General features: G+C 40.5%; 1 protein-coding gene and 1 pseudogene across 1 annotated transcript; both read right to left on the bottom strand.

The window, feature by feature from the left end:
• Positions 1-39,178: 39,178 nt before the first annotated feature.
• On the bottom strand, positions 39,179-40,500 carry LOC134352212 (kelch repeat and BTB domain-containing protein 4-like; annotated as a pseudogene).
• A 16,368-nt stretch (positions 40,501-56,868) lies between these two features.
• lrig3 (leucine-rich repeats and immunoglobulin-like domains 3) lies at positions 56,869-117,100 on the bottom strand. The gene is made up of 19 exons (XM_063058493.1): positions 116,616-117,100; positions 104,823-104,894; positions 104,662-104,736; positions 81,135-81,263; positions 79,397-79,540; positions 79,091-79,234; positions 78,555-78,698; positions 75,226-75,369; positions 67,954-68,034; positions 67,064-67,135; positions 66,229-66,300; positions 65,887-66,050; positions 65,374-65,694; positions 64,701-64,982; positions 64,042-64,491; positions 62,332-62,490; positions 61,118-61,264; positions 58,451-58,711; positions 56,869-57,649 (listed from the first exon to the last, which is right to left on the bottom strand). The coding sequence occupies exons 1-19, from the start codon at positions 116,822-116,824 to the stop codon at positions 57,408-57,410; spliced, it is 3,312 nt and encodes a 1,103-aa protein (XP_062914563.1). The 5' UTR covers positions 116,825-117,100; the 3' UTR covers positions 56,869-57,407.
• Between the last annotated feature and the right edge of the window lie 27,079 nt (positions 117,101-144,179).

Below are 144,179 nucleotides of genomic sequence, written 5' to 3'. Positions count from 1 at the left end.
GCACAGTGTCTGATATCACCATTTCCTTTGTCTTTTGGAAAGCCACCTCACACTTCTTTGTCCATTGCCGTTTCGTCCTGATCTGTAGTACTGAGTTGGGGGGCAGGGGGTGGGGGGCGTGGGAGGAGCACAGTAACTAGGTTTGGCAGGAACCTGTAATAGTAAGTGACAATTCCTAAAAAGACCAACAGTGACCCCGTCCTTTGGTTTTGGGTTCCACCACTGTCTGAATATTCTCAGCACACTTGTCCTGCAGTGGTGTGACCAGAGTAGCTGATAGTTTAAAGAATTCATACTTGTTGTGTCGTACTCTGAGCCTATATCTTCTAATCTTTTTAACACTGCCTTGAGTTTTGGGAAATGTTCCTTGTCATCCTCACCGGTAACACAGAGTACCTGGGCAGCTGTGCAACACCTGGTCCATAGCTTTCTGCCAGAGTTCAGGTGCAGGTGCTACTCCAAAAATATGCCTATTATGGTGATAAAGGCCTTGTTGAGAGTTTATGGTGAGGAACTCTTTGGACTCCATCACTTTGCTGAAGTGTCTCCCTCCTGAAAGGTTTGCAAATGTATCCTCTCTTGTGGGCAGAGGATATCAATTGACTTTCAGTTCTGGACTGATGGTGACCATAAAGTCGCCACAGATCCTGACAGACCCATTCTTCTAGGCTACTGGGACCACATTGGTATTGCCAGTGTCTCTGCTGTTTCCATTGAAAAATCAATTTCAACTACTCTTTTAAATGTGAGTTGTCTTTCAGTTAGGAGCCATTTTTGAATGTTTTCTTTTCAGATTCCACAAACTAAATGATGTTTCAGTGCATCTTTAAGCCTATCAATGCTTGGACAATCTCATCAATTCAGTCATGTAAAATGAAAATGAATCCATTTCCTTTTGGTTCTGCTTATGAACACTAAAGCATTCTGCAATCAACAATGCTTTCAGGTCTAAATGTTCCTGCATTATTTTTCACAATATCAGCAAAGATCATTTTTGCACTTTTGTTAGAGCAGTCAAACTTCTAAACAAACTGTCTGCTCTTCAACCAATTGCACTCAGCAAAACTGGGATCAATTGTCATTGGCTATTCCATTTGTTCAGTATATATTGTGCAATTGAATGTGTCCATCTTTCTGATGTAGCCAACCGTGTCTGATTTTATTTATTTATTATTATTGTTATCCAGTGCTCACTGTTTATGAACCCGTGAACTTTGTCCATTTTCTGCTTTTTTATTTCACTCAACTGGCTCACTGTGCTTGCAGAAGAAAAAAAATGTTCTGTGCTTTTTTTTAACTTGAATGACCTTGTCTCTCCCTCTAATGAAGAAAAAAATGTACTGAAATCCAACAGTTAGGTGGTTGTCTTGGGTTCATTTTAAAACTTATTCATCAACGCCATTATGTTTTGTAACTCCCGAAAGTAATCGAAAGTAAAACACGGGGAGACTGGGATAAATGTGTCTACCTCACTTTCGATGTGCTGGCGTAATGGTGTACTGTACGCCATTCTGGACTTCTATATATGACCCTTAATGAATCATGTAAATGACCAAGAATGCTTCATCGAACAATATTTTTGCAATATTATTGAAGTATGAAATAAACAACAGTCAGTGCCCCCGTGCAAGTTTGGTCCAGTTTGCTATCTGCTCCTGGGATCCTGGCACTTGTTCTGGCAAGTTAGGGATTCATCAGTGTAACTTCCCAACAAGCGCAGAAATATCAACAGTGTTAAAGATTAAAGAAAAGATTCACTTTTTTTGTCACATGTACATCAAAACATCCAGTGAAAGGTGTCGAGTGTCAAATAGAATCAGGGAGAATTGTGCTGGGCAAGAGCCACTATGCTTTTGCCGCCAACACAGCATTCCCACAACTCACTCACCCTACGCCTGCCCTGCACACACAGAGTACCTGGAGGAAACCCATTCCCACAACTCACTCACCCTAAGCCTGCCCTGCACACACAGAGTACCTGGAGGAAACCCATTCCCACAACTCACTCACCCTAAGCCTGCCCTGCACACACAGAGTACCTGGAGGAAACCCATTCCCACAACTCACTCACCCTAAGCCTGCCCTGCACACACAGAGTACCTGGAGGAAACCCATTCCCACAACTCACTCACCCTAAGCCTGCCCTGCACACACAGAGTACCTGGAGGAAACCCATTCCCACAACTCACTCACCCTAAGCCTGCCCTGCACACACAGAGTACCTGGAGGAAACCCATTCCCACAACTCACTCACCCTAAGCCTGCCCTGCACACACAGAGTACCTGGAAGAAACCCATTCCCACAACTCACTCACCCTAAGCCTGCCCTGCACACACAGAGTACCTGGAGGAAACCCATTCCCACAACTCACTCACCCTAAGCCTGCCCTGCACATACAGAGTACCTGGAGGAAACCCATTCCCACAACTCACTCACCCTAAGCCTGCCCTGCACACACAGAGTACCTGGAGGAAACCCATTCCCACAACTCACTCACCCTAAGCCTGCCCTGCACACACAGAGTACCTGGAGGAAACCCATTCCCACAACTCACTCACCCTAAGCCTGCCCTGCACACACAGAGTACCTGGAGGAAACCCATTCCCACAACTCACTCACCCTAAGCCTGCCCTGCACACACAGAGTACCTGGAGGAAACCCATTCCCGCAACTCACTCACCCTAAGCCTGCCCTGCACACACAGAGTACCTGGAGGAAACCCATTCCCACAACTCACTCACCCTAAGCCTGCCCTGCACACACAGAGTACCTGGAGGAAACCCATTCCCACAACTCACTCACCCTAAGCCTGCCCTGCACACACAGAGTACCTGGAGGAAACCCATTCCCACAACTCACTCACCCTAAGCCTGCCCTGCACACACAGAGTACCTGGAGGAAACCCATTCCCACAACTCACTCACCCTAAGCCTGCCCTGCACACACAGAGTACCTGGAGGAAACCCATTCCCACAACTCACTCACCCTAAGCCTGCCCTGCACACACAGAGTACCTGGAGGAAACCCATTCCCACAACTCACTCACCCTAAGCCTGCCCTGCACATACAGAGTACCTGGAGGAAACCCATTCCCACAACTCACTCACCCTAAGCCTGCCCTGCACACACAGAGTACCTGGAGGAAACCCATTCCCACAACTCACTCACCCTAAGCCTGCCCTGCACACACAGAGTACCTGGAGGAAACCCATTCCCACAACTCACTCACCCTAAGCCTGCCCTGCACACACAGAGTACCTGGAGGAAACCCATTCCCACAACTCACTCACCCTAAGCCTGCCCTGCACACACAGAGTACCTGGAGGAAACCCATTCCCACAACTCACTCACCCTAAGCCTGCCCTGCACACACAGAGTACCTGGAGGAAACCCATTCCCACAACTCACTCACCCTAAGCCTGCCCTGCACACACAGAGTACCTGGAGGAAACCCATTCCCACAACTCACTCACCCTAAGCCTGCCCTGCACACACAGAGTACCTGGAGGAAACCCATTCCCACAACTCACTCACCCTAAGCCTGCCCTGCACACACAGAGTACCTGGAGGAAACCCATTCCCACAACTCACTCACCCTAAGCCTACACCTATATCTCTGAGGAAACCCATGCGGTCACAGAAAGAATGAGCAAACTAGTTACTGGCAGTAGAAGGAACTGTACCCGGAAAGGTAAAAGGATGCGCTAACCACCACACAGCTATGATAAAAATGTTATAACTATTCTTCTTTTTAAGATTTCGAAAAGAAAGCTCACATGTATTTTGAGCCAATTAAAAATTAATCCAGTTTAATTAGAAAACAAAATCCATACTTAGCTTTTCTGTCCCAGCAGGCAATGTTTCCCATTCCCTTTACTGGGGCTGCTGTACTTGTGCCAGATTCCACTTGGCACAGGTTCAGAGCACAGGTTTAGCAGCTTGACAGCTGGAAAGACTGCAGATGTTTGAACAGCCCTGTTGGACATCACTGGAACAGCTCAGGGGCGGCTGGCAAAATAGGGGATGCTCAGAAAGTGCTGCTGTTGGCTTCAACCCATGATGACACTGAAAACCAGGAATTCTGCCGACAAACATGAGGAAGTGCTAGATTAGCTCTGGGGTCAGGTCAGTTCGAATTGCATTTACGTGAGTTCAGTTTCTATTCCAATTAAACAAGATGGTTCACCATTAAAAACCTAACAAAATTCCTTCCAAAAGAATCTACAGATAAAAAGTCCAAAAATGGGCAGTTAGAATCAGAATCAGAACCAGAACCAGGTTTAGTATCTGTCTTGTGGCAGCAGTAAAGTGCAAGACATTAGAAATCTCTAGGTTACAATAAGAAATGTATATAAAAATAAATAAGAAGTACAAAACCAGAGAGCATGTTCTGGGTGATGGAGGTCCTTAATGATGAGGCATTGCCCTTTGAAGGTGTCCTTGATGTTGGGAAGGCTAGTGCCCAAGATGGAGTTTACAACTTTCTGTAGCTTTTTCCAGTCCTGTGCAGAGAGCCCTCCGTTCCAGAGGGTGATGCAGCCAGTCAAAATGCTCTTCACAGCAAATATATGGAAATCTGTGCGAGTCTTTGGTGACGTACCAAATCTCCTCAATCTCCTAATGAAATAGCTTCTGTTGTGCTTTCTTTGTAAGTGCTTCAATGTGTTGGGCCCAGGATAGGTCTTCTGAGATGTCAACACCCAGGAACTTGAAGCTATTCACCCTTTCCAGTGCTGGCCCCTCTTTAGTAACTTTTCTCCCAGAGAGATATCAGTCTCAAAGTTTCATCTACAGGATACCATATAACCGCATAACAATTACAGCACGGAAGCAGGCCATCTTGGCCTTTCTACTCCATGCCAAACTCTTAGTCTCATCTAGTCCCACTGACCTGCACTCAGCCCATAACTCTCCATTCCTTGAGGAAAAACTTTTTCACCCAGAGATTGATGGATATATGGAATATTCTGCACCAGGAGGCTGTGGAGGCCAAGTGTCTGGATGCTTTCAAGAAAGAGATGGATAGAGCTCTTAAAGATAGCGGAATCAAAGGTTATGGGGATAAGGCAGGAACTGGATACTGATTGTGCATGATCAGCCATGATCACAGTGAATGGCGGTGCTGGCTCGAAGGGCCAAATGGCCTACTCCTGTACCTATTGTCTATTGTCTATTTGTCCTGTCCATTTATCTATCCAATTTAACTTTAAACGACAACATCGAACCTGCCTCAACCACTTCTGCTGGAAGCTCGTTCCACACAGCTACCACTCTCTGAGTAAAGAAGATCCCCCTCATGTTACCCCTAAACATTTCTCCTTTAACTCTCAACTCATGTCCTCTTGTTTGAATCTCCCCAATTCTCAATGGAAAAAGCCTATCCATGTCAACTCCATCTAACCCCCTTATAATTTTAAATACCTCTATCAAGTCCCTCCTCAACCTTCTACGCTTCAAAGAATAAAGACCTAACTTGTTCAACCTTTCTCTGTAACTTAGGCAACACAGGCAACATTTTAGTAACACACATAAAAGTTGCTGGTGAACGCAGCAGGCCAGGCAGCATCTCTAGGAAGAGGGTCAGTCGACGTTTTGGGCCGAGACCCTGTGTTGCTTGAAATTCCAGCATCTGCAGATTTCCTCGTGTTTGCAACATTTTAGTAAATCTCCTCAGTACTCTCTCAATTTTATTGACATCTTTCCTATGACTCGGTGACCAGAACTGTACACAATACTCCAAATTTGGCCTCACCAATGCCTTATACAATTTCACCATTACATCCCACTCCTATACTCAATGCTCTGATTAATAAAGGCCAGCATACCAAAAGCTTTCTTCACCACCCTAACCACATGAGATTCCACCTTCAGAGAACTATGCACCATTATTCCTAGATCCCTCTGTTCTACAGCATTCTTCAATGCCCTACCATTTACCATGTATATCCTATTTTGATTAGTCCTACCAAAATGTAGCACCTCACATTTATCAGCATTAAACTCCATCTGCCATCTTTCAGTCCACTCTGCCATCTTCAGCCCAAACTGGCCTAAATCTCTCTGCAAGCTTTGAAAACCTACTTCATTATCCACAACCCCACCTATCTTAGTATCATCTGCATACTTACTATTCCAATTTACCACCCCATCATCCAGATCATTAATATATATGTCAAACAACATTGGACCCAGTACAGATCCCGGAGGCACACCACTAGACACCGTCCTCCAATCTGACACACAGTTATCCACCACTACTCTCTGGCATCTCCCATCCAGCCACTGCTGAATCTATTTTACTACTTTGATATTAATGCCTAACGATTGAACCTTCCTAACTAACCTTCCGTGTGGAACCTGTTTAAGGCCTTACTGAAGTCCATATAGACAACTTCCACCACTTTACCCTCATCAACTTTCCTAGTAACCGCTTCAAAAAATTCAATAAGATTTGTCAAACATGACCTTCCACATACAAATCCATGTTGATTGTTCCTAATCAGACCCTGTCTTTCCAGGTAATTATATATACCATCCCTAAGAATACTTTCCATCAATTTACCCACCACTGACATCAAACTCACAGGCCGATAATTGCTAGGTTTACTCTTAGAACCCTTTTTAAACAATGGAACCACATGAGCAATACGCCAATCCTCCGGCACCATCCCTGTTTCTAATGACATTTGAAATATTTCTGTCAGAGCCCCTGCTATTTCCACACTAACTTCCCTCAAGGTCCTAAGGAATATCTTGTCCAGACTCGGAGACTTATCCACTTTTATATTCCTTAAAAGCGCCAGTACTTCCTCTTCTTTAATCGTCATGTTTTCCATAACTACCCTTCTTGTTTCCCTTACCTTACACAATTCAATATCCTTCTCCTTAGTGAATACCAAAGAAAAGAAATTATTCTAAATCTCCCCCATCTCTTTTGGCTCCGCACATAGCCATCCACTCTGATTCTCTAAGGGACCAATTTTATCCCTCACTATCCTTTTGCTATTAACATAACTGTAGAAACCCTTTGGATTTATTTTCACCTTACTTGCCAAAGCAGCCTCGTATCTTCTTTTAGCTTTTCTAATTTCTTTCCCAAGATTCTTTTTACATTCTTTATATTCCTCAAGCACCTCATTAACTCCAAGCTGCCTATAGTTATTGTAGATCCCTCTCTTTTTCCAAACCAAGTTTCCAATATCCCTTGAAAACCATGGCTCTCTCAAACTTTTAACCTTTCCTTTTAACCTAACAGGAATATAAAGATCCTGTACCCTCAAAATTTCACCTTTAAATGACCTCCATTTCTCTATTACATCCTTCCCATAAAACAAATTTTTCCAATCCACTCCTTCTAAATCCTTTCACATCTCCTCAAAGTTAGCCTTTCTCCAATCAAAAATCTCAACCCTGGGTCCAGTCCAATCCTTTGTAATTATATTGAAACTAATGGTATTGTGACACAGTATCTCTTGATGGATATTTGCTTCCTGGCCTGTAATTGCAGTATAATCTCTCTTCAGTGAGAGAACTCATGGCTATTTATACTCGGTAGAGTTTAAAACTTCTCAGGCAACAAATTTGATACCATCACAATATCTACCACTGATAGAGGGTAGTGTATGCTTAGAGCGAGCTGTCGCAGCAAGTGGTTACAGCGGGTAAGATTACAACATTTAAAAAACATTTGGACAGATAGGGGATATGGGTCAAATTTTTACAGGAGAAGGTCTGTTAGGAGCCTGAGGTGACATGGACAGAAGGGGCCCTTTTCCATGATGCATAGCTTTGGGATTCTACAACTTTCTCCTGAATTTTCCATTTACCCACACACCAGAGGCAATTTGCACTGGCCAATCTATCTCTTAATTTTTTAGGTGTGTCAGGAAACTGAAACACCCAGGGAAGCCCATAAAACCACAGGGAGAATGTACAAACTCCACGGGGAACACTGGATCCAGTTTTCAGGAGCTGTAGGCCAGTAGCTCGATTAACTGCACTGTTATCCTGCCCCGTGTGTTCAAACTCATTAACCTCAGTTCTTTCCAATATTTCAATTAGTGCTTTGTTCTTGAGAGTTTTACATGAACCTTCGCCACATTTCAATATTTCAGCCCACAAACAGGTCTCACACATTTTATGCTATTCTTGTTCTTACTGAAGAAATACACTCAGAGGCTACATTGTTGGGGACACCTGTATGCCTGCTCGTTAATGCAAACATCTAATCAGCCAATCATGTGGCAGTAACTCAACGTATAAAAGCATGCAGACATGGTCAAGAGGTCCAGTTGCTGTTCAGACCAAACATCAGAATGGGGAAGAAGTGTGATCTAAGTCCCTTTGACTGCGGAATGATTGTTTATGCCAGATGGGATGGTTGGAGTATCTCAGAAACTGCTGATCTCCTGGGATTTTCAAACACAACAGTCTCTAGAGTTTGCAGAGGATGGTGTGAAAAACAAAAAAATAACATCCAGTGAGAGGCAACTCTGTGTAAGAAAATGCCTTGAAAATGAGAGCAGTCAGAAAAGATTGGCCAGACTAATTCAAGCTGACAGGAGAACGACAGTAACTCAAATATCCATGGATTACAAAAGTGATATACAGAAGAGCATCTGTGAATGCACAACACATCGAATCTTGAAGTGGTTGGGCTGCAGCAGCAGAAGATCACAAGCACACACTCAGTGGCCTCTTTAATAGGTACGAGAGTGTATTTAACAATAGAACTAAGTAACCTGCTGGCGGTTTGATGTTTATTTTTAGAAGCTTTTTGTATGATGCATGGCTCCGGGTTTGAACATCTAATGGGTTTTTCCCCTCACTTTTTCTAACTTAGTAGGGTTTGTTTTCTTTTTTTTTGTCACCAAAATTTTTTCAATCTTTAAAACAATGCTTTTTTTCTTGAGACATTGTAAGTGTTGCCTACTTCGATGTACTCTTGTTAATTTTCGATAATAATAATAAAAAGATTTGAAAAGAAAGAACTAAGTAACCTATCTTCAGTGCAACAACAAATACGGCAGGACAATTGAAAGGGTTAAGAACCATTTCCTGTCAAGTTTCTCCAGCAATGTTTTCTGCTCCAGATTCCAAAATCTGTTATCTCTCGTATCATTGAAAATGTAATAATATAATAGTCTAACAAAATGCTTAGAACATAGAAACGTGGAGATCTACAGCACATAACAGGCCCTTTGGCCCACAACATTGTGCCAACCATGTAACCTACTCTAGAAACTGCCTAGAATTTCCCTACCACAGAACCCTCTATTTTACTAAGCTCCATGTACCTATCTAAGAGTCTCTTAAGAGACCCTATTGCATCCCCCTCCACCACCGTCGCTGGCAGTGCATTCCACACACGCACTACTCTCTGTTTGAAAAACTTACCACTGACATCCCCTCGGTACCTATATCCAGGCACCTTAAACTACTTCTCCTTGTGTTAGCCATTTCAGCACTGGGAAAAAGCCACTGGCTATCCACACCATCAATGCCCCTCATCATCTTATACACTCATACTTGTCACACATTAATGGAAATTGGAGCCATCAAGGAAGTGTGAAGAAATGAGAAGTTGTAGCGATGTGCTACACACAGCGCTAGAATAACCACACGGAGTCGGTGAGTTAGAGTTGCGATGGAAGAGATTTATTCAAACTTCGCGGCCCGCTTTAAAGCCTTCCCGTTCCCGCCCTCCCTGGGCGGGATTGCTGTGGGGAATGTATATTCCCAGACCCTTTCTGCGCGCAGGTTTTTCCCCCTGCTGGTGAAGATGGCCTGGCGCCCTTTTTGCTGCTGGCCCTCTGCCTGCGCGCGCTGTTGTGAGCCGGTTCGTGTGTGCCAGAAAGTGGGTTGCCACAAAGTATTTTCATTAGAGAAAGCACAGTGAAGATGAAATCAAGGCCTTCAAAATTATGAATGGTTTGGGTTTGGTACTGTGGAGAGAGTGTTTTCAATTATTTAAGAAAACAAAGTCTGTAAACCACACAAGTAATTCACTTCTAACAGAGAAGCGAAAGGCCTAGAACCTGAGACCTCTTTTGGCGCAGGCGTGACCTGTACAAAAAGGACGGGTTACACTTGAATCCTAGGGGGACCAATATCCTGGCGGGGAGACTAGCGGGGGCTACTGAGGTGACTTTAAACTAGAATGGTTGGGGGGTGGGAATCAAATTAAAGAGGCTAGGCGTGAGGAGGTTAGTTCACAACAGAGGGATGGGAACCAGTGCAGAGAGACAGAGGGGTGTAAGGTGAGCATAGAAGCAAAAAGTACAAAGGAGAAAAGTAAAAGTGGCAGGCCGACAAATCCAGGGCAAGCATTAAAAAGGGCTAAGAGAGTTGTAAAAGAGCGCCTGAAGGCTTTATGTGTCAATGCAAGGAGCATTCATAATAAGGTGGATGAATTGAAAGTGCAGATTGTTATTAATGATTATGATATAGTTGGGATCACAGAGACATGGCTCCAGGGTGACCAGGGATGGGAGCTCAACGTTCAGGGATATTCAATATTCAGGAGGGATAGACATGAAGGAAGGGGAGGTGGGGTGGCGTTGCTGGTTAAAGAAGAGATTAACGCAATAGAAAGGAAGGACATAAGCCGGGAAGATGTGGAATCGATATGGGTAGAGCTGCGTAACACTAAGGGGCAGAAGACGCTGGTGGGAGTTGTGTACAGGCCACCTAACAATAGTAGTGAGGTCGGAGATGGTATTAAACAGGAAATTAGAAATGTGTGCAATAAAGGAACAGCAGTTATAATGGGTGACTTCAATCTACATGTAGACTGGGTGAACCAAATTGGTAAAGGTGCTGAGGAAGAGGATTTCTTGGAATGTATGTGGGATGGTTTTTTGAACCAACATGTCGAGGAACCAACTAGAGAGCAGGCTATTCTGGACTGGGTTTTGAGCAATGAGGAAGGGTTAATTAGCGATCTTGTCGTGAGAGGCCCCTTGGGTAAGAGTGACCATAATATGGTGGAATTCTTCATTAATATGGAGAGTGAGATAGTTAATTCAGAAACAAAGGTTCTGAACTTAAAGAAGGGGAACTTTGAAGGTATGAGACGTGAATTAGCTAAGATAGACTGGCAGATGACACTTAAAGGATTGACGGTGGATATGCAATGGCAAGCATTTATAGGTTGCATGGATGAACTACAAAAATTGTTCATCCCAGTTTGGCAAAAGAATAAATCAAGGAAGGTAGTGCACCCGTGGCTGACAAGAGAAATTAGGGATAGTATCAATTCCAAAGAAGTAGCATACAAATTAGCCAGAGAAAGTGGCTCACCTGAGGACTGGGAGGAATTCAGAGTTCAGCAGAGGAGGACAAAGGGCTTAATTAGGAAGGGGAAAAAAGATTATGAGAGAAAACTGGCAGAGAACATAAAAACAGACTGTAAAAGCTTTTATAGATATGTAAAAAGGAAAAGACTGGTAAAGACAAATGTAGGTCCCCTGCAGACAGAAACAGGTGAATTGATTATGGGGAGCAAGGACATGGCAGACCAATTTAATAATTACTTTGGTTCTGTCTTCACTAAGGAGGACATAAATAATCTTCCAGAAATAGTAAGGGACAGAGGGTCCAGTGAGATGGAGGAACTGAGTGAAATACATGTTAGTAGGGAAGTGGTGTTAGGTAAATTGAAGGGATTGAAGGCAGATAAATCCCCAGGGCCAGATGGTCTGCATCCTAGAGTGCTTAAGGAAGTAGCCCAAGAAATAGTGGATGCATTAGTGATAATTTTTCAAAACTCGTTAGATTCTGGACTAGTTCCTGAGGATTGGAGGGTGGCTAATGTAACCCCAATTTTTAAAAAAGGAGGGAGAGAGAAACCGGGGAATTATAGACCGGTTAGCCTAACGTCGGTGGTGGGGAAACTGCTGGAGTCAGTTATCAAGGATGTGATAACAGCACATTTGGAAAGCGGAGAAATGATCGGACAAAGTCAGCATGGATTTGTGAAAGGAAAATCATGTCTGACGAATCTCATAGAATTTTTTGAGGATGTAACTAGTAGAGTGGATAGGGGAGAACCAGTGGATGTGGTATATTTGGATTTTCAAAAGGCTTTTGACAAGGTCCCACACAGGAGATTAGTGTGCAAACTTAAAGCACACGGTATTGGGGGTAAGGTATTGGTGTGGGTGGAGAATTGGTTAGCAGACAGGAAGCAAAGAGTGGGAATAAACGGGACCTTTTCAGAATGGCAGGCGGTGACTAGTGGGGTACCGCAAGGCTCAGTGCTGGGACCCCAGTTGTTTACAATATATATTAATGACTTGGATGAGGGAATTAAATGCAGCATCTCCAAGTTTGCGGATGACACGAAGCTGGGCGGCAGTGTTAGCAGTGAGGAGGATGCTAAGAGGATGCAGGGTGACTTGGATAGGTTGGGTGAGTGGGCAAACTCATGGCAGATGCAATTTAATGTGGATAAATGTGAAGTTATCCACTTTGGTGGCAAAAATAGGAAAACAGATTATTATCTGAATGGTGGCTGATTAGGAAAAGGGGAGGTGCAACGAGACCTGGGTGTCATTATACACCAGTCATTGAAAGTGGGCATGCAGGTACAGCAGGCGGTGAAAAAGGCGAATGGTATGCTGGCATTTATAGCGAGAGGATTCGAGTACAAGAGCAGGGAGGTACTACTGCAGTCGTACAAGGCCTTGGTGAGACCACACCTGGAGTATTGTGTGCGGTTTTGGTCCCCTAATCTGAGGAAAGACGTCTTTGCCATAGAGGGAGTACAAAGAAGGTTCACCAGATTGATTCCTGGGATGGCAGGACTTTCATATGAAGAAAGACTGGATGAACTGGGCTTGTACTCGTTGGAATTTAGAAGATTGAGGGGGGATCTGATTGAAACGTATAAGATCCTAAAGGGATTGGACAGGCTAGATGCAGGAAGATTGTTCCCGATGTTGGGGAAGTCCAGAACGAGGGGTCACAGTTTGAGGATAGAGGGGAAGCCTTTTAGGACCGAGATTAGGAAAAACTTCTTCACACAGAGAGTGGTGAATCTGTGGAATTCTCTGCCACAGCAAACTGTTGAGGCCAGTTCATTGGCTATGTTTAAGAGGGAGTTAGATATGGCCCTTGTGGCTACAGGGGTCAGGGGGTATGGAGGGAAGGCTGGGGTGGGGTTCTGAGTTGGATGATCAGCCATGATCATAATAAATGGCGGTGCAGGCTCGAAGGGCCGAACGGCCTACTCCTGCACCTATTTTCTATGTTTCTATGTTTCTATTATTCTGATGTTAAATGAACAATAGACCTCAAAAAGCTGCTATGGAATTAATTAATATTTCAGCAGTAAGACATTCCATCACAAAGCATATCCCAATCTAATCTCACCTCCCAGATTTCAGTCTGATGTCTCGATGATGCAGCAAGTATTCTTGCTGCTGACACAGAAACATGGTAGCATGGTTCTGATGAACTGTCTCCATTCTGAAACAATAACTACATCTCTCCCTCCATGGATGCTGCCTGGCCTGCAGGGCATTTACTGCTTTTCTTTCGTCTTTTCTGTTTATTTTTGATTTTCACGAGTCCTCCATGTTCCAGTCAGTGAGCACCTGGCCCTTTCCACTCTGTGGAGGTTTTTGTTTCTTAACTCCCTTCTGCTGGTGCAGTCAATGCCTAGTTGTTATTAAGCTCTCTGATGAGAGAACGAGACCTCTCCTATCCATTTCATCTTGACATTATCCACCTCACTAAAATGTTGTCTCAGCTTCCAACGAAAACAAACACAGCCTAGCCAAATATTCTTCATGACCATATTTTCAGTCCTGGCAACCTCACACATCTCTTCTGAATCTCTTTGCTGCTATCTTCCTATAATGTTGAAACAAGAATGTGTGTGGCAGCCTCTTGCTGTAGTTTGAGCATCACCTATTTGTTGATGTACACTCATCTTCAGCTAATGAGGGAAAGCCTGTGAAACCATCTTGTCTGTACCTCCTGCTCCTGGAGATCAGAGTTCACGCAGTTCTTTTGTTTTTGCTGTGACCTCTGCCTCAGTTTTTCTCGCTCTGAAGTTAGGAAGTCTGAGAGACTGAAATCTGGCAGAATCCTGTAGCACTGCTCGGAATCACTCCCTTAATTCTGGATCAAGGCTAAGCCACATGAATCCTTCACAAAAATTCCAAGATTATCTATAATAAAATAACACAGTACATTTTAAAGAGCATTTTCCGAAAAGGGAAATGCAGTGTTCATTAGCTTGATTAGGAATGAGATCAATTGTTGACATTTTGCTGCAACAGATTTGGCACTGCAAACCTCTGAAATAGCGTGAAGCCCATAACTAAATCCATCCAGAGAATTGTGATATCTGATACACTTGTTAAAATAAATGTTAGCAAAATAGCTTTTTTTTACTGTTTTATCAAAAAATCCAAAAAAACTATATTCCAGATTCAGAATATTCTCTCAATTCAGAAAATTAAGCAACTCCTGGTAGAAATTAGTCCTACCAAAATATGTTTTAGTGAATAGGCAGACTGTAGTGTCATAGTGCGGACTGAGAAGTTCCCATTATTTGAACCCTCAGCACCAAGTACAACACATGCAAAATGGTGGAGACACTAAACAAGTCAGGCAACATTTGTGAAAGAGAGTAAACTGTTGACATTATGGGCCAAGCCTCTTCATCTGATGCTACTCGACTTGCTGAATTTGTCCTCCATGTTGTGTGTGCGTTGCTCTGGATATCCAGCATCAGCAGAATCTCTCGTGTTTAAAACCAAGATATCAGTTTCACTGCATTCTTTTCAATAAGTCTAAGAACATTGTCACTAATATGCGCCACAGTAGAGCCACACTATTACTTGGGGGAGGGGTCAGAGTTCAGAGTTCAATTCTGGCACTGTCTGTAAGGAGTCTCTATAGGTCCTCCCTGGAGAACATGTAGGTTTTCTCGGGGTGATCTAGTTAGTAGGTTAATTGATCATTGTAAATTATCCCGTGACTAGGTGAGAGTTAAATCAGGGTTGATGGGGCGACAGAGCTCGAATGGTCAGAAGGCCCTACTCTGCACTCCATCTCTCCATCTCTCAGTATTTAATTATATAAAATAAATAGTTTATAGCATTCTCCACAATATGATGAGTTGGCCTTTAATTTTACAAAAGAGGATGTAATCCTAACCCACTATATGGTTCTTTATTGTGGCAAGTCCAGGTGTAAGTCTGATCAGCAAAATGGAAATTACAAAGAAGGTGATTTAAAAAGGCCCAGGAGGGTTTCTATCATTTTTATTCATAGACTGATTGCATTCCTGAGTCCAGAGTCAGATATGATTCTTTTCTTCACACAGATGCTGTTCGACAGACATTGTTTCTGCACTTGTTTGCTTCTCCCTCCAGATTCCGGCATCTGCCACCTAGTGTGGCTCCCTGTCTTTGCGGGTTTTCCACCTTCCTCCCATATCCAAAAGTCTAGCTGGCCACAGTAAATTCCCCATAGTTTGAAATGCAAGAGTTGAATTTTGCAGGATGTTGACAAGAACGTTGGAATATTTAAAACAATAGATACTTGTAACACATGGAGTGCTGGAGAAACTCAGCAGGTCAGGCAGCATCTGTGGAGGGGAATAAACAGTCGATGTTTTGGGCCAAGACCCTTCATCAGGACTGGAGAGGAATACAGAAGAAGCCAGAATAAGAAGTGAGGGGAAGGAATAGGAGTACAAGGTGATAGGTGAGACCAAGTTAGGAGGAAGGCTGGTGGGTAGGATGAAGTGAGTAACAACAAAGGGATGGGTAGAAGAGGCAAAGGGCCAAAGAAGGATTTGATTGGAGAGTCTGATGGATCAGGGGAGAAAGAAAAGCAGGAGGGTCACGGAGGGCAGATGATGTTCAGGTGAGGAAAAGGGAATGGATAAGAGGGGATCCATCAGGTGAATGGAAGAAGAGAGAAGGGGAAGGGGGCAGAAATCATTAGAAGTTAGGGATATCGAGGGACTAAAGTGCCTGTCTTTGGTCTCTTATAACCATTTTACTTTTGAGCATCCTGATAATTTTAAGGGCAGATTTCTTCGAGGAGTGTGCTAAGTTCCTCTTCTTTACTGCTGACCATTCAATCTCGGTCAATGTCAGGAGGGTGTGGTGAATTCTTCACCACTACTGACCAGTAAATTTAGGTCAATGTCAGCAGGGTGTGGTGAATTCTTCATTACTGCTGATCATTCAATCTCGCTCAATGTCAGGAGGAAAACAGGGAATTATAAAGAAACATCTGGAACAAAAAATAAGTGGTTTTACATTCTTCAATCTCTACAAAATCCACTTATTCAATTGGAGAAGTAATTTGCTTGGAATCTTGAGCAATAACTTTTAAAATACTTGAGCACAGGACAGAAAAATGAAGGTTCTACCTATTCACAGCTGTGGCTAAAAATGATTGAGCTCTCCCACCAAGAGATTAAGACACTCTCAGATTACATATAGAAAACAAACGCGATTTATTTGCCATGTTTATTCCCAAGTGCTCTGCAGATAATATCATAAACTGCAGCGTATTTTTCATTCTGGTAGAGAGACGTTTGTCTAAATATCCCTGACCTCTAACTAAAGATTTTTCTTTCTGAATCGAAGGAGAGTATTTATGTGCCCTGATGAAGGGTCTTGGCCTGATAGATCAGTTGCTCATTCAGCCTGGCCTGCTGGGTACCTCCAGCATTTTGTGAGTATTACATTAGTGTTTGAGCATATCTTTATTGCTCACTGCACACTAGACACACACTGTAGATGTGGTTTGAGAGCTCTCCAGCATCATGATTGCGAAACACATTTACCTTGTTTTCCTGAGGTGAGTAAGAGTTCAAGTTATCATTACAAAAGATCAACGATTTAGCTGATCTCAAGGTGTGATACTGATGGTTAGGGAAAATCAAACTAAAGTTTCAATAATGGTCACCTCGTTAGGGTAAGGATGTGGAATCTTTGGAGATGATGCAGAGGAGATTTATCAGGATGCTGCCTGGATTAGAGAGCATGTCTTATGAGGATAGGGTAAGTGAGCTCCAGCTTTTCTCTTTGGAGTGAAGGAGGATGGGAAGTGACTTGATAGAGATGTACAAGATGGTAAAAGGCATAGACTGAGTGGACAGCCAGAGACTTTTTCCCAACGATGAAATGGCTAATGTGAGGAGTGTCACATTAGTGCCATATGAGTGTCATCAGGGGGAACAGGAAGAGTCAGGTACTAGAGAGTACCCCAGTGCCTGTACCCCTTGACAATAAGTACTCCTGTTTGGGGTACTGTTGGGGGGGACAGCTTACCCGGGGGAAGCGACAGTGGCCGTGCCTCCGGCACAGAGTCTGGCCCTGTACCTCAGAAGGGAAGGGAAAGGAAGAGAAGGGCAGTAGTAATAGGGGACTCGATAGTAAGGGGGTCAGATAGGCGATTCTATGGATGCAGTCCAGAGACCCGGATGGTATTTTGCCTCCCTGGTGCCAGAGTCCGGGATGTTTCTGATCGCGTCCAAGATATCCTGAAGTGGGAGGGTGAGGAGCCAGATGTCGTGGTACATACAGGTACCAATGACATAGGTAGGAAAATGGAAGAGCTCCTGAAAGTAGTATATAGGGAGTTAGGAAGGGAGTTGAGAAAAAGGACCACAAAGGTAGTAATCTCGGGATTACTGCCTGTGCCACGCGACAGTGAGAGTAGGAATGCAATGAGGTGGAGGCCAAATGCGTGGCTGAGGGATTGGAGCAGGGGGCAGGGATTCAAGTTTTTGGATCATTGGGACCTCTTTTGTGGGAGATTTTAATTTTCCACACATAGACTGGGAAGCCCATTCTGTAAAAGGGCTGGATGGTTTGGGGTTTGTCAAATGTGTGCAAGATAGTTTTTTGGAGCAATACATAGAGGTACCAACTAGAGAAGGGCAGTGTTGGATCTCCTGTTAGGGAATGAGATAGGGCAGGTGACGAAGGTATGTGTTGGGGAGCACTTCGGGTCCAGTGATCACAATATCATTAGTTTCAATATAATTATGGAGAAAGACTAACTTTGAGGAGTGGATCAGGACCATTTTTTTATGGGAAGGATGTAATAGAGAAATGGAGGTCATTTAAAGGTGAAATTCTGAGGGTACAGGATCTTTATGTTCCTGTTAGGTTGAAAGGAAAGGTTAAAAGTTTGAGAGAGCCATGGTTTTCAAGGGATATTGGAAACTTGGTTCGGAAAAAGAGAGGAATCTACAATAAATATAGGCAGCTTGGAGTTAATGAGGTGCTCGAGGAATATAAAGAATGTAAAAAGAATCTTAAGAAAGAAATTAGAAAAGCTAAAAGAAGATACGAGGCTGCTTTGGCAAGTAAGGTGAAAATAAATCCAAAGGGTTTCTACAGTTATATTAATAGCAAAAGGATAGTGAGGGATAAAGTTGGTCCCATGGAGAATCAGAGTGGACGGCTATGTGCGGAGCCAAAAGAGACGGGGGAGATTTTGAACAATTTCTTTTCTTCGGTATTCACTAAGGAGAAGGATATTGAATTGTGTAAGATAAATGAAACAAGAAGGGTAGTTATGGAAAGGATGGTGATTAAAGAAGAGGAAGAGGAAGTGCTGGCGCTTTTAAGGAATATAAACGTGGATAAGTCTCCGGGACCGGGCAAGATATTCCCTAGGACCTTGAGGGAAGTTAGCATGGAAATAGCAGGGGCTCTGATAGAAATATTTCAAATATCATTAGAAACGGGGATGGTGCCGGAGGATTAGCGTATTGCTCATGTGATTCCATTGTTTAAAAAGGGTTCTAAGAGTGATCCTAGCAATTATCAGCCTGTGAGTTTGACGTCAGTGGTGGGTAAATTGATGGAAAGTATTCTTAGAGATGGTATATATAATTATCTGGATAGACAGGGTCTGATTAGGAACAGTCAACATGGATTTGTGCGTGGAAGGTCATGTTTGACAAATCTTTTTGAATTTTTTGATGAGGTTACTAGGAAAGTTGACAAAGGTAAAGCGGTGGATGTTGTCTATATGGACTTCAGTAAGGCCTTTGAAAGGTTCCACATGGAAGGTTAGATAGGAAGGTTCAATTGTTAGGCATTAATATCGAAGTAGTAAAATAGATTCAGCAGTGGCTGGATGGGAGACGCCAGAGAGTAGTGGTGGATAACTGTGTGTCAGATTGGAGGATGGTGTGTAGTGGTGTGCCTCAGGGATCTGTACTGGGTCCAATGTTGTTTGTCGTATATATTAATGATCTGGAAGATGGGGTAGTAAATTGGATTAGTAAGTATGCAGACGATAGGTGGGGTTGTGGATAATGAAGTAGGTTTTCAAAGCTTGCAGAGAGATTTAGGCCAGTTAGGAGAGTGGGCTGAAAGATGGCAGATGGAGTTTAATGCTGAAAAGTGTGAGGTGCTACATTTTGGTAGGACTAATCAAAATAGGACATACATGGTAAATGGTAGGGCTTTGAAGAATGCTGTAGAACAGAGGGATCTAGGAATAATGGTGCATAGTTCCCTGAACGTGGAATCTCATGTGGATAGGGTGGTGAAGAAAGCTTTTGGTATGCTGGCCTTTATTAATCAGAGCATTGAGTATAGGAGCTGGGATGTAATGTTGAAATTGTATAAAGCATTGGTAACACCAAATTTGGAGTATTGTGTACAGTTCTGGTCAGCGAATTATAGGAAAGATGTCAATAAAATTGAGAGAGTACTGAGGAAATTTACTAAAATGTTGCCGGGGTTTCATCTCCTAAGTTATAGAGAAAGGTTGAACAAGTTAGGTCTTTATTCTTTGGAGCGTAGAAGGTTGAGGGGTGACTTGATAGAGGTGTTTAAAATTATGAGGGGGACTGATAGAGTTGACGTGGATAGGCTTTTTCCATTGAGAATGGGGGAGATTCAAACAAGAGGACATGTGTTGAGAGTTAAAGGGCAAAAATTTAGGGGTAACATGAGGGGGAGCTTCTTTATTCAGGGAGTGGTAGCTGTGTGGAATGAGCTTCCAGCAGAAGTGGTTGAGGCAGGTTCGATGTTGTCGTTTACAGTTAAATTGGATAGATATATGGACGGGAAGGGAATGGAGGGTTATGGGCCGAGTACAGGTCGGTGGGACTAGGTGAGAGTAAGAGTTCAGCATGGACTAGAAGGGCCGAGATGGCCTGTTTCCGTGTTGTAATTGTTATATGGTTATATGGTCACATGACCGGCAACAATGAATATAGAATTGAGTCAGGTTTTATAAAAACAAAGAAACATTTATTAATCTCTGCTCAAAAATAGCGAAGTTAACTGCTATACGGCAACTCTGAAACAGTTCTTAAAAGGGTAAATGCGAAAACAGTTCTTAGAATGGTAAATTCGAAAGTCGAAGAGTTTTATACAGTCAATTAGAAGAGATTTTTCTGAAGTAAATAATTCCTCGAAGACTCGACGTTACTGCTGATCCCAGCCGGAACCTGCCTTGCCCGCAGGATTCCCGACGACGGAAATAAAGCGGTTTAAATGATCTGACCTTTTCCTCTGGAGAATAGACACTGCGTAATCGTTCCTACTTTAGCAGAGGATATCTCAAATGCAGGTCACTTTTTCTTGAACGAAGATTCAATAAAGGTCGATCCTCTCCAAAACCGCCAAACAATATCTGCTTTACTTGACTCGGCAAATTCCTGTACTTTGGTAAGTTCCTCACTCTCCAATACTACTTACAATAGAAAGTAGAACTCCATTTTAGAACAAAACTATGACATAAGACGAATACGTAGCAATACAGAGTAACTAACACAAAACTAAACTGAAAACTAACTGCATCACACCAAGGGTCTCCTTTATATACCTGTTGAGAACAGGTCATCATGTGACCTCACTGGCAGGAAAATTACATCATGTGACCTCCGCTAGACCGTTACATCATGCTCATAAGACAGTCACAAGTTATCCATGAGGTATGTAACACCTCCCTTCAAAAAAAAAATTCTGGTCTTTTCGGAGCAAAATTTTAACAATTAACTATTTACAAAGAAAAATACAAATGTATAAAATTTACAGCTTACATAATATACACAGTACTATCATACAGCAGCTTGCAAACTAATATACAGTAAGAGTGTTACAAGTGTTAAGATACCACTCCATAGAAAAAATTTACATTGTACATTTAACATCTAGATAGACAATCAGCGATCACATTATCTTAACCTTTGATATGAGTTATCAAAATATTATACTCCTGTAACATCAAACTCCAATTTAGTAATCTTCTATTTTTGTTTTTCATCTTACGCAAAAACACTAACGGATTATGATTGGAGTAAACTATGAGTGGTTTCTGAATAGTACCAACATACACGTCAAAATGTTGTAAAGACAAAACAAGAGATAATAATTCCTTTTCTATAGTTAACTAATTTCTTTGATGGGCATTAAATTTCTTAGAAAAGTAAGCTACCGGACGATCAACTTCATCACCCTCATCCCTTTGAAGTAACACTGCTCCTGCAGCTTCATCACTAGCATCTACAGCTAATGAAAATGGTTTTTCAAAGTCAGGGGATTTGAGCACAGGTTGACTGCATAGTATAGTTTTCAATTTATCAAAGACCTCTGTCCAAACAAACTTATCATTTTTCCTCAGGAGGTTAGTTAATGGAAGAGCAATGTTCGCAAAATTCTTGCGAAATTTTTGGTAATATCCTACCATACCCAAGAATCTTCTGAGAGTTTTCTTACCAGTTGGAGTGGGTACTTGTAAAATTGCCTGAACTTTTGCCTGAACAGGAGCTAATTTTCCTTGACCCACAACATAACCAAGGTAGGTCACCACGGCATGACCAAATTCACTTTTAGCTAAGTTAATAGTTAAGTTAGCTTTTGAAAGTCCTTCGAATAGTTTCTCCACCGCAGTAATATGTGCTTTCCAAGTATTATTTCCCGTAACTAAATCATCAATATAGGCATCTGTATCTTTTAACCCATGAATCACCTTACTAATCATCCTTTGGAAAGTACCTGGTGCATTCTTCATCCTAAATGGAAGAACATTATATTCATATAACCCGGATGGGGTTACAAATGCAGAAATCTCTCTACCTCTATCCGTCAATGGAACACACCAATAACCTTTTAACAAATCAATCTTTGTAAGGAACTTTGCTTGTCCAACTTTATCCACACAATCATCTACCCTAGGGATTGGATATGCATTAGTTTTTGTCACAGCATTTACCTTCCCGTAATCTGTACAAAACCTAACACTATTGTCTGGCTTAGGCACCATAACACACGATGAACTCCAATTCGAATTAGAAGGTCTAATAATATTATTCTCTAACATACACTTAATTTCTTGTTCAGCAAGTTCACATTTTTCCCTGTTCATCTGATATGGATGCTGCTTTATGGGTTTTATGGGTTTTGCATCTCCAACATCTATATCATGCGAAGCTACGGTGGTTCTTCTAAGAACATCTGAAAATAAATCTCTATATTTAAAAATTAACTGTTTCATTTGCTCTCTCTGCTCTGGCTGTAAATGAGCTAATTTCTCATCAATATTTTCCAGAACTGTTGAGTTTGGTTTAAAATGAGTTTAAAATGAGTTTCAGATGAATCATCCATTAAGTTCCCAGTGGGATCAAACTCATTATATGACCACAACAGTCATAGTAGCAGCCTGTTTCTCATAATACAGTTTTATCATATTTATATGACACAGCTGTGTGCCTTTCTTCGATCTGGGCTTTTTATCACGTAATCCACATCATTTACTTTAGATGTAATCTCATAAGGACCATGAAATTTAGCTTGTAATGGATTCGTTTGCACCGGGAAAAGAACCAACACCTTATCTCCAGCAACACACTTAAAAGTTGCTGGTGAACGCAGCAGGCCAGGCAGCATCTCTAGGAAGAGGTACAGTCAACATTTGGTACAGAGGTACAGACCCTTCGTCTCGGCCCAAAACATCAACTGTACCTCTTCCTAGAGATGCTGCCTGGCCTGCTGCGTTCACCAGCAACTTTTAAGTGTGTTGCTTGAAATTCCAGCATCTGCAGATTTCTTCGTGTTTACCTTATCTCCAGGCTTAAATGACCTCATCCTAGCTTCCTTATCATATCAAGTTTTCATTTTCTCCTGAGCCGATTTTAAATTTTCCTTGGCTAAGCTACAAGCTTTATGTAATCTTTCCTTGAATTGTAAAACATAATCCAACAAATTAGTACGTACCTCTTTATTAATCCACTGTTCGTTCAACAAGGCCAAAGGTCCTCGAACTCTATGCCCAAACACAAGTTCAAAAGGACTGAAACCTAATGATTCCTGTACTGCCTCCCGTACTGCAAAAAGTAGTAAATGTACGCCTTCATCCCAGTCCTTTTCATTTTCCACACAGAACGTCCTAATCATGGTTTTAAAGGTAGAATGGAATCTCTCCAAGGCTCCTTGTGACTCTGGATGATATGCAGATGAGGTAATCTGTTTAGCTCCCAGTTTATAAACTATCTGCTGAAAGAATCCGGACATAAAATTACTACCTTGATCCAATTGTATTTCTTTAGGCAACCCAAAATAAGTAAAGAATTTTTTAAGAGCCTTTGTCACAGTTTTGGCTGTTGTATTCCTGAGTGGTATTGCCTCTGGAAACCTAGACACTGTGCACATGATGGTCAGTAAATATTGATGGCCAGCTTTAGTTTTTGGCTGTGGGCCTACACAATCTATAATAATTTTGGAAGACGGCTCACCAAATGCTGGAATCAGTTGCAGTGGGGCTACTGGAGTAACTTAATTAGGTTGACACACAATTTGATAAGTATGACACGTTCTACAAAATGTCGCCACATCTTCTCTTAAACTAGGCCAGTAAAAATGTCTAAGAACCTTGTTTATAGTTTTCTTTACACCTTGATGGCCACACAAAGACATACTATGAGCCATAGATAAAATCTCATTTCAATAAACTTTAGGAACTACTACCTGGTGATTAACTTCCCATTCCTCACTGGCAGGAATTGTAGGTGATCTCCACTTCCTCATTAATACTCCCTTTTCAAAATAGTATCCTACTGGCACCTTCTCAATTTCACTATCTAGAAGAGCTTGTTCCTTTAAATTGATAATCTCAGGGTCTCTACTCTGCTCTGCTATCATCTCCTTCCAAGATAAATACAAATTTTCATGGTCAGACTTACTACAATAATCTTGATCAAATAATCAAGGTAAGATTCAAAATTCAAATCCTGAGTTGAACAGTCATGGGTAACAACCTCATCCTGTACATCAGTCTTTTTAGCCATAGCTCAGGTTATAACACAGAAAGAATCTGTGTTAGAATCCCTCTGTGGTTCCTCAGAAATAGGCTTTATTGTCAAATGCACTTCAGGAAAAATTTGTCCATCCGCTAAGTCATTCCCTAACAATAAAGAAACATCATTCATGGGTAAACTGGGTTGTAGTCCTACTTTAACAGGCCCTGTAACTAACCCCGACCTTAAATTTACTCTATGCAAATGTACCGGCATAAGGGCACTCTCAACTCCCCTTATATAGTTTACCTCACCGATGTCAGGCTCATCACTAAACTTTAGAACACTGTCTAACATTAGTGATTGAGAAGCTCCAGTGTCTCTAAGGATTCTTATTGGTACTGGATTGGATCCCTCTTTCAAGGATACAAATCCTTCGGTTATAAAATGTTCATACCCTGCTCTTAACTTGGTCAGACTCTGACAAAGCTTCATTTGTATTTATCGAACTCTGTGGATTTACAGGTGTTTCAATATGCTGCACACAAGCGTCTGGGACTGCTTCCTTCTGTTTCTTTTTCAATCAAAAACAGTTAGCTACTACATGTCCAGGTTTATACCAAAATGTCTTTCCTTCACATGTCTCCCTTCATCCTTACCTTACTCACTAACTTCAGATTTAATTTCTGGTTTACCTTGACTCTCTGTGCTATTTTTCCTTCTAAAAGTTCTACCTGGAGAAAATTTACTTTTATGAATTAAAGCATACTCATCAGCTAATTTAGCAGACTCCTACAAAGGGACACTGGTCCCTTTCATTTAAGTATGTCCTCACTTCAACAGGAATGCTCCTTTTAAATTCCTCCAGTGAAATCAACTCTTTTAATTTATTATACTCCCCATTCACATTTTTAGAGGAAACCCATCTCTCAAAACACACAGATTTCTCGTAGGCAAATTCCACGTAAGTTTTTTCCACAGGTTTATTCAAATTTCTGAATCTTTCTCTACAAGCTTCTGGAACCAGTTCATACGCTTTCAATATATGCTGCTTCACAATATCATAATCAAGTGCTTGCTCAGCAGTTAAAGCTGTGTAAACTTGTAGTGCCTTGCCTCTAATTACACTTTGTAACTGGCCATTTATCTTTTGGCCACTCTGAAATCAGAGCAACAATTTCAAAATGTTGGAAATATTTGTCCACTTCTGTTTCACTAAACGGAGGAGCCAAAATAACCTCTCTACTAGCAATAAACTGTTTCCTAGAACCAGAGGAATGATTTTCCATCCTTAATTTCTCCATCGTTAGTTCAAACTCCCTCTTTTTATTTGCCTCTCTTTCGGCCATTTCCGCTTTAAATTTCTCAAACTTTATCTGTTCAAGATGTAACTTAATTTCCAGTGTACTCATTGGAAACATATCAAACACATCTTCCTCAAACTTTCCCGAACTTATATAATGTTCCGCAATTTTTCTCTGAATTACGGGCTTTGTTTTAAGCTTCGTAATTCCTTTAAGATCTAACCTTCTAGCAATCTCGGATAACTCACCCTTTCTCATCTTCACTAAAAACTCCGGGTCTGGAAATTCCATAAAGTCGTCAATATTCATTGCTGCCGAATACCACCTACAGACCAATCAAACAAAAGAATTGGGTATTTCCCTTTTCCAAATCAGGTTGATAATTAAACAAGCACTTTAAGCTCAAAATTGGAACAATCCATACAAGCCCCCAAATTATGTCACGTGACCGGCAACAATGAATATAGAATTGAGTCAGGTTTTATAAAAACAAACAAACATTTATTAAACTCTGCTCAAAAGTAGCGAAATGTATTTAAACGACTAACTTAACCGAAAGTTAACTGCTATATGGCAACTCTGGAACAGTTCTTAAAAGGGTAAATGCGAAAACAGTTCTTAAGGTGGTAAATTCGAACACAGTTCTTAGAATGGTAAATTCGAAAGTCCAGGAGACTTATACAGTCAATTAGGAGAGACTTTCCTGAAGTAAAGAATTCCTCGAAGACGTAACATTACTGCTGATCCCAGCCGGAACCTGCCTTGCCCGCAGGATTCACAACGCTGGAAATAAAACAGTTTAAAGGAACTGACCTTTTCCTCTGGAGAATAGACACTGTGCAATCCTTCCTACTTTAGCAGAGGATATCTCAAAATGAAGGTCACTTTTTCTTGAACGAAGATTCAATAAAGGTCGATCCTCTCTAAAACCGCCGAACGATATCAGCCGAAGGGCCTGTACTGTGCTGTGATGTTTTATGTTCTATGAAGGTCATTTCAAGTGGATCTGCAATAAGCAGGGAGTGTGTGGTCATCACCATGTGTACAGGTGAAGAGCTGATAATTGGGATTGGGTACTTGATGAACATCTTTCCATGTTGTAAGACACCACCAGTCTGAGACATCAACACAACAGGGCTGAGTTAAGGCCTCACAGGAATACAGGGAACAAACATCTAGAAAGTGAATTTTCCACAGGGATCCAACAGGCAACTGGAATGGAAAGTGTAGCAGAATACAATCTTTTCTAAGGAATTCTCCTATGTTCAGACAGATGGTTCAGAAGAAAAGAGCATAAAAGTCTGTTTTATCTGGTTTAACTGTGATTCTTTCACCAAGGAAGAACTTGCCATCAATTTTAACAGCATGTAAATATTGACTTCTCATACTGGCAATGGGAAGGATCTTGTTTATTTTCTACAAAAATATTAGTAAAATATATTTCACTCCATTGCTGTTTTGTGGTTCTTGCAGTAGATTTAGATTGATTGTACAGCTTTATGTTTAAATAATTCTCCTTTTCTGAAGATTCAGTTAAGAGCTGTGTGGATCGCTGACAAGACCAGTATTTCTCGCCCCTACCTAATTACAAGTCACCTCTTGAAGTACTACAGTTCATTTCATGAAGGCACACCAACGATATTGTTGGTGAGGGAATTCCAGGATTTTGACTTGTCATCAAGGAAGGAATGCCAACGTAGTTCTAAGTCAGCAATAATATGCCTGCAGTTAATTCCACCATTTGTGTCAGTTCAGCAGTCTGGGAATCTCACTGAATGCCTGCAGCCCGTTATCATTCAGTAAGTAAATCAGTAGAAACGTTCATGTTGTTGAAAGAAGAAGAAAAAGAAAAATAACAAGACCATTAGACATAGGAAGAGAATAAAAATTCAGCCCATCAAGTCTGCTCCATCATTCAATTTATCTTGCCCCTCGGTGTGTTGGATCTTTCAGAAGGAGCATTACACTGAAGTACTATCCACCCTGTTGGCCCGCCTACATCTGAACTTTAGGCAAAGCTACACAATAAAGGAAGAAATTCATATGAAGTTACCAGCACTGAAAACACATGAGAATATCAACCTCTATTTGGACTGACCATTAATCTTTCAGTCCAATGGCTCCAATTACTGCTGTCTATACACTCAGTGATCACGTTATTACCTACTTCCTGTACCTAATTAAATGGCCACTGATTCTATGGTCATGGCATTCTGCTCTTGTATCCTATCCAGTTCAAGGTTTGATGTGCTGTACATTCAGAGATGCTGTTCTGTACGCCTGTGTTATAATGCATGATTATTTGAGTTACTGTCACCTTCCTATCAGTTGGAACCAGTCTGGCCATTCTCCTCTAACTTCTTTCATTGACAAAGCATTTTTGCCCACAGAACTGCTACTCACTGCATTTTGTTTATCACACCATTCTCTGTAAACTCTAGAGTGTATTGTGCTGTTGCCACAAATATCTCAGGAAAACAGCACTTTGAGATACTCAAACCACCCTATCTAGCACCATCAATCATTCCACTCTCAAAGTCACTTAGATCACATTTCTTTCCCATTCTGGCGCTTGGTCTGAACAATGGAACCTCTTGACCATATCTGCATGCTTTTATGCATTGAGTTGCTGCCACATGATTGGCTGATTAGGTATTTGCATTAATGAGCAGGTGTACAGTTTGCAGAATGAAGTGGCCACTGAGTGTATGTTGCATGGTCTGTGCATTAAATCAACAGCATTCTACTCTCTAATCTTAGGAGTTGCAAGTTTCCTGATAGAGGAATACTTGGTACATATTTCAGTTTAACCACACTGAGATCTCTTTTTTAATACTTTATACTTTATTGTCACCAAACAATTGATACTAGAGCATACAATCATCACAGCGATATTTGATTCTGCACTTTGCAACTTAGTAAAAATAATCCAACTTAGTAAAAAAAACTAAAATTACATAACATCCAGTTTCTTGTGTTCAGAGTTTCTCTGCTTTACATCAATAAATTTGCTGCAGTGTGTTGAACGAAGTTCACAAACTATGAAGAATGCTTCCAACATTTGGTTTATTGGAAATGAGACAAATTCATTATCAAAAGAATGAAGTAGTTCTTTTCCATATGGCAAACAGGAAAAAAAAAGTCATTTCAATATAATGTGTGATTTGACAATGTTACCAAAGAGCTTTCCATGGGTAGTTTAGACAGCACTCAGAGGGTACTGATGTGAGAAAACCGGCAACAATTTAACAAGTTTTTATGATCTGTGACATACCACCTGAGGAAGAAAAAGAAATTGAGTCGATATTCACTTTCATATAAAAAATGGATGTACACTTAAATTCTCCTCTGAGGATCATCATCTTGTTGTGGTGGAGAGGCTAGTAAGTTCCTGAGATCCAGAGAGTGATGCTGTCTGGAGTTTAGCCCTTTGGTGCTTAGCTCTTGGTAGGCAGTATGTCAAAGGGGGAGGTTCCAGACAAAAACTGATCAAACCAAGATCTCAACGGCGGAGCTGGTGAAAGATGATGACATATCACAATAGCAGCGAAGACAGAGGAAGGCTGCAGCTGTGAACAGTCCCCAGTTGTCTTGAATTCCATGGCACTGGACCCAAACCACAGTCTGTTAAGGACTGTGTGGTGGTTAGTGGCTGTCTGTGCATCAGGTTCCCTGCATTAAACACAATCACACACAGGCATTCTCCATCAAGAGAATCCACACTAGTATCCCAGCTGTGGATCCCAGTTCAGCCTCTACAGAGGCACCCCTTAGAGACAAACCCTTAGGTGAACATCATACTCGACTCCAGTGATCACACCACTACACTTAAACAGCAGTATATTCAGGCTATAGTACCAAAGCCAGGGAATAGAACCATTGTGCAACACCTTAAAGGAGCTAGTGCAGAGTTAATGGGCCAAATGTTCTTTGCTGCATGATTTTATGATGTCTTTGCTAATTAAAATTATATTATATGCCAAGGATGTCATTGTTATATTTCAATGTAATCTTGTTTTGAATAGAAACATATCTAAATTTATATGGCAATACCTTCCAAAGAATATTCTGCTTATTTAAAAGTTCTAACAATGCAGGTTTTAAATCAAATGTTAACAGGCACATTATTACATAGACTGTAAAGGACTTTGCTACCTATACTGTATAGAGCAGCATGTAATTGTTTTTTAAAAGACATATTTAAGTCTTTTTGAAAGGAATCACAAGCAGACTAACTACAGAGGCTTTGGAAGAATCACATATTAAGAGGTCACTTAAATCTATTGACGAACGTTTTAACATTTTGATCTGCCCAAATCTCCTGACAACTTCAAGTGAATTGCCTTCATAGTTAGAGAATGCAGCCACTGTTTCATAAGAATAACGGCGTAAGAGAATAATGTCAAAGCAAAGATCATTCTGAAATTACTGGAAATGAACTAAAACAGTTACCTATTCATTTTTAGCACTTTGATAATTTCTGAATATACTGAAAAAGGACATTTTCTCATTGAAAATGATCAGTTAAGTACAACAGAAAATGTAAATCATGGGATTAATTCAAAAGCAGAATTGCAAAATAGTTTAACTGTTTTTGCCTTTGGGTAAATGACATAATATAATTCCGAACTTACTCCGTGTTCTGCCAAATTGTTGTTGCTATAACATCATACTCGACGGATTGAAATAGAACTCTGCAGGGTTTATACATCAGAAACAATTTGACTCCTTTGCAACACACACATCTCAGGCAGCATCAATGGAAATGAATTAACAGGTGACGTTTCAGGCTGAAACCTTCCCCAGGACCGGAAAGGAAGGGAGAAGACACCAGAATAAAAAGATGGGGGATGGAGAGGAGGATAGATAGAAGGTGACAGGTGAAGCCAGATGATTAGGAAAGATAAAAGGCTGGAGAAGGTGGAATCTGATAGGAGAAGGGAATAGACCATAGGAGAAAGGGACCAAGGGAGAAGTGAGAAGAGGTAGAAGGTCAGAGTAGAGAACAGAAAAAGAGGGAGAAGGGAGGGTTTTTTTTACCAGGAGAAATTGATATCCATGCCATTAGGTTGGAGGCTACCTAGAAGGATTATAAACTGTTGCTCCTCCACCCAGAGGGTGGCCCCATCTTGGCACAAGAGGAGACCATCGACTGACATGTTGGAATAGGAATGGGAGTGTGAAATATGACTCCTTTGGCAGCTAGTTTTTTGAAATCTGTATATATAAAAATATCTTAGCCTTCTTATTTTAACAATATATTTTATGGGAAGGATTTAAGGACACAATTCAGAGAAATGTTTGAGAGGATGATTCCTCAGAGAAAATGAGACACAAGAGACTGCAGATGCTGGAATACTGTTAGAGCTTTTGGGCCCATTATTGGAAAAAGGATGTGCTGACATTGGAGAGTCCAGAGGAAGTTTATGAGAATGATTCCAGGAATGAAAGGGTTAATGTATGAGGTGCATGTGATGGTTCCGGGCCTGTGCTTACTGGAGTTGAGAATTTCATTGAAACCAATCACATATTGAAAGGCCTAGAGAGAGTAGAGGTGGCAAGGCAGAGTCCAGGACCAGAAGGCACAGCCTCAGAATACAAGCAAGTCCCTTTAGAATGGACATGAGGATGAATTTCTTTAGCCAGACGGTGGTGAATCTGTGGAATTTATTGCCACAGACAGCAGTGGGGGACAAGTCATTGGGTATATTTAAAACAGTTCTTGATTATCAGGGTGGCAAAAGTTATGGCAGAAGGCAGGAGAATGGGGCTGAGACAAATAATAAATAACCGTGATAGAATACTGGAGCAGACTCGATTGGTTGAATGGCCTAATTCTGCTCCCATGTCTAATGATCTTGTGGTCTAACCTCACAAAGGAGCTGGAAAAACTCAGTAGGTCAGGCAGCGTCATGGGGGAAATGAGCAGTTTATGCTTCGAGTCAAGACCCTTTATCAGGACTGACCTGAATAGATTTAAAGGATTTTTTTTTAAACAGAAGAATACAATATTCCATGTTCTTGATGAAATAGGTCAAGTTTTAGAGGCCGTGACAGGATAGATGCTGAGATACTGTTTCGTCTTCTGAAACATTGAGTAGGTATAATTTCATAATGAAGAACTAATCATTTAAGGGGGGGGAGGAGGAGGAGTCATTGTTTTCACAATAACATTCACAAATTTCCCTCCTCATTCACTCTTCCATTCCCCACTCTGGCCTCTTAACTCTTCTCACCTGTCGAGCACCTCACCCTGATGTCCCTCCTCCTCCCCTTTCTCCCATGATCCAAGCTCCTGTCCTATCAGATTCCTTCCTCTCCAGCCCTTTATCTTTTCCACCTATCATCTCCTAGATTCTTACTTCACTTCCCCTCCTCCACCCTCACAGCTTCGTCTATCACCTTGTAGCTCAGGGTTCCCAACCTTTATATGCCATGGACCCCTACCATTGACCAAGGGGTCCATGGACCTCAGCTTGGGAACCCTGGTTGTCCTCCTCCTCCTCGCTTCACTGTTTTTATTAGCACCTTCCTCCATCCTTTCATGATGAGTGTCTTGTCCAGAAACATCAACTGTTTATTCTTTTTCTTAGACCCTGCCTGACCTGCTGAGTTCCTCCAAAATCTTGTATCTGTTCCTTTGGATTTCCAGCATCTGCAGAATCTCTTGTGTTTATTTTTTTCCAAAAGATCATAAACTATTGGAATTCTTTACTGCAAATAGTTGTTGATGGTGACTCTTTGAATATATTCCAGGTTATGGTAATTTATTGATGAAGGGATATAAAAGGATTTTTGGGTGTTGAGACCAAGTTCAAATAGCCATGAGCTTACTGAATCACCGTGCAAGCTCGGGGGTCCAAATAACATAATCCTGCACCAAATTCTATTCTGTTAACCGATTAGATAACAGTCACCAACCCTCGGTAGGAGGTCACTGGTAGAAAGAGTAAGCAGTTTCAAATTCCTGGACATTAACATCTCAGAGGATCTGTCCTGGTCTATCATATTAATGTCATCATGATGAAAGTACACAATCTTTTTTTTCCAGTCCTGATGTAGCATCTTGACCCAAAACATCGACTGTTTACAGTTTCCCATAGATGTCGCATGGCTTGCTGAGTACCCCAGCATTTTGTGTGTGTTGCATACATCATGAGGAGTTTGCCGAGATCTGGTATGTTCCAAAATACACCAACAAAATTGCACAGATGTACTGTGGAGAGCAATCTGACTAACTGCATCATCACCTGGTTTAGCGGCCCCAATGCACAAGATCATAAGAGCCTACAGAGGGTTGTAGATTCATAGAAACATAGAAAACATTCATCACAATACAGGTCCTTCGGCCAACAAAACTGTGCCAAACATATCCCTACCTTAGATCTACCTAGGCTTTACCATCAGCCCTCTATTCTTCTAAGCTCCATGTAGCCATCCAGGAGACTCTTAAAAGACCCTATCATATCTGCCTCCAACACCACCATCGGCAGCCCATTCCACACACTCACCACTCTCTATGTAAAAAACTTACCCCTGATATCTCCTCGGTACCTACTTCCAAGCACCTTAAAACTATGCCCTCTTGTAATAACCATTTCAGCCTTAGGGAAAAGCCTCTGAATATCCACACAATCAACGCCTCTCATTATCTTGTACATCTTTATCAAGTCACATCTCATCCTCAGTCGCTCCAAAGAGAAAAGGCCGAGTTCACTGGACCTATTCTCATAAGGAATGCTCCCCAATCCAGACAACATCCTTGTAAATCTCCACTGCACCCTTTCTATGGTTTCCACGTGCTTCCTATAGTGAGGCGATCAGAACTGGGTACAGTACTCCAAGTGGGGTCTGACAGGGTCCTATATAGCTGCAACATTACCTCTCAGCTCTTAAACTCAGTCCCACGATTGATGAAGGCCAATGTACCATATGCCTTCTTAACCACAGAGTCAACCTACATAGCAGCTTTGAGTGTCCAATGGACTCGGACCCCAAGATCCCTCTGATCCTCCACACTGCCAAGAGTCTTACCATTAATACTATATTTTGCCATCATATTTCACTTACCAAAATGAACCACCTCACACTTATCTGGGTTGAACTCCATCTGCCACTTCTCAGCCCAGTTTTGCATCCTATCAGTGTCCCGTTGTAACCTCTGACAGCCCTCCATACTATCCACGACACACCCAACCTTTGTGTCATCAGCAAATTTACTAACCCACCCCTCCACTTCCTCATCCAAGTCATTTATAAAAATCACAAAGAGTAGAAGTCCCAGAACAGATCCCTGAGGCACATCACTGGTCACCAGCCTCCATGCAGAATATGACCCGTCTACAACCACTCTTTGCCTTCTGTGGGCAAGCCAGTTCTGGATCCACAAAGCAATGCCGCCTTGGATCCCATGCCTCCTTACTTTCTCAATAAGCTTTGCATGGGGGTACCTTATCAAATGCCTTGCTAAAATCCATATACACTACATCTACGGCTCTACCTTCATCAACGTGCTTAGACACATCCTCAAAAAATTCAATCAGGCTCGTAAGGCACGACCTGCCTTTGACAAACCCATGCTGACTATTCCTAATCATATTATCCCTTTCCCAATGTTCATAAATCCTGCCTGTCAGGATCTTCTCTATCAACTTACCAACCACTGAAGTAAGACTCACTGGTCTATCATTTCCTGGGCTATTCCCTACTCCCTTTCTTGAATAAGGGAATAACATCTGCGACCCTCCAATCCTATGGAACCTCTCCTGTCCCCTTTGATGATGCAAAGATCATTGCCAGAAGCTCAGCAATCTCCTCCCTTGCTTCCAACGGTAGCCTGGGGTACATCCCTTCTGGTCCCGGTAACTTATTCAACTTGATACTTTCCAAAAGCCCCAGCACATCTTCTTTCTTAATATCTATATTCTCAAGCTTTTCAGTCCACTGCAAGTCATCCCTACAATCGCCAAGATCCTTTTCCATAGTGAATACTGAAGCAAAGTATTCATTAAGTACCTTTGCTATTTCCTCCGGTTCCATCAACACACTTTTCCACTGTCACACTTGATTGGTCCTATTCTCTCAGGTCTTATCCACTTGCTCTTCACATAGTTGTAGAATGCCTGGGGGTTTTTCCTTCTTCCTGTCCACCAAGGCCTTCTCATGGCCTCTTCTGCCTCTCCTAATTTCATTCTTAAGCTCCTTCCTGCTGGCCTTATAATCTTCTAGATTCATATCATTACCTAGATTCTTGAACCTTTCGTAAGCTCTTCTTTTTTTCCTGACTAGATTTACAACAGCCGTTATGCACCACGGATCTCGTACCCTACCATCCTTTTCATGACTCATTGGAACGTACCTACTCAGAACCTCTCGCAAATATCCCCTGAACATTTGTCACATTTCTTCTATACATTTCCCCCGAGAACATCTGTTTCCAATTTATGCTTCCAAGTTCCTGCCTGATAGCCTCATAGTTCCCCTTGCTACAATTAAATGTTTCCCTAACTTCTCTGTTCCTATCCCTTTCCAATGCTATGGTAAAGGAGATAGAATTGTGATCACCATCTCCAAAATGCTCTCCTACTGAGAGACCTGACATCTGACCAGGTTCATTTCCCAATACTGTACCAGGTCAAGTACAGCCTCTCCTCTTGTAGGTTTATTTACATATTGTGTCAAGAAACCTTCCTGAACACACCTAACAAACTCTACCCCATCTAAACCCCTCACTCTAGGGAGATGCCAATCGATATTCGGGAAATTAAAATCTCTCACCACGACAACACTGTTATTATTACACCTTTCCAGAATCTGTCTCCCTATCTGTGCCTCGATATTCCTGTTACTATTTGGTGGTCCATAAAGAAACACCCAGTAGAGATAGTGACCCCTTCCTATTCCTAACTTCCACCCACAGAGACTCCGTAGACAACCCTTCCATGACTTCCTCCTTTTCTGCAGCCATGACACTATCTCTGATCAGCAGTGCCATGCCTCCTCCTCTTTTGCCTCCCTCCCTCTCTTTTCTGAAACATCTAAAGCCTGGCACATGAATTAGCTATTCCTGCCCCTGCACCATCCAAGTCTCTGTAATGGCCACAACATCATAGCTCCAAGTGCTGATCCACACTCTAAGCTCATCTGTTTTATTCCATAGAACACTACAGCACAGAAAACAGGCCATTCTGCCCTTCTAGTCTGTGCCAAAATATTATTCCACCAGTCCCACTGACCTGCAGCCAGTCCATAACCCTCCAGACCTCTCCCATCCATGTACCTATCCAATTTATTTACCACGTCAGATGGCAGCTCATTCCACACTCCCACCACTCTCTGAGTGAAGAAGTTTCCCCTGATGTTCCCCCTAAACCGTTCCCCTTTCACCCTAAAGCCATGTCCTCTCGTATTTATCTCTCCTAATCTAAGTGGAAAGAGCCTATTCACATTTACTCTGTCTAAACCCCTCACAATTTTGTAAACCTCTATCAAGTCTCCCCTCATTCTTCTACGCTCCAAGGAATAAAGTCCTAACCTGTTCAATCTTTCCCTGTAACTCAACTCCTGAAGACCCGGCAACATTCTACTAAATCTTCTCTGCATTCCTTCAATCTTACTGATATCCTTTTTATAGTTAGGTGACCAGAACCGTACACAATACTCCAAACTTGGCCTCACCAATGTCTTATACAACCTCCCTATAACATCCCAACTCCTATACTCAATACTTTGATTTATGAATGCCAGGATGCCAAAAGCCTTCTTTACAACCCTGTCTACCTATGACACCACTTTCAGGGAATTATGTTTCTGAACTCCCAGATCTCTTTGTTCCTCCGCACTCCTCAGTGCCCTACCATTTATTGTGTATGTCCTACCTTGATTTGTCCTTCTAAAATGCAACACCTCACACTTGTCTGCATTAAGTTCCATCTGCCATTTTCTGGCCCATTTTTCCACTTGGTCCAGATCCCTCTGCAAGCTTTGAAAGCCTTCCTCGCCGTCCACAACGCCTCCAATCTTAGTGTTATCAGCAAATTTGCTGATCCAATTTACCACATTATCTAGATCATTGATATAGACAACAAACAACAATGGTCCCAGCACGGATCCTTGAGGCACACCACTAGTCACAGGTCTCCAGTCTGATAAGCAATCATCCACTACCACTCTGTCTTCTCCCACACAGCCAGTTTCAAATCCAGTTTACAACCTCTCCGTGGATACCTAGTGTCTGAACCTTCTGAACTAACCTCCCATGTGGGACCTTGTCAAAGGCCTTACTGAAGTCCATATAGACAACATCCACAGCCTTTCCTTCATCAACTTTATTGGTAACCTCCTCAAAAAACTCTACAAGATTCATTAAACACGATCTGCGACGCACACAGCTATGCCGACTATCCTTAATCAGCCTTTGGCTGTCCAAATACTTGTATATCCCATCTCTCAGAACACTTTCCAATAATTTACCTACTACTGATGTCAGGCTCACCGGCCTGTAATTACCTGGTTTACTTTTGGAGCCTTTTTTAAACAATGGAACAACATGAGCTACCCTCCAATCCTACAGCACCATACCTGTGGCTAAGGACATTTTAAATATTTCTGCCAGGGCCCCTACAATTTCTACGCTACTCTCTCTCAAGGTCCAAGGAAATATCATGTCAGGCCCGGGGGATTTATCTACCTTTATTGGCTGTAAGGCAGCAAGCACCTCCTCCTCTTTAATCTCTGTATGTTTCCCTTCCTTCCATATATGCTATTCCAGTTTCTTGATACTCATGATACTCCTTGCATTAAAATAGACACATCTCAAACCATCGGACTGAGAGCATCCCTCCCTATCACCTGCCTATCATTCTTTTCACACTGTCTCCAAACTTCCTCTATTTGTGAGCCAACCTCCCTTTCCTCCATCACTTCAGTTTGGTTCCCACTCCCCAGCTGCATCACAAGCACAACCCTCCCACCACAGAGACAGTTTCAAAAGGCAATGCCTCAAGAAGGCAGCAGCCATCATCAAGAACATGCCCTCTACCCATTACTACTATTAGGGAAGAAGTACTGCAGCCTGAAGACAGACACTCAATGTTTTAGGAACAACTTCTCCTCCACTATCACATTTCTGAATGGTCCACGAACACTGTCCCACTAGTCCTCTTTCACACTGTTTTTTTACTGTAACTAGCTATGCCTGCACTGTACTGCGGATAAAAACAACCAATTTCATGACTAATATTGGTGACAATAAACTTAATTCTGATTCCGAAATGCATTATATTTGTTGAGAAACAGTTTCCATCCACATTTTTGGGGGTATCTCACAAATGCCCACATTTACCTACATGCTGAGATGCAAGTTCGTGACCTCTGGGTTATTCAATAGTCACTTGGCTACACCTTGTTCTTATGTGGCTGCATCCAAGGTAACTTTGCTAATCTTTGCATTACGAAGGAGAGCGACCAATCGTAAACACAAAAAATTCTGCTGATGCTGGAAGTCCAAAGCACCACACACAAAAAGCTGGAGGAACTCGGCATTAATGGAAGTGAATAGGCACTTCTTCAGTGACATCCAGGATAGAGTAATCTTTAGGAGACTGAAGTGTAGGACTCCAGCATAGACAAATAAATATAGAAAATAAGACTAACTTCTGAAACTCCATTTCATGACCTCAATCGAGTACATCTTGAAATGCGATCTCTGATGTTAAGCAGAAAGCATGGCAGACAATTTGAAGATTGCAAACCAAATAAAATGGCTTAGTAGTGTTGACAGAAAAATTCAAAGGAGATTTATTATCTAAGAATGTATGTGACATTGTAGTGTTCTCATGCAGTGTGTTGAAACTCTGACTAAACACCAAGTTAAATCGGAGCCAATGAAGACAGTCGTAGTAAAATTAACCACTTACTGTTCACTCTTCCACATTAACATCGTATAGTGAAAAGGTGTTGCTTCTACAATGTTTCTTTGTGGGTAGACATGGAGCTTTTCACGTTCATGCTGCACGTGCGGGACCCCACCTTTTCTCCTTCTCCGAACCGGAAGTTACCCACAAGACACAGCAAAACCGGAGTTGACGTCATCACATGCTGCGATGTACCATAGACAATGAACTTTACGTTTCGTTAAACTGTAACGTGGTCGCTCTCCTTTGTAATGCAAAGATTAGCGAAGTTACCTTGGATGCAGCCACATAAGAACAAGGTGTGGCCAAATGACTATTGAATAACCCAGAGATCATGAACTTTGATCTCAGCATGTAGGTAAACCTTTAACCTTAACTAGAAAATAGCTACAAACAAATTACTTAAAGCAGAAATTTAATGAAGCTAAATAAATACCTTAAGGACAACACACTCCCCGCCTGACCTTTGTAAGGTCACTATGAACATGGTATAGAACAGTCTCTAGATCAGTCTTTAGGTAGAAGTAGAACGACCTCTGCAACTGGTCTTGGTCTGGAATAGAACATGACAATAATTTGACATTGTTTAGGTCAATTAATGTCTTAAAAAACAAACGTAGTACTGAAATTTTGTTGTCATCTGCAGATGTTTAAAAAAATAACTGTGCCCTCAACAAATTAAGTCATAAAAACTGCAGTTTACTGTACTTGGTTAGAATCACACCAAAACAAATTGCCAATTTGTCAGCAATATCTCAATTCCACTTATCACTGATACTACAGATGTGGCTGAGTTCAGTTTTAATGTTTCGGCATCACCCTTTTTACACTCAAGCTAAAAACTTAAATACACCCGCTGCAGCATGCAATCTTCCACAGGGAGGGCACATGACTCCAAACCTCTGGGAAGCGCAGTCTGATGAAGCTGTCAAGCAGTGGATTGTAACATACCAGAGAATCTCCCTCAGCTACTATAAAAATCAGGTCCTTGTGAATAGTAGCATGCCTATGGCCCACAAAAAGGGAGGAGATATGACTTTAACTGGCATGTCCTGGAACGTGTGTCAAAACACTGAATGAGACAGGGTGGTTTGGTAAAGTCCAGGTCATTCTCTTCCCCACCCAGTAGATAAATAGTTCTATTAAGGTTAACACCAGCAGCACAAGACACTGCAGTCTCCAGCTGATTAGTTTCAACCCACACATTATCACAGACCACATAATAATGACAGAACTAGAAGGTGTATCCTGAAGGGTTTTCCCACCCAATGACTAAATGGCATCTTCACTTGGGATGAATACAAGCATGTGCTGAAGACGATCTCTTGGCAGTGATGCGTATTGTTCCCAATCCATTGTCTCCATGTTGCACTTCCACATCCATTGTGGGATGGGGCCACATACCACATACAGGTCACTTCCATGCTTGCATGCAGCAGTAATCAGCTGGCGCCATCAATTTTGCCCACTGACACTGATAGCATCATCATCACAGTGCAAAGAAACTGCCAGTGAGTGTGTCCGAGTGTCTTCTTTTCCAATCAGGTAAATATGGACAATTTCACCAACTTCCTTTAAACTGGATACCAGGTTCTCAAAGTATTGTGCTCGTTCTTCCTTGTGATGACCAATCCAGGTTTCTATTGCTTTGGCTGGTTTCTGAGAGCAGGGAACACCATGTGGGACATGAAGCTGTCTTAGGTCTTGAAGTGAAACTCTCCAAGCTTCCCATCTGCTTAGCTTGTCTTCTGGTAGCAGAGTGTCCCAGCCGGAGAGCTTGGAAGTAAGATCTCTGAGGAGGAGGGCTCTTCCCTGGTTCGTAACCAGTGCCAGTAGACTCAGGGGATTGAAAACACTGTTGACAGTGGAGAAAACTTCATGGCGGGTGAATGGTTTGTTGGTGGTTGGCACGGAGAACGTGAATGTGTCGGTCATGATCTCCCAAAGGTGACCCAAACTCCTTTGTGTGGGTATAGTTTCTCCACCTAGATCTAGGTCCTTGATCGCTGGAGCACAGTCATCAGGTGTGAAGGCCTCCATGACTGCCTGACAGTTTGATGCAAACTTGTGCAAGCAGAGGTTTGGCTCAGCAAGTGAGGCCTATGTTCGTTGGAGCAGATCGATTGCTTCAGCTTCTTTCTGTACCGATATCAAGCAGTCATCGATGTGGAAGTGTCTTTCCATAAAATTAACGGTGTCATCACCATGCTCCATGCTCTGATGGCTTTTCACAGCCCGTAGATGGCCATGGCAGGAGATGGACTATTGCCGAAAACGTGGACCTTCATCCGGTACTCAATGACTTCCTTGGTGTCATTGTCCTTGTGCTATAAAAAACGGAGGAAGGCATTGCCCATTAGCGAAGATCTTCTCCATGAATTCTATGTACTGTTGCTGCATCTCTGGTTTCCTTTTCAGGGTTCATTGTAAAGATGTGAACCGGTTGACTGCCTGCTCTTTGTTGTTTGGCAAGCGCTGACGCGGTTCTCTGAATGGTAGTGGGGCAACCCAATTGTTTGCTTCATCTCTAAGAACCTTTGTGTCCATTATTTTTAAGAAGCTGGCGTCTTCCACTGATGGTGCAAGTTTATTATCGTGCTCAGTTTGAGCGAAGACTGACTGTCCCAGTGTCGTCTCAGTTACTTTACTAAGCTTGTTAAAGTTTTGTTGTGCTTCCTTGATACACATGAAGCTTGTGCAGGGCTGAAAAATTGAATGGCGGTCACTCTCTAGCAAATTAGTCTTGAGCGTGTTTACTGTTGGGCTTGTGTACGTTGCCAAGGCACACCTCCCCTATCATCACCCAACCCAGATCTAGACGTTAGGCAAAGGGGGCGTCGTATGCTCCATTGACCTGCTGCCTGATTTTGTGCACCCTAAGAATGTCTCTTCCAAGTAGCAGGAGTATTTCTGCTTCCGAATCCAGTTCTGGGATATGCTTGGCAATGTGGTGGAGATGGGGCAGCACTGCGCTTGGCATCGGAATCTCGGATCGGTTATTTAAGATCTCATTGCACTCTAAGAGTGGAGGGAGACTGATGACGACTTTGCCATCCAGCAACTCAAGCTGGAAGCCTTCTGCCTTCCTGCCATATGTTCCTGCGATGCCAGAGCAAGTTCTGAGGTAGTATGGGAATGGATTACTCTCTACACTGAACAACTCGAAGAACTCTGGTCTGACTAGTGAGCGGTTGCTGTGGTCATCCAGAATTACATAGGCTTTGATGGCCTTGTCTTTGGCTCCCTTAGGGTATACCTTAGTGACGCAGATCTTTGAGCACGAACTGGACTGCAAACTTCTGTGCAGCTCGAGCTGCCAACAGTTGTATCGGAGTGATCCTCTCCCTCCCCGCCATCCTCTTGCGGGAGCGGAGGAGCCTTGGCAGTTTGCGGTGACGGGCTGGGATGCATGGCCCCATCGTGATTAGTGCTATTGCATTCTGAGCACTTTACGGGGAACATACACTCTTTAGCGAGGTAGGAGGTAGAGGAACAGCACTTAAACATATTTTTTTCTTGAGAAGCGCCTTTCTTTCGTCAAAGGATTTGTATCTAAACATTCTGCATTTTTGAGGGGGTGGGGTTTGTTGTGCAATGGAGAATTCTTGCTAGGATCATCGTTGGCTGCGGAGACTTCGGTTCTATGCACTGAGATGGGTTTATTGATGTTAAAATTGTTCAAAATGGATTTGACTAGCTTGGTGTGAGTTGTAATGCTACCTTCATTCATGAAGCTAGGATTGTTTCGCTTCTTCACCTCATTGCACACAAACCTACTAAAATACTCAAAGGGAGGGAATCAACCACCGTTCTCTTCCTTGTACCCTGAGTCAATAGACACCCACCTTTTCTGCAACCCAAATGGAAGTTTGTCCACAATTGGTTCAATTCCGCGTGAAGTATCCAGATACGAGAGGCCAGTTAAATAGCCGTCTTCTTTAGCACCTCCAATCTCCATGAGTAAATCTCCGAGTTCTCATAATTTAGTGTGGTCCTTGGCTGACACCCTAGGAAAATTGTCAAGTCGTTGAAATAGCGTCCTCTCAATAATTTCTGGGGCCACATAGCAGTCCCAAAGTCTCTCCTATGCTTTGTGTAAGGCTAGCTTGGGGTTGTTGACGTACACTGAGCATATGCATTTCACCTGTTCACCTGATTCCTTTCCCAGCCATTTAGTCATAAGGTCCAGCTGTTGGATTGCTGTGAGCTGGACTCCGCCAGTGGCATTGGTGAATGAGTACCACGCACGGTAATTTTCAGGCTTATCGTCAAACTGGTACAGTCCTGAATTGATGAGGTCTTGTCGCACTAAATACTGTGCCAAGGGTTCTGCTGCAGGTGACGTGCTAGCTGGGGGAATATGTTGGGGGACATATGATTGGGCATGTACGTTCATGATGGGATTTGATGTTCCGACTTCAGCCTTTGTCTCTGCTCTCGCTGGATCAGGTAAGTTTGGTGTCAGGAAGTATTTGTAGTCAGCCCTTTCACACTTGAGTTTGTTGCAAGGTTGCATTTGTGAGTGGTCTTCCCCAGGTGGACGCGATGCAACAAAGCTTCTCTGTGATTCCACGAGATGGGACGCCAACAGGCAGGTATGGAGAAGGAGAATGAATCTGCAGGTCAATTTGAGATTGGACATATTCGCTGGTGCATTCCAATTTGGCCCTTCCTGACATAGATTTTCCTGCTTCGTCTGGAACATGCATTTCTTCAGCGTTTTCCAATACTTGTGCTTCCACCGCGGCCACATCAGCTTCTCGCTGCAGCATCAGTACTTCTAACTCTGTATCTATCCTTGCCTTTTCCAACTGGTTTTCCGCTTCTCTGGCAGCCTTTTCCATTTTCAGTTTAGCCTCTTGGTTAGCGTAAGACAATCGCACCTTGGCGGCTTCTGCTTTAGCTCTTGCAAGGGCAGTGACACTTGCCAACGTCCTACTGCTCTTGGTGCTGGATGCAAACGACTTGGTGCTTGATCGTGAAGCCATAGTACCACTTGTCAAAACATCTAATAATTCCACCTTTTCACCGTAGTGTTCTCGTGCAGTGTGTTGAAACTCTTGACTAAACACCAAGTTAAACTGGAGCCAATGAAGACAAGAGTCGTAGTAAGGTTAACCATTTACTGTTCACTCTTCCACATTAACATCGTATGGTGAAAAGCCGTTGCTACTACAATGTTTCTTTGTGGGTAGACATGGAGCTTTTCACGTTCATGCTGCACATGCAGGACCCCACCTCTTCTCTTTCTCTGAACTGGAAGTTACCCACAAGACGTGGTGAAACCGGAGGTGACATCATCACATGCCGTGATGTACCAGAGACAATGAATTTTACCTTTTGTTAAACTGTAATGTGGTTATCAACCTTTAACTTTAACTAGAAAATAGTTACAAATTATTTAAAGCGGAAATTTAATAAAGTTAAATAAATGCCTTAAGGGCAACACGGACATCATATACTACCTTGAGATTAATTTTCTTGCAGGCATTCACAGTAGAGCAAGGGAAAGCAATAGAATCAATGAAAAACAACACCCAAAGACTGATAACCAAACAATTTGCACAAGACAAATTGTGCAAGTACATACAACTAATAAACTCTTTTCGGACTTCCAGCGGGTTACAGGTATCGATTATAACCCAAACAACAGGAATTCTGCAGATGCTGGAAATTCAAGCAACACACATCAAAGTTGTAACCCTTCCATCGGTTAGTCCTGACGAAGGGTCTCGGCCTGAAACGTCAACTGTACCTCTTCCTAGAGATGCTGCCTGTCCTGCTGCGTTCACCAGCAACTTTGATGTGTGTTGATTGATTGTAACCGATGTTTTTGAGAACAAACTCTAGCTTCATCAAGGATGATGCCTTGACATGTCTAGTCAGGTATGTTGGGTCGGGTATTTATATCCCCGTTATCTCTCCCTCCTGATTGGTTAGTCCTCATTCAATCAGGTTGCTGCTCTCCTACCTTGTTTACAATCAAATTCCAGTTCTTATATAGAACAAGACCTCATCTTTGTTAAAATCCTTTTCCTCCAGTCTTATTTCAATGGCTTCCTTTATCAGGCGGTCCCAAATGCCATTGGCGCAGAACAGTAGTTTTGCGCTGTTGAAGACAATCCTATGGTCATTGCCAGTGCAATGTTCTGCTACTGCCGAATTCTCCGGGTAATCCAAACAGATACACCTCCTGTGCTCCTTGATGTGGGTTTCCACTGTGTCTGGCCAATATACGCTGCTCTGCATTCATGGGGAATCATGTAAACGCTAGGCAGCTTGAGTCCCAGCTCATCTTTTACCCTCGTGATTTGAGCTTCCTTTCGGGTTTCTGAATGGTATTAATCTGGTATTTCTTCAGGATCCTGGCAATCCTTGCAGAAACCCTGGAAATATAGGGAAGATAGACAGTAGTGCCAGGTTCCTCCTCGTTTTTTTTTTTGTTTCCTAGTTTTTCCGTCAGCCCTTTTTACAGGCCCAATTGATTTCCTTCACTTTGTAGCCATTCTGTGGGAACATCGTGCGTAACCATCTTATTTCCTCAGGATGACTCACTGGGTCCAAAATAGTTTTTGCATTGTTAATCAAAGTAGAAAGGTTGGGAGGCGTGATGGTGACTGTTATTGCTGAGGTACTAAGTCCGTGTGAGTGGGTTTCCAATAGACACGATGTCCGAGAGTTTCCTTCGTACCAGAATATCCAGGAACTGGAGGCAACCATTCTTGTCCATCTGCATCCTAAACTGAATGTTTGGGTGTATACTGTTCAGATGGTCATGAAACTGTTGGGAGTGCCTGGGGGCCACACTATGAAGGTGTCATCGACGTATCTGAAGCAGCATTTGGGGTGTAAGGTGATTACGCACGATATTCGTATAGAATGGCTACAAGTGAAGGAAACCAATAGGGCCTTTAAAAAGGCCAAAGGAAAAACCAGGAAACCTAACAACGAGGGGGAACCCAGCACTGCCGCCTGTCTTCCCTATAGTTCTATGGTTTCTGGAAGGATATATATACACACACATACACAATTTAAAACTAGAAACGGAAGGAAGTGATGATATGGAAGTGATAAGGAAAAGTTCAAGGTGGGAAGAGTTAGAGAGATTGCAAGTTCAAAGTATATTTGTTATCAAGCTTGAAAGCTATGCAGGCAAGAATGAGCTCAATGCTGTCAGACTGTACTTGTTTGCAAACATGGGCTTTGTTCTAGATTGTGTGAGTAAGTAAACGCAAATGGATGTGTGAAAATCTTTAATGCAAAACTGGTGTATTATAAGGTGTCCAGTAGTTTCCAATTAGCCTTGCCAATTGAAACTATTTACTGGGCACACATCATCCAAAATGAGTGTGACTAGCTAAAAAGAAAATCCCTAGAATTTTAAGCACAATTTACATCAAGGCAAGTTGAAGCTCGATGCCGTTTTTTTTTAGCGTTAAAAACATTATGCAGGAAGAATGAGCTCCCCAAAGTAGAGGTCTTGCTCTTGAAATTATCACCACTGGGAAATTCCACTAATGGGGGCTGATCTTCACGGTTTCATGGACTGTTTAATAATGAAGCTGGATATTTTGGGTATAAAGGCACTTTTAAAAGCTTTAAAATAAGTTTTACCAACTCAGATTTTCAAAGAAATTAATGTAGCCAATTTAGCTGGCGTGTGTGATCATTATATATTTTAGAGAGGAGTTTTAGTAACCTTTCTAATTATTGGTGGATGGATATTGTCAGAAGATTATTATTACTGATGTATGACATGAAATTTGAATTTGTTGCAGTACAGTGAAAGACAAAATTACCTTAAATTACAAAACTGATGGAAAATGGGAAGAGTCATGGAACGCTACAGCACAGAAATGGGCCCTTCAGCCCATCTAGTCTGTGCCAAACTATTAATGTCTAGTCCCATTGACCTCCACCCAGACCATAACCTTCCACACTCCTTCCATCCACATACCTGCCCAATTTTCTCTTAAAAGTAGAAATAGGGTTCGCAATTCCACTGGCAGCTTCTTCCACATTCTCACAACTCGCTGAGTGAAGAGGTTCTCCTTAAACATTTCACCTTTTACCCTTAATCCTATCTAAACCGCTGATAATTTTGTATACATCTATCAAATCTCTCCTCATTCTTCTACAGTCTAGGGAATAATGTCCTAACCTATTCAATCTTCCTCTATAACTCAGCTCAAGTCCTGGTAACATTCTTGTAACTTTACTCTGCACTTTCAAACTTATTGACATATTTCATGTACATAGGTGACCAAAATTGTATACAATACTTCAAATTACACCTCATCCATGTCTCACACAATTTCAATAAAACATTCCAACTTCTGTACTTAATACATTGATTTATGAAGCCCAAAGTGCAAAAAAAAAGTGACATTACTTTCAAGGAACTCTGAGTGTGTATTCTCAAATCCCTCTGTTCTACTGCAGTGCTCAGTGCCTTGCTGATCCTCAAGCATGATCCTCACAAAGGGCAACTACTCTGCATTAAATTCAATCTGCCATTTTTTCCAGCTGGTCCAGATCCCAATGAAAGCTTTGTTGGTCTTCCTCGCTGTTCACTATGCCCCAAATCTTGGTGTCATCTGCAATTTGCTGATCATTTAGATCATTGATATAGATTTCAAACAACAACAGACCCAGCACTGATCCCTGCGGCATTCCACTTGTTACAGGCCTGCAGTTAGAGAGGCAACCATCACTACCAATCTCTGGCTTGTCCCGCTAGTGTCTAATCCAATTTACTACCTGTGACAAGAATACATATAGATAAGATGTTAGCTGTCCTGTGTGATCAGCAGTTGGTCTGCCACCTGTCTTCAAGAGAGAGATAAGGGACACAACGAAACAGCATCTGGAGGTGTGTAGAGAGCGCTGTCTGGAGCGGTTCCCCCTTTGAACCCTGAACTGTTTGAAGTGATGGACAGGCGATACCCCAGCAGGGGTATAAAAAGGGACAGGTTCGCTAAGGCGGGACACACACGACACCTGAGTAACGAGACCCTGGAAGCGGTGCGCCTCTCACGAGTCTGTGGGAAGTACCGGACCTTAAACGCACAGGGTGGAAAGGTACGATCAGCGGGAACCCGGTGTGTGTCCACCCTTGCCTGGGTGCCGGGTTCACTGCAGAGGATGAACTGCATCTGGAGGAGGGGTCACAGTCAGTGACCTCAGGTGACATCACCAAGGACCCGCCCAAAAGCTGCTTGTGAGCAATATCGCTGGTCTGTGAGTGGAAGCCGTGTCTGAATGATCAGTCGTTCCCGTTCTCTCTCTCCCACCCCCCCCCACGTTGTCCATGGCCATGGCAACGATTACTGCGAACTGAACTATTAATTCGAACTGGACTTTTGTGTCACTTTGAAATTGGTCATTTACCCCTAGACAACGATAGAGCTTGATTGATGCTGTTATCTTAATTCTGTGCACATGTGTGTTTATCATTGCTGAACTGTTGCATTTATTATCCTTTCGATTACTGTGTTGCTTGTTTCTTTAATAAAACTTTCTTAGTTCTAGTAATCCAGACTCCAGCTGAGTGATCCATTTCTGCTGGTTTGGCAACCCAGTTACGGGGTACGTAACATAAGGGTGTCATCTGCAATTTGCTGATCATTTAGATCGTTGATATAGATTTCAAACAACAACAGACCCAGCACTGATCCCTGCGGCATTCCACTTGTTACAGGCCTGCAGTTAGAGAGGCAACCATCACTACCAATCTCTGGCTTGTCCCGCTAGTGTCTAATCCAATTTACTACCTTATCTAGAATGCCGAGCGACTGAATCTTCTCCACCAATCTCTCATGCAGGATCTTGTCAAAGGCCTAAAGTTCATGTAGACAACATCCACTGCCTTGCCTTCATCCACTTTCCTGGCAACTTCCTCAAAAACTCCAAGATTGGTTAGGCACGAACTACCACGCACAAAGCCATGCTGACCATCCCTGATCAGTCCATGTCTATCCAAATGCTCATCTGATTCCTTGGAATACCTTCCAATAACTTTCCCACTACTGATGTCAGACTCACTGGCCTATAATTTCCTGGTTTAGTTTTAGAGCCTTTCTTAAACAGTGAACAACATTAGCAATTCTTCAGTCCTCTGGTACCTCACCTGTGGCTCTGTCTTTTAAATATCTCTGCTGGGGCCCCTGCAATTTCTGCACTAGCCACTCATGGGGTCTGTGGGAACATCCTGTCATACTCTGGGGAATTATCCATCTTAATTTGCCTCAAGACAGCAATCACCACCTCCTCTGTAATCTGTATAGGGTCTATGATCTCACTGCTGTATTGCCTCATATCTATGGACTCTGTCTCCCAAGTAAATACAGATGCAAAAAATCCACAAGATCTCCCCATCTCTTTCTGTCTCTCATATAAATTACCACTTTGAACTTTCAGAAGACTAGTTTTGTCTCTTGCTGTCCTTTTGCTTTTAATCTGAAGTCTTTAGGATTCTCCTTCACCTTGTTTGCTGGAGCAACCTCATGACTTTTTAGCTCTCTTGAATTCCTTTTTAATTTTGTAGTTTAATCAAGTCATCCCTCATCCACTTCCAGTACAAGAAAAACTCAGCCTATACAGTCTTCCCCCGGAGCTGAAATCCTCCATCTTATGCAATATCCTGATGAATCTCACTTTCTGAATACTCTCCAGACTAATCACCGTCCTTCCTGTTTGCAGTGACCAAAAACTCCAGTGAGCCTTCCCACTTCCTCTCTAGTCCTGAAGAAGTGCTTCAGCCCAAAACATTAACTGTGAATTCATTTCCAGAGATGCTGCCTGACCTGCTGAGTTCCTCCAGCATTGTGTGTGTATTCCTTTAGATTTCCAGCACCTGCACTTTCTGGTGTTAGTGATAGAGTAACCAGTGTTTATATAGTTGAAACATACCCTCCTTGCTCCTTCCACTGAGGCAAGGGGAGAAAAAAACCAGAGGACATGGGTTAAGGGTGAGGGGGGAAAAGTTTAAAGGGAACATGGGGGGGGGGTGCTTCTTCACACAGAGAGTGGTGGGAGTATGGAATGAGCTGCCAGATGAGGTGGTAAATGCGGGTTCTTTTTTAACATTTAAGAATAAATTGGACAGATACATGGATGGGAGGTGTATGGAGGGATATGGTCCGTGTGCAGGTCAGTGGGATTAGGCAGAAAATGGTTCGGCACAGCCAAGAAGGGCCAAAAGGCCTGTTTCTGTGCTGTAGTTTCTATGGTTTCCCCTGGCTAATGAGGGGAAGTATTCTGTATGGCTTCTTGTTTTTATTAATTAATATTTCTGTGATGTGCCTTTGTTTTGTTACCAGAGTGATATAAAGATTAGACTAGATTATTTTTTTTAGATTAGATTATGAGGACACGCAGTCCTCTTTTATTGCCATTTAGTAATGCATGCATTAAGAAATGATACAATATTCCTCCGGTGTGATATCACAAAAACACAGGACAGACCAAGACTGAAAAACTAACAAAACCACATAATTATAACATATAGTTACAACAATGCAACAATACCATAACTTGATGAAGAACAGTCCATGGCACAGTAAAAAAGTTCAAAGTCTCTCGAAAGTCCCACATCTCACACAGACGTGAGAAGGAAGAAAACTCTCCCTTCCATGCCCGACCACAGTCCGACTCTGAGTCGTCCGAAAACTTCGAGCTCTGATCAGCCCTCCGACACCGAGTACCGAGCACCATCTCCATCCGAACGCTTCGACCTCAGCCTCGGTCACCAGCAGCAGGCAAAGCTGAGGATTTTGGGGCCTACCCTCTGGGGATTCTTGATCGCACAGTAACAACAGCAGCGAACCAGGCATTTCAGAAATTTCTCCAGATGTTCCTCTCACGTCTGTCTTCATCAAATCAGAATTGTCCACGGCCCCTATTTAACAGATACGATATCATTTCACCAGAGAGCTGCGCACGCTGTGTTGCACTGCCATCTTCTCCTCCCGCCTATCCTGGATATAACAAGTTCTTGTTATAGATAAAACAGCTTGCACACAAATTGGAGAGACAGAGGCTGGAACCTGGAGTAATGAAGCAGGATTGTGATCCAAAATGTCTACAATTTCATCCTCATCCTCGACCCCCCCCCCCCCATAGATACAGTAGGACTCATGGAATTCCTCCAGCAAATTGCTTGATGCACACAAATTTCATGATAGCTGAGGGATCTCATTTGAATTATTTATTGGTGTTACAGCTGAGTGGTTCCTGTTAAGACATGAATATCAACCTCAGAAACCCACACCAACAGACATCACCCATGCCAGGCTGTGTTCCATCAAGCTGATCAAGTGCTGAGGACAGTCTTGCCAATGATCTGGATTTATATTGTTTTTTTAAAGTTTGATAAGTGCCAGCATTATGTTCAGAACAGATTTACCTTACCCATGCCAAGGATAAAAGCAATTTAAATTATTTTTATGTTGCCTACCTTGAAAGAAAACTAATGAGGTTCATCTCTCTGGTCGCAGAATTCCTCTTTTAGGTAAACACTTCTTATTTTTTGAGTTTTGTCTCTCTTTTAATTCCAGGAGTAATTTTAGATACTTGAGAATGGAACTGTTTCAGATAACTATCTGAACATGCCCAGGTACTCTGTTGTTGAATGAAGATGATTAAAATCAACCGATTAGCAAGTATTGGTGTTGTACTGTAAAATGAATGTAATGCAATTTACCTTAGAATTCATTGTAAGTCAGAACTGATCTTTGATACATAACTATGTATGTATTGAAGCACACACTTACAGCCTTCAAACAAGCAAATTCCAGCAAACAGAAATTCAATTAATCCTTAATTAATATTTACTTTATTCTATACTAGGTAGTTTCTTTAATGTTTCTCATCACAAAATGCAGCTTCTGCCCTTGATGTATGTTTCCTTACTTTTGTCCTTGTCTGTTTTATACTCAAAGATTTTGATTTCCTTGCACCATTCTATTGTTTCACACTGATGCTGTGACTATCAGAGAAAAATCAATCAGCGGATCATCTAATACACATCCTCTTCTCCTGTCAATCATTTCTCTCACATGTAAGAACAGCTGTTAAACAAGATTGTTATTAGATCCTATGTAAGGTCAATAAGAAAGGAGCAAAATGAGAAGTGTGTTCCGTTCCTTTCTCAATCAATCATTATGTTTGTTCCTCCAGAACTATCAGATGTGATGATATAGGATTTATCTTTTATTAATCACTTGTAACATATTACCTGTTCAATTAACCCTCTCCAAATTCTGCATCTGAAACTACATTATGGAAGTCGTGCTCCAAATTCTTGTGCAGGAAAATAGATTAAGACAAGTAATTTGCAGAGAAATAATATCTTGTTCTGCCATTGTTCATTAAACTCAGAATAAAAAGACAATTCAGCACTGGCCTGTTCACATGTTACAACAATGGCCATTTCAGAACTGGAAAGATGTGCTATTTTTTAAATTTCTGAATGAATATAGGATGTTTTGGCGATATTCCACATTTCCTGTTTTATATCGTACAATACATAGTCCTCTATTAACTACTCTGAATAATAATTTCCTCCACCACCATTGCAATATATAATAATAACAATCAAAATAAACTGAGGCGTTTTCCAAGACAACTCGCTATGATTCTCATAAACAAGAGAAAATCTGCAGATGCTGGAAATCTGAGCAACACACACAAAATGTTGGAGGAACTCAGCAGGCTAGGTAGCATCTAGGAAAAGAGTCCAGTCGACATTTTGGGCTGAAACCCTTCAGCAGGACTGGAGAAAAAAATCTGAGGTGTAGATTTGAAAGGTGGGAGGATTCTGTCTAGCTTTAAACTCACTCTAATTTACTGAATCAGACAAAAACAGGGTATCAAATTGGAGACAACCAAACAAATTATACCTTGACACACCTTCTATACATGGACAATTTGAAATTATAGATTCCTTCAGTAAAGTTAAGGCAATTAATACAAATAGAACTATTTTCCAATAATATAAACATAAACTTTGGACCAGATAAATGCAGAACATTAAACATGAAGAAAGGTGCAATACAGCTAATAGAATACAAAACAGTGCAGTAGGATACAACACAACTGATGGATGAAAATGATGCATATGCACCTGGAATATCAACAAGCAAAGAAAATAGATCATAGTGCAACAAAGGGAAAAACTTTGACAGAATTTACTTCAATGTTTAAGAAAACCTGCCAAACAGAGCTCAATAGTAAAAATATAACAAAGGCAACAAACACTTTTGCTATACCTACATGAATGTATTGTTTTGGCATAATATCTTGGTCCAAAACCAATCTGGAAAATTTACAAAGAAAAATAAGAACTGAAATGACAAATTTTAATAAACACTACATGCACTTGAACACACTTAGATTAACACTACCTAGGACAGAAGAAGGAAGAGTAATAACAAAAAAATTACCTAACAGTCAGATAAAACATTAATGGATATATTTTCATTTGAAAGACATTCCAATGATCTGACCAGACTAGATGTCGACAAGGAAGCACCGAATGCCTGCCTCAGAGTTGGAGGCCTCTTCCCAGAAACTGAGGGGTTCCCCGCGGCAATACAAGACTTGGTGGTTAACAAAATACCTACCAAAAGACCAAAAAATTCAAGATGATAAATGCAAAGAATACCAAGAGAACCCAGAAACAATCCAACACACTACAGGATCCTGCAGCAGTTTAACACAATCTGATTACTTACACAGGAACAATCAAGAGGCAAACATCATTCACCAAAATCTTACTGTAAAATACAAACTTATAAAAGACACTATACCTTACTACAAGTACAAGCCTGATCCAGATTTAGAGTCAGAGTTTTGCAAATTATATCATGCCAATTATTATTGCAGATAGTGTATCCAGGCTCATTATGGAAAGACCCAACACAGGATAAACAAGCAAGAACAACTTACTTAATAGACACAACCCTTCCAAACACACAGAAATCGATACGGGAAAAGCACCAGAATTTAAAGGATGAAATTGAAAGACTATGGAACATGAACAGGGTATACATTGTCCTGATAGTAATATCTACAACTGATGTCATCTTAAAGTCACTACAAAATAGCATTAAACAAACAGGCCTACACAGCATTATTTATGTAAATCTCCAAAAAGCCACAATACCAAACACCACTAGAATAGTCTGAAAATTCATAGCAATTGACAAATGAATGGGCTTGGCTATGCCAAACTCTGAAGTTTTACCAGCTCGAGCTGAGAAAAAAATAAAAGTAACATAGAGCACTTTTCATGCAAGCAATGTGGCTCAAAGTGCTTTACAATGGATAAAGTTCAAACATGAAACTAAAAGACAAAATGATATTAGTTAAAAGCAAAGTTAAATAAATAGGTTTAGAGCTGGTGTCAACTGAGTTTGCATCCTTTATAGTTTTAGGTATTAAATTCTACAGCTTAGCAGTATGGTTCAAAAATTGACCTGCTGATTGCCTTTTGAGGGAGATTGCTTAAATTTAAGGGACCAGCGAAAGATGACCTGAGAGCTCCATCAGGATTATAAAACAAAACTGATTCTGTGATGCACTCTGGTCCCAGACCATTGAAAGCTTTAAAAACAAGTAAAATAATTTTAAAAACAATTCTAAAGGATACAGGAAGCCAATGAAGAGTAGTTAGGATGGGAGTGATATGCTCCCTCAACCTGGTTTTAGTTAAGTCTAGCAGCGGCATTCTGAATGAGTTGAAGTTTGTCAATAGATTGCTTTGGAAGGCCAGCAAGAAGAGCATTGCAGTAATCTAGTCTATTTGATATAAAGATATGAATTATTTATGGACTGCCGGTCATCCCTGGGTTACGCACAACTTGGGGAAAACTGTTCCATATAAACAAGCTCCCATAATGTTATCAAGTGACATTGTCCAACAGAGGCACACACATTCATTCCTAATTGTTCTTTCAGCTGAAATATTTATCTAAGCGCATCTGCAGAAAACAGTGCAAACGTTGAGAGTCGGGTTTTTCTCCTGATGCGCAAGTCAATATTTCTTTACTCAATCAATACCACTGAAAACAGTTTCGTTCTGATGGAGTTGGGGCCACGATTCCTAAGAGTGGTAATGCTTCAAATATGCATAGTAAAAACGCCTTAGAAAGGTCAGAGGTCACAAAAACTGATAGAAATAATGGAATAATACTGCACTTTGTATACCATGTCATAGGAAAGAAATTTAAGAAGAGCCCCACAGCCGGAGGGTAGGGAAATTAAGGCGAGAAATGCAGACTGTTTTCAGAACAAAAAAAATGCAAGCAGATGTGCAAAGGAAGTGGCCAATGAAACAGGTAAAATTTGAGGGGTCTTCAAAGTAATTCATAAGGATAGATAGAGTAAATGCAAGCAGGCTTTTTGCACTGAGGTTGGGTGAAAGGTGAAATATTCAAAGCAAACTTCTTCACTCGGAGGGTGGTGAGATTATGGAATGAGCTGCCAGCAGAAGTGGTGGATGTGTGATCAATTTCAACACTTCAGAGGAATTTTGATAGGTAGATGAATGAAAGGGATATGGAAGGCTATGCTCCAGGTGAAGGTCAATGGAATTAGGCAGATTAATGGTTCAGCACAGACTGGATAGGCCAAAGGGCTTGTTTCTTTGTTGTAAGGCTGTTACCAAAAGACAGCAGGGATTGTGTAAAAGAAGGGGTTTTAATTGTATTGAGTTCCTCTCCACACCTGGTGACATGTCGGGCAGCAACCTTGCTGTTTCTTTAGCATGTGTTTTTTACTGAGGCCGAGGTACTAGCTCGATGCTAAGCCCAGCACGAATGGAAAGCATGCAAGGAGCCAGATGGATTTGAAAACAGGACCACTCACCTCAAAATCTGGTATGGATGCCACTATACCACTGGCCCGCAGAGAGAAGATTTAAGTGGGTGAGCAGTGACATTCAGAATGGATTGGTTCAAATTACAGTATAGATATTAATTCAACCTCCAAACTGGACCCTTTTCAACTTCACAGACTGGCGTCCAGAGGAACCCTTCGGCTACCCGCAGAAATTCACTTCCATCTTGCTGTTACTGTATGATCAACTGCAATCATGCAAGCTATAATCTTAACCAACCGGTTGATGAGAAACCCCACTCAGTGCGGACTGGTGTCAAGTTTGCATGATTCTCTCACTTTCCTCTATCCTTCTTACTGCATTGTTGCACAACACCCTCCAATAAAAGGTTCTTGCTAGTCCGGAACTAGTCTAGTGGACAAACAGGAAACTGTTCAATGCTCAACATCTCCATTCCAGAACCAAAGGTCACTAACTACATTTGATCCTGATGTAAAATGCAGATATTGTCCAAGAAACGGAATATTAGGAGGCCATATAAGTCTTATCAATTGTTCCAGTCAGAAATACAGAACAAAAGCAGCCCATTCAAGCCTTTGGGTTCTACGTAACCATTAATCATCCATTGTACCCTAACCCTACCAAATGCTGGTGGGGGAGAAAGGTGGCAGACAATCTCTGAAGAATGACACTACCCAGAAGTAGGCAATAGCAAATTACCACTGTAGAAAATTTGCCAAGACCAATCATGGTCATAAAGACCATGCTAACCCACGTCATACAACAGGCTTTTTCCATTGAGTTTGTTTGAAGTCACAGGTTATCAATGAGAGCTAAAATATTTAGGGGAGCCCAAGTGAAAACTTCTTTACTGAGAGGGTGTTGAGATTGTGGAAAGAGCTGAATGTAAGCTGCTTGCAATATTTAAGAGAAGTTTAAGTACATGCATGGGAGAGGTATGGAGCCCTATGGCCCAGGTGCAGGTTGATGGGATTAGGCAGAATACAGTCTAGAACAGACTAGGTGGGCTGAAGGGCCTGTTTCTGTGTTGTAGTGCACTTAAGGAAGTGTAAAAATTGGTCTCAAATACAAGGCGCTTTTTGTTTTAAATCATTGTGGAATCTGGTTTTGAATCCAGATTTGTGCAATTCCCTTTATTTTTAAAAGTGTATTTGCAATATGATAAAATCATGTAATACAAACTGCAGAAATGGAGGGACCATTAAATCAAAAAAACTAATGGAGAAACAAAACACAGTAAAACCTTGGGGAATTTTCCATATTGCTACTAGGCACCTGCACTGCAACTTGGGTTTTCTTGTTATAAGCAGCATGCAGACCCTTTCTGAACATCACCAACATTAAACCCAGCAACATCTAACCTCCATATCATTTTGGACTTTCAACATGAATGCAAAGAGATCCAAGATAACCAGAAGTGGGAATAGTTAATGATTCTCCTTGGACTCCACAGACCATTATTCAGCATGTTGCAAGACAACCTTATTTTCTAAAAAGTTCAATAAACATGGATCTTAACAACCCACAGACATTTGTTATACAGCAGCACTGATGGGCTGTTAAGAGCCAGACTCCAAGTAACAAAAGATTATACAATTCAGTCAGAATACAAAAAAGTGTTTAACATCAGTTCAAAGCAAAACTCTATTTTATTGTCAATGTAAATGTGCAAATACGGCACTAAAATGCTGACCTATAGTCAGACATAGCACCACAACTAACACACTGTACCATCAATGATAAAATTCTAGCATTATGACAACAGATTCATTATCCCCTATAACACAAAGGTAAGTACTTGTTATTTACATAATTTACAGCTGAAATTTTAAAATATTCAGTAAAAAAGTATAAAATAATAAAAAATATAGCAAATTCATCATACTTCAGAAGATAGTGCTCTTAAAATAAAAGCATACATTAACAATGCTTCCTCTTGGTCCATTAACCATCAGTTTATAGCATCTTCTATCTTTAAGATACAATTAGAATCACTTTTCTGGAGAACTGAAGCAACAGTTTTGAGGTAGGTTAAGTCTTTCTTTGGTACAATAAATTTGAGCAGTATAGTTCACGATGATGGTATCTACGTGTTAACTCTGTAAGGCTGAAAAGTTGGAGTCCTACATTTATCAATGTGCTCATAAGAACTATTGTGTTTCCCCGTGACAGAAACTGAGGGACATTCTGATATTGCTTCAACCTCAGAATCACTGTCCAATGAGCCTTGAAGATTATGATGAAGTGTTAAAGACCGAGCAGTAGTTGGTTGAATATAATCAGAATAGGAATCTTGGTGTCTTCTCCATATGGGTTTTCCAAAAGTCCCTGATAAAAAAAATTGCAAATATTGAATCGCAAAAACAAAGAATATTGTTCAGAAGCAGCACAAGATGATCCAATTTGCAAAAAAATTTAATCTGCATAATACAATTTTGCTCAACAAATTCTAGATGTAAATTGTGGTTTCTGCAAACAAAAATTCAAATTCCATCTCCTTCAGGTCTAGTTAAGCAGAAGAGATCTGTAGTTTTTTTAAAATCCCAAACATAAATAGAATCAGGAAGATTCACTGAACTGTAAAAGTCAATGTTCTTTGAACATTACCCAAGCTTCCAGTTTATTTATACTAATCTGTCTCTCTCCCCATAGATAAAAAACTGATGAGAAACATGCGGTAACAGAATTGTGACTGAGACCTAATTAAAAAACAATATATTGCTCTGCATTATTAAAATACATGATGCAATTTAAGATAAAAGCATGAGCACAAGAATCCAAACCATTGTTCTCTAAACAGGATTTGAATGTGTTGAAGTTCCACTGAAGCCTGATTATTTGAGTAGCCAATCCTCTCAAGCTGCAAATTGTGATGATTTTAATCAGATTGCCGTGGACATTACATTAGCTGCAATATCTCCAGTATACAAAAATAATTTAAACTGGCTATGACTCAGTTTTGCATGCAAAAATTATCTTTAGTGCATAATCAGTATATTATTGCCGGAAATAAAGCATTCTATTTAAGAAACCAGTAGGTAGAAAAGGATATACAATATGTTTGTTTAAATGTGTTAAAGTAACTTGTGCATCTAAATTTCAAAATAATTTCACTTAAGGAATACCTACCACCATACACATTGTGGGTTGCTGTTAACTTTTCTGGATTCCCATTTGAAACTGGTATGTCAACAGCAATCACTTTTTGTAGCGCTTGAACAGAATTGAACAAGTTTGAATTTGGGAGCCGCATCACCTTTTTTGCAATGACTTGGTCGAAGAGGTCTTCAGGGGGCACTTGAGAGAACTGAGAGTACCCTTTCTTCTTTGAAAATATGCTAGAATCATTGTAGGCATTGGCACCAACTACCACTTGGTCAGAATCTTCATCTGGTTTGAAGAAATATTAGAGTCAGAAACTGATGTTTTGCAATGGTTAGTAAAACAATGGTCTCCACAATGCCCTCACTTAATCAGATCAGTCTGTCTTTGGAAAGATTGAGGGACATTTCCAGTTGTTAATTCAGATTTGAGAAATAGTAGCAAAAAGTGACCAAAAGATGAACTGCAATTTGAGAGAAAACACAGACTGCAGGGTTTTGGACAATGTCAAGTTTTTAGAAGTCTAGGAGATAACAATTACGGGTAAGGGCTTCAGAGGTCAGATAGTCAGACAATTCAAGGGGCAGTGAATAAATACATTTCTAGAAATTAGCATAGTTGTATTGTCAGAGCACAGAAACAGACACTTCTTGTTCACACCTATCCATATTAATCCTATTTACAAGTACTTGGTCCATAGTCTACCACAACTTGGTCTGTAACTTACCATGCAATGGTAATTCAGGTGATTGTACAGATAAATGTTGTAAATACATGCAACATGCTTCCTCCAACTTTCCAGGGTAGTATGCTCACAATTACAATCAACCTCTCCAGGCCTTTTCAGTCTCATACTCCTCCCAATGAAATCTAAACCCTCTGGTCTAAAGGCACCTTTACCACAAGGAATTCAAAATGCATACAACCTTCACCACCATTAAGGACATCATCAAGAGACAGTGCCTCAAGAAGTGAGCATCTGTAATTAGAGACTCTCACTAGCATCGAGGAAGTGGTATAGGAGTTTGAACGATTTAGGAACAGCGTCCATTCTGCCAGAGATTTCTGAATGGTCCAGCAATACTACATTTTTGTATATTTAACACAATTTTATGGCTTTGCATTGTACTGCTACTGCAAAGCAAATCCAATGACATACAAATCAATGATAAACCTGATTCTGATCAGAAGCATAATCTGCCTCAGATTTTGGTTGCCAAGGAACAAAACTGATAGCAAAGTAATGATTTGAGGCGAAGATGAATGGTTTGCAGAGAATGGACTCCATGGGTTAAGTATCTGAGGTAAGGTAAAGCTGGGTGTTGACAGATCACTTATTTTGGATGTTGCCGTCACAGTACCAGCTCAGTGAGTACCAGTACAGTCAGAGTGCAAGTGTAACGTCAGTGAGAAACAGCAGCTCGGTGAGTGTACGGTCAGAGTGCAAGTGTAACGTCAGTGAGAAACAGCAGCTCGGTGAGTGTACGGTCAGAGTGCAAGTGTAACGTCAGTGAGAAACAGCAGCTCGGTGAGTGTACGGTCAGAGTGCAAGTGTAACGTCAGTGAGAAACAGCAGCTCGGTGAGTGTACGGTCAGAGTGCAAGTGTAACGTCAGTGAGAAACAGCAGCTCGGTGAGTGTACGGTCAGAGTGCAAGTGTAACGTCAGTGAGAAACAGCAGCTCGGTGAGTGTACGGTCAGAGTGCAAGTGTAACGTCAGTGAGAAACAGCAGCTCGGTGAGTGTACGGTCAGAGTGCAAGTGTAACGTCAGTGAGAAACAGCAGCTCGGTGAGTGTACGGTCAGAGTGCAAGTGTAACGTCAGTGAGAAACAGCAGCTCGGTGAGTGTACGGTCAGAGTGCAAGTGTAACGTCAGTGAGAAACAGCAGCTCGGTGAGTGTACAGTCAGAGTGCAAGTGTAACGTCAGTGAGAAACAGCAGCTCGGTGAGTGTACAGTCAGAGTGCAAGTGTAACGTCAGTGAGAAACACCAGCTCGGTGAGTGTACGGTCAGAGTGCAAGTGTAACCTCATCTAGTTAGACAACAGGCTCAACAGTAACAATGGGTGCAGAAATGCTTTAATCTTCGCCACCGTCATACAATATGTTATTTACAAATGAGACACAGTCTGGCCCCTTCTGGTTAAGGGCAGAAATCTGTCTTAAAGAGGAGTAATCTGTTTGCAGAGGCATTCAAATAATATTTAATTCTCCTTACAGCTGAAGAAACGGAAGAATTTGTAGGCAGTACAAAAGAGCAAGAAATTTTGTGTTTTGGTTTGCACAATTTTTTTTTCAATTATTTAAATTTAAAACGCTTCCTACAATATTGTTTTCAGTAAGTTACTCAGCAAAGAACAATTGAATTTCATGATTGCTGCCAAATCTGCCAAAATCATGCTTGCAGCAGTGAGTTTTGATGTAAAGTGACACAAATCCATAGAAATTCAAAATATAGAAATTATTTTCAAATTCCCAAGCTGAAAACGCTTGAAACCATGAGTGGAAAATATGAGCATTACAGCATAGGTTAATCATTACCACCACAATGTGCCAGGAGTACCATGGTTGCTGAGATTACTGTCAATTGCAACCTGGATCCTTGTATATGCCTCATAACCTTCCCTTTTAGTTCAACTCATTAACATCATTGTACCATCTCAGGGAAAAAGAAGCGTTCTAACTAACTAGCTTACCTTGATGGTGAATCCTATCCAGTGTTTCAGTATCATATATAATTCCTCCAACATACATTGAGGCTCTCTGGTCTGTGTTATGAAAAACTAGCGGATCAGATATACCTTCCATGTCAGTGTCACTTCCGTTGTCAATGTGACAAAGATCTTAAAGAAAACAAATAACACTTTAAATCAGACGCCGTATGCAAATATTTCAATTCCTAAAAATACCAATTCTTTTTCTGCACATCAAACCTTAAAAATCTGCTGTAGAATATTGCATTCTAATCGGAATATTTATATCATGTTCAAAGTGTCTTTAAAACAAATGAATCTTGAGCAAGTGTTTATTGCCCATCCTGAATTATTCTACAGAAGACGGTATGCACTGTTTATGGTAAAAGTTCCAAGACTGACACTGGAAAGAAGAGCAACGCATTTCCAAGGTACTGTGGTGCACAACTTGGGGGAGCTCTGTGTGGGTGATAACATCCCATGGACTGTAAGTCCTTGTACTTCTTGGTGGCAGAGGTTACAGGTTTGAGTGCTGAAGCAAATAGCTGTAGTAAATTTTGTAGATGTTACAGTTCTGATCTTCAATGGAGAAAGGAACAAATTATTCAAGATGGTGGTGGAACGGGTGGTTGGAATTGTGCAGCGCTAACCATCCAAGTGGAGACTGAACAAGCACACTGATGGTAAACAGGAAGTTATCTTTCACCCTTGTTTAACCAGAAGCCACAGGACACGACATCTCAGCTCAAATGTTGAGAACTTCCAGGGCTATAATTTCTGATCTGTGTATTTGTGTTTCTTCATTTAGGAAGGTGCTGCTGATAAAGGAGACAGAATTGTAATGACACATCTGTCCTGTTGTTGCACATATATCTATGCTATGAAGTTGCTTGATTAGACTGTCAGGCAGCCCTCGATTTTGATGCCACCTCCCATTTGCCTGGAAGGAGAACCTGATTCAAATTTGGGCCTAGATCAATGCTAAGTAGTTACTAATTTAATTATTAGTTTTATTTATTCTTTGTGGACATGAGGTCACTTTTTACTTTCAATTCATTGCTAGCCAAGTCTTTTTAAGCGTTTGCAAACACCAACTCACACAGAACAATGTTGACTAGAGCCAGGTTGGAAACCACCAAGAATCAGAGCACACATGCCATTTGTTTACTTTGCAAGTGAGGAAATTTTCACTGAACAAATTAGTTTTCCAAGCTCACCACCACTTCCTCTGTGTTGAAGTAAATATCCATTCACAGAACCTGTCATAAGCTGGTGGTGACTTCCAGCTTCTGATCGGCCGTATGCTTCCTGATGGTCTGACAGCGTTCCCTGGGATGACAGGTAGCTTGGTATATCTGCAGGTAGGTTTGTCTCATCTGTGAAACAAGAATAGTATTAACATCTTAAACATAAATACTGTTTTTAAAAAAAGCTTCTAAATAAATTACTTCTAAGTTGCTTTAGTCCCTCTCAGGACTCAGGAATGATTCAATTATTTATGCCAAATGTTACCAAATTATTTAACAAATGTAATTAGAAGTCACTTTGTAAACCTAGTTCTAGGCAATATTCTGAATTACCTTACTAAATTTTAATTTCTATAGCCCTTTTGCAGTAACCAACTAAACAGCTTTGAAAAAACCTTTTTATTTTAAGACAGGCATTAGACTATCTCATTCATGCAAACACACACACACACAGATTCAGTGTACAACTGCTTTACATTATGTAGTACTAAGCTCCCATGGGCAAAGTACAAACACTTGTCTTCGTCAAATTCACTGAGGAAAATGTAATTGTCTTCAGGAAGGACTCTAACCTTAAGAACTGCTGATGGTGATGATGAGTAATGTTAAGTGAGGGTTGAGGGGTGAGGGGTAAGGTTGCTCTTAATTAACATTATTCAGTATGAATCGTGATTTAGAGAGAAATGCTAGGCACAACTACAGAGACAGTAATTCTTCCTGCAGCTTAACAGTGAACAAAATACACAAGTCACATCCTTCAAACAGAAAGAAAATTGGAACACTAATGAATAAAAAATGAAGACTCCAGTAAAGCAATTATATAGAGGAAAACAAATAATAACTGAGTGAATTGAAAAGAGGCCACCACTTAAAATCTAAAATGCTTCTGAATCCTAAAATTTCAACATCAAAATCCCAACTTCAATATTTCTAAGACACGAGACTCTAGATGCTGCAAGTCTGAGCAAAAAAAGCAAATTGAAGTTCAAGCAGCAAAAGGATGGACAACATTTTGGGTTGTAACCCCTTCCAAGTTTACCTTGTATTATAATAAAAAGCATGCTTCAAAGAAACGGTTCTGTTTAATGAATGAGCACCACCATACCAATGAGAATACAGGTGCAGGTGATGAGTTAATTAGCCTGGGACCATCAAGGGCAGGTGGGGGACAGGACTAACAAAGGGAAACAAAACATTTCTAGGAAAAAATTAACAGTTCTCTTGATGGCTCACAATTTACTCCAACAAACAGCTATACGTGTTAAAACCTTACTGATCCATGCTGGCTTTAATGATATCAGTAGGTATAATAATAGGAACACAATCAGTCCCTGGATAATTAAGCAAGGGGGGAGAAAACAGATCAGCCAGGATTCTCTTTCCTAAGTGTCAACTGGTAGCCTATCAAATATTCATGTCTGAACATGAAATTAAGGCAGAACTGAATTCGACTGTAATACTTCCTGCAGTTGAACAACATGACAATTCTGAAATTTCCGGGCCCAGTAACAAACCACTTTGCCCTTTGCATTTGAGTAATCCGACTGAAGCTGAAAGCAGAGTCAGGGGAGAAGGGGGCCAAAAGCCAGCAAAAATATGTTTGGAATTGTATTTATTGCGTTCATTTAATTTCTCTCTCTCACTTAAAACTGAGGAATGAAAAATGTTTAAAGTTTATACCTGTGTTTGTCACACTGCAGTCCTCACTCTTCCTCCTTGTATGGTAAATAATAACCACCCAAACTAAGGAGGTGCCAACCACACAGCAGACCACCGCTATGATGACAATGCCAATGGTAGACCATCCATCCTCTTCGAATGGTGCAGCACTTTGTGCAGAGTCACAGTTCGGTGTAGGAATGACATTCAAGCGAATGTGGCCCCGCTCAGTTCCAAGGGTATTTGACATTTCACATGTGTATTTCCCAGCATCACCCAGATTACTGTCCACAATAATTAGCAGTTGATTTCCAGCAGCAAAGAAATGCCGTTCAGTTACTGATAAAGGACTGTCGTCTTTGGTCCAGTTCAATTTTGGAGGAGGACTCCCAGCTGCTATGCACTGTAGAACTGCAGTTTCACCATTTGCCACCGTTTCGTCAACAAGAGGACGCACAAATGAAGGTGTTTCTGGAATGAAGATGGTTTGAAAATAGCTTTAATTTATAGTTATCTTTAATATTAAAAACTAAAAATGAATTGATTACACAACAAAGATTGTACAGTAAAACAAATCAGTTTTTAAATGACCAAAATTTGCCCTATTTTCAAATGGCATAAAATTAAGTTTTTAAAATTTCTGTACAACTGGCAAATGACAATGATATATTTGAACTCACCCAATACAGTTAGTGTTGCATTGGCTGAAATAGCTCCAGCGCTATTTTGAGCAGTACAACTATAAATACCAATGTCCTCTATTTTTACATCTACAATAAAAAATACATCATCTTCTGGCATAACATGCATCCTTCGCTCCCGTGCAGCAGGAAAGTCAGTACCACCGTCTTTTTGCCAAGCTATCTGTGGTGCAGGATGCCCAACAGCAGCACACTCTAAACGGGCCATAGCTCCTGCTCGAATGGTGAGGTCTGTTGGTGACTTTGTGAATGACGGTAACACTACAAAGCAGGATAGAAAACAGAAATTAATGAATGGTTCATCAGTGCATCTATTGTACAACTTAATTCTACACATAACAACGGCTTCTCAACTACAAATAGGTTAAAAAGTGATGGAAATGCAGATTTATAAGACAGACATTTAGAAAGTCAGGTTGTGGCAATCTTGGTGTAGTAAAGAAATTCCTTTATCGACTGTTTTTATCACATCCTCACGTCCATTCCATCCAAAGCATTTAAACATATTGACACCCATTAGATAACTCAATTTTTTTTTCAACAGGCCACTACCTTAATTATTTGCTGAAACACACATCCCTTCCAGAGTCATTGCCAAATAAAAAAAATGCCAATCTAGGACACTAAAATTGACTTGCAGCTCAATACATACTATTCACAATCAGCTTGGCTTTGTTGGAGTAAGATGAACCAAAGTGGTTGGAAATCACACACTGGTATTTTCCTTCACTGCTGAAATTTACATTTCGAAGATGCAAGATGGTAGTATATTCCATTACTTCACCACCCTGAGATCGAAGATGTGCATAGTTCTCAATCTCCGCATCATGAAGCAGCTCATTATCTTTCTTCCAGGCAAATGTCATTGGAGAGTCACTGCTGCTGGCTGCGGAGCAGATGAAGCTCACATTTGAATCCTTTACAGCTGCTTGGTTTTCAGGCTGCTCAATGATCTCAGGTTTGGGGAAGTCATCTGTAAAGAGATATTAAGTTTAGCAAAAATGAAAAAATGGAGTAAAGAAACAATAATATATCGATAGGCTTTTTTTCTATGCTTGGATGAACAAAACAGTTTAGAATTAGTAAGATTGGCCACACATTTATCATCCCTGCTTACATGATTTAGATTTATGCACCTTATTTTTCAAAAAAATTCCTAACTCACCACATACGAAGTCTTCTGGTTTAGTAGCAAATATACTTTTTCCTTTCAGCCACTGGGGATGGGCACAAGTTGCATTAATAAAAGATTGAAATCCATGGTCTATTGCCCACTGGTGCAGCCATTTCAGCTGACAATCACAAAGGAGGCTTGAAGTATTCAAGTATCTGAGAAATAAGTGCTCAAAATTATTCAGTTGGAATGAAGTAAAAAGCCTAAGAAAATCATAGTCCACATCGGAACTGCACAAGCAGGATTTCAGATGTTATGTATAGCTGCAAGGGGAATCTAAAATAGAGCTACAGCCACTTCACATTACATGAAATCTTCAATTATCTCACTTACAATTCATGAAGCTTCTTCATCTGAGAAAACGTGTTGCTCTGGACAGACATGATTGCATTATTGCTCAGATCCCTGAAAAAATAAAAACTGGTACATTAATTAAAAATTGCATTTTCCCTGTTTCTATGAACTTGAAGTATATCCACAAATTTTGTTTCAATTGCTACAAATTAGCCCAATTTAAAACAGTTCATCAACATTTAGTTAATAGTGCTTTGCTCTGGTGATCAGTGTTCCTTGATTGCCAGAAGGCCCTGAACCATCAACATATTGTGTGTGATAACTAAAATAATAAAACATGCAACAGATACTTTATACGTCACTCAATGCAAAAATCATAACTTATTAATCAATTCATCAGTAAGCACATTCATAGCTGATCTTTCGCCTCAAATGTACCTGCCAGCCAGCCATGTCTCCTGACCACTAAGTGGCCAAGAATCTATTGATTTCAGTCCTATGTGTATTCAATGATGCAAGGCCCTGCAAGGAAGAGGAACCTGCAGCTCTTCAGCCTTCCTAGTAAATGGCTTGCTCCTCACCTTATCCCCAAAGACCAACTCATGCACTGAACCTATGCCCTCCGGTGTTAGACATTCTACAAAGCAGCATTGTATTAACAGTCCACCCTCCTTAGATTCATTCTTCTAATCATCCAACTAAAGGTCAAACTTCTCTCTGTCAACAACCCTCCTCCCTCCCCCCACATACTCCAGGAATCAATCTTGTAAATCTACACAACAGGGACAAGAACTCCAGAGAGTAGCCAAATATAGCCTCAGTCAATTGACTTCAGTGCTCAGCACCATCTGTGCTAGAATTCCAGAATACTTACAGATGTTCAAGTGCATCCAGACCAGAAAATGCTTTCCGTGTGATTGACCTAATTCTGTTTCCTTGTAGACCCCTAGGGAGTAAGCGTTTCACTTAATAAAGAAACCAAACTCTGTATATTTGAACATAATGAGGAAAAAGTAGCAGTATCATTTTTTTCGCCAATAAAATCTCCCTCCCCCCCCCACTGTTATGATTAGTAAGTTATGGGCATGCAATGTTGACGGCAGAAGTGTGGCAACACCTGCAGTCTGCCACCAGCACGATCCTTGCTGATTTGATTTTGATGACAATGACGCATTTCACTGTATGTTTTGTACATCTGACAAAAAACTAATCTTTATCTTTCTGACAAGGAATCAAAAACCCTTTGCAAAATAATCACTCGAGCATTATGTTAACAGTTAAATATGGTAAATTTTGACACCATCTGCAGTACCATGCAAATCTGTAATTTGAAATCCAACTTTATTACTAATCTGGTTTTCACTGGTTTTGAGATTGACATTTTTGCCTGACTTCTGTTACTCAGCTATGATCTAGACCTTTAACTTTAGGTCTTCAAAACAGTGCTTGGTGGCTTGGTGGGGCGGGGGGGTCCAATATCTCCTCCAGTTCCAAAAGCACTGAGCTGCAGGGCTGTATCAGGCTGCCCTGATCAAAGTATGTCCTCCAGCACACTTCCTTTCTCTCATCCCACATAGAGTATCAGATTCTCAATACTTTCCACACCAAAAGGCTGAGTGAGCCTAAAATAATTCATTCAACATTTTGAAGACACTTCTTGATCTAACTTTGCATAGAAATTAAGTTCACATACATACAACACTGAATTGTGTAGAATATCTGCACAATGTTTCCACTAGAGAAAAAAAACTAAAAATTACTTACAATTTCCTTAGTTTGCTCAATTCAGAGAAAGCCCCATTCATATCTTCAATAGTCCATGAGATTTCATTATTTTTCAGGTCCCTGTCACATGTTTTCAGAGGAAGTAGGACAATGGACAAGGATGGGAAGTAAGAATGAAGAGAGAATAAACTTTTTACAAAACACTAATTTTTAATTTATCTTCTTCACACAACCCAGCAAAAATAAGGACAGAACTCATCTGTTTCAGCATTTTGGTCATATTTTTATCATGTTACTAAATTTATGTCACATGAAACAATATTCTGAAAACACCAAATTTACCTTCATTATTAGTGTTGCACAAAACTCAAAAAAGATCAATAATTTTTTTGTTCTTCAAACAAAACTACTTATAAAGGCTTCTATTGTCTGAGGGACATTTTGAAAGTCCAAACCACAGTTGGCAATTCAACTTCAAAATCAACTGTTATTCAGGAAACAGCTCGATGGCATAGGTACTTATTACTTCGTGTTGTAAAAGTCCATGAAGAATTCTGACAAACTGAATTTCTACCACTGCAGTCTCAACTATCCTACTTTGCTTGCCTACTCAGTTGAAAGGTCCAATCCTACAATACCAATTCCAGTGGCTGCATCACTGTCTGGTACGGAGGGGCACAGGAATGAAAGAAGGTTGTAAATCTAGTCAGCTCCATCTTGGACACTAGCCTACAAAGTACCCAGGACATCTTTAGGGAGCGGTGTCTCAGAAAGGCAGCGTCCATTATTAAGGATCTCCAGCACCCAGGGCATGCCCTTTTCTCACTGTTACCATCAGGTAGGAGGTACAGACACCTGAAGGCACACACTCAGCGATTCAGGAACAACTTCTTCCCCTCTGCCATCTGATTCCTAAATGGACATTGAAGCTTTGGACACTACTCCACTTTGTTTAAATATACAGTATTTCTGTTTTTGCACAGTTTTTAATCTATTCAATATATGTAATTGATTTAGTTGTTTATTTATTTTATTATTTTTCTCTCTGCTAGATTATGTATTCCATTGAACTGCTGCTAAGTTAACAAATTTCACGTCACATGCCAGTGATAATAAACCTGATTCTGATTATATAACTGCCCTTTAATGAGACTAAGAGCATTTACAGTGCCTTGAAAAGTATTTCAGCCCCCATAACTATAACTACAATACTGTGCAAAGGTCTAGGCACATTTATATCCCTAGGGTGCCTCAGACTTTTACACCGTACTGTAGTAATTTTATGTATTGCACAAAAAAAACTAATTTCATGACACATGAGTGCTGATAAACTAGATTCTGATATAGGTCTATTGAGGACTGAGAATGGAAAGAGGGCAGGGAGTGGCGATTCATGTTTGGAAAAAGGGGAGGGGAGAGGGGAGGGACTAGGAACAATCTGTAATGATCAATAACCCAATTGTTTGGAATCAAGTGACCTTGCCTGGTATTTCAGGGGTGGATGTGTCTGCCTTGGCACTCCTACTCTGCCACCTGTTCCACACTCCTCCTGTAGTGCTCCACTCTCACCATTCCCAACACTCTTTGTTTCTGCCAGATTTACAGACTCACTCTGCACACTACATTGACAAGTAGAATACTGTGCAAAAGTCTCAGGCACCCTAGTTATGAAGGGTCCAGGTGCGAGTGCTGGGGACATTGCGGTGCTTGGATAATTTAAACACCGGGTCAACTAGACCAGAAAGGCAGGGTGTCAGGACCAGAACTGAGGGTCAAGTCGGTTCTGCTCGCGGTGTTTTACTCCACTCTCCTTGGCGCTGAGACTCCGAGACCACGCCGAATGCCATGCATGACATTTCTGCGAGTTTCACAGCAATTTGTCCCGCTTCATGATGAACTGAGACCATGACTACTTCAGCTGCTCTATGGACTCCATTTGGTTTGGAATGCTATTGCCTCCTTTTATTACTTGTATGATTTGTTTTCTTTCCTCTTTCTCAGGGCATTAAGTGTTGTATAATTTATACATCCTTTGATAAATGTATTTGAACTTTGCAGTTATATATACACTGCCTATAAAAAAGTATTCACGCCCTTCGGAAGTTTTCATGTTTTATTGTTTTACAATATTGAATCACAGTGAATTTAACTTGGCGTTTTGATACTGATCAACAGAAAAAGATACTTTTGCATCACAGGGAAAACAGATCTCTACAAAATGATCTAAATTACAAACACAAAATAATTGATTGCATAAGTATTCACCGCCCTTTAACATGACACACAAAATCACTGCTGTAGCCAATTGGTTATAAGTCACATAATTAGTTAAATTGAGATCAGCATGTGCAGTCAAGGTGTTCCAATTGATTATAGTAAAAATACATCTGTATCTGGTAGGTCCAACTACTGGTGAGCTAGTATCCTGGCAAAAAGTACACCATGAAGGCAAAAGAACTCTCCAAGCAACTCTCCGAAAAGGTTATTGAAAAAACACAAGCCAGGAGATGGATACAATAAAATTTCCAAATCACTGAATATCCCTTGGAGTATAGTTGAGTCAATCCTCAAGAAATGGAAAGAATATAACAGAGCTATAAATATGCCTACAGCAGGCTGAGCTCAAAAACTGAGTGACTGAAGAGGATTAGGAAGGGATATGGGTTTCCCCCGCCATCCGAAGGTAGAGCATTCCTATGAAACTGTTCGTAAGCTGAAATGTCATAAAGCAAAGAAGCAATTACCATTTATTTATATGGGAAAATTTTGTGAGCGTTTGCAGACCCAAAAATAACCTACCAAATCATGCCAAATAACACATAAAACCTAAAATAACAGTAACATATAGTAAAAGCAGGAATGATATGATAAATACACAGCCTGTATAAAGTAGAAATACTTTTCCACAATCATTACTGAACTGTTCGCTGAAGCGAAAATCTCACGCAAGCGCTGTTGGCAAGAACACTCTCTCCAGTAACCTCTAAGCTACGAAGCTGCCAAATCATACCAAATAACACGTAAAAATACACAGCCAATATAAAGTAGAAATAATGTATGTACAGTGTAGTATCACTTACGGGAATCGGGAAGACAGCGCCGAGCACACTGATGATGGTGTGTTAGACTTGTCGGAGTTTGGGTGGTGCAGTGGCCCCCACCCTCCAGGCCGCTGAGCGATACATTGCCGCGAAGAACACAGGGGTCCAGCGGTAGCCGGGAGGTACACAGCACATCTTTAAGAAAAAAGCTGAAACAAACATGCTAATTAATTAGGTGCCGCCCGTAACTGTCGGCCCAGATCAGTGCCAATTTCCGATTGCGTCGTCTCTGATCTGGGCCGACAATTATGTGTCAGCGGCACCTAATTAATTAGCATGTTTATTTCAGCTTTTTTCTTAAAGATGTGCTGTGTGCCTCCCGGCTACCTTTGCATTCTCCGCGAATCGGTATCTGTCCGTGGCCTGGGGGCTGGGGTGGTGGGACACTGGGGTGTCATCTCGTCGCCTGTTTCCATTAGAGCAGGCAGCTCATCTTCTTCTATCTCTGCCTGCCTCGATGTCGAAGGTCGAGGTTCGTCATCTGCTGCGGCTGATGTGGAAGGCTTGCTTGACTGCTGAGCCTCGCACATTTTTCTATCACACAGTTCTTTAATAAGGACTCAAACCATCCTGCAAATATCCCTTAAACCGACGTACCCTTTCAAAATTTAAGTCATACTTTATCATTACTCATTCAGTTTCGATTGTTATCCTTTTTCCTTCCAATTGCATCAGCTCTTCATCTGTCAGTTCTTGGTGATGAGATGCCAAAACCTCTTCAACATCATGTTCGTCAGCTTCCACAAGCCAAACTCACGTTGTCCTTACTTCATTTACCACGATCAAAAAGCTTAATTATGTCTAGTTTTACCATAAGTGTAACACCCTTACGAGCTCTTTCAGGTTTTTCCGATACCATAGAACTCATTTTGCAAACAGCTGCTCACAGGCACGTGTTAAAGCAAAGCAGTTCCGAATCTGGGGAAGAGCGGCTGCTCGGGGCGTGCTGCCTTTTATCACGTGCTGAATTTTTTTTTCGTAACAGTGAAAACACCTTCTGAAAGCGTAAACAGGGTACTAATGCAGGTCTTTCGTAACAGTGAGGTTTTGTAAAGCGAACTTTCAAAAAGCAGGGGACACCTGTAGTCACCAAGACACCTATGGCATCTCTGGGGGAGTTACAAGCTTCAGTGGCTGAAATGGCCCAGGTGCTTCACCAGTCATGGGTTGATGGGAGAATGGCAAAGAGAAAGAAACTGTTGGGGAAAAAAAAACTCACACAAAATCTCTGCTAGAGTTTGCCAGAAGGCATGTGGGAGACTCTAAACTCAGCTGGAAGAAGGTTCTATGATCTGATGAAACCAAAATCGAGCTGTTTGGCCATCAGACTAAACACTATGTTTGGCAAAAGCCAATACTGCACATAATCAAAAACAGACCATCCCTCCTGTGAAGCATGGTAGTGACTGCATCATGCTGTGAGGATGCTTCACTGCAGCAGGCCCTGGAAGGCTTGTGAAAGTAGTGGGTAAAATGAATGCAGCAAAATACTGAGAAATCCTGGAGGAAACCTGACGCAGTCTGCAAGAGAACCATGACTTAGGAGATTTGTTTTCCACCAAGACAATGACCTCAAGCATAAAGCTGAAGCTACACAGGAACGGCTTAAAAACAACAAAGTTAATGTCCTGGAGTGGCTCAGTCAGAGTCCAGACCTCAATATAATTGAGAATTTGTGGCTGGACTTAGAGCTGTTCATTCACGACCCCCATGCAATCTAACAGAGGTTGAGCAGTTATATAAAGACTGGGGAAAGATTGCAGTGTCCAGATGTGCAAAACTGATAGAGATCTGTCCACACATACTCAAGGTTGTAATTGCTGCCAAAGGTGCATCTCCTAAATACTGACTTGAAAGGAGTGAATACTAATGCTATCAAATATCAATTAAAATGTGTGGCCACTGGGAGATCCTGCTTTCTCTGGTGGACAGAGCGTAGGTGTTCAGCGAAACGGTCTCCCAGTCTGCGTCGGGTCTCACCAACATATAGAAGGCCGCACCGGGAGCACCGGACGCAGTACGTCACACCAGCGTTTTAATTCCACATCCCATTCCCATTCTGATATGTCTATCCATGGCCTCCTCTACTGTCAAGATGAAGTCACACTCAGGTTCGAGGTACACCACCTCATATTCCGTCTGGGTAGCCTCCAACCTGATGGCATGAACATTGACTTCTCTAACTTCTGTTAATGCCCCTCCTGCTGTTCTTACCCCATCTCTTATTTTTCTTTTGCCCTTGTTTTTCTCTGTCCCTCTCAATAACTCTTTGCCTGCTCTCCATCTTCATCTGGCGCTCCCCTCCCATGATCCTCTCCCTTCTCCAACCTTGTATCCCTTTTGCCAATCAACTGTCCAGCTCTTAGCTCTGTCCCTCCCCCTCCTGTCTTCTCCTATCATTTTGGATCTCCCTCTCCCCCTCTCAAATCTCTTACTATCTCTTCTTTCAGTTAGTCCTGACGAAGGGTCTCGGCCCAAAATGTCGACTGTGCTTCTTCCTATGGATGCTGTCTGGCCTGCTGCGTTCACCAGCATTGTGTGTGTGATTCCAGGATTGAATGGCTTATTATATGAAGAGCGTTTGATAGCTCGGGGCCTGTATTCACTAGGGTTCAGATGAATGAAGGGTGACCTCACTGAAACCCTTTCAAATAGTGAAAAGCCTTTGCAGAATGGATGTGGAGAGAATGTTTCCTATAGTGGGAGAGTCTAAGAGCACAGCCTCAGAATAGAAAGGGTGTCCTTTTAGAATGGAGATGAGGTGGAATCTTTTGCCAGAGAGTGGTGAATCTGTGGAACTTCTTGCCACAGGCAGCTGTGGAGGCTATGTCTTTATGTATGTCTAAGGCAGAGGTTGATAGGTTCTTGATTGGTCAGGGCATGAAGGGATACAGGAAGGAAGGAAGGAGATTAGGGTTGTGAGGAAAATTAAACCAGCCGATTCGATGGCCCAAATGGCCTAATTCTGCTCCTGTATCTTATGCTCTGGTTATGCTTCTCAGTAGCAGTGACTGGAAATCTGGTCAGGATTGAATGGAAGATGAATGCTGTAAAATACAGAGATCTTGGATAAAAACCTGCTCGCCTTTGACAGAAAGTTTAAACTTGGGAGGAAGTTGGTCTTTCAGCAAGACAATGACCAACCAGCACACTGCCAGAACAACCATGGAGTGACTTCAAATGAAGGAAATTGGTGTCCTTGAGTGGCCCAGCCAGATTCCTGACCTTAACCCGATTCAACATCTCCAGCAAGATGTCAAGACTGCTGTCCAGCGCCACACCCCCAACTAGCCTGGCCTGGCACTGCTCGAGCAATTTTACAAGGAGGAATGGGCAAATCTTGCTCCATCATGTTGTGCAAACAAATACAGACTTGTCCAAAGACTACTGGCTGTAATAGCTGTGAGAAATGATTCAACTAAGTACTGAACAAAGGGGGATGAACACTTTTGAACTCCTGACATTTCAGGTTTTGAAGTTTTAGTTTCTCATGCTTTACAATTTTCCCTGTTTCAGGGCTCCACTGCAAACAATGAACATGTGATTCACAAATACTGATCGGATAAAGTCGGCTATACAAAGTGAGAGCATGTAGTGCCCTACAGAATAGCCCTGACATGGGTACCTGAGACTTTTATTGCCATTACACTGCACACAGTAATGTTGTTGATGGTTAACTGTACTCTTTTCCATAGATGCTGCCTGGCTTGCTGAGTTCCTCCAGCATTTTGTGTGTTTGTTGAAGGGAATATTGAAGTTTGCCAACAATAAAAATGCTATCAAGCAGTTATGCGAGATAAGTGAATCCTGATGATAATATGGCTTTGAAACTGTATTTATAACAACTTACATGCTTTAAGAGGTAGTTTGCTATTTAAGCTCTTCTGCCTGGCACATTGCCACACAGAGGCATCCAGCTCGAAATACATTTTTATTATTGGAAAAAATTGCCTTGAACATGCAAGGCCTACTTACAGCTCACCTTCAAAACATCTGGTATAAAATTTAAGACAATGCACCAACTGATAACATGCAAGCACAATGCTTACAAACATGAAGCTTATTTCATAACACTTAGGTTCTTCATCATGAAAGCAATTTGTGGTGACTAAAAATGTATTTAGGTATTTTGTATAGCAAAAATAAATGCATCTTAAATTACATAAAAATAATTAAGCCATACACTACAAATAGAAAAACAAAAACTTACAAACTGTGTAAGCTGGTTAGTCCTCCAAAGGCACCATCAGCAATGTAGCTCACTTGGTTATTTCCTATATATAACTGCCCAAGCAGACTCAGACCAACAAAGCTGGAATCCTCTAGACGTGTAAGCTCATTAAATGATACATCCCTGTCAATGGAAAACAATAAATGTAACATGTCATACAGAAGGTAAAATGACTGCTGCATAATTCATACTCAGTATTCACTCAGACCACTTTATTTGCTACCTCCTGCACCTAATAAATGGCCACTGAGTGAATGTTCGTGGTCTTCTGCTGCTGTAGCCCATCCACTTCAATGAAGATGCTCTTCTGCACGCCAGAGTGGTAACGTGTGGTTACTCAAGTCAATGCTGCCTTCCTGTCAGTTTGAATTAGTCTAGCCATTCTCCTCTGACCTCTCTCATTAGCAAGATGTTTCTGCCCACAGGACTGTCGCTCTCTGGATTTTTTTTCCTTCTTGCACCATTCTCTGTAAACTCTAGAGACTGTGAAAATCTTAGGAAAGCAATGGTTTCTGGGATACTCAAACCACCCCATCTGGCACCAACAATCATCCCAGCTATACATGAAGTGGCCATTCAGTGTATTTAAGTACTCTCAAACTCTATTTTTCTCTGTCCATTAAATTTCCCTAGAGACCAGTTAGCCTACTAGGAATGAAATGGTTTGATCCTTGGTCTGGTTATTCAGCAAAGGGGCATTGCTTTACTTCAGTAAAACCAAATTTGTGGTATGGGCAGGATTACAGCTGACTGATATTTGATGCCATCAGGATACATGTAGACCCCAGGGATAAATGCTTTATGCTAAAGAGGAGACTTTACTTATTACCCCACCCAATATACAAATTATCTGTAGATTTTTATTGTTCAGGGTCATAAAATCAGCAGATTGTAGAATTCCTCATAAGAGAGCAACTGAGAATATGGCTGACAGAAACATCAATGTTAACAAGTCCCAGCAGTGTCTAATTCACCAAATTAACATTTATTATTTTAAATATCAGAGGGAGGCGGAGCGAAGTTAAGATGGCACTAAACTGAGACTCATTCGCTTGCATCTTCGGAAGCAGCTCTATTTCCATCTTTAATATCTTTATTTTTTCCTTTCAGGGTTCTTTCGAAGACCCTGACTTGGAGATGCACGCTGACTTTGGTTCTTGGCAGGGATGGGACCCATTCTCAGGGTTTAAGGACTGGCAATTGTTCGGCATGCCAAAGGTCCGTCCTAGATTTGGAAGACTAAGATCTCAGGGCGCTGAAGATGGATGGATCGAGGGTCAGTGTCACAGCAGGACACCCGTGTGTTGTCAAGGGAGTTGGAATATCTGCTGTAGGCCCGAAGACCCGAGCTCTCTGCGATCTTCAGGCACAGAGCTTGAAAAAAAAGCGACGTAACAGACTTCCAACATCGTAAACCAGCGAGTTGTTTGTCATGTCTCCCCACTCTTATTAGGGAGAGAGAGAGAGCCTGTGGTATGTCGAATACCCGGTGAAACGTGAAGTCTTTGAGGTAACTGCAAGTCTATGTCTTTGCTACTGCTTTGCTCATACTTGAGCAGTCAGTGCCGGTGGCTGTGCCGATGTCTGTTCTTTTTTGCCAGTGGGGGGATGGGGTATTGTTGCATGCCGCCGCTTACGTGTAGGAGGGTGGAGAGCTGGAGGGGACTTTGCGGTTCTTATGTTTAACTGTCGTGCATTCTTTGGGAGACTTCTGTTTTCGTGGATGTTTGCGAAGAAAAAGCATTTCAGGATGTATATTGTATACATTTCTCTGACATTGAATTAGACCTTTGAACCAGTATAACTACAAGTGTTCAAATTTCAGCTGTCAGGTGTTCTTTAGGGTACGTTTTGCACAGAAAGCCAATAGACTTTTGTTTAAACTCATTGCGAGAATACTCTCAACTGCCCAGCAAGAATCCTGCAAATTTCATTTATTCCTTTTATTTGCAGTAGTTAGATCTGGTCACCTTTATTAGAATATCGAATCAGTTTGTACAGAAGGGCTACAAATTTGTTGATCCAGTTTTATCAGCTCCTGAAGTCAAAATTAAAAATGTGCCTCCGACAGTGACAGTTTGTTTCCAGGAACAGTAGGGAAACCACCCCATTTGCTAAAGTGGGAATATTAGCAGTACAAAGCATTTTTAAGCATAGGTGGGCTAGATGGAATTGTTAATCTTTGCACTATTTACATTAAGATACATTACTGTATTTCACCTAAGGACACAGGTCAAAAGCTGACTGATGATGAATATACTAGAAGATTTGCCTGAAATGAACAACTATGAAAATCCTATACTGTCAACTCCTACAGAGTTTGAGGTCACCTGGGTCTGGTCAGTGACCACTGAATTAAGTGCTACTTTGGCACCTATTTCACGCCAGCAAAAATCTGCTAGGGTTTAGACCCAAAAAGAGCTAAGGATTTTATTGAATTCTCCCTCTCCTGCATACAAAGAGCTAATCTAGTACATTTTTATATCCAAGTAATCAACATTAGGAATAATATTGTACACTTTGGACAGTTTCTATCTTAATGATATCATTGTTATTGCAACTAATCAAAAGATAGTTATCCAGTTTCATCACACTCCTTACCCAACAGCCACAAGTTATGCGAGATGAAATAAATTTATTTAGAGATACAACAGTAGCAGACCCTTCTGTCCTATTTATACTCACGTGACCAATTAATCTACTAACCCACATTTTCAGAATGTGTGAGGAAAATGGAGCACCCAGTAGAAACCCATGCAGTTACAGGCAAAACATACAAACTCATTACAGACCGTGAAGGACTGATTTTTTAATCCACCAACATATCACTAAAATTTTGTAAGGTGCTCTGCAGCCAACTCCACAGGAACTGATCCATAAAAAGCAAATGACACCAATTGGTTTTTGATGGTACTGGTTGATGCAGGGTTGTTGATCACGAAATCGGGAAAATTCCTGTCTCTTACTGCTGCTATGCACGTGAGCTGGCTTCACAAAATGCAAGGTACAAACCATTGCACAATTTGTGTATTTTTTAGCTAGATTCCAAGATGTTTTCCAAATCACAGGGTATTAAATTACCAACAAGTCTCATTTGAGCAGACAGCTCCAAAATTAAAAAACAAAATCTCACTCACACAGAAACAACAAGTCATTTGTGGTTTTAAAAATCTTGCATCTCATGTCTCATAAGAAACAGAGCTTTGGTCATCCTCATGAAATTTTTATATGAAAGAAATCTCAATCACAGAGCTAACATTTTGGCATGATATGCACAAAGAAACTGGAATGGAATAAAAGGTACACACAGCTCACTAAGTTTTTGGCAGAACTCCCAGGCATCTGGACTGATCTTGCTGATGGCATTCTGGCTGAGATTGAGTTGCTGCAACATCAGCAAGCCATATAACCATCCTTTTGTTACTTCTGTTAAATTGTTAAAATCCAGTTGTCTGGGGAAAAAAAAACGGAGAAAATATTAGCATGCATTAGCCTGAAAATTGAGTTTTATTGGTTTTCTACCTGTTTGTCATGCAGTTAAAAAGCAATTTAAATCAATGAGGCCATGTGGCTAGATTCTCTGGAATGAGAGCCAACTGCCAAAACTGCGAGGCCAAAAAGGTAGAAAGCAGCTCACTTTACAAACAAGCTTTCACATATTTTGCTGAACCAAGTTCTTCATTGTTTAACATAAAAATTTGGTTAAAACTGTAGTGAAGCCATCTATAGCTTATTAAGCTCCAAGTAAAATATTTCACAACATTTAATGATTTACAAATGAGTTCTATTTTGGGCAATATAATTATTCATACACAAATATCAAATAATTACAAACTGTTCTCACAAAATCTCGATGTTGCTTAGTCCCCAGAAAGCTCCATCCATGAGCTTACTAATGCCATTTCGCTGTAATCTAAGAGATTTCAAAGCACTGAGCCCTTGAAATGCAAGGCCGTCCACTTTTTTAATTTTGTTGCGGCTAAGTTCCCTGCAAAAAAACAAAAAATAATTGATCTTATTGATCAAGTATTTTTACTTTAAACAAAGGTGAGTAATATCAGTGTGGGGAGAGTGAAAAAAACAAGCATTCAAGTCAAAATTCCATTTGAAATTTAGTATCTTATGTAATTTTGGTACAACACAAACTTACAAGTGTTGGAGACGTGGCAGCTTAAACATCTTGGAAGGAATAGCTGAAATCTTGTTCCTGTTCAACTTCAAAACTTGTAGAGTATTGGAAAGATTGTCAAAGCACCCAGGATCCAGAGTGGTTATTTTGTTATTGTTGATATACCTAAACATTACACTTTTGGTTACATTGCTGTAAAAGTATTTCAAAAGACTTTCATAACACTGTTTATTGAACAAATCTAATCTGATTGCTGAAAATAGCCAACGGCTCCCTGCCTATGCATTCTCAAAAAACTAAGTCTTCTGAGCAAGGCAAAGATTAGCCAGCTCAGTAGCCTTGAATGCAGGGCTACATCCTGCTTATGGGCAAGCATCCTTAACTATTTTTTTTTTTAACAGTTTTATATGACATCAAAAATAGTCTTTCAAATACCAAAGCTCAACGGTTTGTATTATATTCTCTGCAATCTGAAACATTCCAGAAGATAAAAGTGTTTTTTGTTCTTTTTAAGTATTTAAAAGTGAATAATGCACACCAGTATATTACAAAACAGAGTTTCCTTCAATTAATTTGAAGACAACTTGTAGTCCAAGGAAATTTGAGGCAGCTTAATTCATATTTTGACTTAATTACACACTAATTTGGTCAACTATTCTACACTACAAAGTTTATTAATTTGTACCACGGAATCAAATATATCATTACAAGTTGTCAATGTTACTCATGATAACTTATGAATTAAGCTTCAATCTCATACAACCTTTAGCAGGTCTTGTGGCTGAAATTTTCATAATCTTCTGCTACATGGATGAATTAATAACCTGCTTATCTGTGGGAAATTCCACAAAGGTATAGGGGCGGTCATCATTACCCATAACCAAGTCCTTGTTATCTGTTCTAACTTTACTGACCTTCGGTCCTGCTTAAAGCTCTGTATACACACTCTTGATCATGCAGTCTCCTGTGGCCTCTATAATCAGCTTTCCTTAGAAACAACCCCTCCTAATCACTGCTTTTGTTTTAATGCCATCTCAGGAAGAAATTCAGTACATTTTGTATTAAATACCCAACAGACAAAATTAATTCAAGCTGTTTGTCATTATAGGCACTATGCCGGAGGAATCTCAGAGCAGTATCTTTTCTTCCAAAAAGAAAATTTAGGGAAACCAATTGAATTACAAGCTCTCTTCGCCGCAGAGCACAGCTACATGTAGTACTGTAGCAGGAAAGTAATATCCATCTCGGGCCTCCAACTAAACCATGCTCTCTTCTTGCTGCTGCCATCAGGAAGGTGGTACAGGAGCATCGGGACCAATGTCACCAGGTTTAGGACATTAATTACTCCTCAACCATCCATGCTCTTGAACCAAAGGGGATAACTTCACTCAGCTTCACTCACCCCATCACCGAACCTGTGGACTCACTTTCGAGGACTCTTCCTCTCATTATTACTATGTCTTGTTTTCTTTTGTTTTAGCAGTCTGCCTTTTTTCCTACACATTGATGAACTGCCCTATTGGGTGCAGCCCTTCATTGATTCCATTGTGCTTTTTATTTACTGTGAACGCCTGTAAGAAAATGAATCTCAGGGTTGTATATGATGATATAGGTACTTTGAACTTTGAGAAATCCACTCAAGAAGAATTTGTCATTGCAGACTCCCTCTATACATACAAGATTTTTCTTCTTAGTGTTAAAAACTCTGTGCTAAAGCTCAGCTCCTTCAGCTCACAGAATACATTTAAAATACACTTACAGATATCGAAGTGGTAAATGAGGAAACTTCTTCAATTCAAAAATCTGATTGTTACTGAGATCAAGTGTTTCCATGGATTGTAATGACATCAGCTGTTCAGATAGCACTTCAGAAATTTTGTTATTGGATCTACAGATGAAAATAAAAACAATTAGGCAAAAACCCTTTAGAAGATTGAACTTTTGAAATAAACTATTAAGGATGTAGGTTTAAAATATCAATTTGTATTTTTATGATCAACACGACCTGTTCTTGTCAGACTTTAATCTAAATATTAATTTTTTAAACAAATTAGCACTCATAGGATACAATGTTTGCTATACATACCTAATCCAAGTAGAAATGCAAATTCTTAACAGGAAATATGCAAAGTTAAAGATGTTTTACATGGTGGTGTTAAGACACAGAAAAATTACCTTTCAAAAAGCATTACAGCTTTGAAAGGCAAATGGTTAATATAGTGCAGACAACGTTCCACTGTTGATTGAGTCAATAACCAAAAAGCAAAGGAGCATGCAGATGGGTTAACAGAAATGTAATTCTGTGCATTAAAACCTCAATTGCTTAAGATGGTCCCTCATCTAAATTTGCTCTCATCTGATGCTACCAAATGACAGAAGAAATTAATGGACTTCTTTAAAAGTTACTGCAGAATGACCAGCTCCAGGGTCACTCTGCTTCACATAATCAGAATCCAGAGCCTGTAAATTTACAGATACTTAATGTTTAATCTATGATGGGTATTTAAAAGCATAACAAAGGCTTAATATGCTCTCGTGCTTTGTTCAGCTCTAGAATACATTTTGAAGTTCAGCTCCCAGTCCATTCATTAAATCTTAGCTCAATAAGGGAAGTTCTCTTTACTGTTGAACTAGGAAGAGGAATGACATTTGTTTCATCATGGATCCCCAAGCCAGCAACTCTGCTACAAGAGTCACTGAACAATGTGTCCTTGGCTTTTATGGCAGATTAACATTATGCGCTCCATTCACACAAATCAAATGATGAACTGTGTGAATAAATTTACTCTGAACCTTTGAGAAGAACAGAAAGAGGGGTAAATAACAAGTCACCACATTAACTAATCATTTTAATCAACTACAATCAGGATTTAAGCCCTGAGGGGCCTTGGCCCAAAATATTACTGTTTATTCATTTCCAAGGATGCTGTCTGTCCTGCTGAGTTCCTCCAGCATTTGCAGATTTTCTTGTGTTTTCACAAACCATTAATTGTCTTTGATCAATTCTATTGAAATCAATGAGAACAGATACTCACCACAACCTAAATGAACACTGTCAGTATTCACCAGGGAGAAGGATGAGGAAGATGGAGAGTTACAGGCCGTGTATGCTAATACACACATGTTGAGTCTATCAGGAAAATATGATAGAGATTCATGCACACATTGTGAACAAATCCCCAGGGACTAATGAGGGCCCTTGTATTAACAGTAGGTAAAAATGATAGCCTAGCCGCCAGTGCAATGCTATTATAACTCAGGGCAGACTTCAATTGCAGCATCATCTGTAGGTCTGTATGTCCTCCCTGTGGAATGTGTGGCTTTTCCCTGGGTGCTCTGGTTTCCTCCCACAGTCCAAAGACGTACCGGTTAGTAAGTTGATTAGTCATTGTAAACTATCTCATAATTAGGTTAGGGTCAAATTGGAGTTGACGGGGGCTACAGCTTCAAGGGCCAACTCCACGCTACATCGCTAAATAAAATAAACAATAGGAATGATGATTGATTGGAAATGAGAGCTTACTAGTCAGCATGAGAAATCCTACTTTATGAACTAGAGAGGTTTTTTAAAAATACAATTTTACAATGAAAGTTGATGATGGCAAGGTGGTAGACAATAATTTAGATTGGTTTTAACAAGGGTTTTGACAAGGTCTTGATGGCAAAATAGTCAAGGTTTTTGGCAAACTGGATCCAAAATTGGCTTAGTGATAGGAGGTAGAGGTTGCAGTGGATGGCTGTTTTCCTGGATTGGTGTTGAACTTTTCTAGTTTGTTAGATCCAACTTGGACGAGAATGTTTATGGTATGGCAAGTTTGTTGATGACACAAACATTTGTGGGGCTGCAGACAGCAAGAATGATTGCCTAAAGATAGAGGAAAAACATCAGCTGGAAAACTGGGCAGAATGCCATGAAATGGTAACTAATCCAGAAAAATGAGAGTAATGCATTCGCAGTCACCTAAAGTTGGATGCATTGATATACAGAGGAAATATGGGTTGCAAGTTCATAATTCCCTGAAAATGGTAACATGGGTAAATAACACAGTAAGGACGACATTTAGCTAGTTTGGGGAGGAGGACTGAGTACAAGAGATGTGACATCGTGCAACTGTGAAAGATGCAATTGTGTGCAGTTCTGCTCAGATTATAGAAAGGATCTAGTAACAGTAGAAAAGCTGCAGAAAGAAATTAAAAGTCATGAATAGGGTAGATAACCAGCCCCCCTCCGCACCCCCTCTCCACCAGGTGGAAAATGTCAAGTACTAGAAGGCAAGGGTTTGAAGAGAGAGTGGGAAAGTTTAAACCGACGATTAACGATAGTTGCCTGGAACTCTGTCAGCAAAGATGATAAAAGCAGATATGATCACAACATTTAACACCATTTTTGCTGTGCAATGTTGTAAGGACATGTCCCAATCATTCTGCATACAACTCAATTGTTTTAGAGAAGATGATATACAAGCTGTACAAGAGTGAGCAATTGATCTGTCAAGGTTACTCAACACAAGTGACAGCTCAGAGCACATCTAAATGCTAATGTTGAGGGGTACAGGGTGTGATGCAAGATTATGCAGTACCAGCATTACTTACTGAATTTGAAAGAGCAATCTACAGTGTCATTTCATAACTAGGTTTGTACTGGACTCCAAATAGTCAGTAATTGGACAGGAAAGGAATGGAGGGTTATGGGCAGAGTGCAGGTCGGTGGGACTAGGTGAGAGTAAGCGTTCGGCATGGACTAGAAGGGCCGAGATGGCCTGTTTCCGTGCTGTAATTGTTATATGGTTATATGGTTAATTACAGAATGGGTACTATGACAAAGTCCAAATAAATTTGACAATATACAATGCATATCAAAACCAAAGGAGTTGACAGCAAAGCCTAATTCCTCAGTTTTAAAAAGTGGAAAAGAAAAACTTATCTTACATCAGACGAAAACATTGATAAATCAGATCCACAACTTTAAAACACAAAGCTAAAACAAAAGTCATGGAATCTGACTATGCTTCAGTTGTGTATCCCACACCTTTATTTTGACTTAAAAAAATCTTCCTCCAAGTGCTTAACCACATCTAAAGCTTGCAGATACAATCAAATATCACTGTATCCCTTCACAGACCACTCCAGATAAATCAAACAGATGCAAAACAGTTGTGCTTAAAAGGATAAGGAACCTAAACCAGATGGAGTTTTATATAACGTGGGCATAAGAAAGGGCGAAATGCAACTGCCATGGCTATCAAAGCAAGATTTTTTTTTGCTCACTAACATGCAACCCACATTAAATCTTGCATCTGCATGTAGAGATGCAGTTGCACAAAATCTCTGACAGAAATGGCTCATCGTTGTGTAACTTTATTATCCAATCTACCCATGGCATTTGATTAGACAATTCCAGGGAACTCAACATAAACAGACTTGATCCAAATGGCCTAATTCTGCTTCTAAGACATGGTCTAAAAGCATATTAGATCTAAAGTGTCTGAAAATGCTCTACATTTTAATGGAAAGCCTATAAACAGTTTTGCTGCAGCTAAAGATCAAATATAGATCAAAATGATATCAAGTGAATTGAGGAGTATATAAAGACTTTTAAAAAAACTATGTCCATCTGCTTTTGAGAAATAACAATAACTGGAAATAATTTTCTAAACTACCTAATCAAAACAAGACCAGCTGATTTTACAGTGTTCTTGTTAAGGAAAAATGAAACAGAAGTCTAGTTAAACACAAGCTCATCCTGGGATCAATAACCAAATCATTTTGAAGATACTGTAGAAGTTGCTTCCCTCCCCCCACCCCCCACACACACAATTTGTTTCACATAAAGCAGCACTTGGTAGCTGGATGCAGGATTTTACTCTATTTTACTTCAGAGTTCAGCTTTAAAACACCCAAGCAGAAACGTCAACAAACTCATCATTTCACGTATTTTCTGTAAAACTCAGAAAATACAAACGACTTATAAAAATAAAAATTCTCATGCTTTATTTTCTCCATTACAAATAATGTTAAATTAAAACAAAATACTAATTGCTATCAGATTCTTGATGTGCATGTATCAGGATATACAACCCTGGTTCTCTGCTGGTCTGACACATGGTGGTCATCACACATGCTTCATTCACAGGAAGCAGACATCTTGACATTACTTCCACAAAATGTCTTTGTGCATTTAAGGTCTGTGAGCACTATGAAACACCCAAGTCAAAGATACATACCGTAGGAGGGTATGCTTTTGATTCCATGAAGTTTGTTCTCTATTCTCACAGCGAGATTAGTAACTCCCTTCATGTTCTGGGCAGCATTATGATGCAGTTGGAAGAGCTGCTACCTCAATTTCAGTAACCCAAGTTCAATCCTGATCTTAGACTTTTGTGGAGTTTACACATTCTCCCCGTGGTTGTGGGGTACATCTCCATCTGCTCCAATTTCTTCCCATATCCCAAGAAAATGCAATTTGATGGTCAATTACCCCCCTGTAAATCACTCCTAGTGTGCAGGCACGCAGTACAACCTAGGATAAGTGAAAAGGGCAGCATGGTAGTGTAGTGATTAGCATGGCACTTTACAGCACAGGCGATCCAGATCAATTCCTATCATTACCGGTAAGGAGTTTGTACATTCTACCCATGAATGTGTGGGTTTCCTCCGGGTGCTCTGTTTTTGTCTCACAGTCCAAAGATGTATTGGTTGATAGGTTAACTGGTCATTGTAAATTGCCCTGTGACTTAGGCTAGGATTAAACCAGGAGATTGCTGGGTGGCGCCGCTCGAAGGGCCGGAAGTGCCTATTCCTCACTATATGTCAATAAAATAAAGATGGGGAGGGGTGGTTGGTGGGCAGAGTAAACTGGGTTAGAGTAACTAGTGGGTGTTGATCATCATCACAGATTGTCCCCAATCCTTTTTTTTTCCATAACTATGACTTCAACTCCCAGATACATCTTCCCTGAAGGCAGTTGTATTCCCAAAGCCTCCAATCCCAGGCCAAATCTCTATTGGTTCTCAACCACTAATATGTAGCTTACCAAACTTTCTCCACCTGCTCCAGCAGTGCAGAACTGGCAGAAGAAAGCTCTCACATGAGACTAGATCTATTCTAATCACATACAATGCCCAAGGCTGAATCACAGTAGTTGACTCTCAGCAAAGCTGGTGGAGAGAGAACTCAAAATGGTGAAATGCAGTAATATCACATAGTGAACTCCAATGAAATGATCTAATTTGACAGGATCTTGGTGTTATGCATAATTCAATGAACCAAGTGAAATATCAGTAATTACTCATTTCTATGTTATTTTTATCGAGATAAAGCACGGAATAGACCCTTCCGACCCTTCGAGCCTCACAGTCCAGCAACCCCCGATTCAACCCTAGACTAATTAGAGGACAATTTACAGTAACCAATAATCTACCAATCTGTACGCCTTTGGACTATGGGAGGAAACCGGAGCACCTGGAGGAAGTACATGCAGTCATGGGAAGAATATGCAAACTCCTTACAGCGTTGGTCCCCAACAGTGAGCACGTGCTACCGGGTTGCGAGGAAACGATATGATTTGGCAATATACACCAATATGAGTCAGCTGCACCTTTCCTCATTCCCTGTCACACCCACTGTTTGACTTGAACGCACGCGAGGTCCACAAAAATATTGTCAATATTAAAATACTGCGGTGCGCAAAAGGTTAGGGACCCCTGCCTTACAGACACCGGCAGGAATTGAACCAGGTTGCTAGTACTATAAAACACTGTGCTAACCACTATGCTACGGTGTGTGCATTATTTTATACTTATCATTTTAATGTAAGTTTCTGTGAAACCTTGGGTTTCTATGACTGACCAACATTTATGGTATTAACACTGGCAGCAACCGCCCAAAACCTCAGCAGACAAAGAACATTTGCAGCACAGGGAATTAGGCAATAAAGCAATTTAAAACGAAAAATAGACATGAAGAAGAGGTTTTCTTTTTATCTATACATTTTATTTGCACCTAGTTTGGAAGTTATATTGGTCTTGAAAGGAATGCAGATTAGTCCAAATGATACCTGGACTCCTCGGGTTAAATTACAAAGGGAGCTAATTTAGAAAGTTACAAGAAACTTTGAAGTTTTCAGGACATTAAAGAGAACAGATAGGCCAGATAAAAAGATATTACTGCACTATCTAGGATTAGGAATAGAGCCTATAATTCAAAGTCAGGATGTTTTAGGACTGAAGTTAAGAAACAATACTATATGTAGATATTAGAAATGTTGAAAACTTCAGCAAAATGGCAATGAAATTTAATTGGTCATTTTAGGATCTAGAAAAAATAATAAATCAGGAATTTTTTTTCCCATTGAAAATATAAAAGTTTCATGAAAAAGCAGGCTACAGGGTACCAGACTACATATCAGCTGTGACCTTGCTGAATGACAAAGTAGATCCAAGAAGCAAAATGCTCTATCACCATCTTTCTTCCCAAGGACCAAATGAAACTCCAGTATATAATGTAATCCTCAAATTTAAATTGTTCACAAATATACATAACCTGAGAAATTACTTGTTCTAATTCGATTCCTAATATGACCAAAGCCCAACAATCCATCATAAGGACAAACAGTACATTTTGCTTGATTAAACTCTAAATCAATCTCAACTCATTCAAATATCTTCCAGGAAACCTCCAACCTTGAAACCCTTCTACCTTCTTCCTGTTGTCCAAATGAGAACGTTACTTTTTCAAAAAAAAGAATTGCACAATGCAAATTGTTCTACAGCCTTATTATATATTCTGCCAAGATTAATTAATAGAACTAAAGCTATATTTACAGACTTCACTGTGAGCCACCTCATTTCACACAAGTCCTGCAATAGTTTTAAAAAGTCAAGCATGTTCCATGGCCTGCAAAAGAGGAAATTAATGGAACAGTTCAAATGGAATATGGAGAACTAAATAACTTTCCCCTTTGTTCCAACCTGATACCTGGGTCCTAGAGACATATCACTTTTAGAGATAACGCAGAACAGGCCCTATTTAATACTAGCCTCATCATAGGGCAATTTACAACAATCAATTAACCTACTAATCAGTAGGTCTTTGAACTATGGAAGGAAACTGGAGTACCTGGAGGAAACCCATGCAGTCACGGTAGAAAATAGAAACACCGCTCAGAATTGAACTCCCATGTCCTAGGCTGTATTAGTGTCGCGCACACCACTACACTACCATGACTAAAGGAGGCCCATTAAACGAGATAATCTGCTGGAGGAACTCTGCTGGTCAAGCAGCATGTGTGTTGCTCCAGATTCCAGCATCTGCAGTCTCATATCTCTATTAGACTAATCTTAGAATGAGAAAGCTGTTCTATCACAAATGGCTAACAAATTTGGTTTGATTAACTTTGAAATTTAGAGGAAAAAGGGGAGATCTTCTTGAAAGATACAAGGGCTTGACAGGGGATGTTGAGGAGTTTGAACTAGGACATGGTAACAAAGGGACGGACAATTAAAATCAGGGGATAAAGGAAATTTTTCTTGTGGAAGGTGACAACTACCTGGAATTCTATAAATTAGAGGGTTATGGAGACTATACCATTAGAGCTATTTAAAGCACTTTTGAAATGTCTGAGCTATGGGGAACTGGCATAGAAGGCAAGTTGAAGTGTGGGGCAGATCAACCATGAACATATTAAATGGTGTGGTAGGCTTGAGCGTGGCTCTTATTTTGCTGTGCTCTTTAGTCTTGTACTTGCAATATGGTATCTGACAATGCATGCAATGTAGAAATAGTGAATCTCTAAAGCTACTAGAGAAAGTCTTCATTTACAATATAAAGCATATTGAAAACTGAAACTTGTGTATGCATTTATAATGGGATCTTTGTGAAGAGTTGAACCTGAAATCCAGTCTGAATAGACACACTAACCCAAGCTTCAGTCTGCTCCTTTGAACCATCAGCATATTCAAAAAAAACTTTCAGGCAATTTTGTCTCTGGATCCTCGGATCAGAATCATGGCTTCTGAATCATAAGGGCTCCAAACAGTGAATAAAGTTGCAATTTCTACTAGCTTCACTGTTATATCTATTAATTTGTCTGGGCACGCACATTTGCAGATCTTCACTAAAGACTGTACAGGTTTCTCTTTTGACATTTGAGTCTACAAGTCTGCCAGCAGTGGTACTGATTCAGTAACTGTGCATTAGCTTGGAATCAATAGCTCTGAATATTACTCAATCTTGCCAGAATTGTTACAGGTGACAGGAACTACTTTCACTGAATCTTCCCAGCTTTATTAGACAGACCAACTTTTCATCAACTGAAGTTAACAGAACAAAAAAAACTTAAAAATTATATGCAACATACATCAAAGTTGCTGGTGAACGCAGATTATATGGATTAGCATTGTTCCAAGTTTACATAATTTAAAAGCTAGTTCAGCTTACATCTGGAGACAACTGTATGAGTAAGTACCACACCTGAAGAACAGGAGGAAACAATGAGACAGGGAATTCCCTTCCTATATAAGGGAAGCAGTCTGACATTTGTCTGTTTAAACTCCTATTTTAACCAAAGCCTCACATATTGCTTTAATTGTAATTTATTGCAGGAAGTCTTAATCTTGATTCATTTTCCATCTCAAATTCTCTATTTCTCTTCTTGCTGCTGCCTTCATGAAGGAGGTACAGAAGCCTTGGGGTAGTCAATACCAGGTTCAGAAACAGCTATTACCCCTCAACGATCCAGAGGAGATAACTTCACTCACCTCAACACTGAACTGATTCCACAACTTATGGCCTCACTTTCAATGACACTAAAACTCATTCTCAATATTATTTATTATTTTGTTCTTGTTGTATCTGTATAATTTTTCTTTTGCACGTTGGTTGTTTGTTTGCTTGCCTTTATGTGTAGTTCTTAATTGATTCTATAGTGTTTCTTTGCATCTACTGTGAATTCCAGCAAGAAAATGCATCTCAGGGTAGTACATGGTGCCATATATGTACTTTGATAATAAGTTCACTTTGAACTTTGTACTTTGGTTTTCCATACAATGTTAAATACAAGTGTAGAAGTTTCTGTACTTAGACAGAAAAAGGATAGATATGATGCTTTTCAGATTAAAGTATAGAAAGATACATTTAAGACTAAAAAGAAAGATGGATATTTGGACAAGATATCGGGGGGGGGGGGGAGGGGAGGAGTTACTTATGTGACTGATTATTCCTGCAAGGAAATTAATGACCTAAAGGGTGAAAGGAGAAAAACAGACCCGTTCCTAAACCACCACTGTTCCCAGATCAACATGAAATCATTGGCACACTAATGCAAATACAACTTTTAATTTATTCCTTCAACCCCATCTCACAAAGTATTAATCATATTTTACATTTTGTTTCCCTTGATAAGCTTCCATCACAATGAACTAACAATACCACTTCTGGGAAGTCTACATCAGCAGGCATTGTGAATTTCTGCTGATAATCCAACTACTTGCAACAGAACTACTTGGTAGAACAACACTTGGTTCAGTAGTGTAGAAATAAATACAAAATACCATGGATTTCACTTAATAAGGACACATCTTGCTCAATTAGGAGGCTGTCCCAATTAGCTGAAGTTTCATAGAAATAGTTAAATATAAAGACAAACTGAGTAACAAATTATGTATTTAAATGAAATACAAAACAAATTAGAACACCAACACAGCTCTATAATATTATTAAACTATTAGTTTGTAACAGTTATTGAAGGAATTCATCTAGTGTATGTAATGAACAAGATCAACGCAGACACCTAGTGCAGATAATAGACTGCCTTTATGCAATGCTATCAATAATTGCATCCTCCAAATCTTCATTTTCATTGTAGCAGTCAAGATGGGTATTCACATTTTCTGGCATTTCTGTCTGAATGCTTGAAATCTCAGAGAAACAGCTCTGAATTGTCTTACCAACTTATTTCTCACCAACTATCATCGCTTATTGAACACAAACACACGCAGACACTTTATTTTAAAAATGCTTGCTCCAAACAAGGTGTAGCATCTAATGACTACACAGGTGTGCGTGACTGATGCTAGAACATAGAATAGTACAGCACAGGCCCTTCGGCCCACAATGTTGTGCCGACCCTCAAACCCTGCCTCCCATATAAGCCCCCACCTTAGATTCCTCCATATACCTGTCTAGTAGTTTCTTAAACTTCACTAGTGTATCTGCCTCCACCACTGACTCAGGCAGTGCATTCCACGCACCAACCACTCTGAGTAAAAAACCTTCCTCTAATATCCCCCTTGAACTTCCCACCCCTTACCTTAAAGCCATGTCCTCTTGTATTGAGCAGTGGTGCTCTGGGGAAGAGGCGCTGGCTATCCACACTATCTATTCCTCTTATTATCTTGTACACCTCTATCATGTCTCCTCTCATCCTCCTTCTCTCCAAAGAGTAAAGCCCTAGCTCCCTTAATCTCTGATCATAATGCATACTTTCTAAACCAGGCAGCATCCTGGTAAATCTCCTCTGTACCCTTTCCAATGCTTCCACATCCTTCCTATAGTGAGGTGACCAGAACTGGACACAGTACTCCAAGTGTGGCCTAACCAGAGTTTTATAGAGCTGCATCATTACATCACGACTCTTAAACTCTATCCCTCGACTTATGAAAGCTAACACCCATAAGCTTTCTTAACTACCCTATCCACCTGTGAGGCAACTTTCAGGAATCTGTGGACATGTACTCCGAGATCCCTCTGCTCCTCCACACTACCAAGTATCCTGCCATTTACTTTGTACTCTGCCTTGGAGTTTGTCCTTCCAAAGTGTACCATCTCACACTTCTCTGGGTTGAACTCCATCTGCCACTTCTCAGCCCACTTCTGCATCCTATCAATGCCTCTCTGCAATCTTTGACAATCCTCTACATTATCTACAACACCACCAACCTTTGTGTCGTCTGCAAACTTGCCAACTCACCCTTCTACCCCCACATCCAGGTCGTTAATAAAAATCACGAAAAGTAGAGGTCCCAGAACAGATCCTTGTGGGACACCACTAGTCACAATCCTCCAATCTGAATGTACTCCCTCCACCACCACCCTCTGCCTTCTGTAGGCAAGCCAATTCTGAATCCACCTGGCCAAACTTCCCTGGATCCCATGCCTTCTAACTTTCTGAATAAGCCTACCGTGTGGAACCTTGTCAAATGTCTCACTAAAATCCATATAGATCACATCCACTGCACTACCCTCATCTATATGCCTGGTCACCTCCTCAAAGAACTCTATCAGGCTTGTTAGACACGATCTGCCCTTCATAAAGCCATGCTGACTGTCCCTGATCAGACCATGATTCTCTAAATGCCTATAAATCCTATCTCTAAGAATCTTCTCCAACAGCTTTCCCACCACAGACGTAAGGCTCACTGGTCTATAATTACCCGGACTATCCCTACTACCTTTTTTGAACAAGGGAACAACATTCGCCTCCCTCCAATCCTCCGGTACCATTCCCGTGGACAACGAGGACATAAAGATCCTAGCCAGAGGCTCAGCAATCTCCTCCCTCGCCTCGTGGAGCAGCCGGGGGAATATTCTGTCAGGCCCCAGGTACTTATCTGCCCTAATGTATTTTAACAACTCCAATACCTCCTCTCCCTTAATATCAGCATGCTCCAGAACATCAACCTCACTCATATTGTCCTCACCATCATCAAGTTCCCTCTCATTGGTGAATACTGAAGAGAAGTATTCATTGAGGACCTTGCTCACTTCCACAGCCTCCAGGCACATCTTCCCACCTTTATCTCTAATCGGTCCTACTTTCACTCCTGTCATCATTTTTTTCTTCACATAATTGAAGAATGCCTTGGGGTTTTCCTTTACCCTACTCGCCAAGGCCTTCTCATGCCCCCTTCTTGCTCTTCTCAGCCCCTTCTTAAGCTCCTTTCTTGCTTCCCTATATTCCTCAATAGACCCATCTGATCCTTGCTTCCTAAACCTCATGTATGCTGCCTTCTTCCTCCTGACTAGATTTTCCACCTCACTTGTCACCCATGGTTCCTTCACCCTACCATTCTTTATCTTCCTCACCGGGATAAATTTATCCCTTACATCCCGCAAGAGATCTCTAAATATCGACCACATGTCCATAGTACATTTCCCTGAAAAACATCATCCCAATTCACACCCGCAAGTTCTCGCCTTATAGCCTCATAATTTGCCTTTCCCCAATTAAAAATTTTCCTGTCCTCTTTGATTCTGTCCCTTTCCATGGTAATTATAAAGGCCAGGGAGCAGTGGTCACTGTCCCCCAGATGCTCACCCACTGAGAGATCTGTGATCTGACCCGGTTCATTACCTAATACTAGATCTAGTATGGCATTCCCCCTGGTCGGCCCGTCCACATACTGTGACAGGAGTCCATCCTGGACACACTTAACAAATTCTGCCTCATCTAAACCCTTGGAACTAATCAGGTGCTAATCAATATTAGGGAAGTTAAAGTCACCCATGATAACAACCCTGTTATTTTTGCACCTTTCCAAAATCTGCCTCCCAATCTGCTCCTCTGTATCTCTGCTGCTACCAGGAGGCCTATAGAATACCCCCAGTAGAGTAACTGCTCCCTTCCTGTTCCTGACTTCCACCCATATTGACTCAAAAGAGGATCCTGCTACATTACCCACCCTTTCTGTAGCTGTAATAGTATCCCTGACCAGTAATGCCACCCCTCCTCCCCTTTTTCCGCCATCTCTATCCCTTTTAAAGCACTGAAATCCAGGAATATTGAGAATCCATTCCTGCCCTGGTGCCAGCCAAGTCTCTGTAATGGCCACTATATCATAATTCCATGTATGCATCCAAGCTCTCAGTTCATCACCTTTGTTCCTGATGCTTCTTGCATTGAGGTACTCACATTTCAGCCCTTCTACCTTACTGTCTTTACACTGTTTATTCTGCTTCTCTTTCCTCAAAGCCTCTCTGTATGTTAGATCTGGCTTTACTCCATGCACTTCTTTCACTGCTCTATCGCTCTGGGTCCCATCCCCCTTGCAAATTAGTTTAAACCTTCCCGAACCATGCCAGCGAACCTACCTGCAAGGATATTGCTCCCCCTCGAGTTCAGGTGCAACCCATCCAATCTGTACAGGTCCCACCTTCCCCAGAAGAGATCCCAATGATCTAAAAATCTAAAACCCTACTCCCTGCACCAACTCCTCAGCTACGCATTCAACTGCCATCTCCTCCAATTCTTACCATCTCTGTCACGTAGCACTGGCAGCAATCCTGAGAACGTCACCCTTGAGGTCCTGTTCTTCAGCCTTCTGCCTAATTCCCGAAAGTTGGAATCTTTTTGGCAACAGTCTCCTGCCCTAATTAAGCAGAATAGTTCCTCAATAAATGAAGGGAATCCCAGCTATTTTTTCAATTAGTTTGTGTACTTTAAGAGTTGACCCAAATAAGTGACTGCTCCAATTAACCAATGGCCTAATTAGTTTGTGTTGGGTGTGGCCAAGTGGTTAAGGCATTCGTCTAGTGATCTGAAGGTCGTCAGTTCAAGCTTCAGCTGAAGCAGCGTGTCCTTGAGCAAGGCACTTTAACCACATATTGCTCTAGTGTCTGTGCAAGGAGTGGCGCCCCACACAGATTTCCAATCCGCGCCTTATAAGGCATGAAAATGCCCAATGCAGGCCCCTCAAGGTCTGAGTCGACGTTCCCCCTAATTAATCAGAATTTGCTATATTATTTCATGACACAGTCATTTTTTTAAAAACTCATGTCTGTGCTACAAATTGAGAACTTAGATTACAACACTAGTCCATGAGCAGTTTCTTTTAAATTACAATTCCAGTATTATTTAATTTACAGAATTAATGTAGCTGGAAATATTACAAGCTTCAAGGATGCATTTATGCCAATGATAATTTTATGCAACTACATTTTCGGTATTCAAAATATTCACGAAAACATCAAGCTACAACCTGAATGAAACAAGTGTTTTCCCAGACTTCTTTCACCCATCCCTAGTAAACCGTAATTACAAGTGAGTTCAATCTTTAGCCAGTCTTTGGGGAAAAAGACACAGGTTTATGTTGTTCAAGATCTAAGCACCATCTAAAAGGATCTACAAATTCTTTGCTATTGTACAAAATCAGATGCAAAACTTCACCATCCAAAGTCAACTCCCCTCTATTGTGTTGTTCTGCCACATACTAGAGAAAGGGGAAGGCACAAGTACAACTTTCTTGTATATTCGAACCTCCAGAGCCTGCCATGTGCTACATATAAACTCAGGCAGATTTTTACAGATCAGCAATTTGTAAAAGTAAATTATTTTGAATTTAAGGATAAACATTTTAATTTTTAATTTTAGGGACTGGACCCAGATCCAAATACGGCAATGGTCAATATGTTCCTAATTAATTGAACATTCAGTCTACAAAGAAAATAAATTGCTCCAATCTCCCACCTGTATGACTGTTCTAGAGATACTATACACTTGAAAAAGAAAAATCAATTCAGATAGTTTATGGTACTTCTATATTAAATCACTTGTCTTCCAAGAATGCAATCAACTGGTTATTTTTAATTACCAAAGAGCATACTAAATTAAACTTTCAGTAAATCATCCCAAACTGGAACAGTAGTGATAGCTAATATTTTTGGTAGTCACTGTTGTATCTTTATACAACAGGCTGAATAATTATACTGCCAGTGTTTCTAACTATGTTTAAACTATCTTGCCATTTGTTGGCAACACTGAGAGAAACATTTCATATGCTAAACCAAATATAGAACTGCACAACTAAAATTACAGTTTAAAACAAATTTAGTTTTTAAGTGACTGATCACCTTATTCCATTATCAAAAATCCTTCAAAAGGCTTTTGCCATAAGGAATTTAATAAAAATGCAACAAGTATCCTAACACTTTTAGACAGGTTTCATTCTGGGTCACTGCCCAAGCCACAGATAGCATTTCTCCAATTTCTTTAAACCAATTGTCTATCTTAATTTGTAAGTCTCACATCAATAAACAGTCATCAATCTCCTGACACATTCAGTTTGAACATTCTTCCCTTCCTGACATTCCTATAATCTACAGAAATCCCCTAATTTTATTACGATGCAGATATGTTACAACACTTCAAAGTTGACGCACTGTCAAGGTACTAAGTCACACATTTTTAGTCTTTTATAATGTTACCCTAGTCAGCTATTATTTGTTTCTTAATTTTAAGATTTATATTTTAAAATCAGACATAGACGCTTCAAAAAAAAAAGTAACGCTGCCTTTCAAGAAAGTGAAAATGTCTTAAAAACTTCCTTAGCAAAATCAAATGTGTTCAGCTAGCATTTTTTTTAAAAAAAAAGATCCATACTCAACTTACATGACCAGGAAAGATAAAGTAATATGCCAGGTCTGTTCTGCAAGAAACAAATTTCATTGATATTCACTGCGCAAAAAATGAGGAGCTAGCCATAACAAAATCCTCATGAAGTGTTTGACTTGCAACATGTCCAAACGGTGGAATCATACTGTTTTGCTGCCAGAACACTACAATGAGCAACTGATAACCAGATGACTTTTGCAACAAGATTAATGAAATTAATAGCGTTTGTAGTTCAAATTTTGTGGCAGGTTTCTCAAATACCACTTGCTTTTCTTCTTTACTACTGGAAAGCCATTCACATCATCTGTCATTTAACTCTTATTCCAGCAGTACCACAGACACGCTGGCTGCACTAACTGACCTGAGCCCAGTAAAATCAAACTCCAATAAATCACCAGACGCAAGTAATTGAGCTGTGATCAAATTAATTAAAAGAATAGTTTTCTGAAAGTTTGCTGAAAATCTATTGTTACTTAACCCTCAAAGCTTGTAGTTCATTTTGCAGTAAACATCTGCAGGCTAAAACCTATGATAGACTACTTGTTATATTTAAGTTTGACAAGCTGAACTTGGAACGTTGTTTCTAAACTGGGATGCTTGACCTGGGAATCTTGCTACAAACACATGTAGATAGTATAGCTTTTGCTGATTAGCTTGCACCCAATGCTTGTCTGGTAACATTCAGTACCAATTCAAAATTTCTATTTCAACTAATGCCTCGGCCTTCAAAGTGTGGAATGACTGTTTTCCATTAAAGACATGAAGAAATAAAGATTTCATGGTATGGCTTACAAACGTGTGCTACTTCTCCAATAGGAAATGTCACACATGCATAGGACGTGCCAAAGTTGAAAATGAAGATGTAAATACAAATAACAGCTTCAAATCCTTCAACAGGGACGAATGCAATTATACACATCACAGCAAAAGCTACTTCATTTCCCTATCTGAGACCAAGTGTTTGGGACAAGGCAAGCAAACTCTTGATTGGGTAAATTGTTTGGGTTATCAGCGACATCAGTGAAACTGCTTAGCTGATTCAACAACTCCAGGAAAAGTGGGAACACCAATACTATTCCAAAATGAACAAATCTCCAAAATGAGCCTTATTTATACCAAAACCTATGCAAAGACCTATGGTTGGGGGAGTTGGACAAAATGGATTCAAAAATAGACTGCCCTGGTTTCTTTTTCCATCAACATCACTTATAAATACCTAGTTTACTATGTACACGGGCTGTAGACCAACTCAATAGCTTCACGGTCTGTTTCACATTGAGGTGAAACAACCTTTAATCGGTCATTGACTTAATTCAAGCATTGTGTAGTGTGATGTTGTATATTAAAGATATTCAACATTGTTTATAATGTCATTTCCAGAATACAAGTTTAAAGAGAATGAAGTAATTGTTATTCCAGATCTAATGCAGCACACAAAAAACACAAACAATAATAAAAAGGCAAAATAAATATAAATACTTAAGAGAGCTTATATATAGTGCCTTGAAAAAGTATTCAGCCCCCAGTCCTTTGTTCACATAAATGAGTATTACAATCAGGAATTTTGATCAGTTTTACTGAGAATTTTTGTTTGTGAATTACATGGTCTTTTTTCACAATAGAGCCCCAAAAACCAGGGAGAATTGTAAAGCATCAAAAACTAAAAATTCAAAAACTGAAACATCAGTTTAAAAGCATTCATCCCCCTTCGTTCAGTTCCCGTAGCCTTTTTGGATAAGTCAAGATTTGCCCATTCCTTGCAAAATTGTCAAGCTGTCAGGTTAGTTGGGGAATGGTGGTGGACAGTAGTTTTGAAGTCTTGCCAGAGATGTTCGATCAGGTTAAGATCAGGACTTTGGGCCACTCAAAGACATCCATTTTCTTCATCTGAAGCTACTCCACAGTTGCTCTGGCAGTGTGTTTAGGGTTGTTGTCCTGCTGACGATGAACTTAGCAAACACCAGAAGGGATATGTACAAAGTTAAGGGAGGGAAGTTTAGGGGAGACATCAAGGGTAAGTTTTTTTTTTAAATTACACATAGGGTTGTGGGTGCCTGGAATGACTTGCCAGGGATGGTGGTGGAGGCTAAAACATTAGGGGTATTTAAGAGCCTCTTGGACAGGCACATGGATGAAAGAAAAATAGAGGGTTACGGTGTAGTGTGGGTTCAGTACTTTTTTTCTGAATATATGGGTCAGCACAACATCGAGGGCTGAAGGGGCTGTACTGTGCTGTAGTACTCTAGTGTCTAGAACTTCCTCCTCAGTTTAAGCTTTCTGGCAAAAGCTAGTAGGTTTTTAATCCAGGATCTATCTACATTTAGCAGCATTCATCTTCCCCTCAATCCTGACCAGATTTCCAGGGCCTGCTACGAAAAACATCCCCGGAGCATGATGCTCTCTCTACCCTACTTTTCAGTAGGGATGATGTTACTTGGCTGATGTGCAGTATTAGATTTATGCCACACATGCCATTTGGTGTTCAGGCCAAAAAGTTCCACCTTAGTCTCATCCAACCACAAGACCTTCTTCCACCTTTTTACAACATCATCTACATGACGCTTTGGAGAGTCTACATGGACGATGATATGCTTTTTTTTTAAAAAAAGTGGTAAATGTGGCATTAATCTAACATCATCCCTATTGTAAAGTATGGTGGAGGTAGCATCATGCTATGGGGATGCTTTTCAGCAGCAGGGACTAGAAATCTGGTCAGGATTAATGGGAAGATGAACGCTGCTAAATACAGACAGATCCTGGTTAAAAACCTGCTAGCCTCTCCCAGAAAGATTAGCCTGGGGAGGAAGTTCATATTTCAGTAGAACAACAACAGAAAGCATACTGCCAGAGTAACCATGGAGTGGCTTCAAATGAATAAAATGGATGTCCTCGAGTGGCCCAGTCAGAATCCTGGTCTTAACCCGATTGAACGCCTCTAGCAAGACCTCAAGACTACTGTCCACCGCCACTCCCCAACTAACCTGGCACAGCTTGAGCAATTTTGCAAGGAGGAATGGGCAAATCTTGCTCCATCATGTTGTGCAAAGCTGCTAGGGACTTCTCCAAAAATACTACTGGCTGTAAAAACTGCATGAGGTGGTTCAAGTACTGAGCTTAGGGAAATGAATTGAATTGATTTCTTACATCCTTCACATACATGAAGAGCAAAGATCTTTATGTCGCATCTCCATCTAAATGTGCAATGTGCAATCATAGTAATTTATAATAAATCGAACAGTCAATGTAATATAGAGTACACATCAAGTCAGCGTGAGTTTATCAGTCTGATGGCCTGGTGCAAGAAGCTGGCCCAGAGCCTGTTGACCCTGGTTTTTATGCTGCGGTACTGTTTCCCGGATGGTAGAAGCTGGAATAGATTATGGTTGCAGTGACTAGGGTTCCCAATGATGCTTCAGGCCCTTTTTATACACCTGTCTTTGTAAATGTCCTGAATGATGGGAAGCTCACAACCACAGATGCGCTGGGCCATCCGCACCACTCTCTGCAGAATCCTGTGATTAATGGAGGTACAGTTGCCATATCAGGCAGTGATGAAGACAGTCAGGATACTTTTAAACTGCTGACATTACAGTTTTTGAATTTTTTAGTTTTTCATGTTTTACAATTTTCCTTGTTTTTGGGCTGATTTTGTGAAAAACAGGAGCAAGTGATTCACAAGTAAAAGTTCTCAGTTAAATTGATCAAAATCCCTGGTTGTAATACTGATTTATGTGAACAAAGGGTTGGGGAATTAACTTTTTTATTAAAAAGGCACCGTCATAGACTGCTTGTGTGTCCAAAAATTGATGCTAGTCTGTACATAAGGTGACTGACAGGACATGGTAAGGTAGGTTAATGGGTGGAGGTGTTGATCAGCCTTACTGCTTGGGGAAGGTAACTGTTTTTGAGTCTGGTGGTCCTGACGTGGACACTCTGTAGCCTTCTCCCTAATGGGAGTGCATGAACAAGGCACGTGGGATTCTTCATGTATACAGAAAGGAGCCAGTAACATGTCCTAGATGGTGGGTGGACTAGTGCTGGTGATGGGTTGGGCAGTTTTGACTTCACCTTATATCACTGTTTCTCAGAAAACCTGTTTCAATATTCAGTTCCTCTGCCTGTCCAAAGCTTTAGTTAGAAAAAGATTCATATTCACTGCTTCCCTCATTGGAAATGCTTGATGAGGCTGAAAGTTCAGAATGATCTACATACCATTGCTTTCTCCAGCTTAACAATTTCCTACAGATGAATAACAGTAGCATAAAAATACAGGATACACTGGACTTAGTGGATATACTTCCAAACAAAAAATGTTTAGCTTTGTTTATAAATACAAGCTCACCCAAGATCTAGACATGGTGTAAACATCTCACAGAATCAGTTATACAACACAGAAATAAGCCCTTCAGCCAAGCTTGACCATGCCAATATCGAATACAATGCCTAAATATGTCAGGTATGACATCCTGAATATTTAATGAGGATGTCATGAACAGAGCAAGCGCAAAAAAAAAGCGAAATAATGTGTGAGATCACAAAAAGGCAATGTAACTTCATTGGAGATGTGATTGGGAAAAAGAAGTTAGAATGCATGGTAATTATGGGAAAGATTGAAGGGAAGAAAGCAAGAGGAAGACAAAGACAAATGATGATGGAGACAGCAGCCAGAGAACTGGAAATGAATACCAATGAATTGATCCACTTGACCCGAAACAGGAGTGTGTGGGCCATGGCAGTCAAAGCTCAAACTGGGCACAGCACCCGATGATGATCATGACGATGACATCCTGGTAGCACACAGGATTATGTATAGAAAAACAATGAGTATGCTGGGTTTAGTTTCAAAGTGAGAATACTGTGGCATATTTAGTCATTCAATTCTACAGCAATCAGCTATGTGGTCCAATTTGCCTACGCCAATCAGTGAGCACCCTTCATGTTAATGCCATCTCCCAGCACTTAGCCCAAGCAATTCAAATTCTTATCTAGACACTGCAAATACTGGCACTGGCCTAGCTTCAACCGCTCTCTGGGCGAAAGGGCTCCTGATATACTCTCCAAATCTCTTTCTCTTTACCCAAATCTGTGGCCACTAGTGTTATCTATAAAGCAAGGTTTCCAGTGATTCATTCTACCCTACCCTTAGATAAGCCACTCTTGCACACTCCTATTGAGGTACAGTGGATAGCATTCTGATTGGTTGAATCACAGCCTGGCACAAAGGCTACAGTGCACAGTATCACAAGAGGCTCAGCCAGTTCCATCATAGGCACTACCAGAGGGCATTTTCAAGCAGCCGTGCATCAAGAAGTTTATATACATCACAAAGTATCCTCAGCATCTGGGACATGTGCTCTCATTACTGTCATAAGGGAGGTGGTACAGGAACCTGATAACCCACATTCAGTGATTTAAGAACCCCTTGTTCCCTTTCGCCATCAAATTTCTGGATAGTCCATGAACCTATGCACACTGCCTCTCTTTTTGCACTAATCGTAATTTAGAGAATTTTGTCTGCACTGTACAGCTGCCACAAAACAAACTTCATGTTATACAAGACCATGATAAACCTCATTCTATTTTACACACCACAATCATTGAGAAGAGAGCCATCTTTCCCAGCATCTGCTCCCAAAACCAAATTCCTCCACCCCAAACAAACTAATGAACATTCTCTACACTCTCCAGCACCATCACATTCTCCATGCAACATAGTGAGCAGAAATGTGCACGTTACTCCAGCATACTGCTTTCAAGTAGCAGTATGATGTCATATTTCACGACATATGCCTATGATATTAAACCTGAATCTGATTGTGTATCGCACAAAATGCCGGTGGAATGCAGCAGGCCAGGCATCATCTATAGGAAGAGGTACAGTCGACATTTCGGGCCGAGACCCTTCTGTATCATGCCTCCTGCATCCAAATCATTTCTGTATCTGACAAACAGCAAGCTCCCCAGCACTAATCAATATGAGAAACTTCTTTGTCAACGTGCATTCAGTCACAAGAAAACCCTTTAAAATATCACACTGGTCTATTGTTAAGCCAAGTTTGAAGTGAATGCATTTTTACACTAAAATATATATATATTTTTAAAAGCTTGTATTATCTGTTTAGGGAGCTAAGTTTGCTAATGATAAAGGGATTGAAGAGTTAACTTAGACGGTCCATTAAAGTTTTCTAAATGGCCACCATGGTAGTGTAGCAGTTAGCATAACATTTCGGGGTGTTCCAGCGTTCAGTGTTCAATTCTGGCATCATCTGTAAGTTTGTATGCTCACACCGTGAACCGCACGAGTTTCTTCCTGGCACCCTGGTTTCCTCCCACAGTCCAAAGATCCACCAATTAGCAGGTTAAATGTAAACTATCCTGTGATTAGGCTAGAGTTAAATAGGCAGGTTTCTGGGCAGTGTGGCTTGTTGGGCCGGAAGGGTCCGCTCCATGCTGTATCTCTAAATAAATTAGAAACAGTAGCACACATAGGCCTTAACATCACAGTATACTCTGGGCACATATATTATTTAAGACCATGTTCAACAGCGAAACTGAAGAGACTATTGTTTGTTCAGCAGCATTAATCATGCTCTATATTTTGAAGCAATATATAGGTATTGTGAACATTGATGAAATCAATTTCAAAAATTAGGACACTTTAGGGAATGGAGTAATGTTTTTTCAACGAACCAACATTCTTAGTAAATTTAGTCCAATTAGTAAAAAGCAACCTTCTTGCTGGTTTTAAAATATATAATGCATCTAGAACAACCAAGAAGAACCAAGCTTTAACTATTGTTACTTTCTCCTACCAGAGTTTATTGCCAGTATTAAATAAGTACATAAACAGGCAGTACGAGTTTGAGCAGAACAGGAGAAACCAACCTTTTTAACGACATGGGCCCCTACCATTAAATCGACGGGTCTGTAGACCCCAGGTTGGGAACCCCTGCTCGAAAGCGGAAGCAACACGCCACTGAACCTCCGATTCAAACCAGGAGAAACTCTGACAAAATGAACTAGAACCTTTCTATATTTGAAGAGTTGCTTTGTTATTATTGAAAATTCCAGCTTGGAACTTCTGTCAATTCCAGAGGAACAGTAAAAGCAATAATCAAGCCTTGTGGCTTTGCCATACTAGCTCTAGTGTCACACATCAGCCACAGCACATGATGCACACAATTGCTGTAATTTAAAAGCCACTAAATGGTTATTTAGGTTTTGGCCTGCGAATCCAATTCAAGTAACATCTTAATACTTATAACTTCACTTTACCTTGCAGCAGTCCTTTGCATACCCAACATAAATGAGGGCCAATATAAAAACCAAAGTCATACCAAGTCAACTTCAACTCATAACACTCGCATTCATGTACCACTTCACACAGTATTGCTTCAGAAGGATAGTGCTGTTGTGTAGGCACATGCAACAACCATTCTTTACTTCCAGCCTCCCACCAGACAGTCGTAGATGATTGATCAGATGATCTGCTCTGGCCAAAGCAAACAGATTATCAAAAAACTGCTCTGACCAATGCACAGCATCACTTTACCAGGTGAACTCCAAGCCATGGGCAAAACACTGTTGAACATCTTAGCCAAAGAGAGGCACCAACAACATAACTCAAGGCTGCACAAGTTATACTTAGATTATGAATTTAACTACATCATTAGGCCAACGTCCATCATCTTCCAACTCAGATGATACAATGCCAGCAAAGAAGCCAAGCTACCACTCTCCCGAACAACAGAATTCTGTTGTGGTCTCCATGAATTGTTCAGCAACCATGGCAAGTCAGGACACCAGAAATAAAACATGAAAGCAATCATGATAGAATACAAATAGATGAGGTTAATGGTTTCAAAAAGCAACAAAGCTTCAATAAAATAAACATACTTACAGTGAAAGAAGAGTAATGTTTGCAGTTACAATTCCAAAGTTTGGTATTGTAGTTAGCTCATTGTGAGTAATTTTCCTGAAAGCCATAAAAGTAAAGTCAGAAATGGATAATGGATTGAACACTATTTAAGAAATAGTTAAGTGTAATAAAATGCAACTTACACTTCCTGTAGACTGTGAAGGTGGTTAAACAAACTGCCATTGATAGAAGTTATTCGATTGTGACTCAAGTCCCTGGAAAATATATTGCATATTAATGTAGAATTCCATTTCAGAATGTACAATTTATAATGTAATAACTTGATAAAGCCCACACTTCAGTTCTCATGTTGCGGGTCATGGGGAAATTAGGGATAAATTTGTAACCATTACATATCAGGTTTTCAACTAAACTAGCAACAACCAGTGTTTAACTGTACACTGGGCTCCCCTACAAAATACTGAGCAAAATATACTTACTAGCATAATTTTGGGATAACAAGCTTATTCTTCAACCTAATGCATGATTCTGAGCTAGCAGAAATGCAACTTGGGACGGTTTGGTTTGGGCACAGGGCAGTTCAGCCAGCTTTCTATTCTCCTTAGTAATGATCTATACAACATGGTGATCTGATGCACTGACCTAGTCTGCTACTGTACTCCGTCATAAGTGCTCAAGATAAAAACTCCATCAGCTATGACATTCTTTAGGGTAAAACATAGTCACTAAGTAGGTTCACCCGGTGAATAGGTATTTGATAACAGTTGGTGTCAGAAAATCCATATTGCTGCATGCATATAGCATTTACAGAGCAGCACCAGAATCAATTCTTTTTCAAAACACAGTTGGTCCTCAAGCTGGAATTACATCGGTACAAATGACACATTTCTCCAAACACACAAGTTATAGTTTTAGACCAATGAAGGACAAGATGTAAAATACTGTCACAATTAATTGTTCTGATACAGTCATAAACAAGAGAATGTTATGCTTTAAATAATTCCAAAGCTCTAGAATTATTCTTGAAAGACCTGGAAAATCTCTGTGTACAACAAACTTCCTAAGTGTCTAAATGTGCTAAACTGAAGCAGAAAGGTTTAACTTAATTAATTTCCCCATATCAGTGAACAAAGAAACAAAGACTAAAAATTGTATTTGAATCTTTATGGTATATACTGCGGTCAAGAATTGGATTTCTGGTTCAAGGTAATATTATACAAGCAGAAATTACCATTGATAATAACCACTGATAAGGATTTACAGAGTAAAAAAGAAAAGAGACCCACCAGACAGCTCCAGGCATGAGCAGAAATAAATGTTATTGCTACAAAAAAATGTACAGCTGGCAAAAGACTCTAAACTACAAAATCTTCCAATTAACAAGAGTGCTGCAAGATCATCACGTTGTAGCCAGACACAAGTTCAAACTCTGTCCCATCTGCAGTCCATCAGCAAATGATGAGCTGCACCAGCTCCATACTACTGAGGTTTACAAAATGTCAAAAAAATAATTCAATGTTAACAGTACAAGATAGCCAACAGATTTCAAAGATTAGAAACATGCTCAACCTCAGAATGCTGGCATACAAGCTTAAGCAGCTGATAGCCTATATCACTGATCAAAAGATGTACTCAAACTATACCCTTTACTCAAAGATCAATCTTTTACCACTTTGTACTAGATTTTAGAAAGTGCAGGCACAGAAGTCTCAAAGCAACATTGGTACAAGTCTCTACTAGAAGAACAGCTTGTTTTAGTGAAGGATTATTTTCAGCTAAGGAATTTTCTACATATGGCAACTTGCCCTTGAAAAAGTGCTGTGTCCCAGTTCACATATAAATTTCTTTAAACATAAAAAATCCAGACTCAAGACAGTCACCATTTATGGAATTAGGTTCCAGGTACAGCTATTTGAACCAAAGCAACTAAACTAAGTTATGTCTCACCTTTTTACTTGAACTTTTGGCTAAACTCCTATTACATTTAAATGATTCTTTATTCCCATATTTTAGGACTGCTGTTAATATTAAAATGGAAAAGGGGGGGGGGGAAATCACATTTACTAAACAATTAAAACTCACTGATATGAAGTGGTTCAATCCACAAATTTCATTGTGGGAAATGAATAAGACAATTTGATCAAGGCAGATTTTATATCTGGCCTATTGGTTTCACCAGCGTGGTAGTGAATGCCAAACAATCACTGAAGCCGGAGACAGAAAGAACATAATTGGAAATGGAGAGACAAGTCAGAGTTCTTGCTTCACTTTGTCTCCATCATTAAGTATACTTATGAACAAATGCTTACGTATGGAACACTGATCTTCATTACTAGAGGAACTGAATTTAAGACAAGGTTGTGCTGCAATGGCAAATGGTACTCGAGGCATGCAGTTCCAGTCTCCCTACTAAGAGATACTGGCTTTGGAGGTAGTGCAGAGTTTGATTCTGGAACTGACGGAGTTAGCCTATGAGAAGAGACTATCTTCTAGGGCTATGCCCACTGGAATAAAGAATAAGAGTGCATCATATAAAAACAAAATTCTGAAATGAATAGACAAGAAAGAGGCAGAAAAGTTGTTTCCACTGACATGTGAGACTAAATTTGGGGGAACAGATTTAGATGGAGAGGAGGAGAAGCTTCTTCCCCAGACAGTAGTAAATCTGGAATTCTTTGCCCAGCAAAGCAGTAGAGGCTACCTCATTATACATGTTTAAGGCATAGATTTTTGCACGGCAGGGGAATTAGGGTCATGAGGAAAAGTAGCTGGAGCAGAATACCCAGCCACATCAGTCATGATCTCAGTGGAGAAAGCTCAATGGGCCAGATGGCCACCTCCTGCTCCTAATTCTTGTGTTACGAACTTTGGGTAAAGATAAGCTAACTCCTTTACAATTTCTTCATCTCCAAAATCAAGAGAAAGGTAAATCAGCAGATTACACATCTATAGTTTTTTTTAAAAAGTGAAATACAGTAAACATCATACATTTCTGATAGTATAGATTCAAATAATTTGCAGACACCAGTCACTCCCCACATATCAGATCAGCACGTTATTTTTATGATTTCGGTCTTTCCTGGTTTAGGTGTTGTCAAGGCAAGGTGCCACATTTAATTGTTGTGATTCTAAAGATAGATTTTTTTTTAAAGCTGCAATCAGATCTCCAATTGGCAATCTTCATGTACAAGAGAACTCAGCTGAAGCATTCTAAAACTAAACCCAATACCCCGTTTGATAGCTTACGTCCGTCCCATCAATTTTAAAATGTTTACTCCTTATTTTAAAAGATAAAAACTATATCGTGCAATACAAGTTTCTATGCACTCAGGTTTACCAGTTACTATCAAAACAAGGTTTAGGAGCTTCAAGACTCACACCAGCAGGTTCAAGAACAGTTTTTATCCCTCAACCATTAGATTCTTGAACTAGTGGGGATAACTTCACTCAACACATCACTGAGCTGTTCACACATCCTATGGACTCATTTTCAAACACTCTTCATCTCATGTCCTCCTTATTTAATTATTTCTTCTGTATTTGCACAGTTTACTCTTTTGTACACTGGCTGTACACCGAGCTGTACGACCTTTCATTGATTCTATTAGGGTTACTGGATTTATTAAGTACGCCCACTAGAAAATGAATCTCACATTTGTATACAAACAAGAGAAAATCTGCAGAGGCTGGAAATCCAAGCAACATACACAAATTGCTGAAGGAACTTAGCAGGTCAGGCAGCATTCAGGGAAAAAAGTACAATCGACATGTCAGGCAGGGTCTCGGCCTGAAACGTCAACTGTACTTTTTTCCATAGATGCTGCCTGGCCTGAGTTCCTCCAGCATTCTGTGTGTGCTGCTCATGTTTGTATATGTACTTCGATAATAAATTCACTTTAAACATCTACAATCTTGAAAAACACAACTACTTTAGTTAAAATTGATCCAGTCTCTGCCTTCTTTTTGTTTTCACATTCCTTGTATTATTTTGATGGAGCCATGTTCATTCTTGAAAGGCTTTAACATGCTTTTTTAAAAATTATCATACTCCACAAATTTATCATAATGTCTGCTTCATTCCCTAACCTAGACTACAAATATTACCAGATACGAGTTACATTATTGAGTACACAACTAGATTAGTGTACTTGAGTAAACAAGATATTCAAAAGTCCATTTGGATTGGACATTTAAGAATGTAAGGGTGACTTTGTTCATGTATTTTAGGAACACAACCATTTGGAGTTTATAAAATCTTAAAAATATATACACCACTTAATCATGTAAAGCAAAGCACATCATTCCATGAAACTTTCTTAGCATTGTTTTTCATTCATCTTGCAACGTGATTTGATTACTTCATATCCAACAAAGCTTCTAGATTGATCACCATACTCAAAAAAATTTTAAACTTTTGCTCCAAAGACAAAGGCACTGACTCACACACTCCTACGGTATTAATGTAACATACAATTATAAATCAATGTTTCATTCCAGTTTTGCAGCAAACAAAGCTCGATTGGATTTGGTAAGGGACCCCATACCTGATGAATATCTAGCAACTTCTACCGAGATGTGGGCATCTAATAAGAACATGATCACGCTTAACCAAGTTTTATTTGTGGCCTACCAAGTCATCATAAACATGCTCAGAAGAGATAAGTTATCTTAACCACGAAACTGAACAAGGAGAGAAAAGATAATTACTAAGAAAATAGAAGTCTTTCTGTCAATCTGAAACAATTACAAACTAAGGAGATGGAATTATACAAATCACAGGATGCAATCATGAATGACTGATTTTATGATAACATGCATTTAACCTAAGTGTCTGACCACAGTTACGAGGTGGTCCTCCCGCTGCCAAACATAAAATAAACATAACTTAAAGCCATACATTACCAAAGTTCCAATGCTATTCTGTGCATAAAAACTAAATGTGTACATGCAACCTGTACCTCCAAATGAAGAGCTAATTCATCTTGGCACATGTTAATTCTCTATCAAAATTAAGTATAAAAATGAGTACAAGTAAGCTACCTTCAGAAACCATGAACCTAGCACTCAAATCAAAAACTTTCAGTAAAAACATACTGCAGGTGCCTGATGCACTACAGAAAAACATATAAACTAATAGATAAGTAACCATGCTAAGATTCCAACATGAATTAGAAAAGGCCTATTCCTGTGCACTCTTTCCAAAAATCAGCCTTTTATCCCCCCAAGGTGTTAACAAAGAAAGTGAGGAAATGGCCCCAAACCATGAAGGATAAAACAGCTGGCGCTTGTACAAAATTAATAGCTTCACACTTGCTGAGACTTTTTTTTCCATAAGGAACAAAGGTAGTCGGGATATAGCAATCTGTTGCACCTGGGCTCCATACCAGCAAGCAAAGGCAGTAAAGAGCCAATTTAGTACGTTTAAGAAAATAGAAATTTAAAGGTCAGACTGTTATTGTCAAGAACTGTTTCTGAATTGCAGAAAGTTTCATCTCCGGGTAGGCACGTCTATTTAAAGCTAGAATTTAAATCAATGCCATAGCATGGGGTAGATCACCTAACTCAGCAGCAAAGTATGCTGGGGGGGGGGGGGGAAATCACAAAGCTTTAACAACCTTATGACATCAATACCGAGTGACTCAAGTGAGTCTACTAATGAAAAAGCTCTCAGTCTGGATTGTATAGAAACGCCACAGCACAGAACAACTCATTGCCATGTGTTTTTCGGACTTCCACAATAATAATAAGTTCTTCCTCCTGTTCGATCTTAATCATTAACATTTTTTTTATAAAAGGATCCTTGCTTATGCCAAACTTCTTTCCCACTCACTTGCTATTGCAGCCAGGAAAGAATGGCATTTACAAAAGGGTTTAATATTAAGCCATGGAATTACTTGCTTGTTAGTATAGAACTCGATTCTACAAACCAAATTAATACACTGCAAATACTTTAAAGACTATTAACTCAAGGCTCTATCAACTCAAGGTTGCCCAGATCCTCCCTAACATTCTCAACTCTGAACAGAATACAGATTATTTACTGATAACAGATGCCTCAATCTAATCTTGGAAAGTAGTGAAGGTTTGAACATCTCACGTTTACAGGTATACTATTGATTAGACTGTATCAATCAATCCGTCATAACCAGAGATCTCACCTGCAAACATCTGCAACTGAGAAACAATACTTCCAAGCGTAAAATACAAAAATGAAAATTTTAATTTCACCTTGGAAACGTGCTTCACAGTAGAATTACAACTTTTTTTTGCCTTATTTTACCATAGGAATTTGTACCATTTTCAATTTTCTTCAAGCAGGCTCAAGGAAAGCCTTTTAAATCCAAAAAGGCAGACTGTTACACGATCACTTCATATGCTGCCTATCATTTTTTTTAGATCTACTCAGCTTTTAAGAACATACACTGGAATGTGGGTTAATAAATAAACCACTAGAAACAAAAAGAATGGGACAATGCTACTTTACTGTTTTTCATTTCATTACTTACACAGCTATTGAATTTTAGCAAACTTCAAAGCAGATTTATATTATACAAAATTTGCCAAAATAAAGTCTGTAACAGGCAACAGTCCAAAGAACACCTTGCATACATAACCACCCTATATAGATGGTAAATTTTTCATGTACATAAACTTTCTCAATAGATCATTGCTAACTTACCAACTAAGGCACCAGTAAAATATAAAATAACCTTTCATTTGGTCTTTTACATCATAATTATGCCTTTCATTGTAACATACAGCTCTGATTAAAAATTCTCTTCAGTTTTGTAGTTACATTTCAATTGCCAAGCGCTGAAGTATTTAAAGCAATTATGATTGACCACAGCTTCAAAGAACAAATAAACAAGTTGCACAGTAATCCACCGACAGCAAAGAGTGTATTCAATTCACAAATAATTACTCAAATGCCAAACAAGTTTCAGTCCCAAAATAACTAAGGCAAACTGCATTTTTGGCTCAAATTTAATTTATCTCTACTTCAGCTAATATTTTTGTTCTTTTATTCTACCACTAGCTCCTCATTAATCCTGAAGGTTCTACAGCTGCCACCAACTATCTGATACCAATAAACAAAACTAAATAATGGGTTTCTGTAAGTAGTTTAACAAACAACCCATTCCCACAAAGAGATCCTGCCCCCCCCTGCATCAACAATTTATACTTTTTAAAAAAATACTTGATAATACCAATGAACCATAGAGCACTACTGCACAGAAAACAGGCCATTCGGCCCTTCTAGTCTGTGCTGAAACTTTATTCCGCTAGTTCCATTGACCTACACCAAGTCCATAACCCTTCAGACCTCTCCCATCCATGTATCTATCCAATTTATTCTTAAAACTTAAGAGTGAGCCCGCATTTACCACGTCAGATGGCAGCTCGTTCCACATTCCCTCCACTCTGAGTGAAGAAGTTCCCCCTAAACCTTTCCCCTTTCACCCTAAAGCCATGTCCTTTCGTATTTATCTCTCCTAATCTAAGTGGAAAGAGCCTACTCGCATTTACTCTGTCTCTACCCCTCATAACTTTGTAAACTCTATCAAATCTCCCCTCATTCTTCTACACTCCAAGAAATGAAGTCCTAACCTGTTCAATCTTTCCCTATAACTCAACTCCTGAAGACCCGGCAACATTCTAGTAAATCTTCTCTGCACTCTTTCAATCTTACTGATATCCTGCCTATAGTTAGGTGACCAGAACTGCACACAATACTCCAAATTTGGCCTCACCAATATCTTATACAACTTCCCCATAACATCCCAACTCCTATACTCATTCCTTTGATTTATGAATGCCAGGATGCCAAAAGCCTTCTTTACAACCCTGTCTACCTGTGACACCACTTTCAGGGAATTATGTATCTGAACTCCCAGATCCCTTTGTTCCTCCGCACTCCCCAGTGCCCTACCATTTACTGTGTATGTCCTACCTTGATTTGTCCTTCCAAAATGCAACACCTCACACTCGTCTGCATTAAATTCCACCTGCCATTTTCTGGCCTATTTTTCCAGTTGGTCCAGATCCCTCTGCAAGCTTTGAAAGCCTTCCTCGCCACCCACAATGCCTCCAATCTTACTGTCATCAGCAAATTTACTGATCCAATTTACCACATTATCATCCAAATCATTAATATAGACAACAATGGTCCCAGCACAGATCCCTGAGGCACACCACGTCACAGACCTCCAGTCTGAGAAGCAATCATCCACTACTACTGTCTTCTCCCACACAGCCAATTTCAAATCTAGTTTACAACCTCTCCATGGATACCTAGTGCCTGAACCTTCTGAACTAACCTCTCATGTGAGACCTTGTCAAGGGCCTTACTAAAGGAAACAGAATACTTGTGCCTCTTCCTTAAAGTAGACTGAGGTAATTGCAGACCAAATGTTGATATCAACTTGCCAAATGACTTGGACCTTCTCAAATGTGCAACTGTTCCAGCAAAATCAGCAGCATGCACCATGCACCATACCCTCCTGCTGCAGCCCCAAACCAGAAACCAGAGTCAGTCTGGCAATACCCAACAGGAAATTAAACTACAATTACTGCTTTATTGATTGCAGTGCAAGTATAGGCTTAAATTGAACCAGAATGACATAAGTTTGCAGCAAAAGTAACACCAAAGTTAACACTCTTTCCTATATAAACATAGAAAACCTCTATTTTTAAATCTTTGATAAAAATGTTGTATTTTCCCTCACTTGTCAACAATCTACTCTGTCTACCTCTCACTGAAACTGGCCTGGAATTACGCAGCCACTTCTTTCCCTTGTACATTGCTCAGTATCTATTAAATTACTAGTAACGACCTGTTAAAAAAAATCACTTTACTGCACTGCCACTCAGATACAGACATTCAAAGTTTGACAGCTACAAAGAACATTCAAACTTCCTCATTCTAGTTACATCTCCAGAATACTGGAGATAATGCTGATAGTCATTTTTTTTTAAATCATAACGTAAGATGATGAACAGTAGCAGTTTCAAACATTCTACTTCAAGCTTTGCAACTTTTTTTTCCCTGTCTTGACATGCAACCTTAAAATGCTTCCCTTTCTGACAATGTATTTGTCATCTGCTGACTCTAGTGCAAATTGTGCCACCACTGAACCATCTTTGCAAGCAACCTCTATGAAATGCAAACTGGCATGTTAAAACAATACTCTATCCATACATGCAAACATTAAATTTGGAACAAAATGTGACCAAAATATATGAATATAAAAGCAGTTTCCAACATATTTGAAGTTAATTGTATTTTAGCCAATTGCAGTAGCAATCAAACATTTGTTGAACTGTGCCTTTGTAGTGAGTATCTTAAATTCCAATACCATGAAGTTTTCTACAATGAATGAGTGAACCTTGTAAATTAGAAACTATAATAGTAATGCAATTTTAAAACATCTAGAAAGCACGAGGTTGGTATTATGTTGATTCAAATAAACACAAGCGAAAGTAGGACAGGGGGAGGTATTAAGAGTGAAATTGGCTCCCAATGTTCTTGCAAGCAAATAAAAACACAGATGCAATTAAAATTCTCTATGAAGCGTAACAGAGCAAGCAGCAGACACCAGCATTACTAACCCACTAGTAATAATTCTAAGCAATATGAATGAATTCAACAAGAGCAAAACCATGATATTAAGTCAAAGACTATGAATTGCTAGAACCAAAACAGGAAATAGATGCAAGGCTTTGTGAAACTCAGTATACAGATAACATTGGGATGCATTTTGAATGCCATGGCTGATTAATGCATGGTCAATGATAATAAAGAATGGATGACTGGTGAAGTCTTTAGTACCAAGATGCATGTTCAGACTAAACTGAAAAGAAAAAAGTAGCCTAGCATAATTCAAAAATAGAATTATAAATTTACAAGACAACCTGATGTCACTCTTAAAATAATGATCAATAAAGGAATTATTTTGAGTACGTCTCAATCTGTGCATACAATGTGTGAGTGACAGAAAATTGAAGGCTGACAAACTACAGTTTACTGCTTTTAAGAGTGATTTTCAAAAAACTATTTAACTTGACTAGGTAGGACCTTGCCAAGTGTAAGTTGGCTGCTATGCTTCTCTATAAAAATGCAGTGACCATAATTAAAAATTAACTGACTACGAGATGCATTGGGATGTCTTGAAGCACTAAATGCAGCATTTTGTTTGGTTGTTAATACAAGAGAGATTAAAACTTCTACCTTCAATTCTAGAATCACACCAAATAATGGATGATTTGGAACTGCTGACTAAATTGACCAAAATTTTGCTGGATGACGTTACAACTACAGTGTTAATTACACCTGGACAATGTGTGGTTTATATGGAACTGTTCCGCAATGCCAAAGCAACACACCGTTTTCCTCAGGGACTTTAGGTTGTAACAGTGAAGCATTTATAAATGTAACAAGAAGAAGGTTTGGTGTAAACAGAAGAGACACTGAGTGTTTTCTTTTAAGCAATTGGCAAATTCTCCAAAGGGTGATCACAGTTATGTGCCCCAAATGGGCTACTAGAGGTTGTTTATACAACTGGAACCTATCCACTGCTGCTCTTCTCCGAGAGGCTTCTCTACTAATAAGAACATATGGGGGCAAATCAAATAGAGACAGCAAAAATCAAATATTTAAAGTCATTCCAGCTGTTGTATTAACCTTGCATTAATATATTGTGCAAAAAATTTATACAATTTCAAACATTTACTGATTTTCCTGACATTATGAAAATGGAATCCCAACCTAGAACTTCCGTCCATTTTACCTTAATAAATGTTGAAAAATCTACTTCATACTTGGAACATGTTAATATTTTAAAGCAAGTTACTAAAAAACAGTTTTGTTCATTTTATTTGAAAGGGGAAATGTCTTTTGATAATTTAAATGAGGTATCTTTAAACTAACTAAATACTGCATTTTTGCTATGTGGAAAAATAATACAAACTAAAATCTCTTTCTAAAGTTAATAAACTAAAACTTAATACAAAGCAACTTAAAGTTGACTTATTTAATTAACTAAAAATCTTTCTACAAGTAACATTAAAATCCACACAATTCACTCACATAATAGTGAAAAGTTTCAAAGTCCATTAAAGAACTATTCATCTTTCGTGAGCAGGGCAGCATTACTGCCAGATGAGCTAATTTGAAGGGAATTAGCCACAACTAATTGTAAGTCTTCCTGCTTTGTTCAACAGTTGGACCCTTCTTTGCACATAGCCAATTGACGAAGAGCTGCCAAAGCAGTACCAATCGCTAGACTGATGGACCTACTATTACGAGTCATTCCTTAATTTCTTCTCAGTTTGAATGACTCCGATGGTGCTTTGCCCTTTGAGACAGGTGACAAACGTACTTTGAGAATCATTCACTTTGAATTTAAGACTATTTCAACCAAGCGACCACAAAACTACATAGAAATTATTCCACAGCAGGAAGCATCGTGTTTCTATTTCATTCTTTGTTTCCATCGGCACAACTAAATGAACTGAATTAAATGTAATAAAATTTAAACCACGAAAAATTAAGATCAAATCTAATAAAAGCATAGTTTAATGAGTATAATCCCGAATACAAACTGTACACCACAGAAAATCTGAAAATTGTCCTAGCTACAGTCGATGTGCTTTACAGTGCGTATACTCGTATCAACTATCTTAACTTGATGTCCATCAGAAAATAGTTGGAAATCCAAAGGCATATCGCGCATCCAAGACTTAACCACACATCAACTCCATCCCAAGTTCTTGCCGATTTGAAAAATTAATGTACGGTGCAACTGCGCATCTCTGAGGGAAAAAGGGGAAGGTCTACCTTCGTGGTCAAGTTTCCAAACTTTAGCAAAAACAACAAGTACGGCTCGCTAGAATACGGATGCGCACATTTCGCCCTCGAGTCCGGGTTGGGTCGGGTTGGGGTGGGGGGACAGGGAGTAAGGATTAGGAATACTCACAGTCGGACGGTGCAGCCGGGCAGCGGCTCGGGCACCCGATTGAACTTGTGGCGGCTGCAGGCGAGCAGCTCACCTAGGCACGAGCAGCGGGGCGGGCAGGCGCGAGGCGACTCCAAGGCAACCGCCGCCGGGATGGGCGCGCACAGCAGCGCCAGCGCCAGCGCCCCGCCGAGCAGCAGCAGCAGCGCCCGGCCCCGGCCCCGAGACATCCTTCACTCCCTTTCTTTACCAGAGCTTATTACTTCGCTCCCCCCAAGACTCCCCGCCTAAAACTCCGTGTTCTCGTCAACGCCGCCAAACACTTCGTTCCTTTTCAGGAAGGAACGACGATCAGTGAAGCCGTGGAAAAAGTTGCTGGAGACCGAACTCTAAATAAATCCCAGCTCTCTATAGATTTTAGCGCAGGTACAAACACGACCATGTACGCCTGCGGTGAGAACAACCCTCTACTCTTAATCCGCTGCGCTACGGCTCCGATTCCAGGTCCAGATCCTCCTACTCCACAGCGTTCGCAACCCCGCAACCTCATTGGCTCCGATTCCTTACCACGTGATCAAGGATCCGTGTCCCGCCTAGTGGACTCTGGTATTTGCAGTTTACCTCACTGAAGGACTTTCCCATGTCTTCATAGTATAAACTGATGGCACTACAGTTCCCAGCATGCTGCTGTAGGTTTAGCAAAGGGTTGGTGTTATGATGGGTGCAATCGGGTTGAATATACATTTTGTGGCTGCCTCACCCCCAATATTGGTCAATTGTAGTTGTCCTGCAATGTATTCATTAAAATGCAATGCCGCTCACTTTACTGGAATATCGTTATTTGCCTTTTTGCACATTTGTTAGCTCTGGATTGTTATGATATCCCTCCCTTTGATGCTGAAATACTACAGCTAGTTGTGAAACTGTTACCCATTAAGAGTTAGCACCTTCAGGAGGGGCAGAGGAAATTAGAAATTAAAAATCAATCTACACAGATTATTCATGTTTGTGAGAACAATTTACACCTCCTCGCCACAGTCGCGAGAAATAAAGCAAACAACGTATATTTGTTTTCTTATAATATACAAAAACGCAAACGTGTTTATTTCACGCTGCCATTCATGTTTTGTTCAGAAACTTCTGTTTCTTGATTCCCATTTCATACCTACTTCCAATGCGGTTTTGTGGATTTACGTTGTGTTATGCTTTCAAAACAATTCGTGTACGAATAATTAAAAAGATTTTCTTGCTACAGTACAAATATATTGCTAAGCAGCTTGACACAGGTTCCTTACACACTACGCTTCTAATTGTTTTGATTTTTAAATCCCTGCCTCTCGCCTCCCACAGTGCCTCAGTGGGTAATGGAAATAAATCGTTAACAAAATATCCTGCTGGGTTCATGGTCTGATGGGTTTCCACAGCGAGGTTCCACATTTAACGTTGGAACTCCTGGGCTGTGAGGCCTCCGTTGGTCGGAGTCGACCAGGAATACAGGGTGTATTGTGTCCTAACAGTCTGCATGATGCGCAAGCCAGGGCAGTGTGATATGGAGAGCAACCTGTTACCCATGTAGCAGTCTCCCCCTCTCCGTGCAGCTGATGACTCCAAAGGATCGGCAGAGTCCGATACAGTTTGGCACCAACAACGTTGCGGGAGTTGCCATTCAGGGTTGAACTCAATGTAGAACTGCCTAGGGGACTCCAGGTCCGGATTTTTCCCTCAGGGTTTACTCTCGAAGCCTTCCCAATGATTGGGAATAGCCGTGAAGCAGCAGAGGTTTGAGATTACAGTTTTCTTCTCCTGGGTAAACTGCCAACCACGGCTGACGAGTCCCATCTGCCCGAAAACTCCTGGGCTGGAGTGATGAAAATCGTCCTCTCCCTGCGTGACTTCCCTGCTGGGAGGCGCTAATAACAATTGAAGATGGGATCACACTGCCTTGTTTCAATCCTTACAGCACCCGCCAACTACCGTGTGCTTCCTCCGGACGCTCCGTGAACCACCACGTACCTGTTCGCAAAGAGTTTGTGTTACGGAAGGGTACAACAGGGTTTGAATATACGTACTGCCCGAGACGTGGAGAAAGGTCTGAGCTCAACTCTGGCGTCCTCTGTAAGCAAATTAGTCCGTTCCTTCGCTAATGTACACGGGTTTCCTCCGGGTCTCTGGTTTCCTCCCACAGTCCAAAGACCTAAGGTTAGTAGGTTAATTGGTCATTGTAAATTGTTCTGTGACTAGGCAATCGGTGGGTTGGAGAGCAGTGTGGTTCGGGGGCCAGGTGGACCACTGTATCAATAAAAAGCAATAAATAAATATTTTTTCTCTTTTTAGGATTTGCAGGTATCTTGCTCCCAAACCAATAGTGACACCAGTGTGGTGTACACAGATTGTGTCCTAAGTGGAGCTGGAGGGATTTTACAGGCCTGTGGTGAGGTGATTCTCCCATTACTCTCACTTTACCTCAATAAAGGGCCAGCTTCCCATTGCCTTCCCAAATAGCCTTCTCCATTTTGCAGCTGTTGTCCTTCCATGAGGTGGCATGGGCTAGAATATAAGAAACAGATGAGAAGTGGACCAGTCTGTGCCTCTCTTTGGCACTATACTGGATCAGGGCTGATCTTCTACTGGGAGCATTTGCAGTCCAAAGCTCAAAGGAAATTTTGTACCTCAGTATGTAGGTGTCACATATACTGCCTTGAGATTTATTCTCTTGTAGGTCTTCACAATAGAACAAAAATACAATCATTGAAAAATTACACACAACGAGTGACAAACAACCAATATGCAAAAAAAAAGACAAACTGCAAATACCAAAAAATAAGTTGTAGAGTCATTGAAAATGAATCTGTGGGTATGGAATCATTTCAGAGTTGAAGTGAGTGAAGTTATCCACACTGGTTCAGGAGCCTGATGATTAGAGGTAATAACCATTCCTGAGCCTAAAGGTGTGAGTCCTGAGGGTCCTGATGGCAGCAAAGAGAAGGGAGCATGACCTGCGTGGTAGGGTCGTTGATGATGGATGCTGCTTTCTTGTGGCAGCACTCCTTGCAGATGTGCTCAATGGTGGAGAGGGTTTTGCCTGTGATGGACCACTTTTTGTAGGCCTTTCTGTATTTGGGCATTGGTGTTTCTATGTCAAGCTACCAAAGGTCATGACAAGCTTGGTTTTACCATAAAACTAAGACGAACCAAAAGGGTTGGAACAGTTATGCTCATAGATCTCGATTTTGCAGATGACATAGTCCTGCTCTCTGACCAGATGGAGGAAGCTACCTGCTTCCCGAGCTACCCCGAGCTACCTGCCAGCCTAGTCATCATATGGGAGCCCAAGCATGGGAGGATGAACCCTGGGCACCCTCCCAAGATTGTGGTCAACATGCTCCTAAAAGACAGCGGCGTGGCTAATGTCGATGAACTGAACACACTGATGAGGGAGAGGGAGAAGTGGAGAGTCCGTCATCATGCCTGATGCCGGCCCCCTAGACCTGAGTCAACATAGTAGTAGTAGTGGTGTTTCCATACTAGGCCACGATGCAACCAATCAGGATACTCTCTACTGTACATCTGTCAAGGTTTGTCAAAAGAATTCTGAGTTTGCCCTGCAAATTCAGCAGAATTAAATGTCATGGAGTCACAGTGAAGTACAGCACAGAAACAGGGAATTTGGCCCATCTAGTCCATGCCAAACCATTTAAACTGCCTACTCCCATCAAGCTACACGGGGACCATAGCCTTCCATACCCCTCCCATCCATGTACCTATCCAAACTTCTCTTAAACGTTGAAATCGAGCTCATATGGACCACTTGTGCTGGCAGCTCATTCCACACTCTCACGGCCCTCTGATTGAAGAAGTTTCCCCTCATGTTCCCCTTAAACCTTTCACCTTTCACCCTTAACCCATGACTTCCAGTTGTAGTTCCACCCAACCTCAGTGGAAAAACCTTGCTTATTTTAACTCTATCTATACCACTCATACTTTTGTATATCCCTATCAAATCTCCTGTCAATCTTCTACATTATAAGGAATATTGTTCGAAACTATTGAATCTTTCCTTATAACTCCAGTCAACCAGACCTGGCAACATCCTTGTTAATTTTCTCTGTATTTTTCAACCTTATTTACATCTTTCCTGTAGGTTGGTAATCAAAGCTACACACAATACTCCAAATTAGGCCTCACCAATGTCTTATACAACTTCAACATCTCCTGTCCTCAATACTTTGATTTATGAGGACCAATGTGCTGTAAGCTTTCTCTAAGACCCTATCCACCCATGCTGCCACTTTCAATGAATTATGGACCTGTATTCCCAGATCCCTTTGTCCTACCACATACCTCAGTGCCCTCTGTGTAAGACCTGCCCTGGTTGGTCCTACTGAAATGGAAAACCTTGCATTTGTCAGCATTAAATTTCATCTGCCATTTTTCAGCCCATTTTTCCAGCTGGGCCTGTTGAGCCTTGCTCACTGTTCACTATCTTGGTGTCATTCACAGATTTTCTGAACCAGTTAACCACATTATCATCCAGATCGTTGATAAAGATGCTATAGTTGTACCGTGGACAGCATTCTGACAGGCTGCATCACTGTCAGGTGAGAGGCTACTGCACAGGACCCAAAGAAGCCGCAGAAGCTTGTAAATCTAATCAGCTCCATCTTGGGTACTAGCCTACAAAGTACCCAGGACATCTTCAGGGAGCGGTGTCTCAGAAAAGCAGCGTCCATTATTAAGCACCTCCAGCACCCAGGGTATGCCCTTTTCTCACTGTTATCATCAGGTAGGAGATTCAGCAATTCAGGAATAGCTTCTTCCCCTCTGCCACCTGATTCCTAAATGGACATTGAAGCTTTGGACACTACCTCATTATTTTTTAATATACAGTATTTCTGTTTTTGCACGTTTTTTAAATCTATTCAATATATGTAATTGATTTGCTTATTTATTTATTATTATTATGTTTTATTTTATTTATTATTATATTTTCTCTCTGCTAGATTATGTATTGCATTGAACTGCTGCTGCTAAGTTAACAAATTTCATGTCACATGCTGGTGATAATAAACCTGATTCTGATTCTGAAACAACAAAGGACCCAACACCAATCCCTGCAGCACACCACTAATCTCAGGCATCCAGTCAGAGAGGCGACAATCTATTACCACTCTCTGGCTTCTCCCTCAAAGCCAAAGTCTAATCCAATTTGCTACCTCATCTTGAATAACGAGTGACTGAACCTTTTTGACCAACCTCCCATGCGGGACTTTGTCAAATGTCTTGCTAAAGTCCATGTAGACAACATCCACTGCCTTGCCTTCATCCATTTTCCTGATAACTTCTTAAAAAATTCTGTAAAATTGGTTAGATATGACCTACCATGCACTAAACCATGCTGACTATCCTTAATCAATCCATGGCTATCCGAATACTTATATAACCGGTCTCTTAGAATACCATATAATAACTTTCCCACATCTGATGTCAGACTCACCGGCCTACAATTTCCTGGTTTCTGTTTAGATCCTTTCTTAAATAGACATTCCATCTCTCCCTAAAATTCTGGGAATCTCCCGTATATTGATAGTGCCTCCCCATCACCCGCAAATTATATACAATATCCTGGAAATCGATTTTTTTGAGAGCGAGCAAACGAGAGGGGGAGAGAGGGACAGACAGACAGAGAGAGCGAGTGACAGACATAGCGAGAGAGTGACAGAGAGAGCATCCTGATTGGTTTCTCTTTGTGCTAAGTAGACCTATCAGTTTTCTCTCTGGGCAGGCTTTACAGTTGACCTCTCTCTCTCTTTCATTGTCCATCAGTTCAGTTTAGTGCCGTACAGTGCCATGGCAGAGTGTTCCAAAAAAAGAAAATATAAAACGTACTTCACCCCAGACTACTCTAATTGTGGTGTAGAAAGAGCATTCAGCATGGTGCGTCACATTAAGACAGAATTCAGAAGTCAGCTGTCTCACAAAACACTTGTGAATCTGATGTCTTGCCAATTTAACAAATTCATTGACACAGACTGCTATGAGGTTGAGACTTCTGGCAAAATGCATAAATCTGCCGAGCAAGCCACATCACAGTACAAGGAAAGTTTGCAAAAGAAATAGAAAAGCTATTTGCATTAGCATTTAGCTATTAACATTGAGACTGCCAACAAAATACTCAACGAGGAATATATATACCTCTCCTGTCACTAAGAATGATTTAAATATCCCTCCAGCAATTTCTGCATTTGCCTCCCATAGGGTCCAAGGGAACACCACGTCAGGCCCTGGGGTTTTATCCACCCAGTTTTACCTCAAGATAGCAAAAACCTCCTCCTCTGTAATTTGTACAGGGTCCATGAAGTTGATACCAATTTGCCTCACTTCTATAGAGTCTGTATCCATCTCCCGAGTAAATACAGATGCAAAGAATGCATTTAAGATCTCCCCCACATGCTGTTTTGGCACCACACAAGGATTACCATTCCGTTCTTCCAGAGGACCAATTTTGTCCCTTGCAGTCCTTTTGCTCTTAACATATCTGTAGAAACCCTTGAATTCCAGAGAAATGCTACCTGTCTGGAGAGAGGTGATGTGAGAGCATTGAATGTAGAACACCACAGCGCAGTACAGAGTGACACACACACAATGCTAGAGAAACTCAGCAGATTAGGCAGCATCTATGGAGAAGAATAATGAGTCAACGTTTCATGCAGGGATTCTTCATCAGCACAGACAGGCCCAGCAATCTCTGTGTAAAAACTTACCTCTGACATTCTCTAATGTATCTGCCTTGACAACCACTCCTGCCAGGGTGTTCCACACACCCACCACTCTCTGTGTCAGAACCTTGCTCTGACATCTTCCCTATACTTTCCTTCAATCACCTTAAAATTATGCCCTCTTGGCATTAGTTATTTCTGCCCAGGGATAAAGTCTCTGGCCATCCACTCGATGTATTCCTCTTATCATATCATGTATGCCTCTATCAAGTCACCTCTCATTCTCTGCTCCAACGAGAAAAGCCCTAACTCGCTTAACCTAGGGTAGCTTAGTGATGGAAACTTAACTCATTGTAATTTCCATGAATAATTTGAATGAAGGGACCTTGTGTACTTAGCAGGCATGCAGGAAGTGGAGGAAGTACGTGTGCAAGGAGTTCCTCAACCACAGTAATGGGGAAGCCATGTTTCCTGAAGAAGGGGGATATTTTAGAAGTTCTTGAGTGAAAAACCACATCTTGAAAGTAGATGTGGCTAAGATGGAGAAACCGAGAGAAGGGGTTGGAAATGGGATGGGAGCAAGTGTAGCTGAGATCACTGTGGGAGCTGTAGGTTTATAGTAGACATCATTGGATTGTTAGTCTCCTGAGATGGAGATAAAGATATCCAGAAGAGAAATAACTGAAATCGTTTAGGTGAATTTGAGGGCAGAGTGCAGGTTGGTGGCAAAGGTGATAAAATTGAGTTCCTCATGAGTACAGCAGGTGGTATCATTGTCAATGTAGTAGAGAAAGACTTCAGAAGGGGTTCCAGAGTGGGTTTGGAACAAGGACTATCCCAGGTAGTCAACTAAAAGACATATGCAGTTGGGGTTCATTTGAATGCCCATACCTAATTTCTCACCATGCCCATGCCTTTCTTCAGGGATTGGGATCCATTATGTTGTCATGGATAGTAGTGTTGGGAAATATGAAAAATATTCGGATTGGCATCAATAATTACTGGTATAGCAGAGGGTTCATTGATGGAACCTGAACTATGTGAAAATCTTGGATGATGAGACAAGTGTCCTCTAGTCAAGTTTGCTGATGATATAAAGATAGGTGAGATAGCAAATTGTGAGGTGGACACAAACATCCTTCAAACAGACAAAGGTAATGGGGAGAAGGCAGGAGAATGGGGTGAGGGGGAAATGGATCGCCATGATGGAATAGTGGAGCAGACTCAATGGGCTGAATGGCCTAATTCTGCTCCAGTGTCTTATGAATTTATTGAAATATGGCTTTCATATTTTAAAAAATGATATGCTTGCTTAAGACACCATGGAGAGAAGGTTTACTAACAACGTCCCCTCTAATATTTTTACAGATGCATGGACCAACTATTGCTCTGATCAGTAAATTTTCATGCAGCCTGGAAACTGCGTGGGACCTTATATTAATGTTATATAAAGAAATTTCCAGCTGCACAGTGCAGGAGCATTTCTGATACTGGGCAGCCGCACACCTGAGTAGCTTAGAGCTCAGTGTTCATTCATTTGATCTCTAGGATGCATGAAAAAGAAGTTGTACTTATTGAGAATAAACATTGATGAAAGAGAGGATTGGTATGATTGACGTATTGAGAACTTGGTGACATTGTTTCAGAATAAGTCATTGTCCATTTCAGATAGAGACGAGGAGGGGTTTGAGAACCTTTGGAATCTGCTATCCTACAGGTGGAGTCATTGAATATATTCAAGGCAAAGCTGACAGACATTGAAAGTATAATGAAGTTGAGTTTATGAGGAGGATTCAAAATGATGTCGGCCAAAGATTGATCAGCCATGACCTTACTAGTTGGCAGAGCAAACTTAGGAGCCCCAAAAAATCTCCCTTCACCTGTGTCTTATGTTTCAGAGGTCACAGATTTAAATAGTTGGCAGAACCAGAGGGGAAGCAAGGAGATTTTGTTTTTCAATGAAAGCTCATTTATGCATCTGGATTTGATGAGTGCCATTTAATCATACATATCTGTTAGCAGGATGTTAGCAGAGGAACTCAACACCATATATTGACCTGGGCATTCCCTCACCAAAATGCCAGTTTATACAGTGCCAGATGACAAAATTTTTCCTGTGTTTAGTTTTGGACCAAGATCCTCCATCAGGATAAATTGAGTGGCGCCTTTTTGTGATTTACACAAACAGCAGAGATACAAACACTTACGTATAGATTTGGAATCAAGCTCTGGCTTGTTTAAACCGGCCTCAGAAACTAGCCTTCTCTTACAGTACCACTGGTGTAGAAACTCTACCGTTTATATTGGGTACCAGTTTCTTCCACAGCTGGATAAACTCGAAGGCATCAGTCTACACTGGAGAAGAACTGCATGGACTGGAAGTGGCCAAAGCCAAAAAAAACAAATCGTTACACTGGCCAGAGTTAGATTCCAAAATATTAAAACTTCCAGGTTTCATTCCATTATCATTTCAGGACTGAATATTCAGTGTCTCGTCAGCACTATGTCGGCACTCTCACTTAGTTCAAGTTACAGTCCAGAGGCTTAAAAATACCATCTAGTTGAATACTTCCCTGCAGCACAGTGCAAATGCTATACTGTAGAGTTGCCCACTTTAGGTGAATTGTTACAGTGAGTACTCATTGGCCTTCTTAAGGTGACACAATAATGTGAAGAACTGGAGATTTCCCCACTCTCACTCGTCTGCCAAACATTATTTGTCGCCAGTGCCCAAAAGTAAATGATCTGGCCTATGATCTCTGCTGCTTGTGGGACCTTGCCATATGTAAATTATAATAGATCACAATTACTGTTAAATTATAATAGATTTTAAAAAAAACCTTAATAGGTCATTAAGTACTTCTGGTGTCCCAGATATTTGCTTTATTTTCTGCATCTGCAGGGTTCACAATGTGACACACACAGCCAACCTTGGTGATCACTCCATGCTCATACCTGAAGCAGCAATTTCATTTTTGAAGCTCTCTTTCGCACAGTACCCCACTGTGCAACCCCACTAAAAATAACAGGTTCATCCCGCAGAATCAGTTTGACAACCATACTCCCTGACTCACTGGCTAAGCATGATATTTACAAGCATCCAAAACCATTCTAAAACCAGTTGAACCAATTATACTATACACTCTACGAATAGTAGTTACCTTCTGTACCTAATAAAGTGGCTGCCGAGTGTATGTGGTTTTCCGCTGCTTAGCCCATCCATTTTAAGGTTTGACGTGTGTTTAGAGATGCTCTTCTGCACGCCACTTGTGTAACCGGTGGTTATTTGAGTTACTATTATCTTCCGGTCAGCTTGAACAGTATGGCCATTCTGTCCAGCTCTGACCTCACTTATTAACAATGTGTATTTGCCTGTGGAACTGCCACACACTGGATGTATGTTTGGGTTTTTGTGCACCTTTTTCTATAAACTCTAGGGACTTCTGTGTGTAAAAACACCCTACAAATGCAAGGCTGCAATTCACTAATGTTTCTTCAACAAAACTTCTCAAATTCACATCTGACTCATGTCTGGTGCATGGGAAGACCACCATGTAATTCCCCACAGACCCATCTTGATTTTGAAGTGTATTGCCAGCCTTACTTGATCAAATCTGAAAAGTTCTATTCTAACTAAAGGAATTGAAGGCTTGGGGAAGAAAGTCGTCTTAAGGCACAAGATTAGAAATGATGTGAAAAAGTGGAGCAGACTCTAAGAGTCACAATGCTTGTTCCAATTTACTTTATATTCTTATTTCATTTGCCATTTTAAAAAAATAGGTCTTACGCAATGATTATCTACAACAGAAAAAAAAAACACCCCTTCCACCACAAATATACTCATAAATTCTGATGCTTAAAATGTTGATTGATTCGTTTTCAGATACTGACTGATTTGTAATGCAAATCCTGCATTTTACTTTGTTAGTTATTTTTTACATTAGTCTAATCATCACAATAGCTTGTTGTTACCATCAAAAGCTTTTGTCAACTTTAGACTTTTCTTTGCGGTAGATATTTTAGGAAAGAGATGTTGCATACAGTACCTCAAACACAAAATACTGCACATAATTTATTGAAAGCTCTCATTCCATGATTGATTTCCCATACTATTCTTCGCAAAGAGTGATGTAAAATGACACATTTTAACAAAAACACATGATAAATAAACTTGAATCTTGAGTTAAGAATTATAGGTTGTGTTCTGCAAGTTGACACCAATGTTGTAGTTCCAAATCTTCCACTGTGATCAAGTTCAGCTTGTGAATGTGCATTTTAAATTCTGCATAAAGTGCCCCTCACTGTGGTATTGATGCTGGAAAGATAGTGAAGTTTTAGTCCCACTCTAACATCTTTAAAATATTTAAGGCCAACAGACAAGGAATTTGAAATTCAAAGAGTTTTATAATAAATTTCAATGTGTTGGTGGGAACAGGAAGTTTCTGGGACTGAGGGACTTATAAAAATGTCAATTCAGTCAGTGCAGCTGTTGGTGTCAATTGCCTATGGAAATGTGGAAAATATTTTCCATGGTTATTGCCTACACCTGTGGTATGAAAACCACTGTACAATTTAGTAGTTTTGCCTCCCAAGAACAATTCAATGGAAACTATGAAGTCAAAGAAAAATTCAAGTGCTTAAAATAAATCTCATTAAAAGCAGCAATTTTAGGACAGCCCCAAGTGCTTGATAACTTTATCCAAAGGTAACTGAAACATCCTGGCATTTAAGTCTTTGGTTTGATAGCATTTAAAATGATCACAGCCAGGATGTGTGAGGGGGTATTATATTTAGCCTCTGGGGTTCAGGAATAAAAAGGCACAATAAGTTTGATAAAGGGTCTCAGCCTGAAATGTCAACTGTTTATTCATTTCCATAGATGTTGCCTGACCTGCTGAGTTCCTCTAGCACTTTTTTGTGCTTTGCTTTTGATTTTCAACGTCTGAAGGATCTTTTTGTGTTAGTATAAGTTTCTACTCACAATCACAATCTAGTGGCCACTAGAAATGCAGATAGCTGGACTTGAATCAGATTGCACTTCGCAGTGATGGTGGCTGACAAAACAGAAGTCCTGTCAGTGCCCAAAGCTAGTTGTGAACAAAGAACTCAGCAACATCCACATAATCATACCACGTCAAAGAGTCAGTAGCTTCTGGTAAAAGGGACAAAATTAGAAAACTAGAAAAATGTTAAGGAAGATAACATTTGTATACCTTATGTATTCAAAGATAAGTTTAATAGAGGCTTAGTGTGGCTTTGAGCATGGGAACGACAATACACACACACACTGATTGCTATGTTTGATCAATGCTGCTGTGCTACCTCAATATATCACAGATTGCAGCAGCCACCCAATCCAAAAGGGAACAATATTGTGAATGGGTATGGCTTGCTCCAGTTAAAACTAGACCGGGCTTGATAATGCGCCTTCCCTTTATGGTTGGAGCCATTACTGGCAGTTCAGGAAGTGACACTGACCTGGGAAATATTGAAGAGAGAGTTAGAGCCTGGTTTAATTATTACTTTTTTACATTTAGAGATACACCACGGTAACAGGCCCTTCTAGCTCAATGAGTCCATGCAGCCCAGTTGCCCCCATGAGACCGATTAACATAGCAACCCATATGGCTCTGGAATGGAGCCTTGGTTTTCACAAAAATTGCTGTCATGGGATGAGCATTAATCACACATTGCTTGGTGACTGGAAACCTATTGGAAAGCCAATATTCATTATCAAGGATTTGGGTCCCTAGTTGACACAAGCCTCCATAGAGTTTGCACACTTCTTTCAGGGTGAAAGTGATGGCCAATTATGGACTGCCGATTCTGATCTGATGGCCGATGTTAGGGCTTTCTTTCAGCATGTTCAGAGCACACTTAATAGAGTGCAATAGCAGGTATTCGGACTGCAGTCCCACACCAGCCAGTTTGCCAACACACAAACTCCCAACTGATCATTGTGCAATGGGCCTTGGGTATTATCAGCAGTGTTCAATCATTTGGGCCCCAATATTGCTGAAGATTGCAAGTGCAGTTCCTGGGGGATTGGTAGAACATCCTAGCAGGAACTCACTATTTTATCTAAGGATAGTCCTTTTATCTGTGTTATTCTGTCTATTTCCTAATGATTACCTGTCAGCTAACCAGTTTGGATTGCAGGTACCAGACTGAAATATTGCTAATGTTAGAGCTATTTGTAGTTATCTCTAAGGGTATTGAAGTCTCATTCACTGAAATTTAACAGGTTTCCAGCAGTACCCTGCAACGACTGGGACAGTAGTGTGTTTGAAATAATTGTCTTCCATGTGCCATTGTCTGTCCAAGTACCAATGGAACACATAAAAATATTTATAGAGTAAACTACCTGGATAATTTACAGCCTATGGGTGCACAATAGTTGGACATTCAGGGAGTGGTAACTCTTTCATTTCTTGTATAATAGAATTGATATGCAGACCCACAAAATAAGGTGATCAGTGCTTGTATTTTTGAAGATGTTTGCAATTGCAAATCACATATTGCCTCTCCTCTCCCACTGCCTCTCTCTCCCTCTCTTTCTGCCCTCTCCCTACCTTTCTCCCTCTCTCCTTCCACTTCCCACCTCACCCCCTCCTTCCTCCTCCCCCTCTCTCCCTGCCTCTCTCCCCTACTCCCTCTCCCCATCCCCCTCAATCTCTCTCACCCACCTCCCTGAGTGGTCTCCTCTCTGCCCCACCCGACTCCCCTGGTGTCTGTGAGAATGAAATGCAGTTATTTCTTTTTGAATGGAGAACCATGTTCTTACTCAGCCAAGTTACAGCTGAAGCAGATGTCACTATGAATGCTCGTATTGTACCAAAGACATCCTGAAGTTGTCCATCACCAATTGCATTTAGAATTGCCTCCTGCTTACCTTTGTTGTTTCTCTCCCCACTCCTCTTCCTGCTCCCAGTGGTTTGCCTTACTCTGCTTGCTCGCTGCATATTCTTCCAAAAACCACTTTCTCATGTTGAGCAGTGTTTTCAAAAGCCTTGGTCAGAGAACGTCACCTCACCTGTCACAATCATCCCTGTAAAAAAGGTGTCAAAGATCCATGAATCATCGTGACAGTCTAAAGGAATTAATCAGCAACTAACACATCCAGTAAATGATCCCATTGAACAGTGCTGAGGGGGTTCTGCTCTTGCTGCTGAATGCATGCTTGTTGACAAGATGTTCGACAAGATCTTAGATGGAGGACTGAACGCAATAATCAGAATCAGGTTTAATATCACCAGCATATGTCATGAAATTTGTTGTCTTTGCAGCAACAGTACAATGCAATACATAATAATAAAAACTGTAAATTACAGTAAGGAGTATACACATATATATAGTATTTTAAAAATTGAATTAAGTGGTATAAAAAGAAAGAAAAAGAAAAAGTAGTGAGGTAGTATTCATGGGTTCAATGTTCATTCAGAAATCTGATGGCAGAGGGGTAGAAGTTGTTCCTGAATTGTTGATTGTGTGCCCTAGGCCCCTATACTTCCTCCCTAATGTTAACAATGAGAAGAGAACGTGTCCTGGGTGATGGTGGATCTTTTAAGGCATCACTCCTTGAAGATGTCCTGGGTGCTGGGAAGGCAGTGCTCATGATGGAGCTGACTGAGTTTACAACTTTCTGCAGCTTCTTTCAACCCTGTGCAGTGCCCCCCACCCCAACATAGCAGATGGTGATGCAGCCAGTTAGAATGCTCTCCATGGTACATTGCAGAAATTTGTGAGTGTCCTATAGTGATATACCAAATCTCCTCAAACTCCCAATGAAAGGTAGGCACCACCAACCCTTCTTTGTAACTGCATCGATATGTTGGGTCCAGGGTGATCCTCAGGCAGTTCTGGTGCCAGATCAGGGCTGCATGATGGTAAACATCACAATCTTTTTGCTCGGCAAAAGGACACCAATGCCCTCCCGAGCATGCTGCCACATTTTGTACAACAGGACTCTTAAGAGACTCTTAGATAGGCTCATGGATGATAGGGAAATGGAGGGCTGTGTGGGAAGGAAGGATTAGATCAATCTTAGAGTAGTTTAAAAGGTTGACACAGCATCGTGGGCTGTAATGTTCTAAGTTTTATTTTTGGAGCTCTAGGGATTCTTGTAGAATCCAAAGAGCAGGAGCTAACAGATTAGTTCTTTAGTGATAGAATTTTGAGGATTTGTTCAGATCATATAAGAGTCTGATAATCCAGCACCTTTGGTACTTCGGTGGTGAAGGACCATCAGACGTTCCAGATTATTGGATGATAAATACCTCAGCTTTCTTTTAATTAACATCTTTATATATTGCACATTATTGCAATTTTTTCAATGAAGCAGGCAAGTTTAAAGAGAATGAAATCCCAATGATTTTTTTCAAAAATGGAAAGAGGGCCCAGTGAGTTTGAAATGAGTAGGGGAATGGGATAATTTCATAAGGAACACTACAAGGTCATGATGAATTGATAAGGGGTACAGGAACAGATCACTGGTGTTAATAGTAGTGCAATCACTTGGGTCAAGTATGGTGTACTCCTAAAGGGTCATTCCTTTAATGGAGAATGCCTGTGAGTGACTTTGTTTAACGTGGGGAGGCTGATACACAAGTATTCGCCAGACGGTCCTGGACAGATCGGCGTCAGGGTCCAGTGGCATGGAACGCAGGATGACTGGGGACAGATACTTCACTGCTGCAGCCTTCCTCCACCTTCACTGCTGTGGTGATGTGTCATCATCTTCCACCAACTCCACCACTGAGGTCTTGGTTGAGCACCCTTTGTCTGGAACCTCCTCCTTCATATTACTGCCGTGGGTGGCTCCACCAGGAGCTGAACTCCAGAAGGTATCACTGTCGGATCTCAGGCACTCACTAGCCTCTCCTCCGTGACAAGGTGACAATCCTTGGAGAAGATAGGGAGTGAGGGGAACAGGTGCTGGTTGGTGCAAAGAGAGTATGGGAAACAACACCTGAAGAGGTAGACGCGAATGTTTCCGATTGACGGTTTTATTGCAAGAAGGCATTTCGATTATAATTAGCCTTACATCTCTTAACATCTATGTTGTCTTTATAACTGTTCATCATTCCACTAATTAGAATGAAGTGACATTGGACTCATTCCAATCCTTGGATATATATGAAAATATGGAAATATTGACTTTTAAGATGCTAAATGAGCTCGATAGATTTAAAACATTTATAAAATAAAGTAAAACAACAGAAAATGGTAAAACAAGAGGTTTTATTCTGCATTCAAAACAGAACTGAAACGTGAATGGCCTGTTAGCATAATGTAAACTAATGTCCTTAATATCCTTTTAAATTATTATCTGAACTTACTCCTTTTCCTCCCTTCAGCTGGCTATCAGTGGCATCGTTTTCACTGTGGGTAGTCACCACTGCCGTGCCCTTGTATTAATTATACATCTATGAGTGTTGATAAAAATATGCATGTGACAAACGGAAAGATCAGGGCTAATAGCTCAGTGCTAGATTTCACACCCTCAGCTGTACACCAATCTGCTATCATTAGGTATGACTATTTTGCAGTCAGGAGTGAGAACTACTGGGGTAAATTCATCCATCTGTATCATCCCTCCCCCCACCCGGACCCTTAAACTACTTCATTGATCGAAGGTGGACAGTTGTTTAACATTTCCTTTTCTTTGTCTGCACAGCAGAGCTATTAAACCAGTGACATTTTACCAAAGATGTACAAATGGACACACCTTCCAAACAAGATGTACAAGATTAATGTTTTTGTGTTTGAAAACTAAAGCAATTATTTAAATTGTACGCTATCAGCTTAAGGGTCCTGGATTGCCAAAATAGAATGACTGTTTTCATTCTGGACCCCATCTAAAGGTAGTCTTGTATTTAGACCATATGACCAATAAAACATAGGAGTAAAATTAAGCCATTTAGCCCATCAAGTCTGCTCCACCATGCTATCATTCTAGAGTGAAGTTCTGATAAATTTAATACAAAAACTCTCCATGAAAGCTGGAAAATCACTGAAAAGGAACTTTCAATACGTATTTTTGACCAGGAACTCCAGAAACAGTTTTAAAATATTTGTGAATGAAAGCTCAAAGCCTCCTTAATTTTGACTCATTTTGATACAGTTTATGCTTGTACATTATCATTGTTGAATTAACTTCAGGGATTTTTCTGTCAATGTAAGAAGTGAGTTTTTGAAACTATTTTCTATGTGCAGTATATGGACTTAAAGTTTATATTAATCAAATTAAATTTTGTCCACATTGATTGATCAGAAAGCCATGAGCAGTCTCCACGGTGTAAACATTTCATTTGCCAATAATGTATGCTAAATTTTTAACTTTTTAAAATATTTCTGGTGAAATGTTTCTGATTATCTGAGATTTGTATCCAATAATCTTTGTTTATTCCTTGTACTATTTGAGGATAACAAAACTGTATAGAAGTATACCTCCGGCATTTTTGACAGAAGAGCAATTAAGTGGATATTTGAAAATATACCATATCATTATAGTAAATTGTTTCACTTTAATTAACGATGCTCATTTCAGAACTTCCTCTTATCATTCATTACGCTTCCATGTGGCTTTGAAGGAAACAATAAAGTGTACTTAGGAAATTTTCTACTGATTCTACCCTTTACTGCTGTGTTATGAACATATGGAATGTCCCAAGGTACCACGTAGAGGTTCTCTCATTGGTAACAATTATGGTTGACTTTACGTGATCCCAGACTGAAACCATGGTGACTAAATTAGGCATAATTTGAATTCTGATTGGAACCAGCAAAACAACATGAACTTTCAGTTTATGTCCTGCCTAGGGCAGAGAATGTTTAAATTCTGTTGATTTCAGCCAAATTGCCAAATGAACTTAAATAAAATATCCAGCATATAGTATTTTCAGTTAGAAAACTGTCTTCTAGTTATGCTATACATGCCTTCACTATCGAAACATTTATTGTCAGAGGACTAATCAACTATAATGGTTAGACTGTGAAGAAAACCTATTTATAACAGCAAAGACATTGCTTGAGTGGATGCAGTCAATAAAGATGTACTACATATCTACCTTTAGATTGGAGAAGATGGTATGGATGGTTGGAGCAACAATGCATTGAATATGTGAATGGAATAAAATAATTCTCATGCAAATTATTTGACATTAAATTGTTGTGTTTTGCAGAGCTTTTACTTTGACATTGGCAATCTATTCTAGTTGAAATACAAGTTGGACCCCAATTTAAAATTCACAGGTGCTGCTTATGTGTCCAAGAGATCAGGGAAACTGGCCAAGAAGATATGTGACCCCCTTAATTGCCCTTTCCTACATTCCTTATGTGTCAGGAGGAGTGGGAGTGTTTGGCCCCTCAAGGGCACCTTCACCCTCTCACCTGCAACCTCACATTCTCTCCATTTGGGATCACCAATTTTTTTTATCACCCGCTCCATGGCTGCACTCCCTTCCCAAGCCTATTCCATATTGAAAGAGCTTGATATGAAGGCCAAGCCTTTATACCACCAGTTCTCTGACTAGGTCACTGTGCCCTCTATAAATGTTGTTGACTTCTAGGCAAAAAAAGAGCAAAAATGACAAACAAGAGAAAATCTGCAAATGGGCAAATCCAAGTAACACACCCAAAATGCCGCAGGAACTCAGCAAGCCAAGCAGTATCTATGGAAAAAAGTACAGTCGACGTTTCGGGCTGAGACCTTTCAACAGGCTACCCTTTTGGCATTCCCTGCATCATCCTACCTCTCCATAAATGCCTAGTATCTTATCTCTGTAATTCGGAGCCATTTCAAGGTCAAGACCACGATAAATTAGACCCATTGTAAGGATGAATCTGAAGGTAGCACTGTTACATTTATATGTCAATGAAATGTGATATCAAGCCTGACATCAAATCAATTTGAGTTTTCGTGTCCACTGTGAGATCGTATTTCACTCACCATCAGGCACTGCCTTGTAACATTTGTAGGTCTGGATATCAATCGTTTATCTACGTAAACACGGCTGGGTTAAAACATTGAAAAGTTTATTGACGATTTCTCACACTCAGACCACCCAGTTTCACTTAAAGCACCTCTTTTAACCTGCTTATCCTAACTAAGAGGATAATCCTGTGTTATAATAATGCTGGAAATATAGACACTGATTCTGTCAATTCACATTGCCAGTGCAAATTAGCAGTTTGAAGGTAGGTTTAAACAATTTTCAATTGATTAAAATAAAAGGGGAATAAAAGTGTTGAACACAATAGGTTCTGCAGGTGCTGGAAATCCAAAGCAACACACACAAACTGCTGGAGGAACTCAACAGGTCAGTCAGCATCTGTGGAGAGAAATAAGCAGTGTTTTGGGCCGAGACCCTTTAATCCTGATGAAAGGTCTCAGCCCAAAACGTTAACTGTTTATTCCCCTCCATAGATACTGCCTGACCTGCTGAGTTCCTCCAGCATTTTGTGAATAAATTTTTTTTTGTAATTTATTTTTTATTGAAGTTCATCATTAAACAAACATTTCCATAAGATGCATTTCAGATATTGTACATATATATCATAAAATCATATTTGCCACAAATCTCCACATAATATTTATCTGAGGTATACACCTACAGAAAAGAGAGGAAAGAAAGAAGAACCAAAAGGAGAAATCTATATACAAGTAGGGAGTGATCTTTTTTTACAACATATTCATTGATTTGTGAGAATAAAATCAGGCCTATGAGGTGTTAAGTAGTTGAACCACTTTTCCCAGTATGAATCAAATTGTTCCAACTTATGATTAACAGATGCTGTTATCTTCTCCATTTTGTAAATGCCCATTGTAATTTCCATCCATGCATTTGAAGATGAGCTCTCCTGTGATAACCATCTCCTGGTAACCATCTCTTCGTGATAACCATCTCCTTGGCCCAAAATCTCAACTGTACCTCTTCCTAGAGATGCTGCCTGGCCTGCTGCGTTCACCAGCAACTTTTATGTGTGTTGCTTTCTCCTGGTAAGAGGCTTTTTACCAGCCACCAGCAGTATATTCATTAAACATTTATCTCTTTTCAACCATTCTTGAGGTACATACCCAAAATATATGGTCCTACTTTCTTAAGGGTATTTCACATTTTAAAATGTTTTGTAGGGCACTGTGTATCCCACTCCAATAGTCTTTGATAATGGGGCAATCCCAGAAAATATGATAATGGTTTGCATTTTGATTTCCACAATTTCTTCAGCAAGCAGGGAGGTTACTATCATAATGGGATTTCTGAGAGGCTGTAATAAAATATCTTATCAAGTTTTTCCATCCAAACTCCCTCCATTTCTGTGAACTGGTACACTTCCATTGATACCTCCATATTATTGTCCATTCTTCCTCAGATATAATTATCCCTCCTTCCTTCTCTCATTTTGTTTTAATGTAGGAAGTCAAATGTGTTTTAAGATTTGACAAACCCTTATACACGCTTGAAATGATTCTACTACCGTTATCTGAATTATATGCTTTTCTAAATAGCTCTGTCAAACATGTACTTGCCTTGGTTACATTTTTAACCCTCCTATAACATACTGTTGCATCTGTAGATACTGATAAAAGTCTTGTTTTTCCAATAAGTGTTTCTCTTTAAGCATTTCAAAACTGAACAGTGTTCTTCCTTTCATACTAGATCCAGTACTAGGTAATGAACCGTGTCAGGTCTCAGATCTCTCAGTGGGTGAGCATCTGGGGGATAGTGACCATCACTCCCTGGCCTTTAGCATTATCATGGAAAAGGATAGAATCAGAGAGGACAGGAAAATATTTAATTGGAGAAGGGCAAATTATGAGGCCATAAGGCTAGAACTTGCTGATGTGAATTGGGATGATGTCTCTGCAGGAAAATGTACTATGGACATGTGGTCGATGTTTAGGGATCTCTTGCAGAATGTTAGGGATAAATTTGTCCCGGTGAGGAAGATAAAGAATGGTAGGGTGAAGGAACCATGGGTGACAAGTGAGGTGGAGAATCTAGTCGGGTGGAAGAAGGCAGATTACATGAGGTTTAGGAAGCAAGGATCAGATGGGTCTATTGAGGAATATAGGGAAGCAAGAAAGGAGCTTAAGGAGGGGCTGAGAAGAGCAAGAAGGGGCATGAGAAGGCCTTGGCGAGTAGGGTAAAGGAAAACCCCAAGGCATTCTTCAATTATGTGAAGAAAAAAAGGATGACAGGAGTGAAGGTAGGAACAATTAGAGATAAAGGTGGGAAGATGTGCCTGGAGGCTGTGGAAGTGAGCGAGGTCCTCAATGAATACTTCTCTTCCGTATTCACCAGTGAGAGGGAACTTGATGATGGTGAGGATAATATGAGTGAGGTTGATGTTCTGGAGCATATTGATATTAAGGGAGAGGAGGTGTTGGAGTTGTTAAAATACATTAGGATGGATAATTCCCCGGGGCCTGACGGAATATTCCCCAGGCTGCTCCACGAGGCGAGGGAGGAGATTTCTGAGCCTCTGGCTAGGATCTTTATGTCCTCGTTGTCCACGGGAATGGTACCGGAGGATTGGAGGGAGGCGAATGTTGTTCCCTTGTTCAAAAAAGGTAGTAGGGATAGTCCAGGTAATTATAGACCAGTGAGCCTTACGTCTGTGGTGGGAAAGCTGTTGGAAAAGATTCTTAGGGATAGGATCTATGAGCTTTTAGAGAATCATGGTCTGATCAGGGACAGTCAGCATGGGTTTGTGAAGGGCAGATCGTGTCTAACACACCTGATAGAGTTCTTTGAGGAGGTGACCAGGCATATAGATGAGGGTAGTGCAGTGGATGTGATCTATATAGATTTTAGTAAGGCATTTGACAAGGATCCACATGGTAGACTTATTCAGAAAGTCAGAAGGCATGGGATCCAGGGAAGTTTGGCCAGGTGGATTCAGAATTGGCTTGCCTGCAGAAGGCAGAGGGTCGTGGTGGAGGGGGTACATTCAGATTGGAGGATTGTGACTAGTGGTGTCCTACAAGGATCTGTTCTGGGACCTCTACTTTTCATGATTTTTATTAACGATCTGGACATGGGGGTAGAAGGGTGGGTTGGCAAGTTTGCAGATGACACAAAGTTTAGTGGTGTTGTAGATAGTGTAGAGGATTGTCGAAGATTGCAGAGACACATTGATAGGATGCAGAAGTGGCAGATGGATTTCAACCCGGAGAAGTGTGAGGTGGTACACTTTGGAAGGACAAACTCCAAGGCAGAGTACAAAGTAAATGGCAGGATACTTGGAAGTGTGGCGGAGCAGAAGGAACTGTGGGTACATGTCCACAGATCCCTGAAAGTTGCCTCACAGGTGGATAGGGTAGTTAAGAAAGCTTATGGGGTGTTAGCTTTCATAAGTCGAAGGATAGAGTTTAAGAGTCGTGATGTAATGATGCAGCTCTATAAAACTCTGGTTAGGCCACACTTGGAGTACTGTGTCCAGTTCTGGTCGCCTCACTATAGGAAGGATGTGGAAGCGTTGGAAAGGGTACAGAGGAGATTTACCAGGATGCTGCCTGGTTTAGAGAGTATGCATTATGATCAGAGATTAAGGGAGCTGGGGCTTTAATCTTTGGAGAGAAGGAGGATGAGAGGAGACATGATAGAGGTGTACAAGATCATAAAAGGAATAGATAGAGTGGATAGCCAGTGCCTCTTCCCCAGAGCACCACTACCCAATACAAGGGGACATGGCTTTAAGGTAAGGGGTGGGAAGTTCAAGGGAGATATTAGAGGTAGGTTTTTTACTCAGAGAGTGGTTGGTGCGTGGAATGCACTGCCTGAGTCAGTGATGGAGGCAGATACACTAATGAAATTTAAGAGACTACTAGACAGGTATATGGAGGAATTTAAGGTGGGGGCTTATATGGGAGGCAGGTTTTGAGGGTCGGCACAACATTGTGGGCCGAAGGGCCTGTACTGTGCTGTACTATTCTATGTTCTATGTTCTATGTTCATTATATTGCAAAGAACTGTTATTCCTTTAGCTGTTCAGTCCTTAAATCTAGCATCCAGTTTATCTGGCGTAAAATCTGAGTCATATGCACACCATTTAAGAATTGCAATATCTCCCTCTAGTTTATATTCTTTTATAATAGTTTTCCATATTTTAAGAGTCCATTTCATCAATGGATTATCAATAGTATTTATGTACCTTTGTAGGCTGTTATCAACCAAAATTGCCTGTATGGGGATGGGAACTATCCCCTCCTCAATGTTTTTCCATTGAGAGTCATATGATGGGTTGCACCAACATATCACAGCTCTCAAACGTGCTGCAAAATAATAATCTGTAAGAGAAGGTAGGCCCCATCCCCCCTTTTCCTTGGCTAATTAAAAAGTTTTGAGACGAACTGTAGACCTTGTCATATATATCTTGATAACATTTTGTTCCATTCATTGAATTGATTCTGATTAATCTCTATTGGTAGGATCTGAAAGAGATATAATAGTCTGGGCAATATATTCATTTTAATAGATTCAGTCCTTGAACTGAGACTAAAAAATGGAATTAGGTTCCATCTTGTTATATCTTCTTTAATTTTTTTATATATAGGCTGATAATTGCATTCTGATAATTTTGACAAATCTTTTGGCATAATGACGCCCAAGTATTTGAAAGACTCTGTTTGCCATGCCCAGGGATATCTACTTTCAATTTCTCTTGGTGGGCTATAGTTACATGAAAGTAATTGGGTTTTATCTATGTTGATCTTGTAGCCTGATAATTGACCATATTGTTCAAAGCATTGCATCAATTTAGGTAAAGAGTATGTTGGTTGCCCTAGATAGATCAAAACGTCATCTGCGTAACAGGCCAATTTATGCTCTGTCCCTTTAATAGTAATTCCTCTGATATCTCCATTTTGTCTGATGTATTGAGCTAATGGTTCCAGATATAATGCGAAGAGCAGCGGTGACCATGCACAACCCTGTCTCATGCCACTTTCTAGGGTAAAACTATTTGATAAATATCCATTGACTTTAATCCTAGCAGTAGGGTTGTCATATAGTGCCTGTATAGTTTTAATAATTGTGTCATGGAAAACAAATCTATGTAAAACTCTGTAAAGAAAATTCCAATTAATCGAATCAAATGCCTTTTCAGCATCCACGTTTGTCACTATTGCTTCGATTTTATTTTTTTGTATATGATCCATAATGTGAAGTGTCCTTCGTATATTGTCTTGTGTTTGGCGTTGTTGTATAAAACTTATCGGATCCTTATGTATCAGTATGGGTAGAAACTCTTCTAATCGTTTGGCCATGATGGAGGTAAATAATCTATAATCTACATCAAGAACGGATATTGGTCTAAATGACCCACATTCCATTTTATCCTTGCCTTCTTTCGGTATAGCTGAGATTATCGCTTCCTTCCAGCTGGGTGGCATTTGTGCCTTTTTTAGAGCCCAGTTCAGTGTGGGGAGTAGGACAGGAATTAACTCATTTTTAAATTCTTTGTACCACTCTGCCATATACCCATCTGAACCTGGTGACTTGCTTAATTTAAGCCTACTAATTGCAGCTTTTAGTTCAGCTTCAGTTATGTCAGCAGTCATCGTTCTGTTTTGTTCTTCTCTTAAAGTGGGTAACTCTAGCGAATTCAAGAAAGTGTCAATTTGGGTTATGCTTCCCCCTGGAACTTTGGAATATAGAATTTTGTAAAAACTTCAAAAGCTTCTTAAATTTCACTTAACTTATTTTTTTTTATCATTTTTGTTCTTGGATCCCTAATCCTATGAATTGTATTTTTTGCTACCGTTTTCTTCAGTTTCCACGCCAGTATTTTCATAAACTTAGATCCACTTTCATGTCTCTGTTTCAGAAACATTAAATTTTTCCTGATTTCTTGCGTAGCCAAACTATTAATTTCATTCCTAATTTTTAAAACTTCCTCTAACATATCCTGTGTCAAATTCAATTTGTGTTTTTTTTCTAGTTCCTTCAGCCTATTTTGCAATTCCTCTAATGTTTTATTCCTTATTTTTTCTTATACGAAGATATCACTATAATTTTCCCTCTTAAGACAGCCTTCAGAGTATCCCATAGAATGGGAGGTGAAACTTCTCCATTATCATTTAATTCTAAGTAAAGACCAATTTTTTTTTTTATTTGTTCCTTAAAGTAGGGATCATTGAGTAGACTTGAATTTAGTTTCCAAATAGTATTCTTTGGTTGTAGGTCAAAATCAACAGATAAATATATAGGTGCATGGTCACTTACATCTATTGTCCCAATTCCACAGGTGTTTATTTTGTCTTTATCTTTTCCAAATGTTATGAAATAGTCCATTCTTGTATATACAGGATGGGGGGGGGGCAGAATAATGAGTGTAATCCCTTCTGTCAGGGTAAAGGTCCCTCCATAAATCAATTAAACAAACATCCTCAAAAAGTGTATTAATTCTCTTATGTAAGGATTTTGGTTTCATAGGCTTTTCTATTGGAAGAGTCTAACTTTGGTTGTAATTGTAAATTTAAGTCTCCCCCACATATCAGGAGACCTTCTGTTTCTGGTACCATAATATTAGTAATTTTCTGAAAGAAACTAATATCACTTCCTGGGGATGCGTATATATTCAATAGTGTAACTGAATTTCCATCTATATTCCCCCTTACCAGAATATATCTGCCCTCCTTATCTCCTATTTCGAATACTTTTTCAAAATTTAGCTTGCTTGAGATAAGACTAGCAACTCCTCTCCTATGTCCTGATTTATATGAGGAGAAAAACAAATTAGTGAAGCCCATTCTCTTTAGTTTTCCATGCTCATTATCATTTAAGTAAGTTTCCTGTAAATATACTAAATATACTACATGGGCTTGTTCTTTTTTCATTTTGGATAGAATTTTACTGCATTTGATTGGATTTAACAGCCCATTGACACTAAAAGAAATGAATTTTACTTTGTCCTTAGCCATTTGTATTTATGTGTCAATATATCATTGAAATTAGCAGAATAAGACTTAATCAATCTACTCCCTGAACAAATAAGAACCAAGAAATGCGAATGATAAAAATAAAGGCAACGAAGGTGTGATTGCAAGGCTGAGGTCTCTAGTAGATGACCCTGGGTTGAGCTAGAGGAAACATCTAGCCGTGGGGGATAGCCCCTCCTCCCTGTGAGCTGGGGCCCCTATTACAGTACCCATAAAAGTAAGTGAACAAGTCTATGTCCATTACACAGAAAAGATTTCCCTGTGTATTCCTCCCATATATATATTCTCATTTAGGTGGGGATAAAGGAGTGAATGAATGAACAAAAAAAATTGAGCAATATAAAATCCACATTATAAGAAGTATTTCTTGAAATAGGTATAGCACCATCTATTTTTGCTTCAGTTTATCTTAACAACACATTTAAAGCTAGCCAAACCTTATGGCTCTTCTGGGGGAGGGGGGGGCGGGGTGAGATCTGTCTTCGGAAAACTCACAGTCTCTTCCTGATATTCTTTCGCCCTCCTCTCGTCCCCTGCTTTCTCGATTCTCTTACTATTTCCCAAGCAGATCGAGATAACTGCTCAGCCAGGCATTCCCTTGGTTTGATCACCCTGATGGGCAGCCCTCTGTTCCTCATGTCTGTAGTCGCCTCTTCCACTGTCTGATACAGTTGCATACCATCCTCATAAAACATCCGCAGTTTAGCAGGGAACCGAGTTTAGGATCTAATCTTTCCTTGCTTTAATATTTGCTTTACTGCAGAGTATTCTTTACATTTCTTCAGGACCGCTGAGGTGGCGGGGGGAGTAATCCTGTTCAAAATATATTAATTTCCCATCCAAAAACACCCTCTTCTTACCCCAGGCCCTTCGTAGAATCTCCGCCTTGGTATTGTATCGAAGGAATCTAATTACTATTGAGCGTGGCTTATCTTCTCTGTCTCTAGTAGGCCTTGGGACGAGCGCATGATGCGCCCTCTCAATTTTAAGTTCCACAGTGGAGGGAATCTCTAGCGCATCCCACAGCAATTTTCCTACAAACTCCATCATAGGCAAGCCCTCGGCTCCTTCGGGAACATTGTATATCCTGATATATTTCCGTTGTGATCTTCCCTCCTGGTCAATCAGTTTACTTTCTTGTTGATTTAATATCTTTATCGTCTTACTTAGTATCCGTTCCACGTTTTGCACGCGATCTTCCACCTTCTCAATTCGAGTCTCTGCCACCGCTATTTTTTGATTGACGTTGGCGAGCTCTGACTTGATATCATTGAGTTGCTGTTTGATATCTTTTTGGAATCCCTGTATCTCTTCCAAAAGTTTTATCATATCTGCTGCTTCGCCAGAACGAGGCCCATCGTCAGCCTCGCTAGCACGTGTTCAGAGAGGAGAGCCACGCATTGCACCTCTCTCGTCCATAGGTTCCGCAGTGATGCTTTTTTTTATCTCGATTCTTTTTCCCCATTCTTGCCCCCCTTATCAATTCAGATATTTTCAAAAGATCTTATATTTGATGGATTAACGGGGCAATATATGTGTTTTTCCGGAGGAGCTATTGATTTAAGCTGCCATTCTGGATGATGACATCACTGGAACTTCAAAAAAATTTTAACTGTCCAACCTTGCATTGGAACAATGACATTCCAGTGGGTTGTCTTTTATCAGAACCACCTCTGGCTCTGTCGATAGTACACGTATCTGAATCAGAAAGCTACAGGCTGAAGCCTCATTCACAAGTCAAGGGGTTAAAGCCAATGATCAGGTTTGGGAGTTGGTGGTAGGGTATTTGGTTGTGTCAGGAAAATGGAGGTTTTCTGGTATAATGGCTAGTCAGGCAAGAGGAGATTGTGTTGTGCAGGACCAGCTGAATGTTACTGAAAGGGGACCTTGGATCCTTAGCAATAAACTAAGAACTGTTCAAGA

This window comes from Mobula hypostoma, chromosome 9 (assembly GCF_963921235.1).
Source record: "Mobula hypostoma chromosome 9, sMobHyp1.1, whole genome shotgun sequence".
In the NCBI taxonomy this organism is placed as follows: Eukaryota; Metazoa; Chordata; class Chondrichthyes; order Myliobatiformes; family Myliobatidae; genus Mobula; species Mobula hypostoma.
This window is presented reverse-complemented; position numbering and strand designations above follow the sequence as displayed.

Coding starts and splice junctions, on each gene's coding strand:
- lrig3 (XM_063058493.1), bottom strand. CDS start 116,824: ATGTCTCGGGGCCGGGGCCGGGCGCTGCTGCTGCTGCTCGGCGGGGCG. Junction 81,264..104,661: donor AACATTACTCTTCTTTCACT/GTAAGTATGTTT, acceptor TTTCATCTGTAG/ATCCAATAACAAAATTTCTG. Junction 68,035..75,225: donor CTAACCAGCTTACACAGTTT/GTAAGTTTTTGT, acceptor AACATGTGACAG/GGACCTGAAAAATAATGAAA.